Genomic DNA, 114,500 nt, shown 5'->3' with positions numbered 1-114,500 from the left:
CTCCTGAGCTTCAAGTCCTATAGAGCAGGGCTTTTCAACCAGTGGTACGGGTACCACCTGTGGTACATTGGCACCTGGCAGGTGGTACGCGACCATCCTAGAAAAGTGGGAGCAGGGGAGGGGAATGAGCTGAACTGGTGGCAGCACCGCACAAGCCTGAGCGAGAGATGGCTGGAGCTGCAGGGCTGTCAGGGCTCAGTGGAAGTGCCAGGATCAGTGCCAGGCTCCAGCTGGAGCTCGGCGCTGATCCTGGTGCTTCTGCTGAGCCCAGAAGAAGCGCCGATCAGCTGGAATGTTGCAGCATCTCCAGGGTCTTGTGATTTACATTCAGATTCTTGGCAACTGATTCATATTTATGACGGTCACTTCCATTTATGACCCTGGCACTTCCACTGAGCCCTGACAGCCTCGAAGAAGCACGATCAGCTGGAAAGTAGCACTGATCCTGGCGCTTCCGCTGAGCCCTGACAGCCCTGCAGCTCCAGCCATCTTTCCCTCAGGCTTGTGCGGTGCTGCCACCGGTTCAGCTCATTCCCCTCCCCTGCTCCCACTTTTCTAGGATGGTCGCGTACCACCTGCCAGGTGCCAATGTACCACAGGTGGTACCCGTACCACTGGTTGAAAAGCCCTGCTCTATAGGACTTGAAGCTCGGGAGCAGAAGGAGGTTAACAATGCTGTCCACATTTGAAAGATGCCAGGTTGGGGTACCCGTACCACTGGTTGAAAAGCCCTGGTGTAATGTATTGGCCACAACTGTTTTAAATCACTTGCTTAATGTCTGACCTACATTGCTGTATTGTTTAACAGTTGCTGTTACTGAAAGCCAGACTGGCTGTCTCCAAGCTGATAATGAGGTTTGGGGCGGGAAACTGTTACTTTAAATCTATTGGTTGCCACCTAGAGGCTAACTGTATAAATAGCTGTGCAGCAGCCTTTAGGGCTGCTTCTGTTCTGAGTTAATAAACTTGTTTGCTGTTTCAACACTCTGCCTCGTTCAATGCCTAAAGAACCGAAGATGTAACAGAATGAATAACGGATAGGATGAGAAGGCCATTCCCTATAGGGAGCAGTCACCTAGCTTGGAGTTCTTTATTTAGAAAAAAAACAACCAGAGTAAGTAAAGTAGGACAAGAGAAAGGTATATCAAAATTGCACATGATGTTGAGAAAATGGATGAAGGAGTTTCCTCTTTAATAACACTAGAGCAGTGATGGCAAACCTTTTAGAGACCGAGTGCCCAAACTGCAACCCAAAACCCACTTATGCATCCTCGGGCGCCGGGTGGGTGTGGCCCATTGGGTGGGCATGGCTGCGGTGGTAACAGCAGACTGGGTGGGACTAAAAAGTTCAATCAATCAATTCCAACTTTGCAAGATCTTTTTTTTCCTGCGAGAAGTTGAAATTGACTGATTGAACCTTTTTTTTTTTTTTACACAGCAGCAGAGGCCTAAAGCGAAAAGGTTTTATAAAACCCAGCTGAAGGCCTAGGACTGGGGCGACGGCACGCGTGCCCACAGAGAGGGCTCTGAGTGCCGCCTCTGGCACCCGTGCCATAGGTTCGCCACCACTGCACTAGAGCCTAAACCAAGGGTCTTCAAACTTGGCCCTTTTATGACTCGTGGACTTCAACTCCCAGAATTCCTCAGCCAGGCACGCTGGCTGAGGAATTCTGGGAGTTGAAGTCCACGAGTCATAAAAGGGCCAAGTTTGAAGACCCCTGGCCTAGACTCTTCCACTAATGAAACAATGCTGCATATAGAGGACTGCAGTGCAACCCTGAGAACAAATGCCCCAGTTGACATCTTAATGCTCCATGACTCTTGGTCTGTTTCCATTCTTGTTTGATCTTATCTGCTCCTTAAGTGAGAGGGTATGCCTTGCATGCAGAGGAAGCGGGAAGTGGACACCAATAATTTAGGCAGTACAAATATGGAGACTTTGGGTTTTTGCATAGATTATGCATGACTTCTTGGGAAAATGTGAACAAAAACGTCTTTTCCTCCCTCTGTCCCCCTCCCTCCGTCAATGAATCATGCCCTAGATTTCGGTGGCACACACATTCATTCAAATGGCACTTTGGGTTGTTGTTGTGTGTTCCACCTGTATTTTTAGTTCTTCCATATGCTGCTCAGTCAACTTGCTCTGAACATTTTGTTCTGGATTTTTCACATCTAGAAAATGTAGCTCTTCAGCCTGATTTCCAAAGAGACATCTTCACTTAGAGCAGTGGTGGCGAACCTTTGGCACGGGTGCCAGAGGCGGCACTCGGAGCCCTCTGTGGGCACGCGTGCTGTTGCCCCAGCCTTGCCTCCCCCCGCGATCCCCTCCTCACCAGCAGCCCCCCTGGAGGAGAGTTGCCCCCGAGTGTGGCCCATGCGGACCAGTGCAGCCAAGGACATGGCAGCCAGACAGCGTAGACAAGACTCTGCCCTTACGCCCCATTGCGCACAGTTGATGCTGCGGGGCGCGGGCAGAGGGCATGGCCGCCATGGTGCTGCTGGACGATCTGCGGCAGGCCCTGAAGGCGGTGAGTGGCCCTGCGGACAGGTGGGGTGGGGGCGAGGTGGGGGCAGGGCAGGGGGCGGAGTGGGGGCGGGGCCAATTTTGGGGCACTCGGTCTCTAAAAGGTTCGCCATCACTGACTTAGAGTTGCCTTGAGTGTTTGCAGTTCTGATAGAAGGAAAGAGGGGTGCTGTACCCCTTTGATGGTTTTATGGAAAGTCCCATTCCTGGAGGGGCCCCAAATGCAGGCAGGGATTTTAACAGATCTTGCTAAGAGAAGCTGGGTTTTTTTTGCTCAGCTTCCTTACTTTGATCAGTTGGATGTAGAGGAAGTGACAGGATCCAACGCTTTGGTCAAAATAAGGAAAACAGTATGACAATGTTGCAATGCAAGATCTACCTCTTTTATACATGTTTGCAGGCTCACGCCACACGCCACACATAAAAGGAGCAGAATGTGCTTGCTGAGCTGCTTGAATGAATCCCACCCTCCACCCTGTGTGGGGAGTGCTTCTGGTTGGAGATTTAAATCCATACCTGTAGCTTGTCGGCCTCAGGAAAAGGAACCATGGTTAGGACAAACGTTTTTGTCCTCCCCTTGGATCCTGCCTCTCAAATGCTAATGGCCAATAAAATGAAACGTTAGCGACTGCATGGTACAGTGGGACCAGATTTCTGTAAGTGCTTTTTAGAATGAGATGACCCCCCCTCACACGTAACACCCAAACCATGATTGCCCTGCCCAGTTCAGGACAGTTGGCTGGTATGGTAAAAATCAGTTGCCTATAGAGAGGATATGTAAAACATTTTGTGTGACTTCAAGAGTCCACAAATAGAGTCTACAAATTTGATGAAGCATACTTAACAATTTTCTTAAAAAATTCCTGGAAGAGAAAGCTCTATTTTTGCATAGTTCCAACTCATGTGCTAAGGACTGCTTAGGGTACTATCAAAATAATAAATGAAAAGCACGTCTCTACATTTCCTCTCATCTTCCATCACACCTTGCTTTTAAGGCCAAAACTATTTTAAAGCTATCCCTAAAAGTTAATTATATTTGGTGGTGGGGGTTTTTGTGTAATCATTTGCTTCACTGATATTAACAGATAATACATTATACTCAGATGTGATTAGACAAAACACAAGTCCTTGTCAGATAGAGTGATTGCTTTTGTCTTGCCAAAAAAGAGATGCGTCATCAAAAAAAGATCATAAGGGACATGCAGTGCCCTCAAACATTAATTATTAATACATATCAGTGCTAACTGAGGAATAGTAACTGTATTGTAATGCAAATAGATTTCCAGTAGTGGAGATTTCCGGTGAAGAAAATCATGCCCAATGGGCCAGACTGCCAGTTGCTTCATATGTCTCTTGGCTGCCAACTTAATGCTGAATAAGAATATCTACTGTTCTCCTCTTTATGGTTCTTTGTCTTTACATCAGTACGAGGTTGGACTGTTTATCAAAGAGAAGAGCACCATCCTATGTGAGACACGTGCCCTAAAATGTATGTAATGACCTGCAAAACCTAAGATAATGCTGGATTAGCTGTGCCCCAATTCTAGTAATCAACAGACCCCATTTACGGTTCCTAGATACTACCTTATGGCTCCTGAAAGGTAAAATGCTTTGTCTAAGTAGACCAGAATGCTTTCAGAGCTGTTAACCTAAATTGTACAACAGGAAAGAAAAAAAAAAGATTCATTGATTTGATAATTTGGTCAAGCTAGTGGTTAGCTGGTTTGTTTTTTATTCTTTATTTATTTTTGTAACAAAATTGCTTCATTTAAACTGCTGGTTGAATTTTGGGTTAATCCAATTCTTTCCTTGGAGGAAAAATATTTTTTAAGACATTATAGCTGTAGTCTGTAAAAGTTGTCTAATTGACATGAACTAGTAAATGACATGAATTTCAGTGTGTCTAATGTATTGGTAACATAAATTATATTCATAGCATCACCCAGCCATTGCTGAAGTGATGTAAAGCCTGTCCTCAACTGCTGTTATCTTGGCACAATGTTGGCTGGATGATTTAAGAAGACATTATACGTCACTCGTAAGAAAACAATCTTAATCTAGCCAAGTGGATCTGACATTTTACTTGAAAGACCTTCAGCAGCAGTTTTTGGTTAAAAAGAAAATTCTGAAACAGAGAACTCTCAAAGTCCAAAAGGGGGGAAAATAGCATTTTTTTTTTACCATAGTTGATTGTACCAGTACCTTCTGTTGTGATAATGTTCATGACTATTTTACTTTTGTGTTATAATTTTACCTTCAAAACTAGGGTTGCCAGGTGTCCACTATTTGAGTGGACAGTCCGCTTTTTTCACATTATGTTCACTATTTTTTTTCACAAAATAGTGGACATTTTTTTTATTCAAAAGCTTTATGATGAAATGGTACGTAATCTAAAGCTGTACAGTCTACTTTTTTTTTAACTACTTAACCCCCCCCCCCGCTTGTCCACTATTTTTTGGAAGCAGACCTGGCAACCCTATTCAAAACTGACTGCATCATTACAACTCATAGTTGAATTTTGCCTATTGCTGATAGCAGGTTCCATCTATTATTCCAAAGAAAAATCCAGCTACATTGGCTATCCAGGAAAGGCACAAGACCCTTGCTTTTTTATTTTTTAATATGTGCTATGCAAGCATCTAGTCCTTCGCTCTGCAGTTCTCAACCTTCTGAAATTTATGAAGCACTCACATTAAGATTTTTAACGGTCTATTAAATGCCTTCTTATTCCCAGGTCTTCCCTGGATGAAAATGTATATATGGGTTTTGCTTCTGCATTTGTTCTTTGTTTGCTTCCAAATTAATTGTAGCTTTATACCGGTGATATTACATTAATCTTTTTTTAGAAACGTAAACTGATTGTAAACCACTTTTTTGAGCTGTGAATTGTGTTGCAACATTCTGCAAAGTACAGATTCTGAGTTCCAGTACATTTTTTATTTCTGTTTTATATTCAGCAAGCTTATAATTGGTATGAACCTAATTTTTCATATTCCTCCTATCCTATAGTTCATTGATTGGTGGTCTGTTATCTGTTAAATAGGTTTATATATATATATATACAGCAATGCCAAGAAAATGTTTGTATCTAAGTTAATATTTTAATGCATAAAAAATCCTCTGAAACATTATACCTGGAAGGACTACTATATTCTGCCATAGACTGTTCACAGGGATATTTTTGCTCTTATAGATACAGATACAGATCCTTGACTCAAACTATAGTTGAGCCCAATATTTCTATTGCTAAGCAAAATTGTTGAATTTTGGACCATTTTATGAGCTTTTTTGCCACAATTGTTAAGTGAATCACTGCAGTTGTTAAGTTACTAATACGCTTATTAAGTGAATCTGACTTCCCTGTTGACTTTACTTATCACAAGATCGTAAAAGTTGATCACATGACTCTAAAACTGTCATCAGTACATGCCAGTTGCCAAGTGTCTGACTGTTGATCATGTGACCATGGGGATGCTGCAATAGTCGTAAGTGTTAAAACAGGCTTAAGTCACTTTTTTCAATGCTGTTGTAACTTCAAAGGGTCATTAAAGGAATGGCTGTAAGTCAAGGACTTCTTGTATAGTTGATTGTCAACACAAAGCATTTCCTTCCTTCCTTCCTTTAAATAGCCTTGGAGTAAGACATTTCAGCTCATGGGGAAAGATGAATGGCTAACTTAATCTTTCAGGTAATAAATGATACCTGTATTTACAGAAGAGGCCATTGCTGCATGTTAAAGTTAGTGCTTTTACTTTTTCAGTTTTCAGCTTTGGTATCTGGAGAGTTACGAAAAACTGAGCAGCGCTAAGATGTAGGTTCAAATAATTGTAACTTCTTTCTGGACTTGACTGAGTTTACCATGTTGCTTGTGGAGTGAGGAAAATGGCCTTATGTTTGTATTAAGTTGCTCATCAGCAATTGACTCCCTGGGCCAGGAATTCAAGTTTTTCAGAGCGGATGTCCGCCTGCTGTGGGCCCATTAAAAAAAAAAAAAAAAAGGAACTAGGATTCAGGCAAAGCAGGCAGGAACAGGGGAAGAATTAAACTAAACATTGAAACATAGGAAACTGATTGCAGAAAAAGACCTGAGGGTCCATTGAGTCTGCCCTTTGAGTTTGTTTGTTTGTTTTTTCTTTTTAATTTAGTAATTATTACTTTTATATTTTATTTATTTTTATTTTGTTTTTAAATTTTTGTCAGATTATCACATTTATTAGAGTATGATGATAACATGACAAAAGAGAAGCAAACATACACACTCAATCCACGTAATTATATACAAAACTTCTATGGGGGGTACAGCAGTGGCCTTATAACTGGATATCCAATTCATCTATCCAGATGATCTGTCTGGTGTTGTTTTTCATGCAGGTCTTCTAGGGCACAAGTCCCCGACCTTTTGGGCACCAGGGACCGTTCTGTGGAGAAAGGTTTTTTCATGGACCAGAGAGTGTGTGGCTTTGTGTGCTATTTGTATCCCATGGATAGGGCTTTGCTTATTTGTGGGGACCGGTTGCTGGCATGCTGCGGCCGGGTACCGGTCCACAGACCGGGGGTTAGGGACCCCTGTTCTAGGGAACCAGAGAAGGCACGTCATGGGCCATCTTGCGCAATATGTTTAATATTTTTGTCAAATAATGGACCCGTGTTTATCCCAAGCATATATCAACTTAGTTACTGATGATTGATCCACTACCTCTGCTGTATTGATGAGACTGAATTTTGGGTTGAATTTGATATGATTGGCCTCTTATGTTAGAAGCCTTAGAATTCAATGACAGCTCTAAGAAAGCTGCACCCAAGGCTTCTACAGATCACAGTTGTTCATCCCTGCTCTGAACCAATTTATCGTCATTCATCTCCATGTAAAATGGAAACCTTTGCAAACACCGGAAGTGTAATTGTAAAGACAAAAAAAATCCTACAGTTCATAAAGAACTTTGCCCATTAAAAGTCCCTTTTAATATTGCAACTTTTTTTTTTTTTTTTACAAGTCCGGTTTTTGTGAGAGGGTCTTCTTTCGATTTTTCTTCCCATTCAATGCTGGGAAAATGTCTTTGAATGGGATCTTCAGTTGCAGTTTTACTTTTAAGCCACATGGCGGGGTTGTTACTTTAAAGCAGCAAACAATGCTTTAATTAGGTTTGGCCTTGTCTGCCCTCTGCCTCCGTTTTCAAGCAAGTTTTATTTCTTGGTTTGTCATTATCAAAATTATTGTGACAATAGTTGATTGCAATAATGTAGTTTTGGGTAAAGTTGCTAGCTAGTGGATCCCAATAAATGGCAAGATATTTAAAATTGGCAATATTAGGTAAAATGAGGGAAAGATATATTTCATCACCAGCTCTAATATTTCCCAAATTTGAAATAGAACAATACAACAGAGATGTAGTCAGTTCTCATACAGCACCTGTTTATACAACACAAAGTAGCTAATACACAATTGATAAATAGGGAACCCATGTCTGTAGAGCAGAAAGTGCATTCACTGATGCACCTTTTTTCAGAATTTCAATTTTACACCAACAGAAAAATGGCAGGTACCGGTAACTCTATGCTTACTGTAGATGAAATCATGATAAAAGAGGAAGCATGAACAATATATGAAGATCTCATAAAAATAGCTGAAAACTTTGAAGAAACATCTCTCCCAACTGTGTAAGTACTTTAGTGGAATTATTTATTGAGTTTGATAATTTTTTGGTTACAAATATGTTTTCATTCTTGAGTGATGTAATTCTTTCCATAAGCCGTTATTCATTTTGCCCAATTTTGCATAGCACTAGCATTTTTAGGAACGCGACTATTACGGTTTACAAGAACTGGCTGTATTTATATTTCAATAAATTCTATTTTTCCCTTTTGATCCCACTCTACCCTTCCTCATAAAACCCCTTTAAAATTTAAAACCCCTGTTAAATGGTTTTCCAGTCTGAAGCCTAATCTCATAGTGTTCAAATCATTTTATGAAACTAACAAAAAAAGGAGTAGAGTGAAACGGAAAACAAAAAGAAAGAAGATTTGACAATGTTGAGCTCCATTTAAGTAACCAAATTTTGTTCTCTTCCCTTCCCGGCTTTTGAAAAGTGCTTGGGAGTATAAAAACTTCCATGCTATCATGTAACCCTGAGCCAGTCTAGTAAAGATATGTGATTCTAGATTTCTATGACTGATGCAGACACTGTTACTACAAATGTTTTTGGTCCTTCCGGATTATATTTCATTTTTTAAATCCAGAGTTAGCTGCTCAAGTGGGGTTTGGCTGAATTTCTCTGTTGTAAAGGTGAAGGAACAGACATGCTTCTTTTCCATTCCTTTAAGGTACACACAACAAATCTCTAGACTGCAGACTCAGAATGTCACTTCGGATGCTGCATTTTGCTTTTGATAACAATCAGTTTATCTGACCCACGCTGCATCTGAGAGAGGCCCCTTGGCACAAACCCCATTCCTCCCACCGGAATAAATCTGGGTCTTTGCCTTGGACAGGTTGTGCTCCAAAATTAGTGTGAAATATTTCCCAACATTGCACAACCTTTTCCCATGGACTATTGCCGGTAGTCCTTGACAAGGCGACCAGTATTGAGCCCCAAATTTTTCTTGCTAAGCAAGACGGTTGCTAAGTGAGTTTTGCCCCATTTTATGACCTCTCTTGCCACAGTTGAATCACTGCAGTTGTTAAGTTAGCAATATGGTTGTTAAGTGAATCTGGCTTCTCCATTGAGTTTGCTTGTCAGAAGGTCAAAAAAGACGATCACGTTACACCGGGATATTGCAGCCGTCATAAATACATACCAGTTGCCAAGCATCTTAATTTTGATCCCATGACCAAGGGGATGCTGTAACAGTTGGAAGTTTGAAAAATGGTCATAAGTCAGTTTTTTCAGTGCCATTGTGACTCTGAATGGTCACTAAGCAAATCGTTGTAAGTCGAGGATTACCTGCAAACTTGTGCTTTCCTCTGCAGCATCTCTATGCAACAGATGTGGCTTGCAGAGCGCTCTTCTTTTTTTCTTCATCTTCTAGCTAGGCCAGGGGTAGGCAACCTCGGCTCTTTTATGACTGGTGGACTTCAACTCCCAGAATTCCTGAGCCAGCCTACATAGATGAATAGCCTAGCTCAGGGGTAGCCCTGAGCTAGGCTATTCATCTATGTAGGAAATGCATTAATTGGAATTTTAATGAAATTTGGTCTAATGACTTAGAAGCTCACTGCAGTAATTTGATCACTCTTTATGGTATCTGAGCTTTGTGTATCATATCTATCCATAGGCTTGATTTGGTCCTCTGTGCCCGAAAATCTTGGGAATTGTATTTCTATTTAAAAAAAAAATCAATTAATGCTAAACAACTCAAATAGCTGTCTCATGACTCTGCCAAAATGTAATTCCCAGAATTTTGGAGGATTTTGTTTTCTGTGTGTGGGGGGGTATTGTATCGTATAACGATATAAAATACATTGTAATACATAGGGCTTTGTGTCCAAGTTGTGCCCCCCTTAGCTTACAGTTACTAAGATATCTACAACATTCACAGATTGTATCTGTGGAATCTCAAACATTAAATCAAAACGAATTAAAACAAATTAAATGTGGCTGCAATTTCTCTATCTGTCAGAAAATGCCAGAAAATTCTGTCATCTTAAAATCAAAATAAGGATACAGGCACCAATTCGTAACTAACCAGATCACTGATCAGTTTTTCTCAGTATTTCCAACAGGAGTCTTTCTCTGTCTACTTGACGATGACATAAATTGAATCTGTGTGCTCTGAGAGAACTATCTAATTGTGGATAATCTATCTGCTGAAAGGTGTAATCTGATCCAGTGTTCTTCACTTTGATGCCCTCCAGATGGATTGTTGCCTTTAATTCTAGGAGTTTTAGTCCATTTCGGAAGGCATCAGGTTTGGAAAGCCTACATACCCGACATTTTCAGCATTCTGATGAAAAATGATTGATAGGAATTTAGGTGCAGAGCCCCTATACCTACACTTAAATCACATTTGATTAACCCAAGGCATTCCCTTTAGATTTTTTTTTATTTTGTTGGTTTATATAATCACATAGATTGAATCATAAATCCCATGTCAGCATTCTACCCAATCTACAGAAAAAAGTCAGTCAAAGCTGAACAATCATGGCCAAGTACAAATGAATTGGGTCTAAGCATAACTGGAGAAATCAATAGAAAACATTTGATTGACCCATTGAATTAAAACCAGCAATACTGCACAACTTCCATGTGGTTAGATTTGCGAGCAATTTGTACAAAGCTATGAACATTTTTTTCTAAGAAAGGATATTTGGTTCAATGGCTTTACATTTACTACATCTATAAACGCACAGAGATCTTGTACTATTCACAGCGGCAACTCAGATGAGTATCTGGAAAGGGGCATTCGAATTTCAAACCACATTTCTAACCCCGTGATTGATTAGTTTTGGCTCTTTAGTCTATTTTGAGGTGAAATCCTTTAGCTTTGAACAATTTCTCTAGCCAATAGGATCAACTGCCCGTTCAGGTAAAAGCTGCCTCCCTACGGAATCATGACATTCTAGCTCAGGGATGTAAGAATGGAACACAGAGTCCTCTTTCAGAAGAAACTAAGACAGGACTGAGCTATTTGTCATTTGGTGAGACGAACGACTTTCATCCATATTCCAACAGCCCTCTAGAAGTACAGGTAGTTCTCAACTTATGACCACAATGGAGCCCAAAATTTATGTTGCTAAGTGAGACATTTGTTAAGTGAGTTTTGCTTCATTTTACGGTCTTTCTTACTACAATTGTTAAGTGAATTGGTGCGGTTGTTAAGTTAGTAACCCGGTTGTTAAGTGAATCTGGCTTCCCTCATTGACTTTGCTTGTCAGAAGGTTTGATTGAAAGAGATTGTTTGCTGATGAATTAAGGTTGGAAAGATGGACCGTTTCAACCAGCAACAGTAGAATAGAATAGAGCTGGAAGGGACCTTGGAGGTCTTCTAGTCCAGCCCCCTGAATAAGCAGGAGAACGTATACCATCTCAGACAAGTGGCTGTCCAGTCTCTTCTTAAAAATCTCCAGTAATGGAACGCCCACGATTTCTGAGGTCAAGCTGTTCCACTGGTTAATTGTCCTGTTAGGAAATTTCTCCTTAATTCCAGGTTCTCTCTTTGATCAGTTTCCAACCATTGTTTCTTGTCCTTCTCTTTGGTGCTTTGGAGAATAATTTGATCCCCTCTTGTTTGTGGCAACCCCTCAAATACTGGAACACTGCTATCATGTCACCCCTATTTCTTCTTTTCTTTAAACTAGCCATAAAAAAGATCACCTGATCCCAGGAAAAGGAAGGCACAGATAGAGATGGAGGTAGAGAAAGGAATGCCCCTTTTATAGTAACTCAAAGCACTGAAAAAGCAGGAAATTTCTCTTTTCTGCTCTAGTACCGCATCCTCTTCCACTTCCTAATAATTTCCAACCTGGATTTTTAATCTTTAACTTTCCACATTCTGTATTCTGGGTTGATTTATGGAGCAAAATGAGAAATGCCCCCCCCCCCTTTTTTTAAAAGAAAAACTCTTGCCATCCAGAGTTTTGTTGGTTGAATGGGTGGCCCTTTATATACAACAATAGCAGTAACAAATAAATCTGAATATACAACAATCCCACCTTGTCTTTACAGTCCAGAAAACTAGGTCCTTTCTGAGACCTTTGCCACACCCACATTCCTTCTGTAGGATCAGTTGCCTCTCATCTGACTGTTTCCTAGTCTGCAGTTCTTCATCCTTTCTCCGAAGATCATTCTTCATGTTTCATTCTGAGTGTCAAAGTTTATGCCCGGTGAGATTGAACCAGAATTTATGAGAAAGCAAGTCCTACTGTTAGACAAAGCAAGGCAGTGACTACCAGTGTTAGATACTGAGGATCACAGAAAAAGGGTCTTTCTCTTCTTAGCTACTTTACTGGTTTAAGATTCAATGTTTTTTTTTTTTTTTTTTGCCATTAAGCTTTGACTGCTTAAAATGGATTTCCATGTAATAAGAATGGAAATTAACTCAGCTGATTTGGGTTGTTCATGCCACCTCTCAGTACCCTCGTCTCCAACCTTCTCCCATTCTTATGCAGCCTACATGCTTGCCACCCACAGCCTGCAGAAATAATGAACAGACTGGAAGACCCAGCCGGTAGGAGAAGAGGCTCAGTATGCAGAAAGGGGGTGGAAAGGCTTTGATGTCAATCAAAGGCATTGAGCCTGCTACATTTCGTGTATTCATCAAACATAAGCAGACCTTTTTAGAAAGGGGCACTGCAACATGTAGAGCTATGCGATTTGGTTTCTGAAGTCTGCAAGCAGGTATTAAGTGTTTTAAAAATACCTTTTTAAAAAAATTCATTTTCAGGTTTTGGGAAGGAAGTTGATACAGCAATTCTTCATACAAAGGAAGTTTAGCTCACATCAGATCGCCACGTGGCTGATTTAGCTGGGCTGACAGATGTTGCTAGAAGTAAACTAGGAAGGGCATGAATGAATGTCCCGCACCTCACCTTTCTGGGCAATGGGGATAACATGCATGTACTTCTTCAGAAATTTTCCTATCCCATCCTCCTCCTCCTCCTCCTCCTCCTCCTCCTCCTCCTCCTCCTCCTCCTCCTCCCATAGGCAAATAATTCAGATATCTTAAGGAAAAAAAGCAGCAAAATCTCTTCTCATCATCTCAGGATGGGGGGGAGGGGAGAAAGTAGATTGAAGGTTGGTTTGAATTTTGCATTAAAATGATTCTGGAGCAGAAGTGATTTAAGTCAGGGGTTTCCAGCCTCTCGGCTTCAGCCACTACTGGGCTGTGGCCTATTCAGAATTGGGCCGCATGAGTGGCTGGCCAGAGCAGCTCAACTTGCGTGAGCAGCAGGCTGGCGGTCAATCGCGCACACGTGCGCTGGCCCATCACACATGCAAGGGCTGTGTGTGCACACTTGCTAACTCGCCACTCACATGGCCCAGTTCCCCTCTCCCCGCCCCCCCCAGCTGAGGCAAGCCACAAAGGTTGGGGACTGCTGATTTAAGTGCATAACAATAAACACTCCATCAAAATATCAGCTGAGGAGATGAGAGAGAGAGGAAGGTTAAGTGAGAAAGCTTTTTTCAAATTTGTCCTCTGTGCTGCAGCATAGCTTCCTAGGAGTGGCTCACCTGGTTCTTTTTAAAGCAAGCTCTTTATCCTGATGTGCGTTTTCTTATTCTATGTCTCTCATGATAGATGAGTAACAATCATGTTTGCATTATTATTGCATAAAACTGCTGCTTTTGCATAAATGCTTATGAGGCTAAACATGGAGTCCAGTACTGGAGGCAAAAGCAGGAGGCTCATATGCCACTTTCCCGACGATAGGGCCTTGAGTCAATTTTGCCTGGACTACCGTACTATAAATAGACATTGTGGATGCCAATCCTGTGAGACAGTACACTTTCATCCCTCAGAAATGTACAGAAGTGGTTCATTTACTCATTTCATTTTTTTCATTGTCCTCTGTACAAGCAGTGCCTCAAATGGACTTGCCTTTTTGGAGGGGACCTTTATTTTCTTGGTCTTTTGTTTACATCCGTAGAGAGGCAGAGTAGCAGGGAAACAATTAGAAAAACTCTGTATCTCAAAACAGAATTCAGGTTATCTCATTAAAGAGCCTTACCAACTGGAAGAAACTAATGGACATACAGGTTCTCTTCCTTCCCTGGTGCAGTAATTCACCAATCAATTGTAAGTTGCTGGGAAGGAATGCTGAAATGTTCATATTTAGAGGCTAATAAATGTCTTTCTAATCTGGAATGCTTCTCTCAGCTTTGCCTATGCATTGAACATTAGGCTGTAATCTTCCTTTGCTGCGTCACCAAAACAAACCCCTGAAAGACCCCTTACAGATTATGGTTAGTTGGACATCAAAGCTGAAACCAGTGGACAACAGAACACTGCAGTCAGTTGCTGCAGTGATGTTAGAACGTAATCAAAAGGTACACCCAGCAGTATCAGACTAAAATACCCAGTAAATTTTCATTGCCAGACTCTAAAAGGGATATAAACCAGTCTTACAAAATAGTAATCAAGGATGTTCATTTTTCTTTTTTCACATTTAAATACAACACTTTGGGGTGGTTGAATTAACACTGCCTTTCCTAACGGAATAAATTAATGGTTGCTTGAGCCCTTTGAGGGTGTTTCTCATAAAGCTAATGGGTACTGTTGCAGTCAATTTGCACAAGCATTTTAACCTATCACTAGGAAGTCTAACTTGGTCCTGAGGTACATAACATACCTTCCCAAATATCTTCCATAGCTACAATGATGATACTTTTTTGGAAAAATTAGAGGAACCTGATAAAGGGGCAAATTCTTTTTTCCATAAAAAAAAGAGTTCACACTTATGACTTTGCTTTAGAAAGAAAAATATACTTTCTCAGAACATTCAGTCATTAATACCTGTTATTACAAATGCTATCTGAATGCCAATTAGTGTAATTCCTTTTGTATTCACTGAGTAATGGCAAGAGTCCATTACTAAAATGAATGTCATAGCCCACACAAACTTTTGTTGTAAACATATACTTTTTAATATGAATATTATTTTTTTTAATTCTTATTTATTTGGGTAGCTTTTTATTCGTTCCAATTTAACAGACTGCAGGAAAGGAATTACTGATAACTGAAATGCGTTAATTTTTTTTCTTCTGGCTCTGCTGTATTTTAGAGAGCGGTTCTTGGTAAGTATGAATACACATTGTAAAGGGATTTAGAGTTGACTTTGACAGAGATATGAATGGGGGAAGAAAGGAGCAAGCTGAAGGTGGACTTTGGCAAGAGAATATATAGTCCCGTGATAGAAGGAAATATGAGAAGGAAACTCAAAATAATATGATTTATATCAGTCAGGTAGGCCAGGTTAAAAGCTAGTCATGGCAGGGATTCCAAGAAGGCTCTTTATTGTTATAGGGCACAATGACAGAATTTTGGAAGTACTGTATTTCAGTTTCTCTCTGACCCATCATCAGAGAAACAAAATCAAGGTGACATTAGTGCCGCGGTGGTGCAGTAGTTAGAATGCAGTATTGCAGGCTAATTCTGCCCACTGCCAGACTGGCTCAAGGTTGACTCAGCTTTTCATTCTTCCGAGGTTGGTAAAATGAGGACCCAGATTGTTGGGAGCAAGATGCTGACTCTGTAAACCACTTAGAGAGAGCTGTAAAAGCACTATAAAGCGGCATATAAGTCTAATTGCTACTACTCTCTTTTTCACACTTTCTTGGAACTGTGTAATGTCTTCTCCACGTCCTCCTTTATTGACTGTCTCAGACTTTTTCAAAGTTCAGTTCAGTAAAAGTGCTCACACATACACATGCTACACACATAATACATATACCCATTCAGGAAGGAGAAATGTGGAGAATGGACTTCACCTGGAACTGGCAAGCCTAGATTAACAAGATGGGGAAACTGATTTGTACTAGGTTTCTATCATTATTATTATTTTTGCCTTGCCTATTCTTTCTTTGGAGAGGAATTATTTTATATTCCAATTTTCTTCTTTTGTGATAAATAGCATAATACATTGGCCATTTTTCCTTGCCTCTTCTCTCGTATTTATCATTAGGAAATAGTTACTAATAAGCAACTTGGAGAGTTTTTTTGTACATTTCCTGAGAAGAAGGAAGAAACATACAATAGTAGCTAAAATTATTAATGAATCTTTCTTGTCTTTTGTGTTGACTTGCTGGGATATAATAATTGATTTATAGGGTTGCTGTTGGTATCTGATAAAAAAAAGTATAGGCAGTCTCGACTTACAGCAATTCACTTAGTGAATGTTCAACTTTACAGTGGTACTGAAAACAGTGATTTATGACCATTTTTCACATTTATGATTGTTGTAGCATTCCCATGCTCACATGATCAAAATTCGGACACTTGGCAACTGACTCGTATTTATGACGGTAGCAATTTCCCTGGGTCATGTGATCCCCTTTTGTGACCTTCTGACAAGCAAAGTGGGTGGAGAAGCCAGATTCACTTAAGAACCGTGTCACCAACTTAAGAACTGTTGTGATTCACTTAACAACTGTGGCAAGAAAGTTTGTAAAATGGGGCAAAATTCACTTAACAAATATTTCACTCAGCAATTTTGGACTCAGTTGTGCTCATAAGTTGAGGATTATCTGTATTGGGCGGACTCACATTAACATACCCACCTATCCATAATCATGAAACAGTACAAAGTGAAAATAAAATCCTGGGTACTGTAAGATAGTAAAAGCTGATAATATCTCCAAAAATTTAATACCTTGCACTAATGATTCCACAGAAAGATTGCAATTAAAACATGCTCATTCTTATTTAAAAGTGACTCTGTGCATAGTCTGAATTAGTTTCACAAGCAGAGCATCCCTAAGCTTGAGTATGTTTGTATGTGTGTGTGCATGGTGAAGATTCTATAAAAGTGTGTAAAAAACCTCCATAGGAGAAAGGTTTTCAATGGGAAGGAATTCTTGTGACAGCTTCAGAGCTAGCTTTAACCTGTTTCTATGGACATGTTGGGGCAATTAGTGTGGGCTCTCAATATACTTAGACATCCTCACCTATCCCCAAAATGCCATGATTATATCCCCACCCTTGCGAATAGAGACAACAGTGTGACTGCATATCCCATTCTTGTGCACCTCCACAGCTCTAAAAATCACACAAGAACAGGATGTGCTTTTGAGAATAGTTGTCAGTGAATGCTGGTTTGTCACTCAAATGCTGGTTTGTCACTCTTTGACACACATGTCATAAGTTTGCCATCACTTATCTAGACTGTCATGTACAACTTTTACCTAGGGCAGGAATCCAAATGAAAGTACCTTTGATAAATGTCTGTCTAGTCTCTTCTGTTTGAACATATCAGGCAAAGAAAACCCACCAACCTTCTGGGTAAATTGATTCTACTGGCAACCTGGTCTTTCTTTAAGGAAGTATGGGGTGGGTTTTTGTGTGTTTTTTGGCAACCTTTATTTGAAATCTGCCTTCCATTCACTTAAATCTAGTATTTTGTTGCCTGCCTTTGGATCAGTGGAGAAAAAGAAGTGAAACCTTCTTAAAATGTGATTCCCAGAAATGGAGAGTTTTCAAGGTGGGGTATGAAAACTAAAATAAAATGAATATGTGAGTTGCTGCTAGTGCAGCCTAAATTATGCTTATTGTATTTTGCTATGCATCACACTGATGATGACTTACATTCATATCACAATCAACTCTTGCTTCATGATCTTGTCTACAAGTGCAGTTGCCAAATTGAAAATCTTCCATTCAATGCTTGTTCATTTAATTTTAATACCAGATGCATTGAATAGATTTGTTTCTGTTAAATATTATTTTGTCATTTCATCTGACTTCATTAGCATGCCAGGATGGTTCTGAATTCTATTGTCACCCTAGCCAGGTTTTTATTTCATCTTCAAACCTGGTAAGCATGGAAGTCAGTGAAAACATTGAGAAATGCAAAGATCCTTTCCTATGGTTTAGTGAAGGATCATTGATGAGTTCTCCAAGTATGAGTTTCAAGTCAACTATGAATCCACTTAATTGTCTTGCCATTTAACCCACATATAACAAACATGTTAACCAGACAGTCAATGGGTATTCTGTCAAATGTTTTGACAACATATGTCTAGAGCTTTCTTGCTAATTACTAGGTACAGGGCCAATGAAAAATGAGGAAGATTAGCCAGGAAAGACTTGTTCTTGACAAATCAATGTTGATTTTTGCATTGTTGTCAAGGTTTTATCAATCATTTTGTAATCTGGTTTGGAATATTTTCAAATACTAATATCAGATTAGGTCTTCTGTAATTTGCTGTGTCCTGCTCTTACCTCCTTACTTTTCAATATGTCGGATAAGAGTTGAATTGAAAGAATAAGATGATATATTCCAATTCAGATTAATTTCTCTTTGACGGAGATCCATTTTTAATAGCTAACTATAAATTTCTTGCTAAGTACTTTCACTCTGTTAGCTAAAGGTGCTTGTGAGTGTGATAGTTGATACAATATAGAACAGAATTACTCAGAGGACAATGACGTTAGTTTTATTACTCTTAGTGATTCATTGTTTTATACCTCCGGACTGATGTAGGTAAGAACAACTGTAAACCCTCCTGCTACATTGATCTGGTTTACACAGTAAGCTAAGCCATGGTTTGCTTACTAGGGAGAAACTTGGTGTATAATACTCAGATGACATTTTAGGCCAAAAATTAAACATCAAAAACGAATGTATTAAGCCCAAAAGTTGATTGTACTCATTCATTCCCTGAAGATATTGAAAAAATGATAAAAGTGCAGCTCCCAGCAGAAAAGAGGCAGATGCGTCCAAATTAGAATGACAAGCAAACTGAATTATTGGATTGCATCCAGTAGTATCTGGTCATCTCAGGTCTGCTTTAAAAGCTTGAGAGTCCACAGGAGAACACTGGAAGGAGATTACATATATGACAATGGGTATCCGTCAGTTTTCTCTCTCTTTATTAAAAATATATGTTTATTAAGAATTTTACATAAAGTAAAAGAAGTCTAAAGAAAAGGAAAGGAAAGAAAGATTAAGCAATATGTTCAAGAAAGAAACTGAAGTTATGAAATATGACTTGGAACTTTATCTTCAAAAGATAATTATAATCTTGTATTAGAAATATTAGATACTATATAAATCCCTTCAGCTCCTCATTTAATTCCACTTTTTTTAATTTTCAAACTCATACATCGTCATATCATTATTTTCTTCTTTCAGCCTACATAAGGTTCCAGTCTTCAAAAAAAAACATTTTTTACTCTCCAAACTTTGTTATTTTGCAAATTTTTAAAAGTACTTCTTTGAGGGAGATACGAGGTTTAGAAATATGAAATATAAATAAATAAATAAATAAAATTCTGACATATTCACCATCTATTCCCCCAGTGTGGGAATTTCATTGTTTTAGACAGCTTTTCTCAACTTTGTGCCCTCCAGACATGTTTGATTTTAGCTCCCAGTTGTTTGTGAGACATGTAGAAGAAAGCTATTCCTAAGCTGATGGGTGGTCAGTAGTTGATCTGTTCTTATGAAATGTATATATTACTGCCATTACTTTTTTTGCTAAGATTATGTGTTGTAGCTAAAGTTATTTATATTGTTCTTTTAGTCCTTCAGTTTTGTTCCATGCCCAGGCTTGTTTCTATGAAGGAGATAGCCTTAAAACTGGAATCCAATAGTTAAATAATTAACTGTTAATAGCAAAGACCCCACTAAAGGATTAACATATAATGGAAATGCAGATTAAGATCTTTTCAAATATACTGTTGATTACAGAGAATTAAGTACTGTGATGAATGGAAAGGAAGCGTGAGGAATGACAGGTTAAGAAGAATTGTAACTTTCAGTTGATCCTACTAGCTGCAGATGCTGTGATCACATCTTTTAATGGAAGATTTCCCAGATGTCTAGTCACTGCAGCGAACTCAGATCACTTTAGATTAAGTCGCATACCAGGCTTGTCTAATTTTCAATGGATCTGAGGATATAAGTGGGTGGTTACACCCATCAACATGCATAACAACCAATGCTAGACATAACCCCTAGGTCTAGGAATATAGATTAAAAGGACTGGAGGGACACGCTGAGCAACACAGAATAATGGGGAAAGGACATCTGGGGTGAAATTTCTCCCATATTTTATAAATATTATTTAGAAGCAGCTGTTGTAATACTTGATCAACTGAAACATATTACTTGCGTTTATAACCCTTAATTAAAAGGCCAAAGTTTACATAGAATTATTCCAGTCTGATGCTATTTTATTGTACAGTATTATAAATCTTTATTATTTATAGTCCTGTCTGTAATATCCAAGATTACTTAAATGCCTCAGGATCTTTAAATCATACTTTTGAATCTTAGACATTCAGAAATAGCAGATATGAGTATAATACATGCTAAGTTGAAGCAGTATGTTGCCTGTATTAGGATCAACAGCAAGTTTCTTAATAATGCACAGATCTATAATCTTCCCCACCACCAAAGGGTTAATTCATATAATTGCAGGGATAAAAATTTAGAATATAGAACTTTTAATGGGAATTTAAAAAAATAATAGCAGTATTATGACAAAAACATTTATGTCTTAATTGTATTTTAATGCTTGCAATATTGGATGTACGGTAACTTTTAAGAGTAGTGCAGAAGCAACAGTATAAGTGCATTAGTTTTACTGTAGAACTATCTTCTAAAACTAAAAAAAACAAAAAATAAAAAATCCTTAGTTGATAAATTCAAAAGCCAGGCATTGCCTTAAGATCAGTTTTAGGTGTCAGTGTTGCTGATAACACCAATTTGGGCGCAACAAATTTTTTACAAGACAACATCCAAAACTAAAAAAAACCCTTAGTTGATAAATTCAAAAGCCAGGCATTGCCTTAAGATCAGTTTTAGGTGTCAATGTTGCTGATAACACAAATTTGGGTGCAACAAATCTTTTATAAGGCAAAATTGACTAAATCAGTATATTCTATGCATCATTCCCCAAATAGAAGTTGTATCAGGATTGTTTTAAAATGAAAGATCTGCATGCAGTAAGATTACAAGTCTGTTCTGTTGGGGTGCTGGAGAGGGAGAGGCGAAGGGGGGAGAGGAATTAAAACTAAAAATAGTCACCACACTACTCACTATATTTTTGTAAAGGGAGAAAAAATAGCTTGTGACTTGATCAAGATAAAGAAGCTTGAAATGCGATATCCAAGTACTTAAATGTCCCCACTTTCTGTAATGGAGCTTCATCCAAGACCCATCTGTCTTGTGACATTCTTTGAAAAAGAATGAAATCTTTGTTTTATTGTAATTTATATTTAATAGTTCTTATTAACAAAGAGGTTGTTTCAAAGGCATGCCTCAGTCCTGCTTTATTTACTGAATACAATACTGCATAATCCTTATAAGGAGAAATGGGCATCTTAACCTCTGATAATGCAGGAGGATGGCAGTATTCTAGCTTGTTTAAATGCAGCTCATGACGGGGTCTTTGTTGTTGAAATGCAAATTAAAAACAGCACCAGAACGAGGGCACACCCTTACTAGGTCCCTTTAATGGTTAAAATAAGATTAGATGACACCGAAAGGGCTAAAATGTACCCTGTCTTTCTAGCATATCCACAAATGAGCTTACGAACTGCAGATATTTTTCCAACAAGTGAACAAACACTGTGCCACAAATCCATTCTAGCTCTTTTCAGCTTCTATATTTAGAAGTCTCCCATTAATAAAATGTGAAAAATCATGCCTCCACTTTAAGCAGTCAAACTTCTATCCAAGCGAGCATGTTTGTTGGCTTATGTGGCACTTTGAGAAAATATATATATTTATCCACTTGCAGTTTGTATTAGACAGCTGAAGTTACTTTATAAATCCTGGCTTTTTTGGTATTACTTCACCGCAGGTTTTTTTTTTATCACATATCATAAGCAATACATGCCGATTGCTAGGCTGCTTCTAGCAAATAATTTTAGGGTGGACTTGCCTATTTTATTGCCATAATTCTCTGAGTTCAGAAGATGATGCCTTACTTTTCTGACTATTGTGTATTTTTTTCCCACCAGGAAAGGCAGAATTGCTGTTGTCTGATTAGGATAATCTATAAATGCCATTAGTTTACTATTATGTATTTATTTAGATTTGTGTTCTGTCTGTTCCCTTCCCAAAGCAGAAGGCAGCTTCTAGGGGAATTTCCCTTTTATTTGATCCTCCCATCAAAAACTTTGAAATAAGTTGGGCTGAGATTGTGACCGGTGCAAAATCATCCAGTTGAGTTTCCATGGCTAAAAGAGGACCTGAACTTGGCTCTTATGAGCCTAGGCCTAACCTCACTACCCCAGCACAGCGCACCTCTGTTTCTCTGCTTGTGCAAAGTGTAAATGGGTTGCGTGTTTATATCCTGGCGATTAAACTAAGCAATGCCATTCAAACTGGGACAATGGCGGACGGAGCATCTTGTAATTGAATGTTGGCTTCCTTGCATTCTTCTGCTCTTGGCTATATAAGCTTTAAGAGTTTTGGCTGAAATATAATTTGCATCCTGTGGAAAAGGTTTTTTTTTTTAAAAAATTGTTTAGACGATTCAAAAGGAGCAGATAGCAAATCCAGCAGAGAAGTGAACTTTTCCCCCCCTCAACTATGATTAAATCTCTTTCTTCCTCCTGGGAAAATCAGCCCAGCGTACTTCATTAAAGCCGCCCAGTTATCCTCTGTCAACCTAACTTCCTTATTAACGACGATGCCTTGTTGTTACGATTCTGAGCAGACTTGGGCAAAAGAAATCACCGGGGGGGTGTAGAAAGAGGGAGGGAAGGAGGGAGAGAGAGGGAAAGCGATGCCTGTTCGGAAGAGCCCGTCCTCATGTTTATCATCCCCTCGCACGGAGCACAACGTCTGCAAGTTGACGAGGCGCAGCCACCGAGCCAATCAGGCTTTCGTCTCCTGCCTCTGTCATCAGCCTTCAGTCGGAGGCAACGCTTTCTTTCTTTTGCTCTTCGGACTCGGAGAGAGGCAGATAAAAATGCCAGCGCTGGGCTGCCTGGTGGGATGACCTCTCCTTCTCTCTAGGATGTGAATGAAAAGTGCCGTGGCCCCGGGGGGTGGGTGGGGGGAAGCCGCATAGCAGCCCAACAACTTGAGAAGGCAACAACTGAGCTGCTGGGGACTGGGCCTTTCCCCGCGTTGGCAATCCCAGCGGTGTCTGTGGCCAGGGTGTTTACTTTTTTTTTTTTTTTTTTTTTGCCTTGAAAAAGGGGCTCTTTGGATTATCAGACCTCCATGTATGACAATTTGTACCTGCATGGATTTGAAGACTCTGAGGCGGTAAGTGGTTTCCTTCCTTCCTTCCTTCCTTCCTTCCTTCCCTCCTTCCCAGGCTTTGGCGTGTTCTCTCTCTCCTCTTCCCCCCCATACAAGCTTTCTTCAGAAATAACAAAGTAAGCAGAAGGAAAGGGATATCCAAAACCCTGGGCTCTTTTCTTGGTGGGATATTGGCAATGCATCTGATCTGCAGGCACCTAAACCTAATCCCAGGTTATGTAATTCCTCATTCAGCATCCCTGAAAAGAAAAGCCGGATGGGAAGCATTTGGTTTACAGACTGCACCCCTGTCCTCAAGGCAGGCTGGAGGAATGCTTCCCAGGTTTCTAATTTGGAAAAAATGTTCTTGTCCTTGTGCCAACTCTGTTCAACATCTAAAGGAATATGGGAATGGTGCACATAATGCTACCCTCTCTGCTTTGTTTAACCAGATTGTTATTTTCCTGAGCTGATTTTTTTTTCTTTACCTAACCAAATAATCGGTGTAGATCCATTTGCTTTTTTTTTTTTTGAACAAAGAAGCAGCACAAGTGGTTGGTGTAATGCAATCCTGTAACATCATAAAAACAGTACAGATGCTTCTAAGAAGCTGATTACTAAGACGGAGGTGTCATGTTTGCTGGTCTTGTCATTTTTTTGCGATGTTGGTACTCCTTAATAGATACCTGCTCTGTTAAGCCAGGATAGGCATTTCTGTTTGGCCGGAATTGATTGCCAGTTATCTGAAAGCTTGTGATAGTTGGAAGCCAGTTGAATGTAGATTGGAAAAAGACAATTGAGGACTATAAAGCATAATACTGTAACTGTCTTAGTCAAAATCTTTACCTCTACAGTTTAAAAAAGTCCTTAGGGGACAATGTTTTCTTTGGACAAAGAGAAAAGTGCTTAGATTGACACAATAGGATACATGCTGTTCCATATTAAACAGGAATGTGTTACATAAGATTTATCGCAAAGGCATAAAAATGCAATGATTATAACATAAAATGGTCTATGCATCAATAGGGGCATTTAAGATCAGCACTGATAAGATCCATTTGGAAATGGACCAGATCTCATGTATTTTGCAAATGTCCCTGTTGCTATAATGCTCTTTGGAATACAGCTGCAGAATACCGCATTTTGAGACTGATTCAACCACCAACACTTCTTATTTTTTTACAATTTTTCTAATAGGAAAGTTGAAATTCAAAGTGAATTGAAAACAAACTCTCTTTTGACTTTCAAAATCTGATGTTTGATTTATTGATTTTATACTGGTATTTCTGCACTTGGCAGGTATTTTTTCACAATGTATATTTTCCTGAACTTCCCTGTCCATTATTTTTTTAATGATCAGCTAATGTATTAATACATTCATAACTTTTTTCAAAACAAGGCAAGAAATGTTCAGTTAATACCTATTTGGAAGAATGACTGGCACTGCAGAAATATATCCGAAATATTTTAAAGTGAAGTAGCTAAGCTCAGTGGGTAAAATGTCTGGGTCTTGAGTTGAGGACACCTGGATTTCTGGATTGCTCATTGTTAGCTCTGCAAATGGCCTAACCCAGGGGTCTGGGAGCGGAAGTCCACAAGTCTTAAAGTTGTCAAGGTTGCAGACTCCTGCCCTAACCCCTTCTTTGTCAGGCTCATTTCCCCTTCAATATGTAGCAGGCACAGAAACTTCTCATTCAAGGTTGTTGTGTGAATGAGAAATTGCAGTGAAAAAAACCCCAAAACCCAAAATATGTTGAACAAGAAAAAATAAAGCCAGCTGTGGGTACAGAATTTCTACATGATTCACTTTAAACACTCAGCCAATACCTGCATGTTTGTGCATGGACTAAAAATATTCTGCTTTAGCCAAGATAATCATTTCCTTCCCAGTAACCCCTGGATATGGAATGAGCTGTACTTTGTTGCCCAAAGTTCATGCTTCTTCCAGAGAGTCTTTAACATTTGCATGGCTCATGCTATTGCCAGCAGAGTGTCATGAGCATTTGCTGGACATTGCTGCTGATAATGCTGGTACCATTGTGTGAACTAGATTATTTATGCTTAAATTTAGTGTGTACTATCTGGATTGGGGGAGTAATGGTAGTGAGATTGGGAGAGGTCTGTTGAATTGGTGTGGGAGAAGACCACGTTATCCTTTATGTTTGTCCTTGTAAAACATACTTTTGGGGTAGGTGTGTTTTTAAAGAGATTTCCAAGATGACTTCAGACTGATAATTATTCCATAATCTCTCTTATTTTAAAGCCTGTCTTAAGTTTTTAATTTGAAGAATAGTCTTCACCTCCATAAACTAAGATTCTGAGAAGTTATTTGCAAAGGGTGGCCTGCTTCCTTTTTTTTAATTAAGCCCCAATTGTGACCTGTTTGAGGGAATATTAATTGTAGTTTTGTATATGAATCTATTTAAAGAGGAAATTTTAGGACAGAAATTAAATTATACTACTCATGCTGCATTGATAATAATGCAGGAGAATATATAACTCAGGTTTAGTGAATAAGAGTATTATGTTCAAAGTTGAGGCCTCTGTCACCGAGGTGATGTTCTCCAGGAATGGGCTAGTAAGAACTTAAAATAAAATGTGTTATATGTATGTGTCTTCTCTTTAAAAAGTATGAATTAAGAGGTTGTAAACAATTCTGGTTTGGTAGAAATCTCAACAAAGCAACCAAAATGCTCAGCTGGGCTTTCGTGTATAAAAATACAAAGACATGTATTGAAATTGGGTTTTTTTGTTTGTAGTAAAAATATCTGTATCTAAAGACCCTCCCATTATACATGAATAAGTTGGAATGACTCAATTTGCCAGTATGGCAATTTTTACTGCAGTATGCCTTACACAGAATCTAGGTTGCTCAAGTTTGATGTCCGATCCATGCTGCTGTGGTGCAAATTCATGAATAAAGTGAGGATTTTGAAAAAAAAAAGTCAAAATTTGTCAAGATTCCAAATTGGTCTCGCATGGAAGGACAATTTGTGGAGATAGGTGCTAATTAATATTTCCCACCTGTTACAATTTCTTAATGAGCAGTTTTCCATGTATACCTCAGGCAGGCATAGGAACTTCTCATTCAAGTTGAGAACATTTGGAGACAAGTGCTGTAACTGGGGCAGGTGACTGACCTTGGATGTTTCCAAAAATGCTGAACAGAATTCGGTCTGGTTAGTAGTTGGAAGGGAAACCAACTGTAAAACCAGATGTGTTAGCTACTCTGGAAAGTTGAAAAAAAAAATCTTAGAAGAGGACAGTGGCTAGCTAATTCTGGAATCCTGCCCAGAAATCTGCATGGAAGTCTTTATATAGTCAGAAAGACTCAAGCTCAATTCAGGAGAATGTTTATTTTTACCTTATACTTTGTTAGTGAAAGAGACTCGCTCACATTTCAAGTCAGAAGAGAGTCTAATTTCTTTCAAAGATAATCAGTAGAGAAGAGGTTTGATCATTTAAGAATATAAATCATATTTATTTATTTATTTATTTATAAAATAACAAGATTTTTTTTATTTAAATGTAGATCCCGGTCTTATTTGCTTGATGTTTCTGTACAGATAGCCCTCAATATATGACCATAATGGAATCTTCCCATTACAGTTATATGTTGTGACAGTCATAAAATGGATTGGTCACGTGACTGACTCAGTTTTACAACCTTTTTTTTGTTGTTGTTGCAGTTGTTAAGCAAACCAATAACAGCAAAACTGTAGTAAGTTGTGGTCATGTGACTGTGGGATACCGCAAATGACTAAGTGAGGCAGTGTTGCCAAGATCCCAAATCTCAGTCACATGACTCTGGAGGGGACCCCCGCTGTTGGAACTTTGAATCCGGGTTGTAAGTTCCCCTTTTCAGATCCGTTATAATTCTGAAAGGCTCTTAAGATGCCAGTTGTAAGTTTGGACTGCCTGTATACGGTGCAGTTCAGAAAGCCTTTCGAAGCACATCTTTGGCCTTTGAAGAGACATGAATAAAGATGTGCTTAGAGCAAAAAAAAGAGTTAATCCGGCTCAAGGTTGACTCAGCCTTCCATCCTTCCGAGGTCGGTAAAATGAGGACCCAGGTTCTTGGGGGCAATATGCTGACTCTGTAAACCTCTTAGAGAGGGCTGTAAAGCACTGTGAAGCGGTATATAAGTCTAAGTGCTATTGCTATCCTTCTCAACACATCCTTTCTGTCCGCAAACACTTTTTACTTTTTGTTTGTATTTGCATTTGGATGGAATTAGGAATAGAAGGATTTCAAATACATTCCTTTCATATCTTTGTGATTTGTTATAGTCTGCCACCTGGATCCTTTACCCTGAACATGGGTTTAAATTTTCAATATATCATCCTAACCTGTGGTTGTTGTAGTTTTCAAAATGTAGGTTTGTAATCATTGTTATAAATTGGCCCATACTTACTGCTTTTAGTAAATTTAGATCAATGCAATAGATAACAACTGGAGTCAGCAGTTTAGTTATCAGAGATACACATATCAGCAATAGTTTCTTAAGGGAAGGAGCAGAATGAAGGGGTGTTACACAATTGAGTTTTGTAGTGTAAATCTGAATGTCTACTCAGACAAAAGGCTTCAATGGGACCTGCTGCCATCTAAGGATGGATAGGAATGCAACTGGTCACTTTTCTCCAGCTAAACATATAGTTATTTGTTGTATAGATTTTGAATCATTCAGATTATTTAAGTTTTCCGAATGTGGCCTGATAAAGTTTGAATTTGTTTCCTGACAGCTGGTTTAATAACACCGATCTTTGAGAACTCTGATTTCAGACATAAATAAATATAACAATACAACAATGTTAGGCCAGGGCTAAATTGCTGTATAAACTGATCAAGGAGCTGACTTGATATGGTTGTGGTAAAATATTTGCTATTTGACAGGCCACTGCCAGAAATGAAAGGTATTCGCCAGGAAGCAAAGTGATCTAAGACCCAAAAATGGGTTTCTGGTCACAATAAGTTAGGGTCACAATCCTGAACATACTTAGCTGGGGATTATGTACCATTGTTTTAAATATGGCTTTTGAATACATATGCTCAAGATCACACTTCAAGCTCATGATCTTGCATTGGCTTATGTATTTCTAAGGAACATTGTTTAGGAATGGGGGATATAGAGAGTGATGCACTCTATTTCCTATTCATTTGCTGTTTGTTGAGCTGTTGGCAGTGAGCAGAGCAAAACTGTCAGCACACGGTTGTATTCTCATGACATACGTATCCATGGAAAATTGATTCATGATTTACTTAATTTCATGGTGTATATTGCTACAAATAAGCCAAGCTGAGTTTATACGATACACTAAACTTTATACTAAGTTAAAATGTAGTTGGCTGGTTTGTACGTGGAATATTGTGTTGTATGAATATTATCCACTATCTGGATCTCTTGTAAAGTTCTATGAATGAGACTGGAGCAAGCCTGTCCATAGGCTGCGAAATAAAGGAATGGTCCATTTGGCACCAAGTTATTGTATATTTTTTTTCAGTATTTGCCTTTAACAAAGGAAAGGAAAGCTAATAGACCTGGGCCAAGCAACTTAAATTTGTTGTGGATGCAGCATGATGTTCTGCATTGCCTTGAAGTTTCTCCACTTCTCTAGACAAGTATTCCATGCAGGCTCTGCACATGGGCAAAAGCTAGAAAAGGTGGCTATTGGAGAGAAAGGGCATTCCCATTCACTTCTATTCTGGTCCTACTCATCAACATCCTCAAAGGAATATTTTCCCACAGGGGAAAAAAAATAGCCCTTCCCCTCCTCATCTGAAAATAGGCTAGATTTTTAATAACTGAGATTGCAAGAGGCAAGGTGAAAATATGGTTTCCATACGCAAGGCAACTTTTTTGCTTTACCTTTAAAGGATAATTTTTGGGGGGAGAGGCAGAAGGAGTTTAAGATAAGGCTGAAAAAAGATGATGAGAATAAAATTCTCATTGCCCCTGATCTGTTTGGTTTTTGCCAATATGGATCCCGCAGAGATAATTATTGAAGTTGTGCAGTGCTTCAGAAATATTTTGGGAAGCATTCTGGAAAGGCTGGGTTATGAATTCATTAAAGCAGCCGTGTCTTTCCTCAATAAGCTGCTCTCTGCAGGTGCTTTGAAATCCAGGAAAAGATGTGGCTGCTTTAAAGAGTAGCAGGCTTGGTACTGTGCTTCAACTCTGATGCAACTTTTTGGAACTGAATATTTCATCATTATAACTGTAATGTGAGGAACATACCCTGGATTCTTGACAGCTAGAGAGAAATCGCTTCATTTCCACACATGTTCATCTCGTTTTGTAATTCTGCATGCATTTAATTATGTTTTCGTTGCAGTGTCATAATTTGTACACCACAGAGAAGCAGCTCTTACAAAAAAAACATGGTACTTAGAAAAGGACTATCTTCATAAAAAGCAATGTAATGATAACGATAACTGCAGAAAGTAAAGCCGATCCCAAATCCCCAACTTCCTCCCCTATCTGTAGAAAATAGATTTTGGATTTAAGATATTAAGCTATTGATTTCCTCCCCCATTGTTAACACATCTGTAGAGAAAACAGTGTATTGCTTTAAGCCGTCATGTAGAAATAGAAACATTTTGCACTAAAGGGAAAAAAAACCAAACAGAATTCACGATCACTGCAGGATTAAATAACACAAAATACTAAAACATCCATAGGCTGCAGTTTTGACTCCCAACTGTTCAGATGAATTATCCCTCCTCTGTAAAACTGACTTCAGTTTTCTTTGTTGCTCTAGTTTTCATTTGCTTCTCATTTCTTCCTGTCTTTAAGAGTTCTAATTACCTGACTTCAAATCGTTGGCTGTGCTGGGTTGTGTCTGTGGCCGCAGATCTGTCATAAATCAGCAGCAGCCACATCACTTTGGTCCTTTTGCTGCCGCTAATAAGTATGGATTTTGTACACAGGGAATGAATTCAGCTTTTTTAAAAAGGCTACTATGGATGTGAACTCATTTATCAGAGCTAGTAAGAATTCCTAAGCACAAACAAAACTATTGCCCAATATCGAGACTTAACTGGCTTTCCAGGCTATGTTGTGTGGCCAAACTCCTTTGCAGTGTTAAGTTATTGATTGTTTAGAATCCAAAATAATTGTGCAACTTTCCCTAAGTGTACCGTTCACTTAGTGGTTGTGTTTATACTTGCCTTCCCCATTGCCAAACGCTTAAACATTCTAATGCAGTGGTTCCCAAACTTTTCTATACCCCGCACCCCTAGAACGCTTCTGATATATTCTCTGACCCCTTAAAAAAGTTCGAAATAACGGCAACAAATTATGCATATACACTATAATTTTGAAAACCTAAGTTTTCGCACCCCCAGGGAATGTGTGCACCCCTGGTTGGGAACCCCTGTTCTAATGTGTAAGAATTATTGTAGGGATATAGGAGTACACCAAATTGAAGAAGATTATGGTCTTTCGTAAAGGTTAAAAACAAGATTGCATAATAGATGTAATAGATTTGGTACAATTCTTACGTTTACCTGATTTCCAGTAGCTAGAAACCAATGGTTGCCCTTGACTGAAAATAAAGTAGTGGTGACAGATTCTACAGAAACAATCCAGAAAGATCAGCTCACCTCAAAAAAAGAATAAATATCATGAACTCTTAAGATGCAAACTGGCATTTTAGAAATCAACTTCAGTTTGGGGTGAGGAGAATGCTGCATGATTCAATTCTGATAATTGTTTACTTCCTGACTACTTTACTCTTTTGTCAAGTGCTTATGTTCTCTTGTATTGTCCAAGCTTGAACGAAGGGCATGAAATCTACAAAATTCCAAACCACCAGATATTTGGTGAAATCCTGCTTGGTTCCTTTTCATGAAGCCTTGGTTGGAGAGCCACAGAATTTAAACTTCAGACAGCTGATAGTTTTAAAATATAAATACACATGATTATCTGTCCCTCACCGTATCCCAGTTTCATAATACTTTAGTCTTAGATTTAAAGTCTTCCCCAACCAAGAATCTTTCAGTTATACTGTTTCAATCCAAGCCGTTATCCTCAGAATGATTATATACTGTATGTATTCATTTAGACAATTAAGCTCTTAAGCATTGCATTAAGCCATTAAAAATGAAGGTAATATGCAGTTTGAAGGCAAGAGTTAAGTGTCATGTTTTCATCATTTCAGTGTAAAAATTATACACTGTTCTCTCTATATGTGCATCCTCTGCTAAGAATTCTTTCCTAATATATAGACTAATTCTGATTAATCCATATTGTTACTTAATTGAAAGCAATGGAATGCATCAAGAGTAACTACGATGAATTATTTCAAGTTAAATATATTTCATGTTAAATGAAGTAAGTCACTGCTCAAGTAAAAATATACTTAGACAGTGATGGCAAATTTGTGGACCTCCACATGTTGTTCTCCAGCCTGAGCAATCAATGATAGAAATTTGTTGGGATTTGTATGCTTGTTGGGACTGTTGCTTTTCATATTAATTGTGAAACAAATTACTATGAAAATATTCAATCCACCATGCAAATGCTTGACCACAAGAAGTTTTGGATAATTCCCAAATTAGTTCAGCATGTCAAAATTCTGTGGAAAACAGAATTCTGTATTCAGTTGCACAAACTTCATAGTCTTTCCACATAAAATAAATGGTCCAACACTGAAGAATTATTCCGTGAATCAATGAATGTGCAATTGTATGATCTGTAAATACAACATCTGTGTTTATGTGAGAATGGGCTGCATTTGCAAATAGAGAAAGAGGGCAGCCGTTCATTTCAGGCCTGACAGATGGCAGTTATCAGCAAGAAGACTTAATAAGCTGCTTGACATGTTTTTGTGAAGATAGTTTTGGTCGTGGCAGTTTTAGTGAAAAATTGAGGTACCTGTATTTTGCTTTGGTGGAGAAGGATTTGCTGCATCATTTTTGCTTGTTTCCTTTTTTCTCACTGGATTCAGTACATTTTTTTTTGGATGAAGCCAATATGATTATTTCGTGGAGATGTTTCATTCTCCTGCATTAAATTTGGCTGCAAAAGGCTCCAACATTTTAGAATATCACTTTGTAGGGCTTGCAGAGAACCAACAGCCAATCACCATTTTGCTTTATGTCCAACAGCGTTCATTGTTGGCAAGTGTGTATTGCATATCCATTAGTTTGCACTCAAACATCAACTCCTTTGCCCTCCCCTCTAAATAGATGGGGAGGGGAAGATGCATGCCTCTTGTCTGCCGACTAGAGAGGCATGCCTCCTCACCTGATAGTCCTTTTTGAGGACTATTAAACAGCCTTGCCATCTCCCTGCCATGGTTGGGTGACAGAAGCTGAACAATGAAATGAGCTGGGCCTCTGCCCAATGGCTGCAGAAGCTACCCTATGCACGCTGTCATGTTATGTTTCTTCCACAGCAATTCTTGCTGTTTATAAATGGAACTTTCACATTTGTGGCAAACCTGGCAACGATAGTTGGAGAAAGCTAGGAAAGAGCATCAGATGTGGCCAACAGTGGCTTCAGCCAACTTAATTGTGGCTCCTGAAACAGAAAGCAAGGGTATACCCCATTTCCCACAAGGGCATACCATGAAATAATAAAATTATTTTTCAGGCCTACTGAAAGTCTAGCATGACTTTTTAGGAGGGCCTAGCAAGAGTTGGAATTTGAAAATTAAAGCAGTAATCCTATTTTATAGAGCGAATTTTATGTAGTAGTTAGAGTCATCAGGAGACAGTGGGTTCTAGTCCTGGCTTAACCATAAAGCCAGCTTGATGACTTTGGGTGAGTTGATCTTTCTTAATCCTAGGAAGCAGGCAAAAGCGAACTATTTCTGAAGAATCTTGCAAAACAATTTACAGGAATTTGTCCAGATGGTCAACATTCACTCTCTGTCTGTCTGTCTGTCTGTCTGTCTGTCTGTCTCTCTCTCTCTCTCTCTCTCTCTCTCTCTCTGTCTGTGTCTGTCTGTCTGTCTGTCTCTCTCTCTCTCTTTCTGTATGTGTGTGTGTGTGTGTGTGTGTGTGTGCGCGCGCGCGTAGTCCTATTTATGGTTACCCTATCATTACTGTTGCTGGTAAAATGCTAAATTCAGAAAAAAGAGAAAAACTGCTAAATGGCTAATTTTTATATGGTATTCCTCTGCCAGCAATATAAATAGGTCCTAAGAGTCGTTTTATGAATGTCTAGCTGATTTTTGCTGCTCAGACATACTGATCTGATTTGCTAAACCAGGAGTGCATAATCTGTTTCAAACAAAAATGGGTAGACTAGTTAGTACAGAGAAACACTACTTACTGCTTTGCGGAGCAAAGTCTAAATTAAAATTCAATTTGGTGAAAGATCAATTATACAGTTATACTCCCATTTTATTATTTTCCTCTTTTGTCCTATTATTGAAACTAGGCTTTTGAAGGGATCCTGGCCCTTGCAGGCAAGGCTCTGGAAAGCCCCATGTGGCTGTAGGGGTTTAGCTTAACTCTCCTGTCCCAGAAGAAGAGCTATTTAAATCTTTTTATTTTGCTGAATCCATGCTGTCCCCCCCTCCCTGCCCCGAACTTTACTTTCTTTTTGCAACCAGAAAAGAGGCATCACAGTTATTCACCATCAGCATTTAAAATGCAAGCTGTGCTATGTGTAGGTGTGCTCCCTTATGTACATATGCATAATTCTTGCTTCCCCCCCCCCACATAGTGATAAAGTGGAAACTGACTTTTTATTGAGATTTCTAAAAATATTGATTTTTCTCCTGCTAATCCCAGGATTCACTTGAGCACTCATTCATCTCCTTTCCTTTGGCTTCTTTCTGCAGCCTCTTTGCTAATAAAACAGTAGCAGAAATATTTTTCTAAGTCTGTATAGAACTTAATGGCAATTTATTTTAGAGGTCTGGCTGTACATGATATATTGGGGATGGGTTCCTTTGGTCTTTTGACTCTATAGCCAGATGTCATCCTTTTTAGACTCATCAGCTGGGGCTGCATTGTAACTCCTGTATTCAAATTAGATGGACATGTTCATCTCTTTTCATTAATGAATTGTCGCTCTCTAATTCCCCCCCCCCACACACACACAAAACGTCACTTGCAGCAAGTCAGCATTGCTGAATCTTGTGTTCATATAAAACAGTGGTTCTCAACCTTTTTAATGCCGTGACCCCCAACCGGTCGTAAGTCGAGGACTAAACCGGTCGTAAGTCAAGGACTTTCCCTGCCCGGGAGCACCGCGCATGCATGGTTCCGCCCCCTGCGCCGGCCGAGGCGTAGCTGGCAAGCGGCAGAGACGGAGCAGGCCGACCACCAGCTGGCCCAGCTCAAGGGAGGTAAGGCACCCGCCGGAAAAGGGGAAAAAAATGGCGGACAGCCTTGCTTGGCAACCCCGTGAAATGGTCGATCGACCCCAAATGGGGTCGTGATCCATAGGTTGAGAACCGCTGATATAAAAGATATCTGTATCTGCACGCACGCATGCACGCACGCACGCAAAAAGCCTTTCATGTCTTAATGATAACACTAGGTAAATAATTAAGGATTAGTTTTTTATTGTCTGTAAGTGAATGTCTAATCCCTATAAAAAAAGGACAAAGCCCACTGAGATAATGTTGTGAAAACCTATCTCAACCAATGGATTTTATATAATTAAACTTGTTCCAAATGAGTCTAGTTCGTCTTTGAATACAGAATATTCAAACATGTTTTTCTTCCACGCAGCGCCAATGGTTCAGCCTTCCCTAGTCTGGGGCAGTCTAACAAGCGTTTTATCCCATTGGTGTGTGATGTCTCAATTTACTCAACATTCACACGATACACACAGAAACTCCTTTGTTTATTACATTATTTGCTCAAATGTTTCCATTTCTTTTTCTACTACTTTTCTGATTTTTCTGCAAGTAGTTGCATTTTCAGTGCTACAGAGTAAATTATCCTCTCTTGAGAAGCTCTCTGGCAAGGTTACGTGTGTCTGCTTCAATGTATTCAAAACAAATGGAAGAAAAACGGGGAAAATAAACGGGACATCTTGTAAAGGTGTACTGACTCTGAAAGAAAAGGATTTATCTGCCATGTGAAAAGCACTTAAAGCATTTTCTGTGCTTTTCTGGTATCCTCCAGATGTTTGGGATTTACAGATCCCATAATTTGCAGCTGCCAACTCCCAAACATCAGGGCAAGATCAAAGAAGCAAGAACTATACAGATTTCAGGATTTATCTGAATAAATACAGAATTAGGGTAAATACAGAAGTTCTCATAAGAATTTCTCAGCCTCATTTGTAGCAAATGAAGTAAGATATATTGGGGTGATTTGATATGCTTTTCGCGGATTTCTCTCCACCTGGACTAAGCATATTTATTTATTTATTTACTTACTTACTTACTTACTTACTTTGCTTACTCACTTACTTACTTACTTACTTACTTACTTACTTACTTACTTACTTACTTACTGCTTAAGAAATAAGCTGTCAACTGATAAACTGGTATTCTATCTCTTGGTTGCTTTAGTTGGTATTCTTTCTCCTGAAATCTCTTACATCAGGTTGAACAGTCATTGGTGAAAGCTGATTTAGTTACATAATGTTTTCGTGTTACAGAGCAAGCAGTTTTCTGAGTGATTTAGTTGGTATCCCCATATTACACAATCACATTTTAATACTATATTTATTGTCTGATGTTGCCAATCTCCTTTAGCATTCTAGCCTGCTTTGTCCTCCATAAGTAATGCGCTGACTTGAAAGGCATAAGCTGTTCATTCTGCAGTACAGGAGATGGAGAATCCACCAATGGGTTTTCTCTGTCTGCCTGCTCTTGAGACCAAGTAGCCAAACTTGACATGCCCCCTGTTGCTAGGAGATCCAGTCTTGACTTGGTCTCAAGCTCTTGAAGACGTGTCAGGTTTGGCTCTCAGGTATTAGACAACTAGCAGGTTAGAAAACCATTGGTGAATTCTCCTTGCCTCATACCTTCACAGTCAGGTTAGTAGACACATCTAGGAATTTTCCCCAACTGAGAATTTTTTTCCCCAACTATCCTTCTGCAGCGCTGAGCTCAGCACTACCTCAAATCGGCTGGGGGTGGGGGCAGCTACAGCTTCCCCGTTTCTCTTCCTCAGGGCTCTGGGGAAACTCTCCTCACTGGCCATTCCCTCGTTAGGCTAGCGCTGCCGTAGCGACCTCAGAAACTTGCTTTCTGAGTCCTCCGGAGCCAGTTCTGATAGCTGCACGATTGCGGGTGCCATTTTGGTTGCCGAAAAAGGCAACGAATGTCATTTTAAAAACGGAGATGTTTTCCAGGGCGATCGGAGACATTCCACTTGCCAGCTTCCCGCGCAGCGACTAGCACTACGGTTACCTTTACAGTCAACAAACTTGCCTTCGAAGTCCCCGACGGCCATCCAGATGGACCCGAAGGTGGCGGCTGCCATTTTGGTTGCCGCCGAAGGCAACGAAGATTCAAACGGACCTCTCCTTTCTTCCTGTCACTCCATTGATTTAGTGGCTCGGTTGCTCAAATCCTTTAAGTAATCAGGCTCCCGCTTATACAGCACAGCCCTGACTATACGAGCAACCGCTGCAGGTCCCCGCGGCCACCATTTTGGACGCGCCGTGCGGGCTTCCTTCCAGGTCTCATAAGCCTACGTCCATTAGTTGCAGTCCCAGTAATTCACAGACTAGGCCGCAATTGCCCAGGCTGCCATTTTGATTGGAGCCACCATTTTGAACCTCCTCTCACATTTCCTCTGCCAGGCCTTCCTTTCAGGCCCTCTGCGCCCTTCATTGGGCCGTCTGGTGCACTTTGACCACCTAAGGCCTCCGGGCAGAGCCCATAGCGGGTCCCAACTGTGCCTTCGGTCTTACCTTCGCAGCCGTGACCTAAGTCCCAGAGAGACTTATTACCTGGTCAGGTGGTCAGGGGAGCAGTCCACGTTACTTGCCCCAATTACTCTTCCCGCCAACCGCTTGCCTGCCAGAGCTCCCCCTCAGGTTTCCTGAGATAGCTCGACCCAGGATGGAGGACTCCATGGTACCTCAACCCATGAGCACCACCTCCCCATCCTCAAGTTACAGCCGGCACAAAACCTCCAAACAGGAGGCAGCAGGCAAGCTCAAGAACAAGGCTAAGGCCACCCTCAAGAAGCCTTCCAAGTTGGCGGAGAAGCAAGCCAGCCGTAGGCACCAGGCTCTGGAGAAGGAGTTCTCCAGAGCGCAGAGACAGGCAACGAATGAGAAGGATCAATTGGTGGTCTCTGAATTCAATCTCCCTCTGGGACCTTTCACTTCGGCTCAGGGCGTGTGGTCCTTGGCGGACAATTCCATCACTCCGGCAGCTCAGTACACGGCTACCAGCCCACCGACATTTACTTCAGGTTCGGCCCCTGAGGCCACCTTCACTCCAACGGCTGCCGGTCTCAGGGGGCCAGAACTCGGAGATATCTGGGCGGCCCAGTCGGACCTGGAATTAACTATTCAGGTCCTCCAACAGCACGGGTTCTCGGTCAACTTCCAAAAAAGCCAGACGGTTCCCTCATCCAGACTTCTGCACCTGGGAGCCATCATAGACACCACAAACTGTATGGTCTATCTCTCCCAGGAGCGGTTGGACAACACCAGGGACCTAGCTCGCCGAGTGTACAAAGACTGCACTGTTCCACTGGTTTTACTCTCAACTACTATGGAAAATGGTCTCCTGCATAGCCATAGTTCCCTGGCCCAGACTCCACTTGCGGGAGCTCCAATGGTTCCTTCTACTGTTCCAGCGGTTGAACGCCAGCGCATACAGCCAGCAGGTGAGGCTCCCGATCCACACCCTGAGGTCTCTTCGCTGGTGGTTCTCGCAAGCGGTAACCAAGGGGTCACCTTTCAAGGAGCCAGAGCGCCTCACCATCACGACAGACGCCAGCCTATTCGGCTGGGGAGCCCACCTACTGTCTCAGTTTGCGCAGGGCCGTTGGTCCCGCGCAGACTTGAAACACAACATCAATTGGCTGGAACTCAGGCCCATTCACTTAGCTCTTCGCCAATTCCACCACCGGATCAGAGACTGTCACGTATTGGTCCTTACGGACAACATGGCATCCAAGGCCCACATGAACCGGCAGGGAGGCACCAGGTCCAAGTCCCTCATGTCCAAGGCCCGGTTGCTGGGATCCTGGGCAGAATCCAACCTGGTCTCCCTCAGAGCCGAGCACATCTCGGTGGGAGAAGAACTGGCAGGCAGACTTTCTGAGTCGCTCTACGATAGATCCCTCAGAATGGGGATTACATCCGGATCTTTTCTCCGAGGTATCCCAAAGGTTCGGCCAACTGGTCCTCGACCTGTTCGCGTCGTCGAGCAATGCCCGACTCCCCAGGTATTTCTCCCACTATTACTTCCCGGGGCGGAGGGGACGGCCGGCCTGAGGACTCTGTGGCTGGAGGGCCTACTTTACGCCTTCCCTTCCTCCCGTTCATTCCGGCGACCATATACAAGCTGCTCCAGGAGCGGGCGGAAGTGATCCTCGTGGCCCCGTACTGGCCACGGAGACCCTGGTTTGCCGACCTAATGAATCTCTCCCGTTCTCCTCTGTGGAAGATTCCCCCGCATCGCGTGTCCTTACAACAGGGGGTCTCCAACACCCGGACCCTCAATGGTTACAGTTAGCCGCCTGGGGCTTGAGCGCAGCATCATGGCACAAGAATTGTTCTCACCACGGGCAATCACTATGATTCAGGCCTCTCGTAGGCCGGCGACCAATGGCATTTATGATTCCACCTGGAAAAACCTTTGCCATTGGTGCGGAAGGCGGCAACTGGATGTCTACAAATTGACTATTCCTCAGATCGTAGACTACCTTCTTGACGTAGATCTGAGGCCCTCTTTATTTCCTTCTGCCCGGCTTCCCTGGGGCAGAAGGTGTCCGCTTCCACCATAGGCAGGTGGATCAGGGCTTGTATCACGGAAGCGTAACAGTCTTCTTCCCTGCCGGCTCCAAGTCATATCACCGCCCATTCCACTCACAGCGCTGCAACATCTGTGGCATGGGCCACTCAGGCGTCCATCAAGGAGATTTGCAAGGCTGCGACATGGTCTTCGCCCTCCCCATTTGTACGCCATTATAGGATTGACCGCTTTGCTTCTGCGGACGCCTCCTTTGGTCGGAGGGTCCTCCAGCAGGTGGTTTCCAGGGACGTAGATCTGGCCTTAACTGTTTCCCACCCATTGGGACAGTGAGGCTTTGGTATGTCCCATTGGTGGATTCTCCATCTACTGTACTGGAGAAGGGGCGTTGTCTTATCTGAACGCCTTTTCTCAGTACGGAGATGGAGAACCACACCCACCCTTAAAGGTCTGTTAGGCCGGTATTAGGGGTTAGAGAGCCAACACCTCGTCCTAGCATCAGCCACTTTTGCCCTCGTCAAGACTGGATCTCCTAGCAACAGGGGGCGTGTCAAGTTTGGCTACTTGGTCTCAAGAGCAGGCAGACAGAGAAAACCCATTGGTGGATTCTCCATCTCCGTACTGAGAAAAGGCGTTCAGGTAAGACAACAGCCCTTTTGTTGAATTTGTTGTTGTGATTTAACAAGATATCTGAGCAAGCATGTTTTATTTCTGTTTCCCAGGAATGATTATGGCTTGCACGATTAGAACGTTATGGAATCAGTTGTCAGGTGGAAAAATGGTAGATAATTTGGGGAGAAATTGACTGTTATTGTTGCAGTGCTTATGACTCTGAGTAGATATATCACATACATTGGGTTGAGAACTGAATAGGAATGGTCCCTAAACAAGAGTTGTTTTGACATTCAGTTGATATGTTTAGATGATGTTGGGATTTCTGCATAATTATACTTAGGAATTCATTAATTAGCATTCCAAAGTATAATTATGCAGGAATGTCATGATAAAATTTTTGAGAATGAATCTTGAGTTTATTAATCTCTTTGTATTTGCACGTGTTTTGTAGCATATACTTTTCCATGTACTTAATCTATGAGGTCAATGATACATACACTTTTCCATATTTTCATATATATTACTTTAATGGTTTTGCCATGATTTTAATCATTTCACCATTTATACCTATGTGTGCACACACATATTCATATACAAGACAGCCAATGCTCTTTTAAGTCATTATTTCAAAGATATTTCTTTACCTGAACAGAGAAATAGAATAGAAATAGAGTGGCCACAGGAGGGGCAAGAAAGCAATGAGAGAGGGAGCAACTTTGAATTTCCTGCTAGCTTCTCCTTTGATAATGTGTGCAGGCAGCTGACAGGTAGCATTGGAAATCTTCCTTCCTTCCTTCCTTCCTTCCTTCCTTCCTTCCTTCCTTCCTTCCTTCCTTCCTTCCTTCCTTCCTTCCTTCCTTCCTTCCTTCCTTCCTTCCTTCCTTCCTTCCTCCCTCCCTCCCTCCCTCCCTCCCTCCCTCAATTCAACAATCTCACATTGAATTCCATCATTGTGGAATATATCCATTTTCAATTCTATGCTGTCTTCCAGATCCACAAAGTAAATTTTAATAAATTTGGCTTGCTGGTTGGGATCTGGCATTAAATGTCTGATGTAATGATGGATTTCCCTTGAATAATTGCAGAAGGGTTTGATCTGTCCCTCATTGGAAGGACTTCTTTAACACCAAACGATGTTATTTGGAAGAGGCAGTTGTATTGTCTGATATTCTTCCTGAATTCAATTGCAACAGCTTCATCAATGCTATATAGATTGGGGAGTAGATGTTGCAAATTTTCCTATCCTGATTTTTCCCGTCCTACAACATAAATTGGCGGTTTCTCTGTGGAATAGGAACATAAGACAGTGAGGACAGACTTTGGCCATGGCATCAACATCAGCAGAAATATTATATTGTGCAAGATGTGCATTTGCTTCATTCTTTCTCTGTTGAGATCTTGTTGTTGAATGTGGGTATTGTTGTATTGAAGAACACTCTCTGTAATCAGTGTTCACCATATATTCTCAAGTTGAATAACCTTCATCTTTTCTGATCTGTTCACTCTGTACCTTTTCTTGTGATTCTGGAGGTGTGCAGCCCTTTCATCCTCCGTTTCTTCATCTCTCCTCCTCCTTACCACATACTTATTCCATTTGGTGTTATCTTTTGTGTACACACACAGTCTCTCACATACATACTTTTTTTAATTAAGAATTTTGATTATAATAGTAAAATCTAATGCAAACTAAGCTTAAAGAAAGAAGAGAGAATAGAAAGGGTAAAAGTGTAAGAAAAAAGAAAAAGAATAAAAGAGAAAAATACATAGAGAAGTCACTTCCAACCTCCATCACAACAATCTACATCACAACAAATATAAACACATTTAGTAACCTTTCACTATTTCTTAAATTAAAGATATGTATCTCTTTATCTCATCTCTCATTTCTTATATATGAACAAATCCATAAAACATTATTTTTTCAGTTCTGGTATCTGCAGAAAGTCCATAAAAGGGAGTCAGAAGTAACAATATATTTTGTTTTAACTTTGATCAAAGAAATCAAACTTATATTCCTTCCTATTACTTCTAACAGTTTTTAGCTTGTTTAAATATCGTGTTAGGATTGATTTGTCGTCTTGTCTTTGTCCCATCACACAGAGTTCTTCAAGGCTTTAACAAGCCTCTTTCGTAAATCTAATTGGAAATAATTATCCAGGTCACTCTCTTGATTTGTTACTTCTATTTCTCTTTTAAATATTAAAACTGTAGCCATTTTCCTTTGTAAATTATAATCTCTAATAACATAGAACTAGTTAATGAGCTATTTCCAAAAGTGATTAGAATGTGAAGTTTGCAAACTTAATGTCCCTTAAAATCTCCACTGTATCTATTTTTGCCTGCTTTGCAGTATGTTTTTCATATTTTCAGTTCTTTACCCATAATGCTATGTGATATTTTTAAGTTGTAATGTATTAAACAAGCCATCTGGTTCACACTTTACATTAAACTAAAAACAAATTAATAAACCGTATTAAGATTAACCCAGTGAAGTGGATTGGTGGGTTAATGACAATTTTTAAAAAAACCCTGCAAGGCTAGAAAGTTTATTTGAAAAATATTACCTTAAATTGATCTTCACATGTGAGGTATTTCAGAGTAGGAGGGTTTCGTATATCGTAATTCCCTTGACAATAAATCTCAATGAAATACGTGTGCTTTCAGAGTAATCTCTGAACAAGTTGTTTGATCAAGATGTTTGTGTGTGCAAACCACCAGTTATGGGTACAATTTGTAATATGTACTTGTTACAATGCTCTTTTTTGAATTAGAAATGTTCCTGCCACTTCGCGCAAACACCGATTGCATTCAAGCTCTGGTTTTCAACACTTGTAATTTTATTTCAGGTCTTTTCATGAATTCTTCATTATAAAACTTGCCTGTTGTCTCTTTTTGTTTTTAGTTTTGGTTAAAATAGCAGGAATCACCCTGTTCCTTTTGCAAAAGATAATTGTTTTGCATTAACATCTCTAGACTAGCAATTTATCTGTTACCATTTAGTAATAAAGTAATTATAATTATCACTACCCTTGTCTTGAAACTTGGGCATTTGATTGCAGTCCTGTTAATTGAGTCTTATTGGATGAAGACTTCATTTTCCCTCCTCAGCCATTCTGAAGTAAGTTCCTATTGTTTCAGTAATGTCCAGAAGCAATCCAGTTAATAGCAATAACAACAACAACAAAATAGTTGACACCAAATTTCTAGCAAAGTTTAAATGCAGTATGCATATATATATATGGCTGTAAAGCATGATGTCATGTGACCACACTGCTCAGGGATGGGAATCCCAGTGGTTCCAGTTGCTGTTGTAAACCAAGGATCACATCTATCATTAAGTGAGATCTTGTGTGCCATTGATGTGGGAAGAGGCAGGAGTCCCAGGCAAGCAAATTAGTAGGTAGAAGCTGTAGGTAAGAGCTATGGGTGTTTGGGTACTGGGTTCATGTACTGTGGTGCATGGTCAAGTGCGCAGGAGTTGCAGGCAGGTGTGTAGGTGGTTGGGTGCCATAGGCAGTTGCTAAAGAGCATAGGCAGGCACTTGAAAAAGCCATGGGATTTGCGAAGCTGGCAGAGAAAGTTGCAAATGGCAATGATGTGAGCATAGGATGGTGCAACCATCATGATTGGCAGGCAACCAAATCATGATCACATGGTTGTGGGGATGCTGCGACAGCCGCAACTTTGCATACTGGTCATAAGTTAAGTCCCCTTCATTGTACCTTTGAACACTTGCTGAACGAATGTTTATAACCCAAGGACTACTATATGGGTATGTATATTTATATATGTATGTATATATGTAAATTCTGAAAGAGAGAATGTACAAATTAGAAAAGTACAGTATTTTCTTAACGTTGGTCTTATATTACACCCTTTGCTTTCTCTTTATTTATGCTCCTTTTGTATCACTGCCTCTTCTCTTATGCTAAACGTGTGCCTCAGTATATATAGAGAGACTTTTGAACAATTTGAGATTGTGTTTACAAACTTTGGATTAAGGAAGAGCTTTTAGCCATTTCATTTGCTATAGGCTTGGGTACCGGTATGTTTTTAATAAAAATTAAGCCTCCCTTGATTATAATTTTGTTTAAAAGGTCTAAAAATATTTCCCTGAAACCCTTTACCTGTTGTGGGTCATTGCCCCAAGGCTATATTAGATCATTTTCATCACTCAATATGTTCCAGCTTTTATAACTTAAACTGTTCTGCAAATGAACAAGAAAATGAATTTGGTAGAGGTTGTAGAAGTTATCTAGAATGCACTGCTAAAGGCATGCTAAACCAGGACTACAAAGATAGCTTTCTATTAATCTGCTAGCCACAATGATTCAAAGCTAGCAAAGAATCGTAAATGGTATGAATTGTACATAATTTTCTTTTCCGTGTTTGGACTTCCAAAAAAGTATATATAAACAATGTTTGTACTCCTTAAGATTTTTTCTTCATTTAACATCTTACTGTGATTCTCATTACATTTTTAGTATGGAAAATGGAAGTTCGTTTTCTTGGATCTATAGTTCAAACAGCCATAGAAGCTTTGTTTCTATGATCCTTTACAGCCTCTCGGCAATAAATAAGAGTACAAGATCATTTAAGGAATTGTCACAAGAGTGCTGTATGTAGATTAAAAGCTGCAATTGTTTCGACACACTTCAGTGTGTTTTTTTTAATTACATAAACTGGAGTCTACTTCATCTGCTGTGCTTGTTTGATTGTACTTGTGGCATAATGGCCCAAACGTGCCAAAACTTATCAATACTTTTTTAACTATTAGTAGGGAATGCTGCAATTGCAAGGATAATATCCGCGAGAGAGACTTAGTCTACACCTGTCTATTTAATAAAAGTGTTATATGAAAGCTTAAATTGACCAAGATTATAACAGATGATCATTATATGTATGGACCCCGCTAGTGATAACCACGGCATATGAAAGATTGCAACTTGGAATGCAGAAGAGTAAAACAAAAAGAATATTAATTAACAAATGCAATGAAAAGAAAGATAAATGTGTGTTTATAATATAAGAGAAAGGTGAAATATTTTATTTACTTGTAGAAATCCAATTTATATAACCACGCATTTCATAGGCAGGTAATAATCTGAATGGAAGTCTAATCTTTTGGAATGGTGTTTTCAGCTTCGTGCTTCTAGGAGTAAGCATGAAGCTGAAAACACCAGCCTGAAGATGACGAATGGGACTTCGTTGAAACGTCGCCAAGACACTTCCAATTTTACGCGGGAGAAAACCCGAATAACCAAAGAATATAGGAAGTTTTTCAGACAGACCGGTCTGATTGATTACACCTTGACATTTTAACTGCTATACTGCAGTTTTACTTTTTACAATATCTTTTGCCTTGCAGCCTCCCAACTAGGGGCGTTAAGCAGGCTCAAGTCGCAACTGCGAAACATTTTTTAAATCCAAATTTCTTTTTCTGACAAAGAGTTAAAGAATTAAATTGGGAGACTAAGATGGCCATTTCTAGCTTGTTCTGCTTTCATCAGTTAGCCATACCCTTTATGGGATTTGAACCTGGGCAGTTTACATACTAGGCAGTGATTTAACCACCAAGCCACAGGCTCTCCTCCCCTCTTTGCCAGCTATATGACCTATAGTCATATAGGTTCTCCTGAATGTATATAAAAACAGGAATCCATGGGATGGTGATAATTGTAGGTTATTGCTTCAGAGCAATATTGTTATAGAGATGAGTTCTGGAAAAAAATGTGCAATGTTCTGAATTGAGGAAAAATGCTTTCTTAGGTGACATGAATGGCTAGATAAGAACAAGATGAGAGAATATAGAAAAAGTGATTCATTTGGGGACCCCAAAATAAATGAGAAGGATAATCACTGAATATACTGTATGCTCAGTGGTACAAGCACAGGGGCATTTATATGTACATATGGGAAGGAATTAATACTTAGTTAAAGGTGCAATTGGTTTGATTACGATAAATGCTTGAGAATTAATGAAAGACACAAAGGTGATGAGATGCTGAAGATGGAGAGATCAGTTGTTGGTAATTCAACTTTCTTGGGAAAAACAGAGTGGAAGTACATTGACTAAAGGAAGAAGAGAAAATATAAGAGCTATATAAAACAGTTAGGAGATAGATTAATAAAAAGTTTGGTTGTAATCAAAGAGGATGGGAGAGCTACTTGGAACAGAATTAAAAGATATGTTTGGATTCCAATATATGCACATACAAACAAGCAGGACTTCAAATCTACTACCATGATAACCACCAACTTGCATCTTGATATTTTTTATTCTCACCCCCGCTGCTGCCTTTTTTTTGCAATGTTTTCCTCTCCTTGATGTATTTTGAATCTATTTTCTTGCAAGTTAGTCTTTTTAATACATGGTTGTAGCTGAGGGTAATCAGAATTTCATTTCAAGGTTTATGGAATGTTTCAGTGCCCTTCAGATAAAGAATGCATGTACATTGGTTCATTAAATTTTGTTTAAAAGGGGAAAAGGAATACAGTACTTACTAAAAAATAAGCAGAAATCTAGTAAGCCACACTTTCAGCTATTCAGGAGATTACTTCAAGCTGGATTATAATAAAAAAGGAAGGATCTAAAGCTGTTTATTGGAGTCCCATGCCTGCTGCTTATAATGAAGGGTGTGGGTTGCATGGCAATTCAGTTCTGATTATTAGACAATAAATTCTGTTAAAGGAAGTAAAACTTAGATTATCTGGCACTAGAAATAGCTTTGAAACTCTGAGGTCTCTTTGCTGCTACACAGCTCTGAACTAATGCTATTGTTGTGCACTGCCCTTTGGTAAGATGGGCAGCTATATAAATTAGATTAATAAATAAATAACTCAGCTGAATACCTCAGCTTTCCCCTAGCCTTAAATCTGATGCTGGAGGACTTCCCTGACAGGTTATTTGATTTCTGTTGTCTATATTCCTCTCAATTGTTGCTCTCTTTTTCCTTCCTTCCTTCCTTCCTTCCTTCCTTCCTTCCTTCCTTCCTTCCTTCCTTCCTTCCTTCCTTCCTTCCTTCCTTCCTTCCTTCCTTCCATCCATCCATCCATCCATCCATCCATCCATCCATTCTATTGGTAAGTATAACATCAGAAGGTCTGATAAAGCACAACCAAAAATACAACAGTGTTAATAAAAACTGGAAAAAATATAGAATAATGAATAAATGAGTGACATTTGTAGAAACTAATAGTGTATCCAAATTTATTGAACTCCAAGATATGCTTGTGGCTTCACTCATCTTTAGTTTTTCTTAATACCATGAGCTGCAGCCTAACATGGTCACTTTTCTGCCAACCCTCCATTACTTCACTTTGTCCACAAAGGCTTCCATGTTGAGTAAGATTAAGTCAAGGATACATGACCCCCGTACTTCCCTGCACTTTATAAAGGAGAATATTGTCAGCAAGATGATTCAAGAATTCCCGAATGAGCTTACTTGGCAACAAGGTTTGTCCTCCAACAAATGTCAGTATAACTTGAATTGGGGAGATAGGGAAAGTAGATAGAGATGAGCTAATAAGGCAAGTCAGTATTTATGGACTTCCGCAATTTAAGTTGTAGTAAACATTTACAAATCATTTAAAACAGCAGTGATTTTCACATTGCCAAAACCAATTATAGATCAGAAGGTGTGTGGGTCATTAAGACATCTGTCTTGATTTAGCATACTGTAGTTTTAAGCAGTGAGCATGCATATTCCGCTGTAATAATTATTTAATACATTTTTGACTCTTAGTGTGTTACATGAAGCCAACCATTGTGATTAGTAAACCTTCTAAGCTAAAATATGGTTTAATTTCATGCAATTGGTGAACTCAGCCTACTATGTTTTATTATTAGTAACTGTGGCTTAGAGCCTTGTATGTACCCAATCATGGAAAGTCACCATCAACTATAATGTAGACCTGTTTTTTTAAAAAAGAAGCTTCCTGTTATTCTTAAGAATAACATAACTCGAGTGATCTTTGGCTCCAGCATTTGATGGAGTCTGCAGCAGGCGCTAATAGATAGGCAGTGACAAAGCAGACCCAAAAAAAAAATCTTACTTGAATTTTTTCCTGCCTAAATATAATTCCACACTACTGAAAGCCCTCTATGTAACAAACAGAACTTGGCTGCCTACCAGGGTTACAAAGTGTGTCCTATCCAAACCATTCCTGCTATGTAAGTAGATGGCCTCATTCAGCACCGGGGATGGGTTCCTTAAGAGAATCCAGGATTCTAGAGACTGTCTTTTTGCTTCAAAATAGCACAAAGAAGAGTAGGGTAATATTTTGTTAATTGGATAGTTCTTCGAACCACTCAGTTTATTTGAATACATTCAGTCACTGCTGTTAAATTAGTTTCATGCCAAGCTGTTAAAAAGCTCTTTTCATGTTCTGGGCTTGTTTTATATATTTCTCTTTTAATAAAGAAGCAGCCAAGCATTGGTGATTCATCTTAAAATTTTGTCAAAGGAAAATACATTCCTTAAAACCTGGTAGAGCAGTTCAGGATAACAGTAAGATAGACTTCGAGATAGTTCAGAACCAAAATTTACAATTTTAGTAACACTATGGGTTAATGTTGCTTGTTTGCTGGGGTTTTTTTTCTGCCATCTCATTTTTCATTTTTTGAAGGCTTTTAAGGATCTATTTGTCTTTTTGGAACAGTTTCCTCTGATACCAGAGAAATAGCTGTTTTATCAATGCAAGGCATCCCGCCAAACCGGAGGTATTTGCTGCTTTTAGTTTCACGTCGTTACCACCTTACCTTCTTTTTCCTGAATTTGGAATCCTTCCTTTGAATCCTACAAAATCTTTGAATGTTGTTACCGCAACTGATGAAAACCAGTAATATAGTTTCAGTTGTTTTGAGGTAGGACACGCACATGTATAAAACTCTACAGTTGACTGTCATAATCTTCAAGATGTATTTTAATTTCCTAGTCCATGTCACAGCCCTGAGATGTCCCAGTAGTTTCCTATCCAAATTCTAACAGGGTCTGATAACTGCTTAGCATCCAAGACAGATAAGATCATCAAAATGCTAGTGACTCCTGAGTATACTCAAAGAAATAAATAACTTTACCTCTATGTAACTCAGAAAATGATACAAAATGTCAACTCTATCCCCATGTGCAATATGCCCTTGTCAATTTTATTTCATTGACCTGCCCCACAGGGTCCTTCACCTTCACCTTACCCCAACTTTTAAGTACAATTCCTGGGTATCCAAAGATTGTCCATTAGTTAGTAGAAACTATAGTTTACACTTTAATGATAGGATGGCCCTTCAGAATGTGATATTGGATTCAAAAATGTTTCACTGCATGCCTAAACCAATCGTCTGCCTTTCAAAAAGTCGACGTTACTTTTCACACACAAAAGTTGTAGAAACACCCAACACCTTTGGAGAGCAGCCAGTTGAGGAAAACTGTGCAACACTGAATAATTTTAGGGAATGATCTTTTATTTATTTATTTATTTAAAAGAGTTAAGCAACTCTGGATGGCTTATAACAACAATTTTCATAAATATCAGATTGTTGTAATTTTATCTGTGTGGATAACTGCAGGTAATTTAATAGGAGAAATCCATTGATGATTGAGGAATAAATGATAATTAAGACACATTCAGCACATCATTTCACGACTTCTTTGTTTTATATACAACATACAACAATCCTAAATGTTTGAGGAGAACCAGTGTAACTGAATATGGGAGATAGACACTTGGATTCCATCTCAGCTCTGAACACTTCTTGGAAACATGTATGTTATTATGAACTCACTGAGGGAAAAGCAATAATATAGGATAATATTATAGTGTATTCTGCCAGGAATTAAAAAGGAACTGGCTGGCATTTTTGTAGACTCACTTCTTGTTTAATTAGAATAGGTCTTTAATTGAGTTTGATTAATTAGTTTCATTGTGCATGTAACTACTGTAATCAACATTTTCACATAGGAAGGTGTTTTACATTTAGTTTCAAAATCTTACAGAATTTTAAACAAACCACAGGAAAGGGACTTGTAATCCATTTCAAAATCTTATTTCAAATCCATCTGGCCCCTTAGTCCATTTTTAACTTTCCAAAATCAACAGTCTCATCACACTTTTGCTATTTATTCCAACGTAAGAATTTTTTTAAAGTTCTTAAACTTGTATAAATCTTATTTTGCCAGGGATAGAAGGAAACTCATCTGGTGTAATGCAACTTGTCAGTTTGGAGATTCTTAATATCTAAAAAGCCATTAACAAGAAACTTTCAGAAATGATTAAGGAAGAAAGTATCGGAAAACCCCAGTGTCTTTTTGAAGACTCTGAACCATGACTTGGGCAAAGAGAGCTTTCCTTTAGCTCCCAGAGCTCTAAATCCCACCGAAGACCACTGTCTTACAGTTTCCTTATAAGGAGCCATGTATGGAGGGCTTGTGGGCAATCATAGGGTCTCTCCTTGCTCTGGAGAAGAATTCTGAGGAGCTGATCTGTTTGCTGGCTCCTTGTTCTGCCATGGTCATCGACTCTATTGTCAGCAGAGCCAGCTTCAATCTATCTTTGCTTCCATGAAACTCCTTTAACTATGGATTCGAACAGCCAAAGGGAATGCTAGCTGTAATAAAAGTATTTGAATGCAGAAAAAGACTCACATGTGCTGCACTTTCAGAGTTACAGGAATCATGACTGTAGGTAAAATGCTGAAATATTGAAACTTTGCAATGTTACCCTTTCCTTTTCAAATATGTTCCCTTTTCCCAGTGTATACAATTCCACCTTAGTTGTATATGAATATAGCTATAGTCACGACTGGGATATACTTCAGGGATGTCTACATAATTAAGTTGCCTGGCTTTCAAATAATTAGAAAATCACATCAGTTATTTTCTTTTGGAGGTTCATAAACTGAAACCCATTACATCTTTTTTTTTAAGTTCCCAGTTTTTTCTTGCCATGCTCTTAAATTTTGAGGTTTCCTCCCCCCCCCAGTCTTCTCCATTGTTCAATAACAATACATTTTGTTGGAATGATGAGTTAAAATGTATGTTATTCTCTCAGTGGTTGTTCGTTTTCTCCTTACAGAGAGCAGTCCTCCCCCCCCCCCTTTTTTTTTTCTTATTCTGCTCTGCCAGCTATGTGCAGCTTTTTTTGTAGATCCCTAGTTCGTTATAGAAGTACAGGAAACAAAAATTGTAAAGGGCATTTGAGGATTTCTTACTGTTCTATCAAAACAAAAGTTTATTTTTCCTTTGCTTCTTGTTTCTAAATGGCAGATTTCTTCTGGGAAACCAGCTAATTAATTTATAAAATGTTGGTATTCACAGTTCATTGCCATACTTCTATGAAATTAGTTTTCTATGAGCTACAAATGTAAATTTCAGGATGTTTAGTAAATAATATGGGCAAAAAGGATTTGATGCTGCTTGGTGGATATGTGTTTTGTCATGAATTTATTTTGTTGCATCATTATTGCCTGTTAATGTGGCCATATTTTTTACTTTGAGAAAGGATTAGTACATTTCAGGATTCAACTTCTAAGGAGAGATTATTCTGTGCATAAGGTTACCCAAAAGTAATTTTTAATATTCTCAGCTTGGCATACTTGTAATATATAAATGGCATAAGTCAGTTTTGTTATGCACTTTACACATTTAGGCTTATGCAAATTGAAATGTGAAGTAAACCTGGAAAAAATGCATCTGTCATTAAGAGATGGTGTGGAGACGATAGGGAAGGGGAAATGGAGTTTACTCCTTGATAGACCTCAAATGGAGTGATTAAGCAGTATAGAGTATTTTTTTCTGAAATAGCTCCAAATCATTTCCAAATAGTGAATAATGACACTAATAGTAATTTGATCATTATTTGTAGGATGTCCTAAATACACAAAATAAGAGTGTTTGACTGAACTAGAGCTGGTTGACAATTTTGTAAATTGCAAGTCAAGTGTTAATACCACTTTACAATGCCTTGGTAAGGCCATACTTGAAATACTGTATCCAGTTTTGGTCACCACGATGTAAAAAAGATGTTGAGACTCTAGAAAGAGTGCAGAGAAGAGCAACAAAGATGATCAGGGGACTGGAGGCTAAAACATATAAGGAACAGTTGCTGGAATTGGGTGTTTCTGGTTTAATGAAGAGAAGGACTAGGGGTATCATGGTAGCAGTGTTCCAATATCTCAGGGGCTGCCAAGAAGCAATAGGTGGAAACTAATCAAGGAGAGAAGCAACCTAGAACTAAGGAGAAACTTCCTGACAGTTAGAACAATTAACCAGTGGAAAAACCTGCCTCCAGAAGCGGTGAATGCTCCAACACTGGAAGTTTTTAAGAAGAGACTGGACAGCCATTTGTCTGAAATGGTATAGGGCAGTGATGGCGAACCTTTTAAAGGCCGAGTGCCCAAACTGCAACCCAAAACCCATTTATGCATCGTTGGGTGCCAAGTGGGTGTGGCCATTGGGTGGGCGTGGCTGCGGTGGTAACGGCAGACTGGATGGGACTCAAAAGTTCAATCAATCAATTCCAACTTTGCAAGATCTTTTTTTTCCCACAAGAAGTTGAAGTTGACATTGATTGAACCTTTTTTTTTTTTTTGCACACATCAGCGGAGGCCTAAAGCGAAAAGGTTTTATAAAACCCAGCTGAAGGCCTAGGACTGGGGTGACAGTGTGCGTGCCCACAAAGAGGGCTCTAGCACCCGTGCCATAGGTTCGCCACCACTGGTATAGGGTTTCCTGCCTGAGCAGGGGGTTGGACTACATGATCTCTAACGTCCCTTCCAACTTTATTATTATTATATGCTGATTTATCAGAGTTACTATTTTTGTAGTTCTTTTATGTACTTAGTTGAGATAAAATTCAGATGACTGAAACAACTAGGGTGAAGGAATAAGTACTTTGAAGTAGTGTTGGCCCAGAGGAGAGAAACTTTATCGGAAATGGCTGCTTTATATAATCTCAACTATGTGAGGATAAAATTTTTGAGAGATTAAAGAATGGGTATGCGTGTGCGCATGTACACATGCACACATATGCACAGAACAGCAGTCCAATTAGACTGTCCAGTGAAACACTCTGGTTTAGATAAAAAAAGGATTGTAGAAACTGGCTTGGCCTGTAACTGGATCAAACAGCGATGCTGAATATGTTGCTTTGAGTTTTGTAGTGACTTCTTTGAATGACGTAATTGCCATATATCCTGAAGTCAGGTCCTGCATATTTCCAAATCTGATGGATAACGATGAGTTAATTTTTTCCCCAATTTTAAATGGTTTGGAAGGAGTGATAGTGCACTTACTGCCAGACTGGCAGATAACACTGAAGTGACAAAAAATTGTTATCACTTCTGAGTGTATCTCAGCACAGCTGAATATCCTTGACCTTCTAGAAGAGTAGGAGATGATTAGTGTCTTTGAAGTATTTATCAGCCTAAGGCTTGTTTTGGGGTGAGAAACTTGTATCTCTTCCTACTTGTGCCTGATGACCGGACAGGTAGGGAAGGGAATAGTTGCAGAGCCTAAGTCAGGGGTAGGCAACCCAAAACACTCAAAGAGCCACTTGGACCCGTTTCCCACCGAAAACAAAACACTGGGAGCCGCAAAACCCTTTTGATATCTAAAATGAAGATAACACTGCATATATCCTTTTTTACCTTATATGTGTGCGTATATATAAAATAAAGATAAAAAAGGATATATGCAGTGTTATCCTCATTTTAGATGTGAAAAGTGTCTCTCTCCCTGTCTCTCTTTCCTCTTTCCTTTCTCTTTCCTCTCTCTCCCTCTTTCCTCTCTCTTTTTTCTCTTTCCTCTCCCCTCTCTTTCGTTCTCTCTTTCTTCTTTCTCTCTCTTTTCTCTTTTCTCTCCCTCTTTCTCTTTCCTCTCTTTCTCTTTCCTCTCTTTCTATCTCTTTCTTCTTTCTCTTTCCTCTCTCTCTTTCCTCTCTTTTTTCTCTTTCCTCTCCCCCTCTTTCTTTCTCTCTTTCCTCTCTTTCTCCCTCTCTTTCCTCTCCCTCTCTTTCTCTCCCTTTCCTCTCCCTTTACTCTTTTTCTCTTTTCTCTCCCCCTTTCTCTCTTTCCTCTCCCCCTCTCTCTTTCTCTTTCTCTTTTTCCTCTCCCTCTTTCTCTTTCTCTCTTTCTTTTCTCTCTCTTTCTCTTTCCTCTTTCTCCTCTTTCTATCTCTTTCTCTTTCCTCTCTTTCTCTCTTTCCTCTCTCTTCTCTTTCCTTTCTCTCTCTTTCCTCTCTCTATCTCTTTCTTCTTTCTTTCCTCTCTTTCTCTTTCCTTTCTTTCCTCTCCTCTCTCTCTCTTTCTCTCCTCTCTTTCCTCTTTCTCTTTCCTCTCTCTCTCTTTCTCTCTCTCTCAGGTGAGGAGAGAGAGAGAACGAAGGCAGATGGCACCGAACGGGCGGGGAGGGGGAGCAGGACAGGAGGCAGCGGCTCAGACGGCAGGCGGTGGCCACGGCAGCATCGTTGGGGCTCCCCGTTGCTCCCGGCCTGACTGCCGCATCCTCAGCCGAACAGGCGAGGAGAGGGAGCAGGACGGGAGGCAGCGGCTCCGGTGGCGGTGGCAGCAGGGCGGCGGCCACTGCAGCATCGTTGGGGGTCCCTGTCGCCCCCAGCCCGGCCGCCGCGTCCTCAGCCGAACGGGCAGGGAGGGGGAGTAGGACAGGAGGCAGCGGCTCCAGTGGCAGTGGCGGCCACTGCAGCATCGTCAGGGTTCCCCACTGCCCCCGCCGCATCCTCAACCGAACGGGCGGAGAGCGGGAGTAGGACGGGAGGCAGCGTCGCGGCCCCTCAGCCGAACGGGTGGGGAGGGGGAGCAGGACGGGAGGCAGCGGCTCCGGTGGCGGCGGCAGTGGTACAGCGGTGGCCACTGCATCGTCGGGGGTCCCCGCTGCCCCCGGCCGCTGCCCCCACCGCATCCTTAGCCACTTCATCGTCGCAAGAGGAGGGCGCCAAGGGCGGGTGCACCATGGGCGGCCGCGCCAGCAATGGGGAATGCCGCCGCAGGGACGAGGGGGGTCCCGACCCGCCGCCGCCCTCGCAGCCCAAGGTCTCCTCTTGTAGCACCGAGGGCGACGGCAGCAAGAGGATGGCGAAGGGGTACGGCTGCCTGTTTGCCGCCGCTTCTTCGGTCTTGCTCAGCACGACGCGGCGGCGGCAGCAGGAGGACGGCCAAGAGGACCGCGCAGCAGGTGGGAAAAGGGCCGGGCAGCCGCCATGGGGGAATCCGCTGCCCGTGAGATGGCCGAAAGGCGCAGGCGGAGAGGGGAAGCTACAGAGACTCCCGGCGACCCCCCCACTAACAGAGGCGACGGCAGAGCAGGGCGAGGGGAGACCCACCGGGCAGGGAAGAGGCACCCCGAGACCGGCCACCCGCGGCTCCTTACCAGGGACACGTTTCCAGCAATCCTCCCGGCCACCACGTGCAGTCTGAAAAAGGAAAGAGGTTTGTGGGCAATCCCACAAACCAAAGAAGTTCAACCAACCAATCAATTCAAACTTCATTAGAAGTTTGAATTGATTGGTTGAACTTTTTTAGTCCCACTTTTTTTTTTCAGACTGCACATGGTGGCTGAGGACAGGGAACCGCAGGAGACGGCTGAAAGAGCTGCATGCGGCTCCGGAGCCATGGATTGCCAACCCGTGGCCTATGTAGTGGAGATACTTGGCTAGATTGTCATAATACTGATTTTCTGCATGGGTGTAGATCTGGAGCAAAGCAATCTTTCTGCATGTGTGGATGATGTAACCAGACAAGTGGGATTTTTAAAAATTAAGTATATTCAGTTTGTCAGATGTTTAACATTCTTAATTCAATTCTGATTATTTTTTCAGGTACACAATATGATTCAGCCACGTTTTGATAACATGTTTGGGGGATCCTTATGGGGAATTCAGAAAAGGGGCTAAAGCAGAGATGGATAACTATGGCCTCTTTGCAACCTGTGGACTTCAATGCCCAGGTTTCCTGAGCTAGCATGGAGTTGTTGGTCCACAGGTTGTAAAGGGGCCATAGTTGCCCCCCCTCCAGCTAAAGACTGCACGTAACCAGAAACCTCAACTCACTCAACTGCAGTATAGGTGATAAGCCTGGTCTTATGCTTTGAATTCCACTAGATAGTTTTTATCTTTATTCAGCAACATGAAATATAATCTTATGCAATTCAATGAGAAAGACATATGCCGCATCTGAATGTTTTGAAGCCACTGAGCTGGACAAATGCAGTAATCTATATAAATAAAAATGTAAATGTTTATTTGTTCAAAATCTTAAATCTCCGAAAGTTCTTCACCGATTGCTTTGAAAATTTGACACAACGTTGCATTCGAATACACGCGTGTTTTTATATACCTACTATTATATAGATGTCACACCTGTGACAGGTAAAAACATGCTTTTTTTGAAAAACAGCGCCATCTGTTGGACATAAAAGCAACACACTTCTTTTCCATTTAACCAGACTGAGCCACAGCAACGCGTGGCCGGGTACAGCTAGTTTAAAATATACGGCAAAAATGTCAATTTTGAGAAGAATATCTATTTTATTTTTTATTTTTAAAAAATCAGATATAAATATATGCACTGCTGCTGAAAAAAAGAAAACAAATGTACTGTTTGCACATTCAGTAGTAGTGTAAGGAAATAATCTTGATATTTTTTAATGAATATACCCTAGAGGGAGAGTACAGGTAGGCTGCTATCTGTGCAAGTTTGCATAATACGAGGTTTGATTTAGTGCAGTTTGTAAATTGATAGCAGCTCGTGTTTAATGTGCCAAAATTCAATTAATGAGAGGCTAGCTCATGTTTAGTTACAGTTGGGATTTTAGATGCTGCCAATCTTCATGTGTTCACACTGGAGAAAAAGAATATTTTGTCAGAGGGAAGCAATGCAAGTTTTGTTTTTAAAAAAGGCTCATTACATTATAGCAAACATTTGATGTAACTGAATGACATGCGTGTCATAGCAATGCTAAAAAGGATAAGATGTTGGAATGTCTTAATCTGCAGTAGATTTTCTTTTTATTAAGCTTTCTATAGCTACTCTGTGACTTTGTTAACCATAAATTTAAATTATTTATATGTACATTAAATTCATTAATGTACATATAAATGTTTGTTTACACCTTTTCATTGCCTATTTCCGTCAAGCTGATATCAATTAGCACATTTTCCATAGAAATATCTCTTAGAATAGGACAAATTCAAGTAATGCAGCCATTTCATCGGATTCACTAGCTACACTAATTGAGACTTACCTGTAATTACAAATGACCTGCTGTTAGAAATGAATTTGTTGCCTTTAATTGGTAGTTATTATTTTTTTTAAAAAATGATTAGTGTATTTTTAGGATGCTGCCAACATTCAAATTCCACACTTGATGAAATCAAAATACTGATAAAACATCCAGGGAAAAAACACTTATGATGGTAGTGGGCTGAAATAATTCAGGCAGAATTTTAAAGACATTTTTCTTGCATAAAGAACCTGATCAGAATAAAACTTCAGATACTTGGACTTGATAAGTGCCACATAGGGAGCTCCTGATCATTCCTAAAAGAAGCAAAAATATTTTTAGTAGTGTTGTGGTGCCTATGAAAATAAGAACACAGAATGAAACTATGTTGTCTCATAGATTGCTCTTTATCAAACAAAAAGCTGAATCACAGGCAATCTCATTTGACCCATAACTGGACTTGCAGCTCTGTAACTTTCTTTTATTGTCTCTGTTGCATTAAGAATGACAAACTCTCTGTGTATGTGTGTTGGGGAATAATGATCTGAAAGTTATGGATCTTCCTATATGTTCTTGATACATTGTGTACACAGCAGTAGCTAGGAACCAAGCCAGCATTCTCCTGCTATATATCATATGTATTTATTAAGCCATTTCATTTAATATGTTCAAGTTGTAATTTTTCTTTTGGCTGCTAGTAAGAGTAGGTAGCTGGTAAAGTAGTTGGAATAGTCCTTGGCACTTTTATGGGCCTTTACATTTTCCAAATGCATTATGGCAGGGGTCTTCAAACATGGCCCTTTTATGACTTGTGGACTTCAACTCCCAGAATTCCTCAACCAGCGTGCCTGGCTGAGGAATTCTGGGAGTTGAAGTCCACAAGTCATAAAAGGGCCAAGTTTGAAGATCCCTGCTTTAAGGACATAAATTAATCAGCTGCTAACTTTGGAACCAATTTGGGCCAAATTCTCAATTTGAGAGTTCTGTTAGACATAATCTCCATGTCAAAACACTGTTCTGGTAATGCATAGTGATACCTTATTCTAACATTACTAAGACATCTTTAGTAAGATAATAAATCAAGATTCAAGCTACAGAAGACAGAAATGAACTGTTTGATAAACTGCAACTCAGATTTTCTCTTTCAAATTTTTAGATTTAATCAACATCAGTCTGCTCCTTCTACGTACTACGTACAATATTATTTGTTGTAAAATGTCCCTTTCACATGCTTAGCATTTGCTGGCTAAGATTATGACTTTTAATAAACAATCAACGCTTTTTGTGTTACACGATGATAATAATATAATTGTATGTATAAAATGGCATTTGTTCCACATATATCCAACAAACCCTTAAATTAGTGAGGAAAGTTAGAAAAATCTGACTGAATTGTAAGTTCAAACTGAATGGCAAATAGTAGAAGATTCTGCTCCTGACAATATTTGTGTCATCACTATTGTGTACTATTGTTGATGATCAGCAAGAGAAAGCTGGTTAGGCCAGTCTCTCTCGTTTTTAAAGTTCTTCCATGAAACTTTGCAGCAGTGTAAATTAAACACCATTTTAAAGATAACTGAGAAGTGGAGAGGATGCTGGTGATTGTGATTTATTTACATACCACTATCAGTGGGGAAACAGCTATAGCTGGCTTTAAAGCAGTGGTTCTCAACCTTTTTAATGCCGTGACCCCAACCGGTCGTAAGTCGAGGACTAAACCGGTCGTAAGTCGAGGACTAAACCAGTCGTAAGTCGAGGACTAAACCGGTCGTAAGTCGAGGACTACCCAACTGGTCGTAAGTCGAGGACTTTTCCTGCCCGGAAGCGCCGCGCATGCGTGGTTCTGCCCCCTGCGCCGGCCGAGGCGTAGCTGGCAAGCGGCAGAGACGGAGCAGGCCAACCACCAGCTGGCCCAGTCCAAGGGAGGTAAGGCACCTGCCGGAAAAGGGGGAAAAAATGGCGGACAAAAAAAATGGCGGACAGCCTTGCTTGGTGACCCCCATGAAATGGTCGATCGACCCCAAATGGGGTCCCAACCCACAGGTTGAGAACCACTGCTTTAGAGCCTATGCTTTGCATAGAAAAAGTCCAATGTTCAATCCTTAAGAATTTGAAACTTGAAAGAGCCAGAATCAATCAGTGTAGAAGAGACTGAATTAGGGATTCCCTGTTTCTCTACAAAACAACAACAACCGAATTAGTCCCAGTGAATGGGGTTTATTTGTTTCAAAAATGTATGAGCTGCTCAACAACAGCACTCAATGGTGATACTCCATGATAGAATAAAATCAATTCAAGTAAAAAAATAGCTAAATCAGCATCAGCTAAAATAGCAGATGAATATCAGAAATGGGAAAAGCACTATAACATTAAAAATGCAGCGGAAGTAAGACCAATAAAAAAACTTTGCTTGGTATGATAATGATAACAAAAGAGGTGCATTGTAGATTTCTTGAAGCAGTCATGGTGATTAAACTCTTTCCCCACTCTGCATTCCTAAGCAGACTTGAGAACATTTGATAAATTAATTTATTCCAGAGAAATTAGGAAGCCGTACTTGAAGAAGAAGCTAATAGCACCCTGGAATCTTGCCCTCTGGTTAGTTAGTCTCCAGACTTGAATCCAGGTCTCTTTCTCCCACCATTTTCAAGTCAAACAGCCATATAGCTGCTTGATCCTGGTCTTGAAGATTTCTAGCATCTGTCTCATGGTTGTAAAATGGGTTTTAATAGTGTGAGAGTCAGAGATTCTTCCTTAGAAAGTTCAACTCTGAAACCAAGGATTGTCTCATGGGCCTGATACAAAAGTCTCCAGTGATTCACAAATTAATAAAATGTATCATGGTTTGCCATCATATAAATGTACCATTTTTTAAAAAAAAAATTTGCACAATGAAACTAATTTTTCAGCATTTTGGCCACTTATCTAGCCAAGTGGTTTTCATTAACCAAAACAAACTTAATATGAATGCCTGTGCATAACAACATAAAATATTGAGCTGAATCATCTTGACATTTCACAAAGAATTAAAAAGAATAGCAGTGTTGCTCTTTAGCTTGGCGCGTGTCCCCTTCTCATAAGAGCATTCAGTTCCTGAAAATTTAACTCAAAATTTTATGGAGAGGAAATTAAAGCATGCGTTCTGTCACAGTGAAAATAAGCAATTATCGTTTGGTATTTTCCAATTATAATTAAAGAGAAAGCATGGGGTTTTGCGTCAAGATTTAAACAAAATACCTCACCTTTCTCATCGATGGATAGGGATGTAGAGAACCACATAGATGAACCTGGCAAAGATATGAAGACCATTAGCAAAACATGAGCTTGGTCTGGAGGGAAAGTTGCCCTATCTTGACCTTCTTTGGTTGAGGAGGGAGAGAAAAGGAAATGCTGCAAGGTTTTAGAGATTCTGTTACTACATAGCCTAAATACGAGGGCAATTCAGAAATATACCTCCGTCTGAGCATATGCGAGAAATAGGCGGGGATAGCGACGCCTGTCCTATGGCGCCATGCGCAGTAGTTCAGTAGGCAGTGAGGAGGGGAAGGAAAAGGTTGTGTTGCAGTTGACTCATCCGCTAGATCAGAGGTCCCCAACCCCTGGTCCGTGGACCAGTACGGGCTGCGGCATGCCAGGAACTGGTCCACACAAACAAGCAAAGCCCCATCCGTGGGATGCAGGCAGCACACAAAACCACGCACTGTCCGGTCTGCAGAAAAACCTCTCTCCATGGAACTGGTCCCTGGTGCCCAAAAGGTTGGGGACCTCTGCGCTAGATCAATTGAAAATGAGCCGTGCCATAGAAAATGTGAAGTGCGTGCAGTAATACGATTCCTGTGTGCGAAAAAACCTTCGGCAGCTGCGATTCATCGTGAACTGTAAGGTGTCGTATGTCAATGGTGTCACATGTTTAAAGATGGACAAACCTGATGTGCACGACGAGGCAAGAAGTGGCCGCCCATCTGTAGTCAGCGATGAACTCGTGCAGGAAATTGACAAAGGGTGGCTTCATTCCCAGGTGGGAGATTTTTTTTTTTGCAGAAGGAATTTCAAACCTTGTAAGACGTTATGACAAGTGCCTCAGTTTGAATGGCGATTATGTCAAAAAGCAATGTCATGTTGTAGTTTTCTAATGTGTATAATAAAAGTTCTGTCTCTGCAAGTGTCTGTCATTGATAACCAAACGGAGGTTTATTTCCGAATCGGCCTCGTAAATAAAGGAGAGTTCCAGTATTTCTTGGAGAGGACATTTCCTGATTTTTGGCCCATCTAGAATGACTGACAAGTGGGAAAGTGGGCAGCTTAGCACAGAACCTGGAACCATCTCCATTGGGATACGTCAAGGAGAGAGTGGAACTTTGTGCCTCAAAGCAAGAGGGCAGAACTACCCATTTGAGTGCAGCTCCAGGGTGACAGACGAGAGAGTCCAGATGGAGAACCCTGTGGAGGAGGCAGAAGCTTCACATCAGCCCCAAATAGCAGAGCTCACTTGGCAGGCTGCAAGAACACATCCTTGTTCCTGCCACTCAGTTGGGGATGGTGTTCTACCTTTCTTCGCACCAGGAAGTAATGTTTTTCTCCTGTCCAGGTTTGCTAAGAGGCATTGCCACCACTGCTGCCTCCTGCCTCTGCACTCCTTTCTAAAGAGGCCACCCTAAGTAATGGCTATGGGTTGCAAGGGGGCCCTGAGCAAAGTCAGCCTGTCCTTGATTATTATGTTGTTTCCCCTGACTGATGCAGGTGGAGGGAACCTACACACCCTTGTTAGCAATAGAGGAAGCTTGGAGAAAGGGGAAGGTATCAGAGGAAAGAGAATGTTGTTTCTTAAGGCTGTATGGGCTAGATTAAGCCCCAAAGGCCCAGGAGGCCCAGTCCTTGCTTATAAAAAAAGGCAAGTTCATATGTTGCCACAATATGTATTCTAATACTGATTGTCTTACTGTGTTTTATTTGTTGATATGATTGTGGAATAACATGAAATAACTGGAGGCCCAATTTGGATCTCAGTTCTAAGCTTATTTATTCATTGATAACATCGAATATTTGCATAAGATCAGGATGCTTGTCAAAAGTGTGTACGCCATTGTGCAGTTTATCAAGAGAAGTGAATTTGATTTAGTTGTGCTACGTTTTGATTTGCTCCTGTAACCTTTCTATGGAGAATAATCTGTATTCTGTTGCTATCTATCTGAACAAGTTCTGAACTTTACTCAAGCAGCCCCTAGATTAAACAAGAGGATCTCTTCCAGGAACTGTTGCTTAAGCTGATTTTTCACATATGTCAGATTGCTTGCCAAGTACGGGCATGAAAATAGTGGCTGCTATTTTTGTGTCTCTTTGCATAAAGTTGGAAGAACATAAATCATGACTTACAGAATCTGAACGCTGCCTATGATAGGTTGCCGGGCTATGTCCATTACTTTTATAGAATACATTTAAAGTATTTAGAATACATAGAGAATTACATTTGAACAAAAGCAGCAACTGTTGAAAAAAAAAAGGTATTTTCTGTGCTTGAGCTTATCTCAGAAGAAAAAAAAGAGAAGGAAATGAATGTTAATGCGCTATTCCGGGTCAGAAAGAAGAAAAAGGCCAGTGTCATAAATAAAAGATAACTTTGAAAGAGAGTTAAAAATAAATGCCTGGCCTTGGATAATTTTTCCTGCACGTTTGGCTTCTTTATGTATTCTATCCATCATTTTGTTAATAATCTTCTCTTTGCAGGGATCAGCAGATTCATACACAAGCAGACCATCAGATTCTGATGTATCTCTGGAAGAGGACAGGGAAGCCATCCGCCAAGAGAGAGAACAGCAAGCAGCTATTCAGCTTGAAAGAGCAAAGGTATCCCCCCTCCCTCTCATTTCTTCCTCTTCTCTCCTTCCTTTTATTTATTTATTTATTATTTTTTTCCCAACTTTTAGATTTCAAGAGAGAGAGAGGGAAAAAAATTATGCCGTGGGGAAATCCAGCCACAGGTTTAGTAATTTTCTGGAGTGGGTGGGTGGGTTATTTTTCAGCATAAGTACCTTTTTAAATCAGAGCTTTTGTGATACTGTCTATGTTTCCTCCATCTGTACATATTTGTGAACAAAAGGCCCAGTGGTGGGATTCAAATATGTGAACAACCGGTTCCGGAAGTCCATTCTGGGCCTAGGCAACAAAAAATTAGCTACCGGTTCTGCCGAAGTGGTGCGAACTGGCTGAATCCCACCACTGAAAAGGCCCCTGGAACTTGCACTACTTTCTGTCTGCCTTGTAAGATAGATTAGGCCAAGAAATCAATGACATTTAGGTCTAAAACAACTTTTTGGGAATGGTTATAGTAACAGAATCTTGCAAATCTGAATGTGCTTCCTTCTCTCTCCCTTTATCTTCATGTCAAGCAGGAAAGGGCTTGTCTGAGGTGTTTTCTCAAATTAGTTTCTTGGAATGGACTATCTGACTATCTGTTCCTCCTATCCTTCGAGGCCATTCCCTCTGCCTCTTATATCTTCTGTTATTTCACACTTTACCCTGAAGCCTTCTAACTTAATAATCTAGCCATAATAATGTTGCTGAAATTGAGTAGAGGGGTTTTTTTGTGTGTTTTTCAGATATCCTCAGATATTTCATATTTAAAAATAAGAATTTTTAATTTCCCTAAAGATTAATTCAGTCACCAGAAGGTTTCTTACCCTACCTCTCTAACATTTGTGCAAAACTCTTTGCCTTCTTTACAGAATGTTCTTGGTATTGTTGTTAAATGTTCATACATATATACAGACTCTCGTATGTAGGTGGTTACATTTAAAAGCCAAGATTTATTTTTTTTTAACTGACATGAGGTAAGCGGAGAGCAGATTGATGCAATGAAGCTTCACTAATTGGGGAAATAGCTATATATAACTCACAAAGGCACTTTCATTAGCCCAACTTTCTCAGATGATGGGCATTATTAAGATTATTAAGCTCCTGGGTAAATCCATACCATAAAATAATCCGAACACCAGGATAGTACTAAAAACAAAACTGTTTAATATAAAAGCTAAGCCTTTCGTCGGTCAACACTACTGACATCATCAGAGCGTAATACAAGATTGCTGGCAGTCCTTCTTATGCTGCCGAGCGGCTCTGCGCTCGGCTCCTTGACCTAGTTACCGGTCCGTCAGTTCTCTCTATCTGGTTTCTTAAATGGCCCCCGTTCTTTACTATGTTGGTGCCCTCCGAGGTTGCTGTTTCCTTTTTCCTGGATCCAGAGATTGTGCCAATAGGTGTCCGGAGCCGCGTAATACACCCCCTCCCCCGAACGTATACAAGCACAGTCTAACCAAGGAAGGTCGGACAGATCCCGGAACAGAACTAGAAAGGACGACAGACGCGGGAGCAAGTGAGCAGAAACAGAGAGCGGTTGGATCCAGGAAAAAGGAAACAGCAACCTCGGAGGGCACCAACATAGTAAAGAACGGAGGCTGTTTAAGAAACCAGATAGACAGAACTGATGGACCGGTAAATAGGTCAAGGGGCTGAGCACAGAGCCGCCTGGCAGCATAAGAAGGACTCCCAGCAATCTTGCATTATGCTCTGATGATGTCGGTAGTGTTGACCGACGAAAGGCTTAGCTTTTATATTGAACAGTTTTGTTTTTAGTACTATCCTGGTGTTCGGATGGAAAATGTTTAAAAGTATATAGGCGCAAATAAGAGCACAGGGAAACATTTGAATTGGGCAGCTAAGAAAGGACTATTTTCAGTGAAAAATGGAAAATGTTTGGTGAATTGGATAGAATTAGATACTGTGAGTGGGTTTCTGTAAGTGACTGCTGATGGGAAAGCATTGCTCATCTATAAACTGATTGGAAGGAGGATATAAAAATGAATTATCTCCTTTGAGTCAAGCTCAGTTTCTGGTGACTTTTAAAGACATGTTCTGGGCAATAGTATAATTAAAGATTGCCACAGTCTTCTTCCAGCATATATATATATATATGTGTGTAACCGTAATCCATATTCACTTACCTTTGTGTCATCTTCAGCCAAGCAGACATGCTTGCAAATAAAGTACTGATTAGCAGCTGCCCATCAATTCCAATGTCTAAAGAAAGTTATGGCATCAATTTGGAAATAAAGATAATGCTGGCCCTTTCTTTTTCAATTCAGTTCAAGCCAGTTTCCAATTTTCAAAGCTAATCAGCCAGCCCACAAAAATGTCTGTGGATATGTTGGTAGCATATCTTGTCATCATGTTGGAGAGCTCAAGTTTTGAAACCCACAGCTAGAGCAGACAGCGGACAAGACGTGAAAAGAAAAACCTGTGTCCCAGCTGAAATATAGTTGGGGCCCTTCAGACAAAGACGACAGTATTTATCCTGAACTGTGAAATTTTATGGCAGTGTAGAACTATTTATTCATTTGTTTTATTCTATTTATACAGCCGCCCATCTTGCAATAGCAGCTCTTGATGGTTCTAATAAAAGACAAGCTGTTATAGAGTAAAGAGGGTAATTTGTTGAATTTGGAGCTGCAGTGAACTTCTTGACTGATCAGGAGGATATTCCCGCTTCCCAGTTGGGCTCTTTTTCCTCACTGGATTCTGTAACAATGCAATCATAGCATCTTTTCAGATGGACAGATGCTCTAATAGATTGGCATTTGTCAGATACTAAAGTCCACCTAAAGATTTTTTCCCCCCAGACTAATTAACAGAGGAATGCAGATGACTCTTTAATTTAAGTAGCAGATGAATTAACTGAACCAGATACAGGCATAATCTTTTACTCCTAACAGTTGCTAGTAATTCTGATTGGGTAGCATTTTTCAGAACAAAATGAGAACTCGGAACTAAACTGTTTGAAAAGTAATTTAAAAAGCAGAGAAGTCACCAAAAAGGCATGTCATCAGAGACCCAGCACATCTGAAGCTATAATGTTTACTGAGATATGTAAGGGAAACCAAGTTACTCATATGCAAATGAAAAGCCACCAAATTGTGATTTTGCAAATTTGCATATCATTTTTCCAGTTATAGGATCCCATTCAGATTAATGCAAAGTGGAGGTTTGTACACATTATGCAAAGAAAAGACAAAATTGCAAAGATTTCCCCCCTCAATTCAAATGTTTAATATTTGTGTTTTTTTCTCTGAGGAGGATCATAGACATCAGGTGTGTTTTGCCAAGAAATTTCATAGCTGGCCCCTATAGGGACTGCTTTTTCTTCATGTATATATTTTTGGTATTTTTAAATGACACTTTCAAAAGATAGCACCAACTAGGACAATAACAATAGCATCAACTATCCTAGTAACAATAGAAAAAGAAACTGATTTATGAGTGATTTAAATTTAGTGATGAAATGTAGCGAGTTTAGCAATCACTGAAGATTTGCTGGATTCAGAAATTATTGTAATTTAATATTGTAATTATTGTAAGTTGATGATGAAATGTAACTCAGTCTGCTGGTACAATTAGTGATTTTCTACCATCTTTCCATGGTTCAGTTCCTCATTTCCTCCTGCTGACTGCTTAAATAGGGCACTCTGCAACACACCTTTTTTTACAGTCAGCAAAAGAAACCCAAAAGAAGCAGCAGGAGAAATGGACTGATTATAAATAAGCTATTGTGTCATCTGAATCCTGTATAAATTTCTGTAAATCATTGATTGCAAATAAATAACATAATCTCTGAAACTATGGCTGGGTTCACAAATCATGTTAATCTAGAATGCGGCGTGTTTGCTTTTAGCTTAATGTAATATGCAAAGCGGGTCATTATAGCTTGAGCATCCTGTTTTTAAAACATCCCAGCTTATTTTGTATGAATTCAGCCAGGTAGGGTTTGTTAAAAAAGAGAATAATTAATGTAAACATGTGTTTGAGGCCTATCTAATTGCCACGTAGTGTTTAATGATTAGCTGAATGATCATTGTGCATAATCGTATACATTTGTCCTAAAAAAAAAGAGTATAATACAGAAAAAATCAAACCTTCATAACTGTAGTTGTAAAAATGGTCATGTCTTCAGTTGCCATTCTATGGCTGAATTTTAGGGCATGAACAAAGATTGACTGGCCATTGCCGTTTCAGTATATTTCTGACGTGATTATGAGCTGCTGATTTTTTTCATTCATTTCAGTTCTTCTATTCAGCATTAATCAAATCATTTTAGTATTATTATTTTTTTCATTTTATCCAATTCCTTATCTCCCTTTTCCCCTTACTTACTATATTTTTTTCCTAGTCCAAGCCTGTAGCATTTGCTGTAAAGACTAATGTGAGCTACTGTGGAGCGCTAGATGAGGATGTTCCCGTACCGAGCACTGCCATTTCTTTTGATGCCAAGGATTTCCTACACATTAAAGAGGTAAGTCATATAACCAAATACTCATTTCCTCCCCCCCCCCAGGAGCTTGAATCTAAACAAGGTTTGACTGTGCAAGGTACAAAATGAAGTGGGAAAAAGAGCCAGTGTTTTACCCAGCACGGCACTCATTTAGAAAAGACTGGCCCAATCTTGTTCTCAAGAAGTATTGGGTCTCAATCTCCCTAATTTTCAGCAACATGGCCTTTTAGTCATACATGCCTGGAATTCTGGGAGTTGAAGCCAATCTACCTCAGTGGCATTGCTTTGGGTAAAGGCTGGATGAAAGACTGCTATTAGGAGCCGCTTATCTCGAGTTGCATTTCAAACAGCTTAGAACAGTGATGGCGAACCTTTTAGGGACCGAGTGCCCAAACTGCAACGCAAAAAGCATTTATGTATCGGGTGCCGGGTGGGCGTGGCCCATTGGGTGGGCGTGGCTGCCGTGGTAACGGCAGACTAGGTGGGACTAAAAAGTTCAGTCAATCCCAACTTTGCGAGATCTTTTTTTTCCCCGCGAGAAGTTGAAATTGATTGATTGAACCTTCTTTTTTTTTTTTTGCACACGGTGGCGGAGGCCTAAAGCAAAAAGGTTGTATAAAACCCAGCTGAAGGCCTAGGACTGGGGCGACAGCGCGTGTGCCCACAGAGAGGGCTCTGTGTGCCACTTGTGGCACGCGTGCCATAGGTTCACCACCATGGGCTTAGAGGTTGTATACTTGAGAACGTGACATTTGAAGCCAGAGAAGCCTCAGTGAAACCAAGTGGGGTTTGATCTCATTCATGATTCCTTGAACAACAAACAACAAAACACCAGCCCTTTCACTACTGGATTTCCTTAGTGAATAGTTGAGAGTGTTTGGGATACCATGAGGAGCAAATGATTTTATTTGTGCCTTGCTTATAAAAAATACTATCTTTGCATTTCGAATTTTTAGAAGACATTGGGCCATAAAGGTAGCATATGAATCAGGCCTCAGTGCCATCTGTCTTTTAATAGTCAACTAGTACCGGGACATTTATTATGTAAGTGGTTTAGTTCTTTTTGCTACTTCCTTTTTGTTTGTGAGAAGAGATCCTTCTCTTCTATCCTTACTAGGCAGAAAGGATTCCATCTCATGCTAAGCTTTTCTCATTATTCCATGCAAGACTAATTTTACAATTACAAATCTATATCACTGCAACATTACCAAATTAATTATTATTCAGGAGTACCATTAAGTTGAATGGTAGTTGAGGTAAAACAGGATGTACAGAATCTTGACCTTAGTTGCCAATTTTCAGATTCAATCTTGAGATGGAACTGGGTATGTCTTAACTTTGTTCAGTGGAGAAATCTGGAACGAAAAAAATACTCGGGGCAAAATCTATTTCCAAAGTGGAGCTCTGTAAGTTAGTTTTCTGTGGATAAAAAAGGATGTGTTCTCAATAATTTTTTTATGGAACTAACTTTCAAATGAAGATCAGGAGGATTAGGTTACGATTGCAACTTTATGTTAATTTCTAATTATTATAGACAAAGAGCATTGATTGCAAATAACCCGAGGAATCCTGCAGTTGGATTGATAGGTAGACAAGGTGCACATTTTAAGAGAGCCTCTGCCCCCATGCTGGTTCTTGATAGTATTTAAGTGGACTCTTATTGTTGAAACACAGTGCTTTATGGTATATATAATTGTTTTTAATAAGACATAAATTATACTCTCCTTGGCGTTTGACACTGAGCTTAGAAATTATGCATTAGAACAATGTGCAACTATATCACATACTTAGCCCCCCTCCCTTCCTCTAAACAAGTTGATGGAAAAAAGATTTGATAAGTTTCTGCCATTGCTTAAACTAGCAATTTCTGGAGGCTGTGTGTATTTTGGATCATAAGTCCTTAGGGACCAGACACCCTTAACTGTCTAGTTCAGACATCAAGCAAAGTCACTTTGGTAGCAAGCTGAAATGTCAGCAAGAATGGATAACTGCATATTGAAGATGTCTCATTCATCATCCATTAGATAATATATTATGTACTTTTAAACAGCCTTAAGTGGCAACAGTTATTGCAGTGCATAAACCTCTCATGTTCAGTTACCAATAAAAAGAAGATATATTTCTTCTGTGTACACTACATTGTACATCTATATTTACGTTTTTATGGAATTTTTTTGGTTATATACACTGCCCAGAGTCCATTAGAGTTGGGTGGCTAATATATTTGAAGGAATGACGGAATGAATGCATGCCTTGAAGAACATATGGAGAGTGCTTTTAATGAAATAAACATTGGTATTCATATAACATCTAATTAAATCAACTTTGTGAATAGAACAGACTTTTTAAAAAAGCAGTCTACCAGTCTGGTAGTCCACTTCCCAGTTCCCCCAAAACATCCTCATAAACCCTCACTCTATCAATTAATAAATGTATGAAGTGTTTATAATATAAGAATTCTTAAACTTGCGTCTGTGGGACCACAGGTCTCTCGCTTTGCTTTTCTCTTCCTTAGTTACCTCCTTATTGCCTTGATCTGCTCAATAGAGGCACAAAAAGCCACTGCTTTATATCTGCACATTCTTAAGTGTGAATGTACTTTTACTAGTGGGGGAAATGGGAAAGGAGGATACAAAATTTTAGCAATGAGATATTGGCAAATGGAGGGAAAAGAAACCTAGAGGAAAAACACTAAAATAGTATCTTAATTTGGTTCTTCCATGAATGCATGCTTACATATTTTGGTAAAGTAAGGATCTGCAGAAAGTTCTGTTGTAGGTAGCATAACATCAACATAAAATACAGCTCAGAGGTTGGCAGTCTTTGAGGGTGAGTGTGTGGTTTTGAGTGTGCCATGTCACTTTCACCAAATGTCTGCCCTATTCATAAAATCCCATGGTGACCGTGACAATTCATAAAACACCCATATATTGTCCCCTGCAGATGGCGACGGCTATCCAACACTTTTATTTTTTTAGGAAAGCTTGCAAGGTTTATGTGGGAGCCATGTACATTCTTGTAAAATAAAGATTTCCAAGCTGGCACTTCATTTTGTGGAATACTGTCTTCTCATTATTTTTTTCTAAATAAAAAATGTTTTTAAAAAGTCATTGGAGCAAGGAGCCTGGCTAACTTCACATGAGATATCCAAGGCAACACTGTCCACTTCTCAGGAGAATAGTCTACTGAAAGCACCAGTGTGAAACTAATTGTAGTTAAGGAGACTCACTTGATCTTTGAATTGAACAAGAGGGGTTCTTTCCTTAAAGTGATGGGGCCAGAACCAACACTAAATCTGATATGTTTTAAATTATATTTAAAAAGTCCATGGTAGTATAATTACATAAACTTAAATTGCATATTAAGATAGTTAATTTATTACTCCCTGTATGATTTAATCATTTCTCACATCTTCAAATTAAAGGTTACAGTTCAGCAGCAAAGCTACAGCTTTGATTTAAAATATTGTAGAGGTTATGTAGGAATCAATTATGTAGCCTTCAAGGAGGAATATAATAATGGGAAGAAAGAGCAGGACGAGGCATGCCAAGCTATGTGGAAAGAAGGGCAAAGGAAAGACAGAAACAAACATTTCCTTTGTTGCAGAAATATAACAATGACTGGTGGATAGGAAGATTAGTTAAAGAAGGTTGTGAAATTGGCTTCATCCCAAGCCCATTAAGGTTGGAGAATATTCGGATCCAGCAAGAACAGAAGAGAGGACGCTTTCACGGAGGGTAAGATAATATACTGGTTTTATCAAAACTGTCTTTTTTAATATTAGCTGAATTCAGCTTTTTAGTGATTTTTGCCCAGTATTTGTAGTCTCAAAATATGGCATTTGTTTTCTGACAGATGAGAAATTAATCAAACGGGGGCTAACAAAATTGGGACTTCAGGTCTTTGTAAAGCAGGGGTGTCAAACTGCCGGCCCGCGGGCCGGATGTGTTATCCGGAAGCCACGCCCACCCCATTGCCAGCAATGGCAAAACTCTCCCGATACGTTGCGCAACGTCACGTGACGTCGCGAGTTTGACATGTCTGTTGTAAAGGGTTAGATCACTGATCCTGAACTTGTAATATCAGGATGGACTTGACCTCAAAATTTCCAGACAACATAGTGAATAATGTTGCCCTAGATGGGAATTCAGTCACATCTGGAACACACCAGCATTTAGTAGGCTAGTTTTGGCATTCTATTTACATCCCTACATATTCATCCTTAGATTCATGCTTCTAATTCTTTTCTATAATCTTTCATTAAGATTAAAGCTTAGAAGCATCCTAGAAATGAATAAAGTCCAGGTGCCGTCATCCGTTCACAATTGATAAAAGTTTTCAGTAGCCATATGCCCTTGTTTATGGAGCGCTATCATCTGATTGAAGCATTGAGAGAAGAATCATGCTATTTCAGGGCATCCTGAGTCTGATGAGCTGCCCAGACCAAGCTAGCTTAAAGTTTGTTTGTTTTTTAAAAAAATAACAACGGTAAGAGCACAAGTGATTTGAAATTGCCCGTCAGTGGTAATCATCAGAAGAGTAATTGGCAACTAGCGCAGTGTTTCTCAACCTTGACAATTTTAAGGCATGTGGACTTCAACTCCCAGAATTCCACAGCCAGCAATGCTGGCTGTGGAATTCTGGAAGTTGAAGTCCACATGCCTTAAAATTGTCAAGGCTGAGAAACACTGAACTAGCGGAAAGGTTGACTTCATTTCTGTTTAATCTGCACTTTGAAATGTGTTTTTGTTTTATCAGTCTCTATATTTTCTGTTTGGCAGTTCATAACACCTACTCCCTTATCACTGGTAGCAGATGATTTTAGATCTGTTACAACTAATAGTTTTTGCTTCCGAGGTCTATCCTTTAAAAAATAAATAAATATGGGGCTAGGTTATAGATATCATAATTTTTGAAAATAGGTATTCTGAGTGAATGGAGGATGTAACGACATAAAATATTTTTATTTCATGCTATTGGTTAAAAATAAAGTTAAATTTATTAAATTTTTTAATACAGTTAAAAATTTAAATCCAAGTTAGAAATTTACAGAAATCCTTAGTTGCATTCATTTGTTACAGTAGAAGTTTATTATTAGTGTAAGCTTTTTCCACCACATGCCATTGACAATTCTTATAGTACAAGTAGTACAAATGATATTTATGACACTTAAGGAGCACACTTGGGACTGGCAGTTCAATTGATAAGTCATGTCAGTGAACTAGACATGATATGAATGTGACTTGGTATTTGACTGATGGCTTCTCTGTTGACTCCGATTGTCAGAAGCTAGTTGCGAAGCACGCAAATAGTGATTGTCTGACCATGGGACACTGCAATGGCCATAATGTCCACCACTTGCCAAGCACCTGAATCTGGGTCACCAGAACCAAAAATGACATGAATTACTTCCACCAACAAAATCAATTTTTTTATAGCCCTTCTAAGTGTAACTCTCTGAGGCCTCTTTGAACATAATGGCAGTTGTTTTAATGCCATAATCTCAAATCTCATGACCTTTCACTTCTTAGTAAGTTCCAAGTAATTGCTAATATAATTTTTTACCCAGTCAGGCTGAAATTAAGAACGGAAGGAAGCGCTGTAGGCCCATGTAACCTTCAGATACATGTAAATAGTACCAAAGTTCTGTTGTGCAACGTTCTCGCAGTGATCCAAACATTCAATGGGGTTCTTTATAATATAGGAAGTCAAGTGGGAATTCGTCTTCAAGCCTTGGAGAAATGGTGTCTGGTACGTTTCGAGCTACACCCACTACCACTGGTAAGCTTTCCAAGTTTTCAGAGGAAATAAATTCCAAATAATTTTGGTTTGGGAGGTCTTACCCTATAGTTCTAATGCGAACCTGCCTTGTGCTGATGAGGGTCATGTGGGTCTCTTAGAAGGACAAAGAACGCATCTGCGTGGATTGGCTCTCAAAATAATTGTACAGTAGCTGTGAAGGATTTTCAAATAAGATTCTGCTTGTCCCTCCCCAAATTAAAGATTTTATATCAAAATGTTCTGATTCCTAAAATCTCAGCTATGACGTCTGCATGCATGTTAAATGTGAGTCTGTTACCATCTTTGCACCTTACTCACCATATTATCTTTTTTAGTTGTACGCTTTAGGTGGGGCACAAGGCAATCATTGAAAAGATGTCTAATGTGTTCTTACTCTGGGGAAAGAGGGAGAGAAAGGGACTTGTGGTAGCATGGAGCATTAATCAGTTTATCTTGTGTCAGTTCAAACATGTCAATTACTGAGATTTTGATCTCGGGGACGATGGTCCCTGATAAGCATCTGTTGTCAAAGGCTTTCAAGAGCGGGATTACTGAGGGGAGAGGAGAGAGGAACTATTCGGGCCTAAATGAACAACTGGTGGTTCATGTACCCCTTGATTTCTCTCTTGAATGGCTTCCCAGAGCTCCCTGACATCGCATCCCTGAAATGTGGCACGTTGATGAATTGTAGTAGATAATTCGGTAGGAAATAAAAAGGAAATAGGCATGTTAAGCCTCTGAGAATTCCAGTTGCATCCCTTCCAATGCCGTTATTATACCCAACCCCAACCTCTTGAGCCTTGCTAAGTGATGAGGATGATAATCTAAAATTGCCATTCTCAGCCACAAAAGTGGTACCTGCTCCTAGTCAAAATGGATATATAGTAAAGGTGCAACTTTCTTTTCTGAAAAATTGATGGGAAGTGAGGAACAAGGCTGCTATTCTGAAGTGATAGTAGTGACGTTCCTGTGGAAGGAAGGAGTAGCTGAAGACAGATACTGAAATCGTTTCCCAAGCAGAGCAGCAAGACAGAGGGGTTTAAACTTAGATGTCTCCCCACACCAAGCTATTTTACAAACGAATTCATGTTTGTATGGCTGCTGTGCAATTATACAACATCTTATTTTTTATCTTTCAGCAAAACAAAAACAAAAAGTGGTAAGTATACAAACTCTAACTCTTTACACTAAAAATTTCTTAGTGTACTCTTGCAAAGAGTTGGTGTTTACTGAACAATTTTTCCCCCCAGACAGAACATGTGCCTCCTTATGATGTCGTCCCATCCATGAGACCCGTTGTGCTAGTTGGCCCTTCTCTAAAAGGCTATGAAGTAAGTGTTCTTGGTAGGAACTGACATTCCAGACTTCTTTTTAAACTATATCAAATTTTAAACGACACAAACCACTTTGTGTGATCTGATTATAGCAACTTAAAGGTTGTCTTATGTTTCCCCCCCCATCTGCTAACTACACAAATATATTTGAATTTAATGCTAATATTATCAAGCCAGCTGTAAAACTTGAGACACACACACATCTGCAGTCGCTAGTTCGGGGAAAGCCACTTTAATGGTTTATTGTTGGGTAAATCTGAATCAGATAATGTAGTCAGACAGCCATGAAATGAATAAATCAAGATTTGCATAGAAAAGGGAACTGTCTTGAGGAATAGATGGCTTTGTCAGAGCTGCAACATATTCCCTCCTTTTTTTTAAAAAAAAAAAAAGTAACTGTTAAGGAAGATATATACTTTCTCGGATAAAATGGACAGCAATCTTTCATATGACTTTTTGTCTTAAAACAGAAACAAAACATACACATGACAGATGGTACATAAGACAGTGGTTCTCAACCTGTGGGTCGGGACCCCATTTGGGGTCGATCGACCATTTCACGGGGGTCGCTAAGCAAGGCTGTCCGCCATTTTTTTTGTCCGCCATTTCCCCCCCTTTTCCGGCGGGTGCCTTACCTCCCTTGGGCTGGGCCAGCTGGTGGTCGGCCTGCTCCGTCTCTGCCGCTTGCCAGCTACGCCTCGGCCGGCGCAGGGAGCGGAACCACGCATGTGCGGCGCTCCTGGGCAGGGAAAGTCCTCAACGACCGGTTGGGTAGTCCTCGACTTATGACCGGTTTAGTCCTCGACTTATGACCGGTTTAGTCCTTGACTTACGACCAGTTTAGTCCTCGACTTACGACCGGTTGGGGTCGCGGCATTAAAAAGGTTGAGAACCACTGACATAAGAGGAAGGACATAGCTTTGCTCACTTGGAATTACCAAAAGATATCTCCCATGGTGCCTCCCAGGCCCCTGCTTTACTGTACTGTTTCATTTCTAGAGTGTTAGATTAATTTTAAACAAAAACATAAAAGGAGCTGGCTTGCTGCAGAGCATAGCACCAGCCTCTATAACCATCTTTGTTTCCAGTGACTTTGCAATAGGTCCCATAGGTGTTCTCAAGAAGAAAAAAATGGTGGGAGACTACAGCCCCATACTTCGTTTACAATGTCCCTTTTTACCCAGGAAAAACAAAGGAAGTTGGAGGGTGATTGGGAACCTCTAGGGCAGAGGTGGGGGAACTACGGCCCCTTTATGACTTGTGGATTTCAACTCCCAGAATTCCTGAGCCAGCATGGCATTCTGGGAGTTGAAGTCCACAAGTCATAAAAGGGCCTTAGTTCCCCACCCTTGATTGAGGACAGGGGTGTCAAACTGACGGCCCCGTGGGCCAGATGCATCATGGCAAAACCGCACCCATCCCATTGCCGACAATGGGGAAAAAAGTCGCGATATGTTGCGACATGTCAAGTGACGTTGCGAGTTTGACACCCCTGATCTAGGGGGATAGAAGTGGTAATGTAGAGATACTCCACCTGTGCACTTTTGGATAAAGTGTTTTGCAATTGAACCTACCTACTGTGGCAGCTATCTCTTTCTCTTCCCTTTCTTCCATGCAGAGTGGTCTGTTCTGGATCTACTGCTAAACCATAATTTACATACACAAGTCTGATGGATATGTCTCCATGATTGATGCATCTCGCTACTTCTGCATAACTGTGTTAGTTACATTTATGTTTGTATAGGGATGAGAGAAAGGGAGAGAGAGAAGAAATGAACTTTGGTTAGGTTCACTACTAGCTCTGACCTCACCTACTCTGGTGATGTGAGCACCTGAATATTTTCCCTACCCAAAGAAATGCATACTGGGATTACCTATTCCTGGTTTATGGATATAAGCTGGGATCATGAAACATGGATTAAAGTTGGCCTGTTTGCTAAATCATAGTTAATATTAAATATGGCTTGGTTAAGTCCAGACATAGTAGCTGGGTTAATGCATAACACTAAACCATGTGGTTTGTTTGATGGCGGTTCAGTTGGGTGTGCAAATCCAGCCATGGTGGTGGTTTTACATATTAAGACTTGGTGCCTATATAGTTCAGTAGAAAAATAAAATGCTCTCAATTTCTTGGGGATTTGGAGAACAGAAAAATGCATCTTGCAAAAGGAACGATGACTAGCTGTCATTAAAGCTACTTCTCACCAAATTAAGTGGAGTTGATTCTTTCTTCCATTTCTGTCCTGCCCTTCTATCCTGAATATAGGAATATGGGTGCATTTAAGCACTTAGTTAAGTAAGATTTGGCTTTATTTTCCCCTCTATAGTTTAAATCTCATTCAGAGAACAACCTGCAGCATGAGCCAGCAAAGAAGAATCATTTCTGATAGTTTCTGGCAGGTGTAAACTGGAACTGAGGATTGCCAACATATTCTGGAAAGCCCAAAGAGTTGTGTATAAAAAGCAGACCAATTTGTGACATTTGTGTTCTCCTATTTGCAAGTGCTGAGGCATGGCAGAAAATTTCCAGGATCTATTGCAGAATATTTAGTTCTTTCTGTCTAGCTAGAAAATGTCTGTTGAAGGAGAACTAACTCAGTAAAGGCACCACAATTAATGTATAGAATTTGAGCATCTGCAATGCCTTACTTTTCCACCTTTTTCGTTTACTTGGGAATTTTTTTCTCGGTTATCTTAATTACTGCAATCTTTTTGATCTCTGCAAGGTGACAGACATGATGCAGAAAGCCCTATTTGACTTCCTGAAGCACAGGTTCGATGGGAGGTGAGTAGTAATATTCTTTTTTCCCCTTTGTATTCATAGTTCTCCCTAGATGGCTTCTAGATGGACATCTCAGGCAATTGTATTATTGTACTCTGTAACTGATTTCAGCTGGTGGATTGCAGGATTTCATAATGGCTGACTTCATGACACTGCCATAGTGTCAGAGCATGGACAGTCTTATTGCGCTGAGGTAATCCAGGAGTAAAGACAGTAAACAGTGGTCTATATGAAATGGTGGTTTATCTTACACTATCTACAATATCATATACCAGGAACAATATACATACACGTGTTAATACAGCAGGCTCCAACATACAGCAGTTACAGCAGGAAACAGAAGAGAGAGAACACAGCAGCAGAGCCTTCCTTTTATACAAAGGCTCCTAAAGGGATATAAACCCTGCTGAGTCATTCCCATCATTACATCATACACCTCACATTATACAAGCTAGTTAGCTGTTAAATTATTACCTTGACACATAGCATTAAGTATAAAAGCATACATAAATGAATCACTTATGTCCATTTATTTATTTATTATTTAAAGTGTTTTTATACCATTTCATTAATCAGTCTATTATATATACTTAATAGGCCTAACTGATTAGATATTTTAGCATGCAGTATAAATACCCAAAATAAATAAAATCTGACTGTTCAGTTAATAAGCATATTTGCCATCTTATGCCCAGTTTTCTTGCAGAATTAAACTCGTACTTATTTTTGTCTGTATGGATTCAACTTGTAAAATATGTACTGAATTTTTTAAAAAAATGTTTTCCACTGAAATGAATATTTTAAAACTTGAATTATTGAGCTTTCTGTTCAGTAAAGTTAGATGAAATTCTGTTGTTTCCTCTAAAAAATATATATATAAAATTTGGCTCAAAGAAATGTTGCCACCTAATTCATTATCAAATGAGCAAGAACTATTGACCCAAATTCCTAGGAATTAATTAAAGCATAGGGCAAAATTTTGTGGGAATAAGAAAGTAAAAAATGGAAGTAGTTTGGAAGTCTTTTATTTTTAATTTCCTTGGCTTAATCATGCTTAATCATACTAAGCCTTATAAAATTGTACAGGTTTTTTTTGGACAAAAATATTCGCTCCCATTAGTCTAGCTTTTTCACAGAACTTACTCTCGGAAGAATCCGTGGCTGATTGCCTAGTTCTATTAATCTGAAGCTAAATCTTGCTTATTCTTTGTCTCAGGAAGGTTATTTGCATGTTTAATAATTTCAGATCCAGGCTTAATTAACTTCTTCAGATTACAGCTTTAGGATTTCTCAAGCTTTTCTCTCTTCTTAAGCATTCATCTTCGATCCTTACCATTGAGCTGGATGGAACAGGAAAACATCGCCCCCTAGAGGAAAGATATATACTGTATCTCACTTTAGATTTTAATATCTGAAGTGGTCTTTGGATTAAGGCAGGGGTGTCAAATTCGCAACGTCATGTGACGTGTTGCGACATATTACGACTTTTTTTTCCATTGCCGGCAATGGGGTGGGCACAGTTTTGGCATGATGCAACCGGCCCGCGGGCCAGCAGTTTGACACCCCTGGATTAAGGGGTCTTTGTGAACAACAAAATCTGGGTTTTGAAGCTAAGTAGCACTGGGCTTGATTAATATTGGAATAAGAGAAGTCCACCAAAAACCACAGGGCTATAGGTGAGACTAAGATATCAGAAAAAGATCCTGGAAGAAGGCAGTGGTGTCCATGAAAAAATCTACCGTATTTTCCGGCGTATAAAACGACGGCGTATAAGACGACCCCCAACTTTTCCAGTTAAAATATAGAGTTTGAGCGAGAGGGGGGGGGGAGAGAAAACTTGATGAGTAATATGCCAAACCACATGTGTAAAGGAATAAAATAGAATACCCGTATTTTCCGGCGTATAAGATGACTGGGCGTATAAGACGACCCCCGACTTTTGAGAAGATTTTCAGGGTTTAGAAAGTTGTCTTATACGCCGGAAAATACGGTACTCTCTTCAGGGTTATGTCAAGAGCACAATGAACTTGGGATGCCAGCAGGAACAGGCCCTCTGGAAGGTCCTAACACCCGATCTGTGTATGATTGATCTGTGGTGTGAAAGCAGCGATGAGACATGCACCATAACTTCATGATACAAACACCAGGCCTCAGGGTGGAGTCTATGTCATGGGATCACCTCTTGCACTATGCCTTTTTGACCTAATCTTGGTTTGCTGCAGAAGCTTATGCACATTAGACATGTTCATATTTGATACACACATATTTCCAATTAAGAAACTGTTTTATACTAGCACCATGTAACATTTTTTAAAATTATGGCAGCTAACAGGATCTGGATCTGAAGATGGGAGGGATTGGAGAATAGAAATGCTAGTAGTATAGAAGTGCTGATAGATTCATTTCTGTCCCACACTTGCTCTCTCACATGCACATATCCCACAGAAACACAGACTGACTCATTATGAAAAGAGATCAGGATACATATAGATGGACTGGCAGGATGAACCCAACTCAAGACAGTTTGGAATACTATGTAGATCAGCAAATTTCCTCCCTGTTTCTTGCTGATAAAAAGTCACCATGTTCTTATGAATATGAAAATTTATAATATCTGAAAATACAACTTCCTGACATTCCATAAGAATCCAAAGTAAACTTCAAGGGACTGGCTCTGCAGTGAGTGGTGTCTTATATTTATATCCGCGTACATCATAGCCAAGTTGCATCTAGTGCAGGGGTCTTCAAACTTGGCCCTTTTATGTCTTGTGGACTTCAATTCCCAGAATTCCTCAGCCAGGCACGCTATCTGAGGAATTCTGGGAGTTGAAGTCCACAAGTCATAAAAGGACCAAGTTTGAAGACCCCTGCTCTATGCAATTTATTTAGCCATCTAATTGAATATAGCTGGACTAAGTCAATATGTCATTTTAGCCTTAAAAAGGTAAGAACAGTTTGATTCACGTGAAAAGTTTGGTGCTTAAGCAAATGTGCTGAACCAAACTTAAACCACCACTTTCTTTTTAAATGCAGGTGTGAGGGCCTTTTGTAAAATGCGGTTCAGCAGTTTAAGGCCGAAAGTCTTATGCCTTATGCGTACACTATATAGTATTTAGTCTTCCTTCATTTGTTATGCCTACAGCTAAGAGAATGTGAGCAAGCCCTTTAAGGTGGTCCTAGTTAAATAGGAGCTCTGTTGGATGTTTCTGCAATTAAATGCATCATCTCACTGAATGGTCATGTTAGTTTAGGTCAGGCATGTCAAAGTCGCGATGTTGCACGACTTTTTCCCCATTGCCGGCAATGGGGTGGGCGCGGTTTCAGCGTGACGCATCCAGCCCATGGGCCGGCAGTTTGACATGCCTGGTTTAGGTGGTGGTGCTCATTAGTACTTTCACTTTGCCCTCTCCTGGAGCTCTGAATTATCTTACTTACCCAAAGCTTTGTTGCCTGGTTATGAGCAAGAAACGTTTATATTAAGTACAAAACACAGAGCAAGTATTTCGTCATTCCTGCTGACAGATGTCGTTTGGTGCAGCATTTAGCTATGAAAACTGGGCATCATTGTTTTCCTATAGGAAACCATGGTAACTGTCAATGGCAAGTCAAGGGTTGCTATGAATAAATCCTCTGCTCCTCAGTTCTTTTTGTGCCACACGTGAAAAAGAACTGAAAAAGATCGGCCTGGTCTATTTGGCATAAAAGGAAGAGATTTCTCTTAGGCCAGACAGTTTCACCCTTTCTGCTCTAAAGAAGAAAGTTCTGACAAATTGAAAATAGGCCTAAATGTACATTTTATTGGACTGTTTCCTTCATCTTTAGTAGGTTTCTTTAAATAAAATATCTCCAGCTTGGTGTCAGTTCCCTTCTCGCAAAGGCAGGATAGCACTGATTTATAACATCTGGGAAGATAATATAGTAGATATTGATATAGACGATATAGATACACATTTATGCATCTAGCTGTCTATCATCTATCCCTCCATCCATCCATCACCATCCATCACCATGCCAACATTTGGAAGATAAGCGTGATGTGTTGGCGGAAAAAAGTACAGTAATGAATACGGATGTTGTTGAATAATTCTGCTACTAATTGTTGTTTGTAGTAGATTAATATGGTAACTGGCAGGGTTTGCATATAATGGCTTAGCATTACAATGGTGTGAAAAGTTTGCATATAATGGCTTAGCATTACAATGGTGTGAAAAGAGAAGACATAAAATAATCAAAGTTGCCATCAAGTTCTTTGCTGTTGATGTGATTCCATCCTTACAGAATAAACATGTGGAATAAGAATGCACATGGATTTATTTCTTAATCCTAAATAGTAGAGATGGGCTTTTTTATACAATATCTTTATATAACTTTTATTCAAGATTTTTAAACTAATAAAATGAAAATAATAGGATGTACTGAAAGTGAAATTCAAAAAAAAGGAAAGGAAAAAATGCACAAAAAATAAAGAGACAACTTTTGATCTTTGTAGCAATTTTATATAAACTTATTATTTAAAACTGCACACATAGTTCATTTCTTCCCATGTCCAGCCCTTTTCATGTGGCAAATCTAAAAATCATCAGTTCATTTCTGTCCATATTCAGCCAAAGGTTCATAAAAGGTTTCCAGAACTTTTATAAAAGATACTTTTATACTTTTATACTTTTATAAAAGATACTTATTATCTTATCCCTGATCAAACTTATATTTTCTTTTCTCTTCTGCAGTATTCTGCCATTAATAAGCCTCTGCTTAATATTGAGATGTTGTTGTAGGAACTGGTCTCTTAGCTTCTTCCTAACAAGGTGCACTGATATATTTCTTGGAGCGTTTCTTGATTTTTCATTTCTTGTATTGATTCACTTTTGCATCCACATCTTCTTCCATATTGAATTTTTTTTAAGGTTTTATCAACCTTCTCTTTAATATCTTCACTAGATTGTCCTGCAATTGCTGTCCATCTCAAACAGAATTGTTTCACCTTTGAATCAAGTAGTATTGTCACATTGTCAAAATCTTTTTCAATCTCTTGGTTCAATACTTCTGTGCTTATTTGCTTTGGAGATTCTTCATTTTTATTCATCTTTTATTCAACCCCCCCCTCTTCAGTACAGATTCTTCAATTTTTTAAATTAATATTTTCTTCCTTGTTTACACATTTTTCCTCCATCCATTCTTCTTTATTTTTTTTCGCTTTCTCTCTGTATCCTCAACTCTTTGGACCCATTTAGCACTCTGTAGTTTTATAGTCAGATAATGTTTCATAACTTTCCCTTATCTCTTTGCTTAACAAAACTAATTGTTTTCTTTGGCAAATCTAAACAATCCTTTCCCTCACGGAACTTTATTATTTAATTATTTCAACAGGAGTTTGAAGTACTGGTAATTCCAAACTGAATTCATTTTAAGTGTTCCTACTTTAAATTCTTAGCCAGCTTTTTTGCTTTTTATTATTTTTAAATCCTTGTTTGTTTTTATTTAGTTTCAGTTTTAATCTTTAATCTTGGTCAAAGGAACCCTCCTTATGCTGTTCTGCTCAGAAGATCTCTCTAGGTTTTTATTTTTAAAAAAGTTATATTTCAAATGTGCTTTAGAATGTGGGGATTTGAGCGACCCCAACATCTTTAAATAGGTTCTGCTGAAGCTGTAAGCCTGATGTTTCTTCCTTGGCTCTCAGTGGTCATACTTGTGAGGAGCCTTGCAAACTTCTGCAGATCTCCTCACAAGGAGCTTCCTTCCAAAGTGCACATGGGCAATTTCCTGGCTTCTCCTTATCCAGAGAAACTCCACTGCCTCAGGGTTATCACTTGATCACTAGTCTTCCCCTCAGCCTTGTCTCCACAGTTTGTAGGCACATCATTTCTCATTTTCCCCACCCGGAAGTCCCTTTCTACAATTAGTAATTATCGATATTAGATTTTAAAATTAAATTGAAGGGACACGTTATGTACAGAAACAATGAACAATAATGATCTTTGCTTTGTTTTGCTTTAGGCTTGTTAGCATTGATGGTGATGGGGTTTGTTAGTATTATTCTGCTGGCTTATTCATAAACACTTTCAGTAAATTTAATCGCTTTTGCTTTTCAGCAGAATTGTTTGTCTCCCTGATCGTACAGTATAGTGCCGTGGTGGCGAACCTATGGCACACGTGCCACAGGCGGCATGCGGAGCCGTCTCTGGTGGCACGCGAATCATTGCTGGGCCAAGCTGCTCCCTCCTCCTCTCCGCGCATGCGCAGTCTGGGAATAGGCAAGAGGCTATAAAAGGAGCAACTTTCTGCGGAAGCAGCATTTGCTGCAGACAGCTTGAGAGCGAGCATGAGTCGGAGCAGACAGTGAGCGAGTGACCGAGCACGAGCCGACAGTTCGGTGGCCACGCCCACTCGGTGGCCACGCCCACCCGGCACCTGGCGATGCATAAGTGGGTTTTGGGTTGCAGTTTGGGCACTCGGTCTCTAAAAAGTTCGCCACCACTGGTATAGTGCTTCTTTTAGAATGTTGTGTTGTAAACAACATTTTTCACAAACAACTTGCATTTAAATCATTTTGTTCTGTCCTTTTTTTGGTAGGATATCAATAACTAGAGTGACAGCTGACATTTCTCTTGCCAAGAGATCTGTTTTAAATAATCCAAGCAAAAGGGCAATAATTGAACGGTCAAATACCAGGTCCAGTTTAGGTAAGTTTTTCCCCCCCCCAGAAATAGATTGCGATAGTTTTGCATGGTGATAGCTATTCCCCCCCCCCCGGGCCCCCATTTTGTGGAGGAGAGGAGAAGTATTATCTTCTGTTACAAAAACATGGAATTGCCATGCTCTGATTCTCCCAAGAGAAGAGACAAGGAGCTGGATCAAGACAGTGGGAGCCCTTAACTCCTTCAAGTCCTCGAGAGGCCTGCCTTGGACCAGCAATTTTGGGCAAAAACTGTCCTATTCCTAACTTCCCCTTTCAGAGGAAGATGGTAGCTCAGCATTACCAAGGATTCTGGAAAATCAGATTGCTTATATTGTTGGGCAACAGTTTTAGCCCTGAACATGGGATGGAAACCACATTTACAATTCTTGTGGATGACCCTTAGTCTACTAGATCTCCTAGTGGGCTTTAGTGTCATCAATCATGGTGTTCTTTTGTGTCACTGTGAGGGTTGGGAATTGAGAGCACTTTATTATAGTAGTTCTGCTCCCTAAGGAAGCAATTTCAATTGGGAATAACAGGAGAGGAGAGATTGAGCCCCTGGGACTCCAGTACCAAGGTTGCTTCACTCCCTATTTTATTTAACATGTAGGTGAAGCTAGTGGGAGAGGTAATGTTTGGTACAGGATAAAGTATGTAGATGCTAATTTTTTTCTTTTTTTTTTACCACCCATCCTATAATTGTAGCTCATTATTTGTTTTCTTTCTTAGTTCAGTTTTGCATTATTGATGTTAAATACATAGTGATTAGAAGGCATATCTCTATATTAGGTGGATCTTCTCCATAGTGGAAATACTGTATATGAAGTTAAGGAGAGAGAATGAAACTTCTCAAGCTTCATTCTCTCTCCATACAACTTCGAACTTTTCAAAGAATGCTGTGTCTTATTTTAGTTACCTAGAACTAGGGATGAGATCAAAAGCTTCAGTATCAGAAATTACAAGTCCAGCTAAAATGGTGTCTATGTGTAAATACAAGTACTTTGGTTTGTTCCAAAATATATTACTCATGTTTTCTGTTTGTTTGTTTGTTTGTTTGTTTTCATTTTTCAGCGGAAGTACAGAGTGAGATTGAACGAATTTTTGAACTGGCACGATCCTTGCAATTGGTTGTTCTAGATGCAGATACAATCAACCACCCTGCACAACTTATTAAGACATCGTTAGCTCCAATTATTGTCCATGTTAAAGTGTCATCTCCAAAGGTTAGCCTCTTTGTCTCTTGGCCTTTCTCCATTCATACCTGTCCTTGTAGAAATATTTTTCTTTGCTGTGTGCGTGGCATGTTGCCTGCATCTCATCTCTAGCCCATGATTGAGATAATGTAGCTTTAAGTTGTCCTTAGACATTATTTCGCTCTTCAATAGACAACACCCCAGGGCAGCTGAAGATTTGTAAAATCTGTTATGTTTCACCATGTATTACACTGGAGGGGATGTCAAGTGAACAGTAATAGGCGGGATCAGAATCCACCTCTGTAATGTAATAGTGGAATCTCATTAATGTAGACACTCTGTGTCCCAGTCCCAGGTCAGCTTCATCTGCCATTATTCCTCTGTTTTTCAAAAGAGCTGGATAGAGTCATGCTTTGCCAGCAGCCTATCAAAATTGTGCAGTAGAGCTGGGCTGCTCAGCATGTAGTACGTATTTTAGTTCTGTAGCCTTTTATCAGTTTGGCACAAGATTGAAATGGTGGAATGATGTGACTACTCTGCTACCCCATCAGTGCTTCCCTAACAGAGCACAGAAAAAACTAGAAGTCAGTATTTGCCAATAGAAAAAAAGGAAAGAATATTGCTGGCAACTTAGCTCAGACAAAATAGAGATTTGCAACAGACTGATGTAGTTTTCTTCCAACTCTGAAAAAGTTGGCAGAACTCAGGCTTCATTCACTCTGTATGCATATTCTGTAAATAATATTATTTGAAATATTTTAAATGGGGCTTTGCTTATAGAACACCCTACAATTAAATATTTTCTTGGTTTAAAATGAATATTTTTTTTTACTAAGAATAATGAAATAACTTTAAGTTATGTACTTAGCAATTGTCATACTATTCAGCTCATTTCCTGTCCCAACAAGATCATTTTCATTACGCTAAGATCTGCTTGAATTTGCACAGTGAGGACCAAGATAATCAACAGGTGAAAAGGATCAATCAGAATCCCTGAGGAAATTCAGGAGCTCCCTAATTGGCTAAAACAAAACACCGGACATATCACAGTTTGTTTTCACATGTGAAATATTGTTATTCTTCAGAGGTAACAAACAGTACTCAAGTATGTTTAGATAAAATCTTGGACTGCTTACGAGGAGGACAAACCTTCTCCTTGCAGATGATGACGATGATGATGTATCTCTGATCTAGAATGAAAAAGCATAATTTGGTAAGGAGTAAAGACATACTTTCTTATATTGGATTTCTCTTAGGGATACACTCATGGAGAAGGTTCAAAAAGTGGTCGCGTCTTTCTTAGCTTCCTATTTACTATGTTTCCCTCTCTGGTTTTGTTTTTCTACAGCATGGGCTTTTATCTCCTGCCTTTTTGTAACATGGTTTTCTAGGAATACTGCAAGGTTTATAGCCTGTGACATTACTTAGTACTTGTCACATCCAATTAGCATTTAGGTTAGGATAGTTTTGCTGATGGAATCAGAGACCAGTCATTGCAGGGTGCAGAAATGATCTTACTGCCTTCGCAGTGTTTATTCTCTTATACAGTTTTCCAAGCAGCATAAAGTAACATAACAACAGCATAGCAACAGACATTTTTATTGGTAGATTCTCCTTGTCAATCCTTAAGAATATCTCAGCCAGGGGCACCAACCAGGGGCAGTTTTCTGCTACATCCTGTTGATGTGAACGCGGTGAGATCATGTGAACCAGGTGAAATCATGTACCAGCCTGGGGTATTTCCCTACATCACCATGGCGATATGAACGGGGTGAGATCATGCATTTGAACCGAGGCAGTTTGCTGCTCACGAACTTTACATGACCTCAGTCCCTACATTTTGCTAGTAGAATCATGATAGCAATAGCACTTAGACTTATATACCTCTTCACAGTGCTTTACAGCCCTCTCCAAGCGGTTTTACAGAGTCAGCCTATGGCCCCCAACAATCTGGGTCCTCATTTTACCAACCTCAGAAGGATGGAAGGATGAGTCAACCTTGGGCCGGTGAGGATCGAACTGATGGCAGTCGGAAGAATACTGCAGTCTAACCACTGTGCCACCACTGCTCTAATGATGATGATGGGCATAAACTATGAGCTGATATTTCTTTGTTTACAACATCTAGGTTATTGGCAGGGAAAGACAACATTAAAATGATGAATTCAAAACAATGTTGGACCAGAAATTTTGGACGCACGAGCATGTATAGAAAAGAAAATCCATGAGTAATTGTTAGGTTCTAGAGAAAGAATGCAAAGGAATTAGTAGCCCTTGAACAATATTTAATCCAAATCATGAAAGAGGACAAGTGATGTGCCTCTAAAAATAGACATTTGAGAGGTACTTGGAACTTGACTGATTTATACTGACTTAATATAAAAGTGGAGAAAATATACCTTTGATTAGAAACCACCATAAATGATATTCAGGAAATATTCTGGTCTGTGGTGGAGAATGCTATGGGATTGGATTATTATTTTTTCCCAAAGAAGAGCTTATTTTCCACTGCCTTGTCTTCTGATCTTAAGACAAATGTACTTTGCTACTCATTCAACTATTCATTTTCCTTCAACTTTCAATGCAAACTCCTTTCCTTTGGTGAAATATGTCTGAAATCATCCTGTTGATATCATTTCTTTCTTCTCTGCTTTTCCTTTGAATCACATTTAAGTGTAGAGGTCAGATCATACGGATAAAATTATTTTATTTTGGTATTTTGCAAAGCACCTGGTTTTTGCTCTTAAACTAAATGCTAATAAATACTAGTCTAGGCCTAGATAAGAGTTCAGCCAGTGGTCTTTGTAGATAGCATGTTCCAAGAGGATCCATTCCCCTGGTGCAGGATTTACTCAGACTTAATTTGACCGTAATGTACACAGATTCAGCAACAACACTGAGAATTCTAGCAAAGGAGGACAAAGTTATATAGAGACGCAACAAGCTTTCGAGTTTAATAGCTGAAGCATAAAATGCAAAGTATCAAACTGTCATTGAAAAACAGTTTTGACAGCCATGAAACAACCTGACTATTACTTTGCATTGTCTTTTTCAGGTTTTACAGCGACTGATCAAGTCAAGAGGAAAGTCACAAAGCAAACATTTAAATGTTCAGCTGGTTGCAGCAGATAAACTTGCACAGTGTCCGCCAGTAAGTTCAGGACTGCATTTTTAAAAAATTATAAATATAAATATAGAGATAGCAGAATCTTTTGTATTAATGTAACACTGCTTTATTTCCCAATAAATTTATTTTCGGGAGAAGAGAGTTACCCGTATAAAAGACAGCTGATCATTGGCAAAGAAGCTCTCCTCTTTCCGTCTACAGCCAAAAATCACGGCCAGGGCATGCTGGCAACTGCACTTACTGTTTGTTTCTTTAACAGCCCCACTACTTTTCTACCCACAACACCAGAGAAATGTGCCCTAGGAAAATGGAAGACCTCTGTGAGGTCCAGTGCATTACATTTTCCTTATTAAGTAATTTTCCATAGTTTCTGCATTTATTGTAATGAAATGCAAGACGAGTGCCTGATGTTCAAACAATATAATTAATAACTAAACTGAAAACGAAAAGGGTTAACTGTGCTTCTCATTGCGTGAACATCCACGAAACTATTTGAATGTAATGAAACCATCTGAATTACTAATGCAGAAGAGAGACAGATGAAAAGTAAGGTGGCTTTACCCATAAACCTTAACTCTCTTAGTTTGGCTTTTAGTACAGTTTATAGTAATACTTTGATCGGTGTAGTTTTAATGTTTTAATTATTTTTTACTTGTTTTATAACTTGTAAGCCACCCAGAATCACCTTGTAGGGGAGACGGGCGGCATAAAAAAATTAATAAATAATAGCAATAGCACTTAGACTTATATACCACTTCACAGTGCTTTACAGCCCTCCCTAAGCAGTTTACAGAGTCAGCATATTACCCCCAGCAATCTGGGTCCTCATTTTACCGACCTGGGAAGGATGGAAATCTGAGTCAACCTTGAGCCGGTGGGAATCGAACTGCCAAACTGTTGGCAATCACCAGAATTAGCCTGCAGTACTGCATTCTAATCATTGCGCCACCACGGCTCATAATAGTATGTTATGTAATAACGTAACAATAAGATACATGTATTTTGAAAAAAAAACCAGCAGATGTGTATGCTCTGAGTGAGCAACAAGGTGTCCGTGAAACCATGAGCATCTGTATTTTTGTCTTTCTTGTAGTTTTATTCACAGCAGGATTGAAAGCCGACATTGCTCAGGAACTCATATGTAAAATCTTTGGCAACTGCTGAAATCAACAATCAATCTTTAGAGAGTTTTTAAAGAAACTTCTCTCCTATACTGACTTTCCCAGTTGATATATTATTGGTTCACTGATTTCACCCTTTCCAGATTAAAACAGTACATACTGTTCATTTAACGATTGTTCAAAGTTATGACACTGCTAAAAAAAAAATCACTTAACAACCAGTCCTCACCTCCAAGATTGTCATAGTGTCCTTACAGTTACAGGATCAAAATTCAGGTGCTCGGCAACCAACAATAATTTACAACAGTTGCGGCATCCTGGGGTCATGTGATCACCATTTGCAATCTTTCTAGGGGGCTTCCAACAAGGAAATTCAATGGGGGAAGCTGGATTTGTTTAACAGCCGTGTGCTTTGCTTAATGACTTCAGCAAAAGAGTCATAAAATTGGGGGCAACTTGTTTAAAGACCTTATTGCTTAGTGATGGATGTTCTAATCACAATTGTGATCATAAGTCAAGAACTACCTGTACTTATTTATTGACGCATAGTTTCTTTTACACATACTAGATCCACTGAGAATATTGGTTTTTGAATCCATCTATACCAGTGGTGGCGAACCTATGGCACACGTGCCAGAGGCGACACACAGACCCCTCTCTGTGGGCACGTGCGCTGTTGCCCCAGCTCTGCCTCCCCCCGTGGCCCCCTCCTCACCAGTAGCCCCCCCCGGAGGAGAGTCGCCCCCGGGCATGGCCCGTGTGGAGCAGTGCAGCCAAGGACATGGCAGCTGGGCAGTGGGGACAAGACGCGCACAGATGATGTTGCAAGGTGCGGATGGAGGCCATGGCCGCCATGGTGTTGCAGAGCCACCTGGGCGATCTGCGGCGGGCCGCGGAGGCAGTAGGTGGCCCTACAGGTGGGCGGGGGTGGTGGTTAAGTACTCGGTGTCTAAAAGGTTTGCCATTACTGATCTATACAGTACATTATATACCAAATTTCTTTCTGTATATCTGGCAAGTTTGTGTATGCTTGTGAACAGAGGATACGTTTTAACATACAGCACAAGGGTTTTAACTTCATTAATTTACATTGTATTGTAAACCTAGATTCTGAAGTAGAATATTAATAATTAAGAATCATTTATCAGCTCCAAATCCTTATGAATTTTTCATAGTGGCAGTATATGCTGATGCTAAGATCAGCTCTTATTATGCAAATGCTGTAAGCATCAGCATTTATTACACACAATGTCCTGATGTAGGAGTTGTGTATAGAAAGAGTTTTTAAAAGCAGCATAACATTTTTGTTATACTGTACTCTAAATGTCCTCATTCTTTTATCTTGCACATTATAAAAGATATCCGCTGTTATTCTAAAAACAGCTATTACAAAACTAGTTTCTGTTGCCAACATTTTCTTTCAGAGTTCTAATTGTTACTGGAAGATTAACTATTAATTTGGCTTGTAAATTCTCGCTCCAGGGCATATGGAAGACTTCTATCTGAAAAATGTGACAGTATATCAAGGATAAAGTTATAACTGTCTTCCATAATTTGGTAAGCTCCACATGTTTGGAGACTACAAGCTTTCATAATTTGTTGCTAGTGAAAGATATGGGTCAGGAATTCTGGGAGTTGTAGTCTGTACAGATATGGAGAACACCAGAGGAGAAAAAATGTGTTAAACTATAAGGATCCAGGTGAATAAGAGGATAAAGAGTCTGGCATATGAGGCTAATCCACAGAAATTGGAAACATTTTCTGTGGATTGCATAACACAGATTTCATAGAATAGTTTTCTGTTAGGTTTGAAACAAACAGCCCTTCTGTGAGCAGAAGATGTTTTATTCTTGGATCCAAGCTTCTTTCTTTCACAGAACAACATACAGTTATTTGCACTGTTGCTTTAAGAAAGGATAGATAAATGGCCTGCCACCTAGACCTCCAAAACCCTGAGATTGTGCTAGGAAAAAGAACAAAAACCCCAGAACCCAAAAGAAGAGGATAACAAAGCTCTTTCTTACCTGCATTTTGGGACTGCAAGCTACACAAACATAGGAAATACTAAAAACAGGAGCTGTCTCTGCCCCCCTTTTAAAGGTCCTGAATCCTCGGATGTTATGCCAACAGATGAGAACTGAGTAAAAGGTTTCTGTATTAGTATGGCACCAGTATGGCCTCATATCAACAATAGAAATGCACTTGAATATTATAGCAATAGCACTTAGACTTATATGCTGCTTCACAGTGCTTCACAGCCCTCTCTAAGCGGTTTTACACAGTCAGCCTGTTGCCCCCAACAATCTGGATCCTCATTTTACCGACCTCAGAAGGATGGAAGGCTGAGTCAACCTTGAGGATCTTCGAACTGCTGGTGTGTGGGCAGAGTTAGCCTGCAATACTGCATTCTAACCACTGCGCCACCACGGCTCTTATCATATTTGTATAGACGCCCATCTCACAAGACAGTGTGACTCTGGGCACTATGCAGTACTTGATTAAAAAAGGAAACGAATAAATACAATTAAAAAACACCATTATTTAAAAACTAGCTAAAAAAATCCCACATGAAACAAGAGAGGAATGATATTAGCCACAGTAGAGGAGCCAGGGTAACATCTCCCTGTTCCCCTTGGACCCTCAAGCCTGAGAACATAGCAAGGTCTTGACGTACCTGCATAATGTTAAGAAGGATGGAGCTAACCTCGCTTCTGCGCAGAGGAGATCCTGCTCTTTTCACATTCATCGTGTTATGTATGCAAAGCAAGTTGCATATACATTTTTTAAAAAAATTAATACATATTGCATGGATTCCACCAGGAGGGAGCAAGGCCAGACATAAAGTTATAACTGTACATGGATTCCTCTGAAGGAATGCTTGCAACCATGTTTGCTTGCAACCATTTTTTGAACCATCACAACTGATGGGCATTATTTTTGGATTCCATTCATGTATTGCACTTTGCAATTCCTATGTGTGTGTGTGTATTATATAAAACATACAGCGTTGCCTAGACTCACATGGCCACAACCAACTTAGGACATCTGTTCAAGCTGTGGTCATGAATCAAATCACGTGCTGTCTTTAAGTGTGACATCATACGACTACAACTTGTGACTTCCCGCTAGCCTTCCCATTTACCTTGTTTGTGAAGGTTGCAAATGGCAATAACGTGGACTGCAGGACACTGTGATTATTGTAAATGTGCATCAGTTGCCAAGTGCCCGAATCCTGATCATATGGCTGAGGGAATCCTATGATGGCCACAAATTCAAGATCCAGTCATAAATTTCATTTTTTCAGCAATGACATAACTTTAAACCATCGCTGAATGAGCAGTCGTTAAGTGAAGACTACCAGTTTGAGGCTGCATTGGGGCTGCAATGGGTAGTCTAGAGTTAGGTTTGGATTTGGTGGTGAATTAAGGTTAACCAACTTGCTACTCATATTTGAAATCAGAGTTTTGTTTAAATCACCATTCCTAGTTCGTGTTGGATAATGACGTAATATAATGCTTATTTTCTGAACAGGAAATGTTTGACGTTATTCTGGATGAAAACCAACTTGAAGATGCTTGTGAACACTTGGCAGAATACCTTGAGGCGTACTGGCGTGCTACACACACTACCAGTAGCACACCTATGACACCTTTGCTTGGAAGAAACCTAGGCTCCACTGCACTATCCCCTTACCCTACAGCGATCTCTGGATTACAGGTATGAATCCATGAGTTTGTCATTGGTGGTGTGCACTTACATATCCTGTATTGGAGCCGAAAACCAGTGTGCCTAGAGATTTAAACATACAATGGTTTTGTTTGTCTATTTAATTTCTATAGCTGCCCAACTGAACTAAGTGACTCTGACCCATTTTCCATTAAAGATGAGGTTACTTCCATTAATTGGTATAAAGCACTTGATAATTGAAAAAAAAATATGGGAATCTCCTGTACTTTGTAATTTGTATGAGCCTCACACAGTGCTTTCGAATGCTTTCTGTGGGTTTGTTCCATTGGAATACAATTAGTTGGGTGAAAATATGCCTGCCTGTGAACATCAATTAATTCACTAGAAAGTATTAACAAAATACAATCAGATGTGACAGATGTGTAAATTCCTTTTGTATGATACTGGATTCCGGGGGGGATATATTTCTAGATCTGTATGCAACAATCGTAACACTATTTAGTGTCTCAATATATGATGAATCTTGACTGGATGTGTCTCTTGAAAAGCAGAGTGAACAAGTGATATAAATATTTAGTGATCAATCTACAACTCCTTCTATGTCATTATAATGCCACAACCAACAGGTAATGCACAGATATATGCATTGGTCTAACTGATCTTATTAGCTAAGAAAAATAAAACATAGCTACTTCGGTTGATCTTTAATTCTGGGAAGTTTTGTTTAATACAAATAGAATATGAGTAACATTAAGATCGTTGTATGTAAATCAAAGGGGATGGAACATAACCAGATTCTCCCTTTTTATCATGAAAAAAACCTGCACAAAAAAATCTTAAAAAGATAAACATGTCAGATATGTGCCACCAATTGTTACAGTTGTTCCAAATAGATTGGTTTCAGTATTTTCTCCAGGTTGATCAGCTCACAAAAGTTGTGTATTAAAATGATGCTAATGCCCTGCCTCTAGTGTAGTTTGCCTCATTTCTTCTTCGAGGTAACCGTTCAGAAAAATTGGTTCATCTGTTCTGATTTTTTTTAATGATTAATAAAATATTATTCCAATTATAAAAAGATTCTGAACATTTTTTTCCACAGGGATAGCTCAAAAACGGCGGGCCTTTGACACTTCAAACCTGGCATGTAAATAGTCCTTAATCAGAAGTACGTGTTTTACTAAGTTGGGGGGAAAATGTCTTATCAGTTGAAGTTGTCTATGTTTGTAAGTGCACAGAGAATGCACGGAGGCCAGTGTCGTTAAACAACTCAGCACAGTGTGTCTGGCTTTTACAACATGTTACACTTCCCATAGTCTGAATGTCAGTTGGAGAATTAAGCAAATCCCCAAACTCAATCTGCTGATCAAAATGATGGCTTTTAATATACTCATTCACTATCTAAGTGCTCTGTTTTTTTCTGTCACTGCATGGATGCGGAAGAAGATATTTAACTTTTGAATTTATGTGTAATATTTTAAGGCCAGGTTCTACACGTAGCGTTGTGTCTGCTTCGTGAGTGACTGACTGTGCAAGCAACAGTTTGAGTTCTGTGGAAACATGCTTTTTTTTTTTTTTAACTGTGAAAATTTTCATTTTCCATCTTGTTTGTGTCGGCCAGTCCCTTCTTTTGAACTTTGCTCCTAAGCAAGGGCAAATGAAGTAGATAAAGCAAACTCACTTAGATGGCATTAGCACAATCCCCACACCTACCCCAGTTCCATTCACTTGTTAATCTGTTTTCCCAAGGAATGAATTTTAGATCTTGGTCGGTTTACAAAGGCTGTTTCATACCATCTTATGAAGGCCTTGACCTAGGCTTTTTAAGCTTGCAACTTCTTGCAGAGATGCTGATCAATTATAACACATTTAGGACCATATATATGTTTCTCAATATAGGGCAGTGAGTCTTAGTTTTTATACTAAATAATAAGAGCCTTTGGGCCAGCTTGCAAATCATATTAAACATGCCTACAGTGTCTGCAGGTTATCTGGGAGCTAGTACTAGCCATTGTAGTTACTCCAGATTTTAGTAGATGGGAAATAAGATTGCTTTGCTTATCTGTCACCTACTTAATTCTAGAATTCTCAGCAAACAGAAGGAAAATAGCAGTGATATATTGCAGCCCTCATTCAAGGATTATACCTTTGATTTGAAGAATTTGGAGATAAGGAAGTTACTCATAATCCACTATTAAGAGATGTAAATATCAATTCATGCAGTATAGATAGAGCAATTGTAGGTGAAGGTAAGTTAAGTAGTACAGGGCAGGAGTTGAGCAGTGAAATATTTCAGATCTTCTATAAAGCATGGAAAGAAAAGCAGATTAATTTAGAACATCAACAGAAGCCTGTTTTAAGAGTTTGTTCAGGGTAGGCCTCATTTTGAAATTTTAAAAGATGGCTTTTAAATTTTTCATCAGGCAGTATACCTGAGATGTGTTTCTTTTTGTTCTCATTGCCAAGTATTTAAAATTAAATCAAGGCACCACATTCTGCTGTTTTTTTACCTCAGCTTTTGAAAGCAGATGGTGAGCTTAAATATATATATTAAATAACAGCCAGTTTATCTGCTAAACGAACGATTTCAGGACAAACTTGCAACAAATTCAGAAGAGTGACACAAACTTATGAAATCCAACCCCCCCCCTTTTTTTAATTTTTGACTGCTTTGCTATTTATAGAGCCAACGTCTGAGGCATAGCAACCATTCTACCGAGAATTCTCCAATCGAACGACGAAGTCTAATGACCTCGGATGAAAATTACCACAACGAAAGAGCTCGGAAGAGCAGGAACCGCTTGTCTTCCAGTTCCCAACACAGCCGAGATCACTATCCTCTGGTGGAAGAAGAGTATTCTGATTCGTATCAAGACTCATACAAACCTCAAAGAAACCGGGGATCTCCTGGAGGATATAGCCATGATTCCCGACAGAGGCTTTGAATTGACAAACCTGGGGGCAAATGGTATTCATTGGTTGGCCACCTGCTGTTGTAACATAGCTAGGCCAAACAAAGCATCTTGATGCTTACAGGCTGCTGTCATTTCGTGCTCTAGAAGGGCAAAAGAGGGTAGATCAATGTTTCTCAACATTAGCAAATTTAAGAATTTAAGGAAACAATTCCCGGAGGCGAAGTCCACTCATCTTAAAGTTGTTGAGGTAGAGAAACACTGAGATAGATAATGCCCTTTCCATTTAGAAAGAAACGAGTTTGCCCAAACACTTAGATGTGTTTTCTTTCCCAGGTAATGTTTCATTTCAAACTGTTATCTTTTCTCTCCATTAGATATAATTAGACACATCAATTTGTAACGTAGAATACCTGTTGAAGCGCACATATGATAATTTCCTGTTACGGAAATTCCAAATGACCAGTTCCAGTTGGAACCAATTTATAAACCAATTCCTGTTGGAATTTGGGTGAAATTGACTGGAAAGTCAACCTGAGCATGTTGCAGTCAGTGAAAAAAAAAAGTTAAATAAAATGAAGAGAAAGTAAATTACAAAATCATTATAAGCAAAAAAAATATTTTAAAAAAAAATCTCTAGTACTTGTTTACTGGAAGGTGAATTTATATATAGCTATAGATACGGTTAGAATAAATAATATTAATGTATTTATTTCAGACTACCAAATGTAAGTAGTCAATTGTGCCAAAAATAATGAATTAATGGAAAAGCTCGAATCCTTTCCATTAAAAAAAAAAAATCAGTGGATTTTTTTCTCCCCCGCTTATATATTGCAGCAAACCTGTATTGCATTGATATTTTTTTGCATTTGCATTTGCTAGATCATATGAAACTATTTCAGCAACTTGAAATAAACTAGAAGTGAAGGCAGGCATGTTTTGAAAACATGGTGGAAATGAATGCATGTTCTGTAGCACAGATGAAGTGGATTTTCACTCAGTGAACCTGGAAGGTGTGAACAATGCTCTTGGTGTGTACAGCTTTATGCATGAAGGGTCTTCTGCATGTTCCAAGTCTGTGATGGCACAGATCTAAGTATATGAGAACTAGGAAAGGGATATCTCTCCTGTTCCTTATACCTTAGCACTGAAGATGAGATTAGAGCTTTCGGCTTTGCCTCAACAAGGAAAGTCCGGTTCAGCTAGATAATTTGCAGAAGGATGAAAACAGGCACAAGAATCCCATCCATCTAGTGTCCTGGTTTGTCAAAAGAATAATAATAATAATAATAATAACCTTGCAAAGAGTTAAAAAGAGGTGTTTATATTTGGATTTTATTCTGTGCATTAAACGTATTAAAAGTTGAATGTGTTTCACAGGAAAAGAATAATGTGACATCATTCACACTGCTTTATAGTCAAGAAAGAGATTTAATCCAGCCAAAGCACAAGAGGAGCAGTATTATGATAAGGCTTCCCCAAAGTCTCGAGTGCTTATTTGGCATGTGAATTCCTGAACCATGATGACCTGTTCTCTTCATCGTGTTATAGAATGAGGTGTACTGTTTTCTTAGTCTGAAAATTATATCCACCAAACATCCTTAACCTCTTCCATCAAAAGTAGTATAACCGTGATAATTATGCTTTGTTGGCCTTCCACCAGGATCCTGCTCTCGAATGTGCTGCAGCCCTTATCTGGACTTCCTGCTTCTCCTTCTTTCCTGGAGTGAAAAAGCAGCACTGACCACATGCAGCCATTTGTATGCATAGGGTGTGTCCTTATTGAAAAGGATGGAAAAACTCTGGCATGCCAGAACTTCATAAAGACATCCCCAAGGAGATGTTTTGGTCAGTAAAGGAACGTCAGGTCTAGAAATGTCAGAAAACGTAGCATCGCACAATATAACATACACTTCACATCTCAGATTGTTCTCAAAGTGGCAAGCATGGTGTTTATTTTCCACAATGCTTTTAATAATTACAAAATGGTAGTAAGGAATACAGAGAGAGAACCTTCTGACCAATATATTTAACACAAGATTTTAACACTCATATTTCTGCAGAAGAATGGCTGTTTGAGGAACAGATTTTTAAAGTAGGCAAGATTGAAGTACTAGAAAGGGAGCAGAACATACGAGTGAGCTCTAAACAAATTGTACAAAGAAAAAGTGCACAAATAGCTATATTAAGAAGGGCTATGCCAATAATGTGAAATGAACCAAGGTTACATTAGTTTGACAAAGATAAAATAATGTCCGTATAACTGATATACCTGATTGCTAGGATAGAGCAAATGAAAGAATTGGATAGGACACTTCTGTACCTTTTTCCACTAAGTTTAAGGTATGTTTAGACAGTTAAAAGAATTGAAGCGTGGCATATATATATATATTTTCCTCCAAATGAGCACACTACTCTTCAGAAATATTTTAAATATATACACATCATAAGGCACTCAGGTAACTGGAACAGAAATACTCACATTTAACCATCAAAGCATAGGGCATGAGGTTTATCACATATCAGAGGCCTTCATTTTAGCACACAGAATGCCAAATTATACATGACGTTAAATCAATTTTGAGGCTCTATGAGGAACTCTTCAAACATTAGAAAATTGAAAAGTGGCGTACGCGTTTCCCATTACATACTGGATACTTGCAAAGTAGACATTTTTGTATTTGACCATCAAATCTCAGGTCATGAATGTTACCTCATAACGGAGACCAGCATTCCAGCACAAATCTGCTTATATAGACAGTCAATGGGCTGTGGAGTTGCAGTGCCCTTTAGTTGTTTGGAGTTAAGGTGGAAAGGACAGTCAGAACCAGCAAGGAAGGCGTATCCATGTTGGCCAGACAAAAGGTTCATTTCCTACCATAGTATTACATGCTCTATAAGAGCAAAAGCAGGGAGCTTGTTGTAGAATCATCTCTGTAATTGACTGCTGCCGATGGTGTAATCTGGGTGGAATATTTGATGGCATTGTTTGTATCATTCTGGAGGCTCCTTGGTGGACAGGGTATCTTCAGAGCGCCAGCACTTTAATGTAGTCCCCAAACTTACATATTATTGGAAATATTTCCTATACAGGTATTCCTCAACTTAACAATCACAGCAGAGCCCAAAATTGCCAAGCAAAGCAATTGTTAAGTAAGTTTTGTCCCCTTTTACAACCTTTTTGTCACAGTTGTTAAGGGAATTTCTGCAGTTAAGTGATTCATGCGGTCATTAAGTGAATCCGGCTTCCCCCAATGACTTTGCTTGTTGGAAGCCAGCTGGGAAGCGGTCACTAAGCAAATGGCTGTAAATGGAGGACTACCTACAGTGTTGCATTTGAAATCACACATTTGAAGAACAGAGTTTATTAGAAAAAGCTGATTCCTTAAAGTGTATTTAGAGTTTTATGTTTTTATTTCGGGAAATTATATTTTATGACCATCGGTAGATAGAGTTCTAATTCAGCTTGCATTGCATACTTGTCCTGTCTCAAACATAGCATTTTATTGGATAGGGAGAATCTTGATGATGAGTTCTTTGATTTGTAACGTTCACGTTTCCCCACTTCTTTGTGATTTTTAAGAAACTTTTGTTAGGATAGCCCTTAGCTGCAAAAATTCAGAGAACTGCTAGACGGCAAGAAAGAGATTAGCTGCTATCTGACGCTTCTCTGGATTTTTTTTTCCAGCCCCAAAATTGTAATTAAAGGAGGAAAAGTGTTTTCCCTAGCAACTTTAGAAGGTGTCTATTTGGAAGTGGCCTACACACAACAAGAAGAAGGTAAGCCTTAAAGAAGAAGCTCCAAATAAGAATTGGAGGAACCCCCCCTTACTTTAATACAGGGATGGGCAACTATGACCTCTTTACGACCTGTGGAGGTAGAATTCCTGAGCCAGCATGGAATGCTGGGAGTTGAAGTCCACAGGTCATAAAGGGGTCATAGTTTCCTGCTTTAATATATGAAGCCTGGCGTTTAATTGACAAGATAACACCTCTGTTCTTCAGATATATTACTGGTAATGTCCACTTTAAGAGGGCAATTGAAGCAACAGCTCTAGGCCATTTCTCCAGTAGCAATTTATGGCACTTCATAACATCACCCAGCCATTGCTAAACTGATATATAGCTATTTGCTTTATTATTATTTTGACACACTGGTGGTTGGCTGACTTTTGAAGGTGCTATAAATCTCATCTGGGGAAATAGCCCCGAACACATTTACTTGGATTTGTGTAAGGATTGAGTAAATAAGACATAGATAGAATTGCACTGAGCTCACACTCTTTTATTAGACAGAGCCGGGGGGGGGGGGGGGGGGAANGGGGGGGGGGGGGGGGGGGGGGGGGAGGAACCATATAGCTAAAATTTTTAGAACGAAAATTTGGGAAATAAAGCAGCTTGGGAAAGGTCGGAGTTGTTATTTAGTCCCTGTTGATATTGTAAACCCAATTCAGTACGTGTGTTTAAAATTTATATTACCACGTTTTTAACTTGTTGGAAATAGTGGGCTGGCTGGACAAGTATTTTTGTTTTCCCTTGCATCAAAATACAGACCGTCCTCAACTTCATTGAACGAAGAGACTTATGGCCCATACCTAAAGTTATAGCCATTGCAGCACCTGTGTGGTCACATGATGAAAATTCAGGTGCTTGACAGCCCGCCCACACTACTGCAGGCCTATCTTCTGCCCTTTTGGCTTCCTGTTGCCCTGCCAAGCCTGTTTGTCTTCACCGCCAACTTGTTACCACTGCTGATGAGGCATTCTGGGGCTGGGCCGGCCTGAAGTTGACGTCGTTCTGTGAAAAATAAAAAAAAAAGCCAAAAGCAGTCTGAATTTTTCTTTTTCACAAGATGAAACCAGCCCCAGCGTGGCCCAACAAACATTCCAGGCAGTCAGCAATGGAAGCAAGAAGGCAGGGAAGAGCCCTGGTGGCGTTGTGGGTAGAATGCCACAGTGCAGGCTAATTCTGCCAGCTTCCAGCAGGATTTCGATCCTGACCGGGCTCAAGGTTGACTTTCATCCTTCCAAGGTCGGTAAAATGAGGACCCAGATAGTTGGGGTGTAATATGCTGACTCTGTAAACTGCTTAGAGAGGCCCGTAAAGTACTATGAAGCGTATGTACATCTAAGTGCTATTGGTGTCACCTGGGTTGGTGGCGCATAGTGCAACAGTGGCCTTGGAGGCAGGTAGCAAGGGTAACTGGGATTGATCTGGGGTGGCTGTGGCTTCCTGGAACATAGTAACCAACCTAGAGCCAGGCAGTTTGGGGGCTGCTTGCCTATCTCACAAGGATAGCCAAAAGGACAGTGATGGGGGGGGGGGTAGGCAAGGGGGGGAGTTGGAGACAGTTCCTTACTGAGGCTTGAGATTGGGACAGACCAAGCCTTGAGTGGATTTGGCAGGGTCCTCAGCTAATGATCAATAACATTTGCTTAACCACAGCAATGGGGTTTCCTGGAATTGCAGTCTCTACACATCTTGCTTTACACCCTCATTGCATAGCAATTGAATGGCTAATTATGGGTGTAACTTGAGGACTATCTGTACCACTGTTAAGTTCTGAGAATAAAATCTGTATATAGCTGAAGTGGTTTTGTTAAGATAACAAAGATGAATAACTGCACTTAACAGCAAGGAGAAATAAATTGGAGCATCTTAGAGAGAAAGATATGTTTGACAATGATGTGGTTATAGCTTGTTGGAAAGAAATATGGGCTCGGTATGTTTGGACTACAGGGAAACTTAATTTTTCGGGTCATTATTGAGCATCATTTCTTTTTCCTTTTAGTGTTTGTTTATTGCAAGGCATAGACAGCATTGTTTCTGAGGTTTTGCTCCCAGACATGCCAAATCGCTTGGCCAATTTTAGATGCTGTGCATCTTGATATGGCTGAATAAGAAGCCCCATTTACTAACCTCCTTCAGGAAGCAGCACCTCCGAACCCTTTCTAGGAGTCCTTCTTGCACAAAGAGCATGTACTCCAACATATAACAAATAGTATACCCAGTATTGCTGTCTGGCACTTTGAATTCAAAGTTAAAAAGAGGGTTTGGCATACCTGGGAATGCTCAGGTAGCACCTCCCTACCGCTCAAAGCAGAAGCGGCAGCAGCTTTTCCTGAGTTACCCTCTGCCCCACTATCCCAAGAAAAAGCACATTTACCTTCAAGAGTTGCAAATGGGTTACCTGCCCACAGTGCATTCCCACACTTGGAAAGACAGCTTTGTTTTCCAATCGGAAGCACTATAGAGCTTCCGGTGTGGTGGTGAAAGCACCTGGCTAGAAACAGGTAGATGGTGAATTCTAGTCCCACCTAAGGCACGGAGTCACGTGGATGACCTTGGGCTAGTCACTCTCTCAGGCCTAGGAAGATGCAATGATGCAGTGGTGAACCGCTTCCGAAAAAACCTTGCCTAGGCAGTTGCCAGGAGTCAAAAGATGATTCCAAGGCATGCATATGCACGTATGCACATGCGAGAACACAGAACTCCTTAATAAGCCTAAACAGGAAGCATCACAGAAGTCCTCTCTGCAGATCACATCAGATTCTCAACAAAGAAAAACCTATATGTACTATAGGGTAAACGTTTGTGTGGTTTGTGAATTCTGGTATGTTTTCAGAAAGAAACTCTTGCAACCAGTTGTATAATGGGTCAGAAACAGAGGCAGGCCATCTTTTTAAAAAAAAAAAAATATGAAATGTTATTGCTTGTACACTATTTGCCAATCATCTCCCTGCCAAAGCAATGCTTTTTTCCCCAGAGGAAAAGGCCCAAGCACATAAAGTGAAGAAGAAGAAAAAAATAAAAGAGGAAGGAAATTCTCTAGTTTCCATGGAAACAGACAGGAAGGCAGTATCTCTAGTTTTCCTGTATGATTGCCCTCTTTGCTTTTTCCTCGATTTCCTTAATTCTTAAAACTAAATTAGTGATCTTTTAGTTATTCTCCATTTGTAGTTTGGGAGTCTGATCTCAGAAAGCTAAACAGAATTGGACTTGGTTAGTATTTGAATAGGAGACCACTAGGAGATAATGCTGAGGACCAAACTGAATTTACTTAAAAAATCCAGAAAAAAGGCAGTGGCAAACCACATCTGTATTGCTGCTCGTCTATGAAATTATCAGGAATCAGGTTGGATTCCAGTTATCTTTATGTATTAAATTACCCTTAATGTATTTGTAAAATTGTTCAGTTCTGATGGTACTCTTTGTGAAGTCTCTATTGTTGAAAACGTGATAATGATATTAAACTAAAGGGCTACTGCTATTATTTATGGAATGGGAGTAATGATAAATGGCACTTCCACATCAGAAATTCTGCACAGCACTCCAGCATAAATGCAAACTGCTTTATTGCAATTGACGATTATATTTTTAAGGAAAAGAAAACCTATCAGAATTACTTTTTCAACCATGGTGTAGCCTTCTTTTAATGTCGAAAGTAATTTCTGAAAAGTATACTATTGGATTCAACCGGGAAGAGATGCTTTGGCAATGTGGGAGCAATGAATGCAGGCAGCATCTCTGACTGATTCATGAACTTAACTGCATCTTTTTCTCAAACTGTGTGGCTGCTCTTGGGAAGATACAAATGCTTTAACAAATTACCAGAGCTGCATTCATATTTGTATGCATTCCACGTAAATAAAAAGGATTGTACAGATCCAACATATATTTTCCAAGCTATCTTGTTTAAGTAAGTTAACAAGCAACTTTCATTTGGTTCTGTGTCTGGGTTCTTTTGTTTCACCCCCCTTCTGAATAATTTTGACAAAAGACGGGTATAGAATTGATCTGAGATTCAGTGTAATCTAAAGATGCTGGTTCAGTGATTATATAAGACTGCAAATAGAATTATTTCAAAAATCGTCTTAATTTGTATTCAGAATAGGTAGATGGATTTGAAAACTTAAATGGGGGAAGGAGTTGGACAACATATAGTTTTGCAAACTGGCAATTTTTGGTCATCCCAATTGTATATTCAGAAGCCACTTTAAGTCCCAGTTAGTTAATAGCATAGCAATATCAATCATTGATGGATCAGTTCACAATTCCTAATCCTTTTACAAGTTTCCAACGAAGTGCAGTGATACTCCCAGGCAAAATAGGATATAAAGATAATGTGCATCCTTTATTTATATTCTGTAATCAAAACATCATTTCTTAGTAACTGTAATCAAAACATCATTTCTCTGAACTGGTAATGGTGATGACGATGACTGATTAAAGGCCATTCACAGATCTGTAAAAAGCTCTCCAGGCTAATGGCTGCCATCAGCACTCCTAAATTTGTTTAAGTGGGTTTCTCACTATAATTACAACACCATGGATATCACTGCAGGGAATAGTGAATTTGGCTAAACGAAATGCTATGGCGTTGAGCTTCTGCTTGCTAGCATGGCAGTTGCCTTTTTTACTTAACATTTTATACTACAGTCCAGTAGAGCAGTGGTTCTCAACCTTTTCTTCAACACGGACCCCTTTAAATACCTTTTTTGGCCACGGACCATAGCCTTCGGATCCCCTCCCAAGACTTAAAATTTAAATCATAACATTTCTTCAACTCTTTGCAGACCCCGTGATGACGTTGCGGACCACCAGTGATCCGCGCACCGCAGGTTGAGAACCACCGCAGTAGGGCATTTTTAGAATACATTTAATGTCTTGATTATATACTGCATATACACGGGCATGAAAAAGGAGACATTAGGAAAGAAATTTTCACAAATTTTCACAAATTTGGGACCTCATTAAATAGCCACAAATTCTCTAAAATCAATAAATCTGGCTGCTTTTTTTGCTCTCCAGTAGCATTATGACCAGAATATTGACTTGGTTGAAGAGATTTGCATTTTACAGTGGGTAGTTTTGCAATGGCTCTTGATATGCTTGCCTTGGGGAAACAAAATAAGGCAGTACTAACAGTACCTTCCAGATGTGTTGGATATACAACTCTTAGCACGCTTAGGTAGTATTGCCATCATGTAAGCTGGGAATTCTGGACTAACACATAGGGAAAACACCATGTTGGAGGAAGATTTTTTTTGATGGGTCTCCTCTTGTTTGTTATGTAACAATAGGTTATTTCCTGGCAATTTTAAATTTACTTGCTGGCGCTTGCAACTCTGGTAATGCTTATAAAAAGTAATAATCACACACAAAAGTTAGCATTGTGTTCCTTATTTGTATTCCTAGCAAGGAAAACATGAAAAATAGAAAATTTGTCTTAGGGTTAACCTAGACTGAACTACAGGTAGTCCCTGACTTACAACCACAAATGAGCCCAAAATTAATGTTAAGTGAGACATTTGTTAAGTTAGTTTTATCACATTTTATGACATTTCTTGCAACAGTTGTTAAGTGAACCATTGAAGTTGTTAAGTTAGTCACCCGGTTGTTAAGTGAATCTGGCTTCCCCATTGACTTTGCTTGTCAGAAGGTCACAAAAAGTGATCACGTGACCCCGGGACACTGTAACCGTTATAAATATGAGTCAGTTGCCAAGCGTCTGAATTTTAATTATGTGACCATGGGGATGGTGCAAAGGTTGTAACTGAAAAATGGACATAAGTCACATTATTCAGTGCCATAGTAACTGAATAGTCACTAAATGAACTGTTGTAAGTCAAGAACTACCTGTAGGGGTAAGAGATCCCACCCACAACCTTGATCATTTAAGTCAAGAAGTTCTCAATTTCTGTCCTTTGTGTGAGCAGAGAACTAATTTGAAATATGGCCAGGGGAGAGAAGTCAAGAGCCCTCCAGATGTTGCTGAACAGCAATTGTCTACACACACACACCCGTCAGTGGGAAAGTCTGCTGGAAATTGTACTCCATAGAGGCATACAGGCCTTTCCTGAATGGCTTGGTGCTTCCAAACAATCTTTCTGTATGCAAATGTTTTTTCCATGCTTGACTAACCAGAGCCCAGAATATAACCAGTAACAAATTTTCAATTAAGTAAATGCCTTTTCTTCTTTTCTTTGAAAATGGGGCTGGGAGGGGGGGCGGCGGAATAGAGTATTGCCATACTTATTCAACCTATTTAAACTATAAAAAATGTATGTTCGGTTTTCAGCAGTATTGTTGTTTGATTGGTGATTTTCTGTGAAATTAATGAAGAATAAGACTGTGACTGCAATTCTATGTAAACTAAGATTGGGCATAAGCCTGCTGATTCTAAGAGTGATTTCCATGCAGATCTGCATAAGATTCAGTGTAGGAATGATTTTGCAGTTGTAATGTGAATCCTTATTAAAACAGTGTTACCCTGCTTCGTATGCTGATCAGGTTCCTAAAATGTTATGTGCAGTTTAAAGATATTTCAGAATATTTAAGAAAGTGTGTCTCTGTGTATGTCAATTTTAAGACATTTGAGGGTTGTTTATAATTTACTTTCTGGGAGAAAAGAAATCTGTCCTGAGCCGATTGCCTTAGGATGCATCTTTACAAAGCTTTTGAAAGCAGGCAGAAGTGCATTGGCTGCACTTTTGCTCCTATAAAAAAAACATTTCCCCTAGCTAGGGTGTTGCACAAATAACTGAATAGTAGGGAGAGGCCTCCCTTGTTAAATGGATTATTTCCCTCTGCCTTGATTGCATTGCCAAGCTGCATTTTCAAGATCTGATTGTTAGAGGTTATTTTTGCAGTCTGTGTAATTGCAAGAAATTGATCGTGGCACGTACACCTAAACTATTGGATAATGTTTTAGATCCATGCTGTTTATTAAAATAAACTCTATAGCAAAGCTTCCTATGCACAATTGAACCATAACCGCTTACTAAAACTCTGCTTTTGAACTTAAGTTGAAGTGTGCTTTGATATCCATAATAGAATATAACTCTTGGACATTCTGAAGCTCAAGGGAGTTTCACTCAGAATTATTCTACTGGATAAGAGTTGGTTTGGTCTTGTACTAGGGGTAGGCAACCTTGGCTCTTTTATGACTCATGGACTTCAACTCCCAGAATTCCTGAGCCAGGCATGCTGGCGCAGGAATTCTTGGAGTTGAAGTCCACGAGTCATAAAAGCCAAGGTTACCTACCCCTGGTTCTAGTGGTTTAGTCACTAGTCTAGAAACTGGGAGACCGTGAGTTCTAGTCCAGCCTTAGCATGAAAGCCATCTGGGTAACCTTGGGCCAGGCGCTCTCTCTCAACCCAACTCACCTCACAGGGTGGTTGTTGTGGGAAAAATCGCCGGAGGAAGGTATGTTGAACATGTTTGCTACCGCCTTGAGTTATTTATAAAAATAAGGGTAGGATACAAATAAACTTGATAGGATCTTTGCTTTGGAAATGATAATGTGCTATCTACCTCTTATAAGGGCACTATAATTGATGGTTGGGATTTTTTTGGGGGGGGGGCTTTCTGGTTTACCCCAGTGGAAACTCTTTTACATCAGGTAGGCTAAAGAGATTATAAAAATGTGCAATGCAGAGCATTAAGGACATCTATATTAGATGTCCTTAATCCACTGTTCACTTTTTTTAATCTTTTCTGGCTTTCCCTATCTTTTAGGGCTGACTCCATCTATTTGCTTCTCCTTATTTGGGGGAGGGTGGAAGGCCAGCTATTGCATTTGGGAATGAGAATCTGTAACAATAATGAAAAAGAATTTCTGAAAGTATAGTTGATGAATAAAAATGACATATTGGCAAAGCTGTCACCTAATTAAAGAAATAGTTACAATAATTTAACCATTCAGATTAAATTTCCATAATGCATACAATCTGCATGAATTTATAGTTGACTCAAACAGTATTTTCCAACCACAAAAGCTCCCTCGCGTAATTTTTAATTAATTTCTGTTGGGACATACTGTATGTATAGATATGTATAGATCCGTTATCATCTAAATCGGGTGTCCAACCTAGGCAACGTGAGGATTTCAACTCCCAGAATTCTGCTGCAAGGTTGGACATGCCTGATTTAAATAAATTTTCAGGTAACAGCTTTAGCTTTTCCATTCCTGTATCCCAAAATCTTCAAAGGATCCTTCAACCTATCTGGAAGAGATAGAGTAGAGAAAAAATCAGTTCAAGTTGCCATATCAGTTCCTCTGCAGCAGACACTGTGTGGCCCAATCCACTGATTTAGAAAATGTCTTTCTTTGTGTGAGGAAGAGGGACAAATATAGTACCCTAACATTTCTAGTGTCTTTACAATAATTACTTCCAGATTTTGTGCAGGTTCCTTTGAATGTATTACAAATAAGTTTTAGCTGAGGAAAGAAAGTGATAGTAAAGCTTGCAGGCCTAATTTTTGGCCTATCAAATTTTGCAGAAGAAACAAACAAACAACGCTTAAACCTTTGAAAGTTTAAGTTTTCAAAACTTTTAAAAAATGTTTGCTTCTGCAAAATTTGAGATACAAAATGAGCTTCAGGACAAATCAGTACAATGCCCAATGTTAGTGCCAAACATAGCACTGTTTAAATAAAGCAGCAGCAATAAAAACTGTTCGGAAAACCTGGCAGAATGACCCCATTTTTGCCTCCCACCCAAAGGAAAGGGATGGTAACTAGGGAATTTTGCAAGGGATTTCCTATGGCATTTTCTCAGATTACTACCTATGAACCTCAATTCAGGAAGTTGATAGGCATTCCTTCTTTCAAACAACAAAGTAAATGTTGTTTCCAAAAACAGTGATTGGGGTTCAGAATTTCAACACTATATTTTGAATCATTTGCATTTTAGAATGTGCAAAATATACAAATTCACATATTCAATGTGACAATGCATATCTTTTTATGTGAATGCAAGAAAATGGATTCTCAACATGCTGCCTCCATACAGGGCCAGCTGAATGACTGGTAGAATGGCTTTCTATATATTGCTTTAATTATACAGGTAGCGCTCACTACCTGTTTAGCCACCATTCAGACTTAACAGTGGTGCTGAAAAAGTAATTTTATGACCAGTCCTTACATTTATGACTGTTTGCAGCATCCCATTGTCACCTTGTTGCCATTTGTGAGCTTCACAGCTGGCTTACAACAAGCAGTCAATGGAGAAGCCGGCAGTAAAATTGCAAGTCACTATCATGTGATGTCTCAATCACGGATGATTCATTTAATGACCCATGTTGGGAGTGACTTAAGTCTGTCATGGTCGCATGATGTTTCATCTAATGACCACATTGCTTAGCAAAGAAAGTTGCCAATCCCAATTGTGGTTGTTAAATCAGGACTACCTGTATTTTCCTACATGGATCTGGTTTTCTCATAAGAAAAGAGTAACTTTTGGAGCATACCTCACAAATGTAAAAACTAGCTAAGTGTAACTATTAAAGATACTCCACGCTTAGTAATACTGTCTGTAACAACCCTGCAGCCAAATCCACAGTGCTGAAGGAAAAGCAATTAACGATGGGAATTGTAGTTAAAAGTTGCTGGTAAAACTTGATTATAGCCATTTCTATGGCCAACAACAGGGGCCTTCTGATTGATTCACCATCTAGAAATTTCAATTTCAGTGGAATCTCACTAACTGAGCTTTGCAATGCTAGGTTACATTGAGCTATTTCATCTTTTTTTTTTAATGTCCTATTAAAATGCACAATATTATTTGTTCCCCATGTAATTTTAAAGTGATTAATTTATTGACTTGGGACTTTTAATCTGAACTCAATAAAGCGAACTGCTTATTTGTAGAATTTAACATGTAAATTTGGCTAGGAAGGCAAATTATGTTTTGTTCATAAAATACTTCCACACATTGAATACTGTACTCCAAGCTGAAACAGCAAGGTATTATCAATGTAGATTTGTCTTTAATCTAATTTGTACATTTAATTTGGTCAAATTAAGTTTGTTCAGCTGTGATTTATTTTGCTCCCAGTAATTTTCGTTCCTTTACATTTAAAAAAGCTGAGGTGTGTACAGTGTTAATAAAATAAAGACATCATCATCAAATCATTCCTCACCAAATGAGTATTCAAGAATGAATGCATTTTGATTACATTAAACATTGGTAACCTAACCCTGCCAATTTAGCTGAAAACAACAATGTTTCAACTACTAACATAAGGAAAGAGTAAGTGAAGGGTTGCAAATTCTATCAAGGAGAAAATATATGAAATCATACATAAAGGAACCATTTGTTCCAATTTACAATATTTTTTTTACAAATATCTAGCACACAGAGACAAAAATGCCATTTCTTTATTTCATTCTTTGTTCCAAGTATAATACTTTAGAAACATCAAATAAACAAAAACAATCATAGAACAGTTAATGTAATGATCATCTTTGAAATTAAAGTAGAAAATAAGGAGTATGGGCAATATTTGATTGGATTAATAGTGTTCAGTAAATTTGCTTTTAATTTTTTTTTAACCTCAGGCACCAATAGATTTAACAATGGAGAGCTCGTTCCATTATTTTGGAGTCTGGATGTTGTTAACTTGTGCTATCAGCTACAGATTTATTACTGGAAGTTGGTTCCACTAAAGGAACAAATCAGAGAGTGAATATACTATGCCCGTTCAGTATTTTTATATGTTGTATTTGCTTTCTGAAAGTTATTTTAAAAGCCAACATTCTATTGCCAAAACTGCTATGATTTACTGCAGTGTATTAATACTAAAAAAAGTCAAGCCATGCAGTGAACTATCATAATGTACAATAACAGTTTTTAGCAAAATGTATTTTGTCACTAATATAACAGAGAGAAAAGCACATTTGTAATAGCACAAGTTATTATCCCATTGCTATCTTAGGCATTGAAATATTTTTTAAAAAAATATTGTACTGATTCCAGATTCCAAACTGATATTTTCAATCTTTTTATCATTTATGTTGGACTTCTTCAGCGGTTCATTTTCAAATCATCATGTTCATAAGCAATTTCATTTGTGTTAAATATAGGATGAATTTACTCAAAATCAACAGGCTGGGTTGATAGAACCTTTTCTTTTTTCTTCTTCCTGTTTTGTACAACAAGCACTCTATAAATGTGTGTCAATTTGAATTCATGCTTTTTGCCCATAATACAAGTAGTCCTCGGCTTATGACTACAATTGGGACTGCAGTTTCCATCACTAAGTGATACAGTTATTAAGTGAGTCATCACATGATCATGTCTGACTTTGACCCTTCTTGTCATGTCGTTAAGCGAATCACATGGTCATTAAGTAAATCCAGTGCCTCCCCCTAGATTTTGCTTGTCAGAAGCTGGCTGGGAAGGTCACAAATGGCGATCACATGATCCTGGGACACTGTAACTGTCATAAATTCATGCCAGTTGCCAAGCACCTGAATTATGACCATGTAACTGTAGGGACACGTGATGGTCATGAGAGTTGTAAGTCACTTTTTTCAGTGCCATCATAACTCTGAACAGTTGCTAAACAAATTGTTGTAAGTCGAGGACTATCGGAATCCCCAAATGGGGCATACTTAGCAAGTATCTCAGTGAACGCTTTATTGTTCTAACAGTGTTCCTTGAAATAATAACAGTTGCAGAAAGATTAAACCTGGGTTAAACAATTTGTTGCTGAAACAATCATAGCTCCTATGATTGGTAGGGGGAATAGGATGTTTTGATGGATGGAGCTGTACAGTAACTGTGGTTGTGAATGGCTATAAAAAAGACACTATCCAGTGGAAAAATTGTGCTAGACTTGAAATTCTGCCTAGGATCCTAGGCACACAAAATGGAATCGTAAAGTTAAAAAATAAGATGGTGCAAATTATCCAGCACCTGAATTTGAAATCTTGAAAAATGCCTACTAATCCGTCCTGAACTCCTCTTTATCGTTAACATACCGTAGATTCATTTCCCACTGAATTAATCTGGACAGGAGGACCAACACGTGAGCCCAATAATCTGGGAGTAAAAAAATGTACGATGTTACCAAATCAAAAGTATTAGACATTTCCTATTGAGTTCTTTTCCTTTTGTTCTTCCTTTACTCTTTTTTACTTCTATAGATATTATACGTGTAGCATTCTACAGGCATGCTGGGTACAATATACTATGCAAATGAGTATAGTGTTGCATGGTTTGCAGCCTCTCTGCTTTTAGTGGCTTTCAATGAAAATGAAAGTGTTGTTCTTTTTTGTGAGCCCAGGACATCTTAACGGAAGAAAATGCAGACTGCATGCTTACATTATTCTAATTTCTATGGAGTTGTTTTATGGAATTTAAATGTATTAAATTGCATTAACATTTTTCTACAATAAAAGAGATAAAAGACATCTCAGCTACGTTTACATGTTTGGCTTGTATGTTAATGTCAAAAAGGGTATGAGATGGTATTAAATGGTTAAAGAGAAAAATCTCCACAGGGGACGACAAAGATATTATAAAGCCAGACTTCAGGGGGCTCCATTTGTTTTCTCAAATTACACCTTGGAAGAGGAATTCCTTCAGTTTTACGACAAAACAACCCTTTGATATTGATTGAGCTGAAAGACGGTGATTGGCCTAGTCCAGGGGTAGGCAACCTTGGCTCTTTTATGACTCGTGGACTTCAACTCCCAGAATTCCTGAGCCAGCCATGCTGAGGGGAAAGAGATTTCTAAGCTGAGCCATGCTGGCTCAGGAATTCTGGGAGTTGAAGTCCACAAGTCATAAAAGAGCCAAGGTTGCCTACCCCTGGACTAGTCGTCACATAAGCTTTTTGCAGCTTTGGCATTTGTATCCGAATAAGTCTTTCTCCATTCCTAGTGTTAACACTTTAGCCATTAACCACACTGATCTGAACTTATAACTACGCAGGACAATTCACACACGCCATTTTATGAATGATCTCTCCTTTGGCAAAATCTTTGACATCAGCGGGGTTTACTTCTAAATAAGCATAGCAAGGGTTGCAATGTAATTAAAATTATGAGGGATCAGACTCTGCTTAAGACAGTGCCATTTCCAGAGTAAATAGCCATACATGGCACTGCCTATAAACTCTGCTGGGGTAGAATCAGTCATGATTGCCGTGAGAGACAACCACCTGCAGAAGAGTTGATCTTGCTTACTAGTCAGCAGCTTTTGGTGCGGCTAACCCAGGGGTAGGCAACCTTGGCTCTTTTATGACTCGTAGACTTCAACTCCCAGGATTCCTCAGCCAGCAGTTGAAGTCCACAAGTCATAAAAGAGCCAAGGTTGCCTACCCCTGGGCTAACCAAAGTATCCTTCCAGACAGTCTGAATTGCAAATTAAGTTAGGGACCTTGGGTGACAAGTGGTTCCATTCCTACTTATGGGAATGGCCTCAGAGAGCAGTATTGGACAACTGCCATTTCTGACTCTTAGCAGTTACATTATAGGGTCCAACAAAGCCGCTTCCCCCCCCCCCCCCAGTTGCCTATGCTTTTGAGGATCCATATCAAACCTGATGATGATCGGAACGGGAGGCAGGGAAGGAAAGGTCATCAAAAGATACATAGCGCAGGAAATTTGAAAGACAGCAGGAGCTGACTTGACTTGTTGGAAGATGGATTCCTGAATACTTCTGAAACTCTCAAAGAACGCTGAGGTCCCTTCTCCTAAAGTCACTTCTATTTTTGGAGCCCAAATGATTTCTCAGGGCTAAAAATGCCAATCAGCAAGTTTGGCTGATCTCCCAGCTACCTTTGGTTGGACAGGGAAAGCCTGAGCTACAGTGGGTCTCACATTCATATTCTCAGGTTACTGTGATGCATTTTTATGTGCGGTGCTCTTGCATTTGATCTGAAGCTGCAGCTGGTGTGGAAGATGCTGGCTAGATTGCTGAGAGGGCCACTGGCTGAACATGTTACGTCATTCCTGAAGCAACTGTGTTGGCTGCCAGTTTTGGACCAAGGACAAGATTATGCTTTTGACATGCAGCATATGATCCTTAAAAAGTTGTGTTAAATGAAAGAATGCCTTTGCCCATTACATTCTGGGTCGATCAGGAAGATTAGCGTAGGTCTGGAAATGTAATGAAAATAGAAGAGTGCCCTCTGGTGACTTGGCCTTTTTGGGCAGTTACTAGTACTCACACTTCGTAAAGTTTTTCTCTCTATCCCAGGAAAATGATGAAGCCCCTACAATTGCATTTTTAAAGCAGCTATTACTCAGGCTTTTTTGGGGGGCATGAAAGTTGTAGGCACTTTTTGTATAATTATTCTTTTGATGTTTCTGATTGAGCATTTTACAATTCTATAATGCACTGTGGTTTACATTTTAATTGACTGGAAACCATGTTGACGTGTAATAATACGATGTAATATATAAATAAATTAAGTAATAAATGAAGAATAATGTCCTTTTGTAGATGTGCCTCCTCTGAGGTTACCACTCTGATGTGCCGAGAAGGTTCAATACTTCTAATAACTCTGGCAATGCCACTATAATAAGAATAGCAATAGCACTTAGACTTCATAGTGCTTTACATCCCTCTCTAAGCAGTTTACAGAGTCAGCCTATTGCCCCCAAAAATCTGGGTCCTCATTTTACTGATCTCGGAAGATGGAAGGCTGAGCCAACCTTGAGCAGGTCAGGATCAAACGCCAGACTGTGGGCAGA

At 39.5% G+C, this 114,500-nt stretch overlaps 1 protein-coding gene across 1 annotated transcript; it reads left to right on the top strand.

Moving 5' to 3' along the window:
* The first annotated feature begins 23,334 nt into the window (after positions 1–23,334).
* On the top strand, positions 23,335–96,554 carry LOC107286075 (voltage-dependent L-type calcium channel subunit beta-4). Its single transcript, XM_015814372.1, has 13 exons — positions 23,335–23,405; positions 62,806–62,925; positions 67,298–67,420; positions 71,006–71,136; positions 73,104–73,180; positions 74,320–74,339; positions 74,431–74,511; positions 77,241–77,299; positions 83,867–83,976; positions 85,044–85,195; positions 88,221–88,316; positions 92,945–93,130; positions 95,782–96,554. The coding sequence occupies exons 1-13, from the start codon at positions 23,361–23,363 to the stop codon at positions 96,040–96,042; spliced, it is 1,461 nt and encodes a 486-aa protein (XP_015669858.1). The 5' UTR covers positions 23,335–23,360; the 3' UTR covers positions 96,043–96,554.
* Positions 96,555–114,500: the final 17,946 nt, after the last annotated feature.

This window comes from Protobothrops mucrosquamatus, unplaced genomic scaffold (assembly GCF_001527695.2).
Source record: "Protobothrops mucrosquamatus isolate PMUCROS unplaced genomic scaffold, P.Mucros_1.0 scaffold_87, whole genome shotgun sequence".
NCBI lineage: Eukaryota > Metazoa > Chordata > Lepidosauria > Squamata > Viperidae > Protobothrops > Protobothrops mucrosquamatus.
The sequence above is the reverse complement of the archived record's forward strand: the minus strand, read 5'-3'. Positions and strand labels throughout refer to the sequence as shown.

What these genes read in the sequence shown, in the direction of transcription:
- LOC107286075 (XM_015814372.1), top strand. Translation starts at nt 23,361, where the DNA reads ATGTATGACAATTTGTACCTGCATGGATTTGAAGACTCTGAGGCG. An exon ending in GATTTGAAGACTCTGAGGCG is followed by an intron (nt 23,406 to 62,805) that starts GTAAGTGGTTTC and finishes TTCTCTTTGCAG; the next exon opens with GGATCAGCAGATTCATACAC. An exon ending in TTCAGCTTGAAAGAGCAAAG is followed by an intron (nt 62,926 to 67,297) that starts GTATCCCCCCTC and finishes TTTTTTTCCTAG; the next exon opens with TCCAAGCCTGTAGCATTTGC.